Genomic DNA, 128,759 nt, shown 5'->3' on the forward strand with positions numbered 1-128,759 from the left:
CTGCGGGGAGGTGGCGTTAATTTGATTTAGTTGCAGGCAGCGGTTCGTTTTTCAGCGGCGAGGCGCGGGGACCCAGCTCGCACGGCGGCTCCCGCCACGGCCCTGCCCCGGCCCCCAGGGGGCCGCCTGCGACCCCGCCCCCTCCCGAGCCCCGCCCACCCCTGGCCGCCCGGTCGCCGTCGGCAACCGCGGAAGGGGTCGGAGGTCGTCGCAGGAAGGCGGGGTGGTAGCCGGGGTCACGTGACGGTGCCAATATGGCGGCGCCGTGGCGGCGGCGGGGTGGCAGCCGCTGAGGGAGGCGCGTCTCTTCCGGATGGTGGGGCTGCGGCGCGGCCGCAGGCTCTGAGCGCCGGCCCCGGCGACACCCCTCCCCCCCCGCCCCGCGGCGGGGCCGCCCCGCCATGCAGCCCCCGGCCCGCGAGCAGGACGCCCGCACCAAGAGCATGTTTGTGTCGCGGGCCCTGGAGAAGATCCTGGCGGAGAAGGAGGCGAAGCGGCCCCCGCACGGACAGCTGCGGAGAGCCTGTCAGGTGGCGCTGGGTGAGTCCGCCCGGACCGGCGCGGCGCGGCCCGGCCCGCGGGACTCCCCCGCCTCCGCCAGGCTGGGAGCCGCCACCCATCCCCGGCCTGGTGGGGGGGGATGACAGAGGGTCCCGCTGGCGGCGGGGGGAAAGGAATCCCTGCTGGCCCGGTGCGGCGGGGGCGGGAGGCGGTGTTACCCTTCCCCGCTCCGGCTGGTGTCCTCCGCCACGTCGGATCCCCGGCGGGGAGCGAGCGAGTCCCGGGCCCCCAGCTGGGAGGTTGCCGGCCGCGGCCCTGGCTGAGATCGGGACTTTGGAGTGGGGCGAAAGTTCTCTCTCTGATACCTGACGAGCAAGTACGAGGGGAAAACCCCCAGATATCTCTTTTTATTAAGTTCTGGTCTCGGTATGAAGCAAAAGGGGCTGGGGCTTGTCACTTTAGAACCAATTTTCAGAAAATTAATTGTAAACTTTTGAACTAGGAGACTGGCTGTTTAAGGCCCTCGACTTGCAGAGTCTCAGATCTTCCAGGACTAGCAATCTTCTGACATCTTATCTCCAGCTCGTGGCTGGGCTGGCTAAAAACTGTTAGCAGGGTAGCCAAATACATACAATGCCTGTGGTGTCTTGCAGAACTGAAAATACTTTCTGTGAAGTTGGTGGACTGGTCCTGAAAACCCCTGCAAGTACAAATTGATGATATAGGTCTCTGTGTTAAAGTTCTGGGAACATATGATAGATCATGAAGGGGAAAAAAATAAACTGGGTAAAGCTAAATTATAGCTCTTACAGTTGGAGTTTTCTGTGGCCTTTCTGAATTTGCAAAAGTGACATACTGCTTACAGTTTTAGTTGCTTTGCACCAATATTTTTCCTTTAACTTGGGAACATTTACTGTATCCAGAACAGAAGAAAAGGCAGGTTGAGTATGCAAGGAAACTAGGCAGATGCAAGTTCTGTCCAATGCACTGCGAAAGCAAGCTTGAAAAATAGCTGTCGTTTTTACCTTCCTTCCCACAATCCTTACCTTCAAGAAATTTGTAGGAGCTAATTGTAGTGATAGTATATCCAGAGAAAGCTAACCAGATAGAAGGGTATTTTTTGTTATTATTAAAAGTTGACATTGTGAGCAGTAGTATAACACGTGTGCCCCAGCAGTTAGAGACTACTTTTCCTACTTACTTCCTTTTCCTGATTTCTCCCCCAACATGCACCCAGCCCATTTACAGAACTGGGAACCTGTTTTGTTGCTATGTAAATAAAGGGTGAGAAAGGGAACTTTCTTGAAAGATGACTAGTGAAGGTCTTTGTTTGCTAACACATCAAAGATTATGATTTTGGGAGAGGGGTATTGTGCAATAGCCACCTATTAGCATTTGTATGTTGGATTATAACTATTCTATGTCTGCATATTTTAAGGTACAGTACATTTGAGGGTAGTTTAATGCTTGTGGTGATGGACATTTTTTGCTAATCTTGCTCAGAAAAAAGAAGTCCATGTGCTTTCCTGGACTAAAGCAGAGGTCAGCATGAATAGATAACCTGTTGCCCAACCGTCCTGCGATAGCAGGACCTTGATTACTGTACTAAAGGATCTCTGTTGTATTTGGTGAATGTTGTATCATTTTAAGTTGTCAACATGAATGCAATTTCTTTTATTTACATGTGATTTTTTTTTTCCCAAAACTTCATTCTGTTTAGGTTAAGCTCTTTTTTACTGAAATGAAAAAATCAGTTTTACTTACATACACTTAAGCTTAATTAAGCTTATACTTTATTTTATACTTTATATTAACTAAGACTATGACTTCAGTTTCAAAAGTGTTAGCTCTAATTATCAAGCCCTGCGCAATAGTAAATATGCTAGGAAATGTGGGAAGAACGTTACTTGCAGTCTGAGGAATTCGGGCCAGACTTTGTAATCTATACAAACTGTTATGGATGAAAGAAGCTTCCATATTTTGAGTAATAATAAAAAAGTCCAGTTAACTCTGAGTAAAAATAATTCAGTTTGAGAGAAATGTGAAGTTAACTTTATGAAACTGGTGATTGTGTCAGCTGTTGTCTTCTTTTTTCTTTTTTCCATGTCATACTTTGAATAATCTCTTTCTGCTTCTCACTAAATTCCATTTGCTGTGCTGTCTTATTTATACAATGGTCCTTTTAATGGAGTGTGGAGGTATTGTACCATTTATAAACCAGTCGACACAGGCACGGGTCATGTGTAAATGATACCTGCACTTGGTACTAGGGAAGTCTATGATACATCTTTTTTCCTAAATAGAGAGGAACTGGTCTATTCTACAACTACCTAATAAAAATTAACCTGCAACTATTTCTACAATCTCTGCTGTAGTGTTACTGCAGTGGTGTTTCTGCTAATTACATATGCTTTAAATTTTTTGTTTGGTGAGACAGAGAAATATATTTCTAACTGTGGGAATGATGGTCTTGCTTTCTTTTACATGGGTGCTTTATTATTTTGAATGTGTTCAACTCCTGAAAGCTTAAGTAAATTACTACTGAAAATTGTTGTTATTCCTATGTAGCAAGTATAGGTATTCTTTCATTCTAATTTTAATCTGTTCTAATTGTTTTAATCGTTCTAATTTTAAACTGTTCTTACCCTTTTTTATCTTCCTTTCCCAGTAGTATACCTTTCACTGGACTAATACTGTGTAGTTTTGGACTGCAAAATATCTTCATGATTTTGTAGAAATGAGAAGTAACATAGGCTCAAATGGGATGTAAACACAAGAAGTGTTGAAGAAAACAAACAAAATCAGTTACCAGTGGTGTTTTGGGGTGTGGTTTTTTTTGCTCTGTCCACCCCCTCCTTTGAAATACACAGTGTTAATGTTGAGTAAGCAGAGTTTGAATAGATTCCTTCATTCAGTCTCTTGCTTCATCAGTAGGTGTAACGGTTGTATTCTGTACTCTTGGTGCCAGTAAGCCCCAGGAGAGATTGGGAGAAATTGAGGTTTTTAAACAGAGCGGCTGTTCTGCTCTGCTTTAGAAAACTGTTTTTAAGAAAACTTGTTTTCAACAGACAACCAGTGTATTGTATAAAAATAGTTGCTTAATAAGCATTCACATGGAGGTCTAGGCACACATGATTCTTAGCAAATCTACTGAAATAATCCTGAAAAATTTACAGTGGAACACAGACAAGTGTGTATCACAGCAGTTCATATTGGTCTAATGCTAATTGTGTGCCTGGGTCTCTCATATAAACTACTACTCTTGCCCTGTTAGGACTGTTTTTAATGACATACTGTGCAGACAACCTGGTTATGTGACCTTCTTTGACTGCCACGTACATATCTTCAAGCTTTGTAAACAACAGAATTTGTTTAGTTAGCTTGTTAATGAGTTTAATAAAATAATCTCTTAAATCATGCCTTCACTTAGGAATCTAGTTGTGTGTTTAAGAAGTCCCTGGATATAAATGACGGATGTCTAAAGTTTGTGTTTCTTAGTTTAGTAGCCTCTTGGCTAGCATGTTTTGAGAACACTGGGGCAAAGAGGAGGTAGCGTTGCTTCATTGTGGCAGCCTTTTCTAAACGGTTCTCTATAGATCGATAGAATCAATAAATGTGGGTGTTGGATTTTTTTTTTATTTAAGTTTAAGGCAGCCTGGAATTAGGCAATGCAGTAGACTTTACTGGTTTGGGGGAAGGGAGGCTTTTGCTGCTGCTCCATGTGTTTGTATTGGCACTGCTGTCTGGTGTTCTGACATGCTATGGAAAGACATTGCATGTGTCCTTGTGCGAACGCAAGCTATGCCATTTTCTGCACAGGAACTAGTTTGCTTCCACTGAGACAAACTTGATTGCACGTTAAAATAGGATGCATCTAATAGCAGGCAGACAACTATTTCCTCCATTTTAATATATGGTTTTCAATATAAGCAAACTTAAACCATCCATCTAATGTAGAAAGGCAGATAGTTTCAGCATGAGCTTCATCCTGCTTTTATTATGGCCAGATTGCTGCAAGGCCTTGCTTGTTATTCCAGTTGTGTTGCCTGGTAGGAATGCTGAAAGGCTTGCATTGAGTGGGCAGCACACATAGTGCCCAGAGTTGAAGATGTTTCTGATTGAAGTAGATATGATGTATGCTGATACATTCTGGCCTTAGAAGTAGCAGGTAGCTCCAGTACTAAAAACGCCAAGTGAAGGGACAGCGTTGTGCTGTGATGACCAGACATTGGCCAAAATTCAGACTGTGTTCTGTAGCTGTGGAAGGGAATTTAGCTGTGCCCCTTAATCCTATGACTGGAAGAGGAGAGTGACAGTAGGTTTCTGGAAGCTGCCTGTGCCTGGTCAGGGCTTGGCAAGCTGATCATGGCAACAGACTTCATTTAGGCAACAATTTCTGTTTCACTCACTTTCAGTGGTCAGACCACCAGATGAGCGCTTAAAATGTGCAGACTTCCGAACTATTTTGATGCAATCAGTAGCAGAAGCATGCCTGTAACTTGCTCTTGTCCTTTCATTTATTCTTTTCTGCCAGCATTATCTATTAAAATACTGTTGTGGTGCAGATATTTTTACATGGCTTTAGAAAAGCCTTTATTAAATAAAATTGTGGGGAACTTGGTCAAGCCTTGGTTAGATTTATTTATTTATTACTTTATGGAGTATTTCTGAGAGTGAAATTGTCATTGTTCTAATACGGGATGCTATTCTTACATATTTTTCCAATGGAAGATCTAATATAACTATCAGTGAAGATGGGCACGATCATGTCTCCTTAAGGCTAAGACTCGTCAATATTTCTGTTGTCTGTTCTTTTGTTGGCTATACGGTGGATAATGTTTCTTCAGTTCTTGTTACATTACTTACTGCTAACGAATGTCATACTGCTTCTTTCTTGACTGCTGGCTATGTTGGCTTTCATTAATGACTATGGCAGACAGAATAGCAAGTCCCAGTCCTGGTTTTAGCTTATCACTCACAGCTTGCAACTGCAGGTTTCCTCCACATTTTGCTTCCATTTTCCCTATAAAATAGGGGTACTAATGTTACAAAATAGGCATACTCTGCAAGGATTAATTCTTGCAACATTCATTGAACAATACAACAGTGCAAAAACCTGTAACGTGTTTGTTACAGTCCTTGTTTGTTAGTATGTTTTGTGTATTTATGCTTCTGAGACAGAAGAAATTATTGATGTTCACAGGCAGCACTGAAATCATCTGAACTCTGAACATCTAATCCCAGACAATGGTGCCTCTCCAGAGTTGTGGAGAACAAGTATTGAGTGAATGATCAGTTTCTAATAACTTTGCAGTTGCAACAAGTTTTGTAGGCATGATAATTTGCAGATGTGTGAAATAGGGTGGAATGGACAAGATTCCACACGGTGTTACGAATGGTTGTAGCTGTGCAGCCTTACTGCATGTGCTGTTACTGATATTTTTTGTCAGTTTTCACAGTATGTGCTTATGCCATGTCTGGTGTAGTGCAGTTCTGGTCTGTATTGTGCACCATAGTGACATTTTAGAAATCCTCAAAAAGCCATACTAGCATCTTTGGGATTTGCTGCTGTATGCAATAGAAATGAGAAAGAAACACTTTTTTTTTTTTTTTTTTCCCCCTCCTATATTTAGTTTTATAAGAAGCTCCCTTTAAAAATGTAATTTAAAAAAAAAAAAAAAGCTCTGCTGGCAAAATGACACCATGCATTTAAGATTTCTTATCTCTTGTGAGTTTGTTCAGCTGATGTCATATTGTGAGGTTTAAGAAAAGCAGGCTAACTAGCATTGTAGTTAACAGGAAGGTCTGATGCATTGAACTAATGGTTTATGCAGTGGCTTAGACTTCTGCAGACCTGAGCTCTCTGATGTAGACTTACTCTTGAATAAAAATTGCATACTATACCTGTTTTCTAAAGATATCTCTTGTTAAGAATGTTTGGAAAAATTAGTCTTTTCATGTAGAAGTTGAGAGATATGCCTTCCAATAAGTGGTGTAACTGTCCACGATCTCTGAAGCTGAAGATGTTACAGGAAAGGAATAGCAAATACTGAAGTGTAAGACTTCTGGTTTGAAACAGCTTTGCTTTATTGCATTTTTCCTTATTTGTGTTATTGGTAACAATAACTTATGTTGGGTGTTAAATCCTTTGAATATTTTTTCTTTCTTCCAGATGAAATAAAAACGGAGCTGGAAAAGCAAAGGTAAATTATTAATTGCTGTAAACTATGCCATAAAACAGCAAGCAGAATAATTTGATAGTGGAAATGTAAGAGTGTATATACATTATGGCAATGAATTTGTGAATACCCAGTTACACACCTTTCTGCTGAAAACATGGTATGGCCCATGTGCTCCAATTACACAATGTTTGTGGATGCGGGTACTCAAGCCATAACTGCCTCTGAATTTCACTATGAAAAAATTGCAAAACTTCTAAAAGATGCTAGTTTTTCACTTCCTTTTACTGGGCTTAATATAGCCTGATAGGAGATCATAAAGAGCAATAGGTGTCCTCTGTTTGACAGTATATGCTCTTAACTACCTAGATCAAGAATACCAATTTAAATATTACTTAAATCCAAATTTTAAAACACTTTTCCAGCACTCTGCTGTGATTTAAAATGAGCCCCCAATGTGTTTCTCTTTGCTTAGTAATCATATGGCCCCCGTTTAATTAATTCAGAATAACTTTGATAGATTTATCATTTAAGTTGTGTAGGAGTTCCCAGTATTTCAGGTAGCGGGACTGTGTTGGAGTGTAGTGAGGGAAGAGTTAAGTTTAAGAAAGTATGAAAAAGTTAAGATGTGATACTGATTTTTAAAGAAAGCTGAACTTTATTTTAAAAGTATCTGTGAGAGAAACTTGCATTACATTTGTATACCACTATGTACCATTCAGCTTTAAATTTAGAAGAGGAGGAAGCGTAGTTTGCTGTGATATACATGTTTAGAAGAATTAATAACCCTTCTTATCTGACCTAGAGAAGGCACTGCTGCTCCACCAAAAGCAAACTTCATTGAAGCAGATAAGTATTTCCTCCCGTTTGAACTGGCGTGCCAGTCAAAGTCTCCACGCATTGTCAGTACTTCACTGGATTGTTTACAGGTAACTGTTCTGTTTAAACTTGGACAGAGTGAAATGGAGAAACATGCAGTTACAAAAATCTTGTGTGATGTTGGCATTCTTAGAGTGAAGAAGTAATACTGTCCGGAGTACATACAGTGGTGAAGGTACCCATTATGGCTACCTAGATGCATAAACCATGCAAAATAGGTTATTATCAGACTGGGCTGACAGCGCATCTTGTCAGTCAGAAATGTGTGTGTGTTGTTTTATAGTGAACCAAGCCTTTATTGAAGCTCATGAATGCTTACATTATTCAGTAAAGATGTTTCATCTGTGGTGCTCTAAAAGGAATATTTACCATGGTGTTTCTTGTAGTGCTGATGTGATGGGAGGTCAAACTCTGGAGTCTTTCTACCTTGATCCTCCTTAGATTCTTACAGAAAAAACAAATTCACCTTAAGGGCAGAACCTTTCTGTTGTTAATAGGTAGAAAGTTTGATGTTAAAAAATTTTGTCTGGTTACAATAGGTCTGGGTGGAAAAAGCTTATGTATCACTTACTAAATTTGTTTTGTCTAGATGTGTGAACAGTCCAAGTATTTGGTAACCAGACTATTGATGGTGTTAAATTTTTGTGTTAAAACTGGTTAAGTGAGGTATACTGTCTAAAACCCCCTTTTTATGATGTACTTACTGTATTTTAGTTAACAGTATACAGTTTTCTAACCTGCATTCTTTCTACGCAGAAACTCATTGCATATGGACATATCACTGGCAATGCTCCAGACAGTGGAGCTCCTGGAAAACGACTGATTGACCGAATAGTTGAAACCATTTGCAATTGCTTTCAGGGTCCTCAAACAGATGAAGGAGTACAGTTGCAGATAATTAAGGTATTTTATTTGGTTCAGTTTGGTGCAATGTTAATTTGCTTTCTCTGATTTTGTAACTAAAAAAAATTTAATGCGAAGCACTGCTTAAGGCCCAGTTTCTCCATTTCTTACACTGTTAGATATGTCATTGAATTTAGGGAGGCTGTCACCAGGTCAGACTTGGTATGTGAAATGTATTTCCTCTTGGTGAAGCAGAACATAAGGGAATCATTTATAAATGTTTGTCCTTCTTTCTGGGATGATCCATGGCCTGGGTACTTTATCTTGCAGACAGCTGCATGTTCATCTTCTAGGCTAGTAATGCCCACATTCATTAGGCCACTGAATTGCTATCAGCTTTCAGCTGAAGGCACTGTAACTCTGATGCAGTATCATGGCCTGCTGCTCTAGCCCATCTGCAGTATATGCTCTCAGTGAAGCATAGTAGTCCCAGTGCTGTGTGTTCTGGTTCTGAAATCTACTTGGTCTACCAAGACCAAGGTTGGAAATTGGTGAACCTGCTAGTAATCTAATTTGATGGTGGTGTAGAGCAATTAGCCTTTTCACAGAAATTAAGCCATAGAATATAATGATAACTGTTTCATGTGGAGATGGAATATCTTCCTTAGTGGAAAACTAGTTGTGATAAAACACTTAAACAGCTCAGGAGAGAACAGAGATATGTGGAAGTTCTGTTAAACTTTCTTTGATTTGAAATCTTGTTTCAGAGAACTAGAAGTTCCTTACAAAGTCTTATAAACAGATACACGTGTTTCATAACAAACGCAGTGATTATTATGGAAGACCTGCATGAAGTGTATTGCTGCCTACCTGCTTAGATTTCATTTTTACTGTGCTGTGGACTTTTTCAGGCTCTCCTCACTGCAGTAACATCTCCATATATAGAAATCCATGAAGGAACAATTCTTCAGACTGTTAGAACATGTTACAACATCTATCTGGCCAGTAAAAATCTTATTAATCAGACAACTGCCAAAGCTACCCTTACGCAGATGTTAAATGTCATTTTTACACGGATGGAAAATCAAGCTGTACGTAACTTACTTTTGCTTGTCTCAAATGTTTAGGCTTGAAAAATGAACAGAAAACTTTTTTAAAATTATTTTTAATGGGTCTGTCATTGTAGTTGGATATCTATTGATTTGTAATTTTAAAAAAATTGTCAAATCCTGCAATGAAGCATACTGACTGATTAAAAATAAAATATGAAGCTTTTTGCTGATAACAAGGTTTCACACTGTACTTTCTGCTAAATGGCTTTGTATAAAAAAGTGATGGGATGCTTTTAAAATAAGCATGAAGAGCATCTTTTTAATTTGACTGGCCAAGTGATATCATCACTGTTTTTCTTGTTAACTCGTGAATTCACAAAGGAACATCAGTCATCAGAGATACCTGTTTTCCCTTATGTTTTGTGCCTTAGATTAACTTTTTCATATTGGTTTTTCAAGATACAAGAATCCAGAGAAATAGAAAAAACAAATCAGCAAAAATCCCAGTCTCCTGCAATTCAAGTGGTGTCCAAGTCTCCGAAGATTGGTCAGTTAAAGCATGGCTATCAGGAAGGCAAACCCACTGTTCCTGTAAGTGTGGAATTAACAAACGGTGAGCCTGAGAGGGCAGAAAATGGAGAGGTGAAGTTGGAGCAGGATCTGACTCTTTCAGCATCAGGTGAACAAGAATAGGTTGTGTCTATTGCTTTCAGTTACAATGTTCCTATTGGAAAATGCTCTTTTAGGCTATTTTGGGGAGAACTGACTGGGGATATTGGCTCAACTCATGCTTGTGTTTTCTCAGTAGTTATTCAGAGTATACAGGCCATCCTTAGCTTGTCTACAACATTATAACCATTGAAGAAAGGCTCATGTTTTCCCTAGAATTCTAGTGCAACTATATATAGTTTTTGTATATAGAATTATAATGGGATTTGACTTGATTAGATTGTTTAAATGGGAAGGAAAGGAATAGAATAATCACGGTACATGGGAAGTGACAGAATTGCTTTCAGGTAATTGAAGTCCTGTGGTAAAAATAATGTGTCTTATGAAGACCTTATCATAAGCATATACTGTATCCAAATTAGGAATGTAGGGTATTCCAAAACTAAAAGTTCATAACAGTTGATAAATGCAAATGACAAAATCACTGCATTAAAAATATCAGTGTTTTATTATAAACAATGGAAATAATATCAATAAATGTTTTTGTATGACTTCTTGGAAATGGCTTTAGAGGAGAACTACTAAAGAAAATCTTTAATTTTTAAACCTTCTGCTTCTGTCATGTATCTCCTTTCCATCTTCTTCCTAAACAAAAGTACTAAATTGAAAATTATCTCTTTGTGTGTTTCATTAGAGGAAACAACTGATGGAGGAAATGAAATGGTTAAAGGCATCTTGGAAGATGTGGTCACGTCAGCTGTGAAAGGTAACAAAATCTTCTGAAGTAAAATAGATGCATGTGTATTGCCAAACTTTTATTCCTGTAATTATAAAAGCATGGAAGTTCTTTGTGTTACTAAGTATCTTGTCAAGAACACCTACTAAGGCAGTAAGAACAGGTTTTTATTGTTTCAATATTCTTCTTTTGCTGGTAGCCAAGAAACTTTAGTTTACCAGTGCTGCTTCTATTCTGCTTGGTTGTAGAGCTTCACAAAGTCATGGGATAAAAAAGCTCAATGGGTGATTTTAATCGATTTTACTTTTTCCCATTTAGTGGCGGAAGAAAAGCAAGTAACAGAAACAGTTAAGGCTCTACCTGCATTAGAGACTGCTGATATTGCTCTTTCTGGCTCTAGTAATGAAAATGTACAAACAAACGGGATTCCAGATGACAGGCAATCTGTTTCCTCCACTGATAATCTGGTAAATAACTTCACTGAATGCTAATGTATATTTAGGAAAGGTGATATGTTTTTATCATGCCAACTAATACAGTGGGATTTTGGGGAGGGAAAGGACAGAAGCTTTAATGTATGTGTCCTGCTTAGCTTCAAAAAGGAAGCAGCAACTGCAATTTAAGTAGATACTGAAAACAACTGTTCCAAAATTGATTATGTTATTTGTACTTTAATACAGGGTGGGGGCGGAGGGGAAGAGTCTGTCAACATGTGCGAAAAGATCCAGATCACCTGCAGGTTCAGGTTTAGTTTAAACTTTGCCAAATATACAGTTTTTTCTTAATCTGTAGCTAATTCTCAGAGGAGCTGTGGAATCTTCTTAATTGCTCTGTTCCTTTCTCTCACTGACGATCTAATGTGTTTCTTGCTCTCAAGGAAACAGATGTATCTGGACATCAAGCTGCTTCCAAATTTTCCCATGTTCTACAAAAGGATGCCTTCCTTGTGTTCAGGTCGTTGTGCAAGCTCTCAATGAAGCCACTTGGTGATGGACCACCAGATCCCAAGTAATGAGACTGTAGTTATTACACATTATCCTTTTCAGGTAGCTTTTGGAGACAGTTAAGCAGCTGCTGTATAGTAAACCAAGTATTCAAAATTCACTTGTCAGGCCCTTATTTCAATTAGTTTGATGAATCTAGGGTTGAAACTTGCTTCAAATTATTAAAAACTTAATACTTCAGGGTTGTGGGGTTTTTTTGTAACAGGCTTATTAATTTTATCAGTTGAAGTGGCCTTGACTATAGTATTTGTGAGTTTTTGATGGGGGAGTGGGAGAATGCGTCTTAGTAGCACTGAGTTGCATCTATTATCCTAGTCTAAGATGTTAATACTCCTGGAAAATCTCCGAATTAAGATGGTAGATGTTGTCCAAAATCACTTGCAGGCTGATTTCTACCCCTCCTGTGCTGTGCCTTGAAATGAATTAAAAGAGCAGTCATTTCTTCTTGACGTGGAAGAAATGCCATAGTGGTCATGCTGAATACAAGTATGTATTCAGAAATGTAATAAAAATATATTTAATTTTGAATTTTTTTCTAGATCCCATGAATTGCGTTCTAAGATAGTGTCTCTCCAGCTTCTTCTGTCAGTACTGCAGAATGCTGGTCCAGTTTTCAGGACACATGAAATGTTCATCAATGCAATCAAGCAATATCTTTGTGTAGCATTATCTAAAAATGGAGTCTCTTCTGTTCCTGATGTATTTGAGCTCTCTCTTGCCATCTTTCTCACGCTGCTTTCGAATTTTAAGACCCATTTGAAAATGCAGATTGAGGTGAGAGACTTTTATCTAGCATTTGTATGATGCTCTAGTTCTCAAATAAAAATACTGTACTGATAAAACGCCAGCTGAAAGATAGAAGTCAATGTCTTAGTTTTGTTTGCTTACTAAACTAGTATATTACTACTGTATTCAAATTCTAATATGCATGAGATGATACTCTTCAAGAGGCATTACTGAATAGAAAAGAATTTGTACATTTGGCATGGTTCTAATAAATTTAGGATCATCAAGTCCTTTACCTCATTTATTTTGCAGGTGTTCTTCAAAGAGATCTTCCTGAATATTCTAGAGACTTCTTCAAGCTCCTTTGAACACAAATGGATGGTGATTCAGACTTTAACTAGAATTTGTGCAGGTATTTCCATTGTTGTGAAAAGCAGTCACTTCCTCTGGCAGCAGATGAAAATTACTTTGAAGGCAAATGCCACATGTAATTTTTAAGTGTGAAAAATTGAATTTGATCCTGTAGTGCTTCGGTTAAATGTCTGGATTCGTCCCCACTGACTGCTCCAGCTGGCTGATTCCTTTTAAAAATGCTATTACACTGAATCCTAATACTTGCGTTTTCTTTTATTTTCAAGATGCCCAGTGTGTAGTGGATATTTATGTTAACTATGATTGTGATTTAAACGCTGCTAATATATTTGAACGCCTTGTAAATGATTTGTCCAAAATCGCACAGGGACGAAGTGGGCATGAGTTGGGAATGACGCCTTTACAGGTAAGAAAAACACCTTTGAAGGTAAGGTACCTTTTTTTCCATAAATGGTGCATCATTATTGATATTTCCAGTGGTTCATGTTCTTAATGTACTGATGTTGCTTACTTTATTAGTTAGCCAATTTTGCAATTGGATGCTGAAGCAGTACGATTAATTTACTTTGTGATTTTGATGTATATTTGCATTGTGATGCTAGGCTGGTTCTGGGCTCTTTTGTTGGTCTGCCATGGGAGAGAGAAGCAAATGACCCTTTCTCTGCCTTACTCAAATGACTTCCCTTCTGGGGTATATGAACCGGCAGTAGCTTCATCTTGTGTTTGCTTTGCACAAACATTTTGTGCTGTATCTACACCACAAGTATTTTATTTTTAATATTATACTTTCCCAGTCATTAGAGGAAGGGTGGAGTATAGACTGCTTTCAGCAGGAGGAGTTATTTCTGGTATTGGCCTTGTCCTACAGCACTGTTTTTCTAGCCCAGCCTAATGGCTTTCAGGGCTGAAGTGAACTTAGTGCCAGTGTTGATCTCGGAACTGAGTGCACCTCATGCTTCTCCCCCCTCCCCCATGGTCCTTTGACCAGAAAATGGAAGTAAAAACCAGGAGACCTTTGTTTCAGCTGTACAGCTAAGATAGTAAGACGCTTGTCTTGCTTGTGGAGAGATCTGACACTATAGAGACTTACTGCATGGTCATAATCATTCATACAACAACAGGGCTGCATGTAGGATTTGGTGTATATTGCTCTTTAGTTGTGCTCATCAGTTGTCAATAGACCATCTGCTTAAAACAGCTGGAATATGTGTGTCAGTCTGGTTATGGTTGCTTTTGGCCCGGATGTATCCAACCTAAATAGTCAAGGGGCAGAAACTTCCTATAACCAATAGATTCTCCCTAACTGATGAACTTTCTAAGGTTTGAATGGTGTGATGTAATGCCTTCTAAAAACTTGTGGACATATATATATCACTTTGGGTTTTTTGAGGGTTTTTGTTGTTGTTTTGTTTTTTTTGTTTGGGTGATTATTTTTTTTAATTTTTTTTTTTTTTTTGAAGGAACTAAGCCTGAGGAAAAAAGGACTTGAATGTTTGGTTTCTATTTTAAAATGTATGGTAGAATGGAGCAAAGACCTTTATGTGAACCCCAATCATCAGGCTAGCTTGGGTAAGGTTGTTTCCTTATGGAGAGACTATTTTGTTTAATAAGTTTGTGCTTGTGTTTATTCAGTGTTTAGAAGCTACTCCAGAAGTGTGGATGCTATGTTTTTACATAATGATTTGTTTATACAAATGAAGTATTTTATAAACAATTGTTAATGCTGTTGCAGTAACCAACTCTCCAACTGTCTGGTTCAAATAACCAGGTTCTGTTTAAGAGCTTTAGCCAGGCCATTGTCCACACTATAAAAGTTGGCTTATGTAGAGCAAGACATGTAACAAATCTTGCAGTTACTAAGTTGAAGCACAATTTCTCCATAGCAGCTGCTGCTGCTCTTCTCTACCTTTTATTGGATTATTTTAGAATTACATCAATATAGCATCTTCATGTAGTGTAGACTGCCAAAAAGTATACGTGATAAAATAAAAATATTGACTCATAAATTTCTACTAAAAAGTTTTGTAACTAAAAGCTTTTGACTGAACAGGATAACTTAAGTCTTGCCCTGTTTATAAATAGGTTCATATAAACAATCTGAACAGGAAATGGCTGAAGGTAAATGCCTTGAGAGTGGAGGGAGACGGAGTAGTGTCAGTTCCTTGGACTCTACTGTGTCGTCAGGAGTTGGAAGTGTTGGTACCCAGACTGCTGTCCCAGATGATCCTGAGCAATTTGAAGTCATCAAGCAACAAAAGGAAATAATTGAACATGGGATAGAACTGTAAGTCCAGTATGACAGGAATATAAAAGTTCACTAATAAAAAAACCTGTGGGTACAACTGTATTGTTTCTTATGGTCTTACACCGTCAAACCTTTAGGGACACTTACAAATTGATCTTAATGCTGAAGACTCTTGCCTGCTGTTGTCAAAAGCTAACACTGGAGGCTATTGTAGTTAAAAGGAATTCGGTAAAATCTTAGATGGAGTGGAGGGTGGTTTCACAGCTTTCCTTTGTGCTGGTTCAGCCACACAAGAGGGGAACGTGTGTCTATACCTAGGAAAAAATTGATTTGAGCAGGCAGGCTTAATGTTGTCTTACAGCTCTTACACCATTTGTTGTCTTTCATTGAGTTTGGAGAATTAAATCATTGTCGAGCTATGCCTTACTACTTTTTCATTAGTTTGAAGATCTTTATGCCTATAAATGCTATAAGAAGGCCTTAAGCTGCAACATTTTTAACATTTCATAGAAATTCTCTAATTTTTAATATTTCAAAAAGGTCAGGTTTTAAGTAAGTTTTCCAGCAATAACTTTTAAGCTTATCAGCAACTGAATGTACCTTATGAGATGTAGCCTATGGAGTGATATGTGCAACAAATGTATTAACTATTCTTTGACTTTTTTCTAACTAGAAGAGAGATACAGAGCTACAGCACAGAATCTTTGGTTTAGAAGGGCTCTATAAAACTAAAATTTTATAGGCTGTGACGTTTCAGTTGTATGTCTCAATTTCCCCATGTTTTTGTCTGAATAGGTTTAATAAAAAACCAAAGAGAGGAATACAATATCTACAGGAACAGGGAATGCTTGGCACTACAGCAGAGGACATTGCACAATTTTTGCACCAAGAAGAACGCCTCTGTTCTGTAAGATGAAATGCAACATAAGATAATGAATACTTTTGCCCCTATCATCTTCTCCCCTCTCTTCTGATGTCTGTATGCACTCACTCTTCATTTCATATTTCATTAATAGATAACTGAAAGTGTAAGGGTTCTAATGAAGGTACTTAATACCAATGCTACTTTCTACTTACTTGCCGTCCCAGGCTTTTTAGTAAAGTAGCTGTGTTTACAATGAGGTGCTGAAGGGATTCCCCATAAATGGGAACATGCATTTTATCTATATCTGCATTAGTAGTATCTTGCCAGCAAAGGAATATAATGTACTGCAGTGGCAAAGCATTCTCTTCTGCATGTGAAATTGGGCACAAGTTCAGCTTTCCTTGGCTCTACAGTAATGCACATCTTGCCTTGGGAAGTGAGGGAAGCAAGAATATGCAGACTAAAGGCATTTCTAATGACACTGGTTTTTTGTCATCCCTCTAACGGTTGCTCTGCCTGCTCAGTGAAGTGTATCAGTCTTACAAAACTGACAGCTGTGCAATTCTTGTACTATAAATTTTCTTGCAAAGTTGGCAGTTGGATTACACACTAATAACCGTCTTTTGTGTTTTTAGACTCAGGTAGGGGAATTTCTTGGGGAAAGCAACAAGTTTAACAAGGAAGTGATGTACGCTTATGTAGACCAGCTTGATTTCTGTGGAAAAGACTTTGTCTCTGCTCTGCGTATATTTCTGGAAGGTTTTCGTCTGCCAGGTGAAGCCCAGAAGATTGATAGATTAATGGAGAAGTTTGCTGCTAGATATATTGAATGCAACCAACGGTAATTCAAAACCTTTGTATTGGAGAAGTGCCTGAAGAATGGCTGTATTGTTTGTGGCCGTTAGGGGCAAGGTGCAGCTCACACTCATACTAGGTCAGGAACTTCTACAGACTTGCGTGAGGAGCAGATCTTGTTGCTAATACAGGTGCTGACCCTCTTCAGCAGCTAGGTGAAATGGAAACTTTGGATAGAAAGTATCCCAGTGCTGGCATTTCATTAAATCTGAAATACTTGCTAGAATGAATTATTGGAACAGCAATGCCCTAAGTATGTTCAATTGTCTCTGTATAAGCTGTTCTGTTTTAAAACAAATGTAGATCGGTCAAGTGTAAACAACAGTAATAAGAAGTAGCAATTGATAAAATTCAAAATATATGGCATAAATAGCTAATAAGATGTTACACATGTTTTTGTTTGCCTGTTAGACGTTGAACAAAATGTATATATGTTATTTGGCGTCAAGAAGGCAGTGTTGCTATTGTTTCTAATCTAATAAACTAGCATTGAAGTTTAACTAGGTGTTCAGGCTTAATTGGTTCCTATTCCTCAGTCCAGTTGGTGCCTCACTGGGTTGGTTTTGTATAGTTCTTTATGAAACCCTGGGAGTGAAAAATAAGCTGTTCTTTACCTTTTGTAGGATTACCCAAAAAAGGATAATGTATAATCTTTTGGGAAGGTACTTGAAAATTCCAGTCATTGCTAGTTTTCAACATTGTGAAGAAGATGCTTTTATATTGTTTCCCTTTTTATTTGCATTTTAAAACACTCAGGGCTTCATGCGTTTCTAAAGACTAATTTCAGGCTCTGTTAGCTCTTTGGTTGACTGCATAGCACTTCTGGGTGTTTTTCTTGCATGTAGAAATAGAGTTAATGGATTGAGGAATTAGGGCTCTAAAAACCTGTTTTGTTTTTTTTTCCTCCCTTAGGCAAACACTATTTGCTAGTGCTGACACTGCCTATGTTTTGGCATACTCTATTATAATGCTGACTACAGACTTGCACAGTCCACAGGTAGAAATTAAAAAAGCAAACTTGTAGAGGTTCAAATTTCCCTGAAACTTGCATTCAAAATCTGATATCTAACTTCCATTCTTTTTTACAGGTAAAGAATAAAATGACAAAGGAGCAATACATTAAAATGAATCGAGGAATCAATGACAGTAAAGACCTGCCAGTAGAGTATTTATCCACAATCTATGAAGAAATAGAAGGAAAGAAAATTGCAATGAAAGAGACAAAAGAATATGCAATTACAACCAAGTGTAGTAAACCAAGTAAGAAGGAACTAGAAACTGAAAGACCACAATGCTCTTGAACTATTGCAGTAACTTTCAGGATGGTGTAGTGGGAGTTCAGATCCCTTTTTGAAAATGTGTTGTGCAGTACATAAATTACTTTCAGAATGGCTAGTATAGATATTTGGAATGAAACTGGCTCAGTTAAGTAACAATGCTGTGATGGAAACATAGCTGTGTAAGTGCATCTGGCACCGTTGCAGAGAGGCACTGGAAACTAGATTTGGGGTTTTTTTTGAAGCGGAAGTGTGGGGGGAAGATGGTAGAATAACTGAAGGTGGCACTTACTTTGCAAGTTAACTTCTTGTTTTTATGTGCTAGACAACAGGTGGGGATTTGTTTTGTGTTGGGTTTTTTTGTCTCCCTATCAGTAGCACGTCATAGTTCAGAGGCTGGTAAGTGCCACAGTCCTTGTGATAATGTTTGAAAAAGAGAGCGATCAGAGAGTTTGTCATGGTCTGTAGTCACCTATCCTCATCTAGACCAAATGAGGACTTCTGTATGTAGTGTTCACTAGAAACCAGGATCCCCAGCTGTACTCTGCTTTTACTCAGAATAACTGGTATTGATTTAATTCAAATCAGTGACTTCTGAGTCTTCAGCATAGTGGTTTTTTCAGTGTTTTCCATGCTATTTGCAAGTCTCCTAGATCAAAATAGCAATGAAATTGTTTTGCTTGAAAATGGAAGTTGCAACTGTTACTATAAGGGTAAAGAAACACTAAGTTATTAATTTATTTATCAAGTTAGTGAGGGCTAGTTTTCTTCTGAGGATGTCAGGCTAAGAAGATGAAGGATCTTCCATCCATTTTTACAGGTGAAGTGACTTAATAGAGTATGCCTCTCTGACTTCCAATGATTAGGTCATAACATGTGGCATATAATAAAGGGCTGAATTAGTTATTTTGGATAGAATAAAGTCTTAAGTTGGGTTGTGGGTTTTAGTGCTGGAGTTCTTTACTTGCAACCTATGACAGCCTCCTCAGTTCTAACATTCTGGAAGATTTTTTATCTTTAGATTTCATTTGTAATACCTTTAACATTTTGTGATGCTCTATGTGAAGACGTGGAACATGATTTCACAAAAAAGAAACCAATGCACACTGTGTGATGTTGCCCTTAGGTGTAGCTAATGAAAAGCAGCGGAGATTGTTGTACAACTTGGAGATGGAACAAATGGCTAAAACGGCTAAAGCCCTCATGGAGGCTGTAAGCCATGCAAAGGCTCCTTTTACTAGTGCCACTCATCTGGATCATGTCAGACCCATGTTCAAAGTGAGTGTGAAGTTCTCCTATCTTCATTGCTAAGAGTTTTAAGCATGGGTAAAAGTGGAAAATTACTGTAAAGAGTTAGGTAATGCAACAGGTGGACTCTTTGGGTATATTTGGTTTCAGTTACCTAGTGTTTGGGTTAAAATCATAATAGACTTCTGAGCTTAGTTTCTTTCTTTCTTTAGCTTGTATGGACTCCATTGCTGGCAGCTTACAGTGTTGGCTTGCAGAACTGTGATGACACAGAAGTTGCATCCCTCTGTTTGGAAGGAATACGATGTGCAATTAGAATAGCCTGTATCTTTGGAATGCAGGTTTGTATAAGACTTAGCGCAGGGCTTGCTAAGGGCAGTGTAGGCTCTGGGAAGGAGATGAAGAATTACGAACAACTTACACATAGAAAATGAAGCATCTGGTCTACTGTCTTGAAATGGTAAAATAAAATATTACTGTCTCGTTTTAGTTTGTTTTAAGATCTTGATATCGTCAAGCTTTTCAACTCTGCTTTTCTCTTATTGCTGAGTCTTCCATTAAGAGCGTTTACTAACTTGCCTCCCACTCCTCTTCAGCTGGAAAGTGCTCTAATAGTGCCAGCTATACATAGAAGGGCAATTGTGTAGGCATGCTGGACAAGTAGCTTTCTCTAGCTCTTCAGGGACTTGATTATGGTGCTTGTTTCTCTGTCTTTTAGCTCGAACGAGATGCTTATGTACAGGCCCTTGCTCGTTTTTCGTTGTTGACCGCCAGTTCCAGTATTACAGAAATGAAACAGAAGAACATAGATACCATTAAGACACTTATTACAGTCGCTCACACAGATGGCAACTATCTTGGGAACTCTTGGCATGAGGTAAAAACTTGATTAATTTAAATAGTGCAACTGTGTTGTCCTCTGAAAACTTGCAGGATTTTGTTCTTCTACTAGTTTCGTTCTTTAGTAAATGCATTAGCTCCCGGCATGTGTCAGAACACTGTTTAAAATGTGGATTCAAGTGCATTATTATGTTAGTGGTTTATATATACGTGTGTGTGTGTATGTACATATATGTAAAAAAATGCATTGCATTTTTCTGGCAGACCCTATATACACTGTGTGACCAATATTGTAATTTTTGTAGGTGCTTTTGATATGGAATTAAAACCATATTAATATCTCATTTGACTTCAGAAAATTCTGCACAGAAACTATTGTTTACATGAACAAGAATGCAAAAATATACTAGCTCACAGGTCCAGACTTGTCTGTGCAGTGTTTGGCAACATCTATACCATGATCACATGAAAAACTAGGGCTAAAATAACTTGGTGGGGGATAGGTAAGGATAGGCTGTCAGGATCATATGTATTTTCTTACAGCATATTTTCCAGGAGCTCTTTAATCAGGTCTAAATCTGTGCTGCTGCTAAAAGGGGCATTCCTGCTGCATTCTGTTCTTTGGCACTAGCCTTTGGCTACATGATAATATGACCCAAATATTCTCTTGCTGACAAATTACTTGGACCTGGCTTACAGCATACCCTCACAAATGCTTGTGCCAGTCCAAGGGATGTTGCAGTGGGGGAGTAAGAAAGAAGAGATAGTAGATTTTGTGCTGATGGCAAGGCACAACTTTAGCGTTTTCACTGTCTATGTTGAAACATCATTACTCAAACTGGTAGCTACAAAAATTCAGTCTTTTCATCTCTCTGGGGCAATGAACTCTCTAGAAGATGAACTTCCAAGTTGTTTATAGTTTTGAAGCTTGATGCTATAAGAAATAATAAAAAGGTTTCCTCTAGTAGTTAGAGATCCAAGTTAGATTTTTGGGTACTGTTTATTTTGTCTCGTATTGGAACGATTGGTGGCAGCTGGTGCTCTTGAATGAATCACTCAACTTTATCTCCAGTTGTATTGGTAATGTTTCAGTTATATCAAAACTGTTACCATTGTCAAAGTTGTTTTAAAGGTTAGAGAACCTGGGAAGGTTATAAATATTAAATATAAATATAAAATAGTTGTTAAGAATAAAAATATAATGGTGTCAGGAAACACAATGTTTAAATATCTTTTGTTTTTAGATCTTGAAATGTATTAGCCAGCTGGAACTAGCACAACTTATAGGAACTGGAGTGAAAACTCGTTATTTATCTGGCTCTGGACGTGAAAGGGAAGGAAGCATTAAAGGCTATGCATCTGGAGGGGAAGAGTTTATGGGCCTGGGATTAGGTGAGATTAATAATCTTGGACTTCACAAAGATGCACATATAAGCGAACTATGATGGCTAAGAAAGCTCAATGTTATAAGATATTAAAATATATTTACTTGCTTCCAGGGGAAGCTATATTGGATTAATGAAACTTAAAAAAATGGAATCATATATTTCAAGATGTATTAGTAATTACCAAATATGTTCTAACTTTGTAATTTAATTGGGTTAAGCAATTTAACAAAACTCCTCCAGATTTATTTGCTGGAACATGTTGTTGTCAAAACTGTTTTACCATACTTACTAAGTCATGGTTTCATTACTGTTGTTATCAGTTCTTTCTTTTTTATGTTCTGTTTTTAATAGTAAAAACATCAGCCATTTATTTTTAGGAACTAATAGATGTTTCAATGATTGATAATTGGTTTTCCAAATGAATTTCTTATCCCTGCACGTTGGGCTTGCTGTTCCAGCTTCTATTGTTCCTGCATTATGTACAAGAAACAAACCTTAGTTTTTAAGCTTTAAATTAGAGGGACAAGGCAAGTTGCCGCAATCTTTGGAAAACCATCAAGGAAACACTTAAATTTGAAAATACTCTGGAGTTAGTGCTATACACAGTGATGATGCTGAATATAACAGAACTGTGCCTGGCATTAACTACTTGTATCTGACTTAGAGTTAATATTTTAAAATAATATTTTATCATTTCCAATTTTTATTAACAGCATTGCATCTGTTAATAAACACGATGGTCGAAACACGATGCCCTAAGGGGAAAAAACCCCATACTTCTTACTGGTTGTTTCATTTTGTAATAATCTGGCACAGATCTGGCATCTTCTCCATATAAATTACAAGCTAATTGGAAGCAGTAGTCACTTGTCTTTGTCTACTTGTGTAAAGTTGGGGTTAATATAAGTCACGATTTCATGATGCTAAATACTGGGTTTTAATGGCTTTTATTGCAGGTAACCTCGTTGGAAGTGGAGCTGATAAACGGCATATGGCAAGCATTCAAGAGTCTGTGGGAGAGACCAGTTCGCAGAGCGTAGTGGTGGCAGTAGACAGGTACTGAGAATATAATCTCTTTCTGGGGAAAACATAACTTGAAGTTACTGACCATTTTCACTTTATTTACAGACTCTTGACAGGAACTTTTGTTCTTCAAGCCTATTTCTGTTGTGAGAAAGATGCTGATACTTAGGTGCTTTCTCTGGACCCAATAAGTATATCTCTTTAGGCATGTAATAGTCACAAAACAAAAGACTGTCATGAAATAACAGTATAACTAATGTGGTGTATTGTGAGAAGGGGCACTGTGTATATTCATGTGTTTTTATGCCTTTTCTTTGGAGTAAGCCAGTGAAGAGCAGAATTAGGTTGGTATTACAGTATTCAGCTATTTTTGTTTTACAAATCTGATAACTGTCTCTAACTTACATGTAGGTATTCTGTGTATTTGGGGGGTTTTTTTTGGGGTTTGGTTTGGTTTTTTTTTTAAATTTAGGCTGAACAGGACAGGTATCTGAAATTAATAAATGCCCTTATTCTAGTAAATTATGGAATTTTCTTTGGTCTTGTAAACATCAGTATTTTGGCATTTCTTTATTTGCTGTTCTTCAGCTCTTTATTCGTTAGTCGCTGCATTCTTTTCTAAATCATTATCTTTCTCATCTGTCCTTCTAAAATCTTTTCTAAAGAGATGCTTCTATCATAAACCATGTGTTGGAAGGGGACTTTTCTATCATTATGGAAAATATTGGGCAAGCCTGTAGAATCATACATTCAGACTTGTAGTGTTTATTGTAATGTAAATGTCTGTTACCATATCAAAGTCTAAAAGATATGGGAACATTCTCCGCTTACCGGTGTTCTATATGAACCACGATCAGTGGTCTGAACTCCCCTCAAGACTCAAGAAGGGAAAATGGTGCATCCATAGTCTTTCTGCTGTCTGTTTTGATGGCCACAACTTAGAGTATTCTTGAACTATGTAAAGATCAAGTAGGTGGCTGACATCCAGTAAAGTCTTGCAGCAAATCTTTCTTCATGTCTTTTTATTCTCCCTATGAAATTTAACACACTGTCATCCAAATGACTATTCCAGCACTACTTGTCCTGGATAAAATTGTGAGCCTGCACCTGTTTCCTGCAGTGGGGCAGGAGCATAGTGGACTGTGACTTGCAGCAGGGAAGAGAAGGCTTAGACTAGGAGAAGGACATGAACTGCTGCCAAGGAGTAAGAATAAAGCAGTCGCAGAGTTCGTGGCATGGAGGATTGTAAAGTACCTCCAGGGGATGTGCTGACACTTGCCTACAGCACTAAGATGTGATTGACTCTTGTGGATGCGCAGCTAAAACTGCAACTCATTTATTTGTTCCATAGGATATTTACAGGATCAACTAGGCTGGATGGAAATGCAATAGGTATGTATGCTGACCATTTGCTGGGTTACAGGAACTCTTGTGATGTAACGTCCTGAACTTACAGTAGTGTGTTTTAATGTTCAGTTGATTTTGTCCGATGGCTGTGTGCTGTTTCCATGGATGAGCTGGCTTCCCCACACCATCCACGGATGTTCAGCCTGCAGAAGATAGTGGAGATATCATATTACAACATGAATCGCATTAGGCTGCAGTGGTCAAGGATTTGGCACGTGATTGGAGATCACTTCAATAAGGTATTTTTAAAAATCAAGTTACAGAACATACATGAATAGCAGAATTTCTTTAATCAGCTTTTTCCTTTTATGTTCTTAGTGGTGTAGGTTGTGATATTTAAAAAAAAAAAAAAAAATCCAGTAAAGGCACCTAAAGGAACCACCTATTTAAAAATCTAAAGTGTATAAATAGAAATGGAACTGATTATGGGAATGATTTTTAATCACTTCATTATATGATTTTGTACTTGTAATTTTTCTTTATGTCATTGTCTCATCCTTCTGATCAAATGCAAAGTTAGTTTTCCTCTAAAATATATACAGGTGATCCTGGAACAACAGTTATTTTGTTTAGGAAACTGGACCATGTTTGGGTGGGGATTTTTTAACCTAAGTTTTTGTTGTTTTTTGGTGGTTTTTTTTCTTAGCATCTAGCTCACTACTATAGTTCTGCATTTGTTGCATACAAAATCCATGGGTCTGTTTAGTTGGATCAAATGCCTGAGAAAGCCCTCTCCAAAAGTAACCACCTATTTTCTAAATATCTGAAAACTAGAACGTGCTAGCAATTTTTAATGGACTGACACGAAACTTGAATGATGAATTTGTTACTCATGTAAGTAATACGTTAGGCGGTAAGTGTTTTGAAAATATGCTTTTCTTCTAGGTTGGATGCAACCCTAATGAAGATGTCGCCATCTTTGCGGTAGACTCGTTAAGGCAGCTGTCAATGAAATTTCTTGAGAAGGGAGAGTTAGCCAACTTTCGCTTCCAGAAAGACTTCCTAAGGCCTTTTGAGCATATTATGAAGAAAAACAGGTGTGATGCACTGCAATGTCTGTGTTAGCTTGCTTTAGTCCTACTTAAAGATATTACTTGGTGTGGGTTAGATTGTCACGTACATGGAAGCGGCACAGTTACTTTGTGCCAGTGTAAAATTGTGCCACTTGTGAAATTCTTACTTTTCATTTTTTTTAAGATCTCCAACTATTCGGGACATGGTAATACGCTGTATTGCTCAGATGGTGAACTCTCAAGCTGGTAATATTCGTTCAGGCTGGAAGAATATCTTTGCAGTCTTTCATCAAGCAGCGTCAGACCATGATGGGAATATTGTGGAGCTGGCCTTTCAAACTACAGCACACATAGTTAGTAAGTAATGCTTGACAGATGAGTGTACCAAAATTAGCTTAGCTGCTTTGATTCTGGTTTAAAAGGCCCATCTGAATAAGACTTTCGTATTTCCAGATAAATAAACACAAGATCTTGCAGCCAGAGTGTTCAAACTCTGCAGCTAGGTCTTAACTGTTAAGTCGCCTGATTTGCTATGGACAGGAAAAACTATATATATATATCCGGAAAAACTATATATATATATCCTGCTACAGAACTTTGGATGTTTGGAATAGATTTAGTAAACTTGTATGTTGCTCCTGTCACAGTACGTTGTTCTGGATTAAGGAACACATTTCACGAACTTCCATGCCAATTCAGTATCATATGGTGGGAATCATAAACCTTGTGACTCTGATATGTGACTGCTTGTAGACTTTAGTTTGTACAGGCTACCTGCTCTAAAAGTCTATTTGAACAACATACTGCTGCCACTGTCAAAGAAATACAATCAACTCAAATATTCTTGAAATGGACCTTCAGTATTGATCGTAGCTTTCTTGCATGTCCTGAAACTGCCCTCTCCTATTAAATAATGTAGGAGAAAAAGAGCTATGGACATGCAAATAGTGACAAAACTTTTTTTGCTAACTTGAATTGCATAGATTTTGGGAGTTGTAGTTTGTTCAAAAGCTTGTTACATGTTGGATTTGTTTTGTATTTTGTATGGCCCTTAAGTCTGAAGTCTAACTACTTTTTCCTCTCTTGCTACAGAATAGGTAACTTAAGTAAATTTAGGTAACTTCATTCACAGCAGAGAAGATAACATCAAGCTTTACTGCTGTTATTTCTCAACATATTTTAAGAATTTTGGGTTGCATATGCTGTGAGAGGAAACTGAACCATATAAGAAGCCATAAAATAATCCTAGATTATAAAATTGCTAATTACCAAACCTGAGAAAATGAGATGCTGACAAATTTGGGTGGTGGGGTGGGATGGGAAAGAATGCAAGGGAAGGCAGAGAACCGTATTTAATCCAGAAGACCTGGTCCTTTCATGTTTGTCCATTCGGTAGTGGTATACCATGGCTGACATCTGTAGATCAATGCCAGTTTATCTATGGATTTCAATATCAGTAAATTTTATGAAGTGTATTTGTTTGTTCTTTGCAGCAAATATTTTTCAACAGCACTTTCCAGCAGCAATTGACTCATTTCAGGATGCAGTAAAATGTCTTTCTGAGTTTGCCTGTAATGTTGCATTTCCGGACACCAGCATGGAAGCTATTAGACTTATTCGGTTTTGTGCTAAATATGTTTCAGAAAGGCCGCAGGTATTTTCTTTTAATTTTTACCCTTGTGTATTCTTACACTATCTTCTACTGTTAAACTGAGACTAATCTTGTAACTAAGAGAGAGCTTTCAGACTCAAACTTCAGTCTCCCAGCAGGAGGTGTTTGTATTGAAAGCTTATTCAGAATTAGCAGTCATTTTGGTATTATGTAAGCAGTAAACTAGGACTAATTACAAAATTTTAAGTCTCATCAGTCCAAATTGGAAATAACTGAATGAAATAGTCCTTTTTTTTTTTTTTTTTTGGATGATGTTAGGATGACCTGGAAAACAATACTTCTTGTTCTATCACCCTAATTATATCTAGTTAAATTGGTTACAAACATGCATATTTTTCCTCATTGGTCTATTGTGTGACTTAATATAATAATCACTTTGCTGAAAAGAGCCTGGAGTTAGATTGCATTCATATGTTACCATTTCAAGACATGCATGCTGTATCTAATATGCAAGCAAAGTGTAGACTGGTTTATTACCTATATTTATATATTTGTTGCCTGCCACTGTTAAACTTGCTTCCTAAAGTTCAGACCTCTGCAACTTGTAAAGCCTTTAGCAGAAATTAAGTACAACGGGTTTAACTGCTTATTTTTCATATTTTTCTTCCCAACATTTTCACAAGTAAATATGTCTCATTTATATTTACATTTTACAGGATTTGGATGTTATAGTAGAAACTAAGCTAATTTTTTAAGTCTGTCTGTGCCAGTAGTAGTATCTAAATCTGTCAGAATTAGATTTTTGAGATTTATTTATTTCTTTAAATCTTTTTTTTTCTTGCCCATCTCCAAGGTATTAAGAGAATACACGAGTGATGACATGAATGTTGCTCCTGGGGACAGAGTATGGGTCAGAGGATGGTTTCCCATTTTATTTGAACTTTCTTGTATCATCAATCGTTGCAAATTAGATGTTCGAACAAGGTAATAAAGCTTTTTTTTTTTTTTTTTATTCAGTTAGTGAAAAGATCACAGGTATGCATTTTAACATCTTTTCCTCTTTTTCGTTGGGTTTGTTTATAGAGGCTTAACAGTGATGTTTGAAATAATGAAGAGTTATGGCCATACCTTTGAAAAACACTGGTGGCAAGATCTGTTCAGAATTGTGTTTCGAATTTTTGATAATATGAAACTGCCTGAACAACAAACAGAGGTAAAACCAAAACAAAACAACAACAACAAAAATGAAAAAAACCAAAAGGAAGCAAGCATTAGAGTTTGTTTTTAAGAACTTGGACAATCAAGGCAACAGTTTGTGTTGTCTTGTCAGTATATTTCTACCCCATGCTGCTCCAAACATAAGGATACTTTGTATTCTGCTGTATTCTGTGGTATGTATGAAACTTGTCATAGTATCCAGTGACTTATCTGTCTGTTCTGTCTGAATATTTTCATGGGGAATATTCACGCTTCGTTGTGAAAATGTATAGTTTTCTGAACAATATTCATGTGGCCAACCAAATGCTTCTGACAAGATGTCTGCAGTAGTAAGGCTTTTTAGTTTTATCTAAATTCTACTCCTCGGAGGCCACATCCTTTGAATAGCCATGTATAAGCCAAGTGCTATCATCATAGAAGAACCCACATAAAAATAAGGACTTTTCATTTTTTCTTATAGAAATCTGAATGGATGACCACTACATGCAACCATGCACTTTATGCAATTTGTGATGTATTTACACAATTTTATGAAGCTTTAAATGAGATCCTTCTTCCTGACATACTTGCACAGTTACACTGGTGTGTAAAACAAGGTAGCTTATTTACTTGTATCTTTTGATTAATGTATTTTTTAAATTCTCATTACTTGAGAAGAGGAAAGTTAACTGAATTTTGGAAGAGTAAAAACTACTATTAGGACAATATGTTATGTAATAGATGGATGCAGTATCTTAAATATTGGAGGATCATTCTATTTAATTGGTTAGACAGCTCTTCTGTTAATGTATTTATGGTGCTATTGTGACAGAGCAAAAACTTTTAAAGAGTTGTGTTTAATCTTCTACCGACAACCTTTCTCCATTTCGATGCATGAATAAAAAACCTCATTTATTGGCAGATATATACATGTATGAGTTATGATTTTTTTTTTTCTTCCCCCTGCCAACCATCTAGTACTTTTAAATATGACTTTCTAAAGAATGTGTTTTCTTTTGAGCTCCAAATCCTATGCCTGAAATCCTGTGTATTGCTAGCATGAAATGTGGGGTAACTACCTTGCAGGAAATCATAAGTTTCTAATTGGTGCTTTTCCTTCCTTTGTCTCTCCTTTCTTTCTGCTTCTCTCCTGTCCTTTGTCTTCACTGTTTGGATTTCAATCTCATCAAGTCTATTTTTAAACACTATTTTTAATTCAGTAGGCTCCTAAGCTTGATATTATTGTAATATACTTTATAAGTAGGCTTTGAGCTAAGATACCATGTGTTTCACAATATTGGTAAAAATGTTTAATGGAGCAGTAATAGACAATGCTTATTTTTTCATTGATATTGTAGAAGTTGATAAATATGGAACATTTCTTTCACAGATAATGAGCAGTTGGCTCGATCAGGTACAAACTGCCTAGAAAACCTGGTAATATTAAACGGACAGAAATTCAGCCCTGAAGTCTGGGGCCAAACCTGCAATTGTATGCTAGAAATCTTCAAAACTACTATTCCTCATGTGTAAGTTCATAAATTTAATTCTCATACTAATACCTGATTCCAGAGCAACAATACTTACCTATTTTTGTTTATTTTTTTTTTACTTTGTGAAGCTTGCTAACGTGGAGGCCTGTGGGAATGGAGGAAGATTCAACTGAAAAACACTTGGTAAGAGTTAATTCAGTGCAACAAACTAACTTGAAGGTTTTTGTGTTAAGTTAGCTTTTGAAATATTTTATTGTAAGTAAATACACTTGACCACAAATACTGGAATTGACATGAGCTTGTATTTGGTGTCATTGTAAAATAAGATATAAAGAATGGATGCAGGAAGCCTTTGAATCTAAGATTAGTGAAGTAATCTGAAAACTGATAGCTGGTTGGTAGTTAGTGTTTTGGATTGCTAGAATTGTTCTGCATTTTCTTCTAGGATTTAGACCTAGATCACCAGTCTTTAAGCAGCATGGATAAAAATGCTTCAGAAAGAGGACAAAGTCAGTTTTCAAATCCAACAGATGAGAGCTGGAAAGGTGCTCCTTATACAAGTAAGGAAAACATGCAAGTTTATTAAATGACCTTTTATAGCCACTCTTGGTCCACTTCTGTAGTTCTGTAGAGAAAGTTTTGGGCGCTTAAACTTGGGGTACATCTTTACAACTTCTGTTTATGCCTTGCAGAGAAATTTTCTCTGTGTAAGATAATTCACAGCATCACTAAATATCACTAAAATGCTAATGGTAGTGTAGTGTTTTGCTAGTCTGTTGTAAGTGAATTGTCATAAGTTGCTTCTGAAACTTGTGTTACTCCCATTTCATTAGACCAGAAACTATTTGCTGGCCTCCTTATAAAGTGTGTGGTACAGCTGGAACTGATACAGACCATTGATAATATAGTGTTTTATCCAGCAACAAGCAAGAAGGAAGATGCCGAACACATGGCTGCAGCTCAGGTACCATCAGACTTATTTATAATCTTGTTGTGGCAGTAAAGTACAAAGACTATCAAATAGTCTGAAGTGTGTTTACAAAATAGAGCATATAGTCTCTTCCTTTTTCTCTCAGCGGTACCCTGAATGTGTGTGTCATTACTGTAAGATGTGATTTTTTTTTTTTAACTGCCTCCAGTGTTTCCTGGCAGTCTGCCTGTTGGATTATTATATTATCATTATTTTTATTATCAATATAATATATTACCATTGTTTTTATAATGAATACATAGTCATCAAGAATGTTTTTTGTTTGTTTGGGGGAGAGCATTCTTTTCTGTTGTTTAGCCTGAGTGTCTTTATTTAGCCACAGTTGAGGCTTTGCTCAACCTCTAGGTGTTTATGCAGGAGGAGATGCAGAAGTTGAACTTTAAGGTTAATGGTCAAGTTTAACTCATTAGCTGCCTCATAGACGTCCTTGTCCCTGAAAATTCTGATTCTAGGGAACAGTGCAAGGTAGCTCTTGCTTGGTGATATTGTGAAGGCCCTAAGCTAGAAGTTTGGGCTAGTGCATTCAGGTAGTGTTTTGGGGATGGTGTACTTAAATTCCTAATGAAATTAGCTAAAAATGTTGAGCAATTTTCATGAAACATGACATTAGCCAAAGATGGGGAATTTCTACACTATGCAACGCTTAAACTTGTGCTATTTTTGTAGTTCATTTTGATGTTTTTCAGAATTCAGCAGACCTACTCAGCTCCTGGAGGAGAGGAAATGTTCTATATTGTATTGCTATGACATTTTAATGCCTTGATAAGGGAAGTTCTTACCTTGTTGCTCTTGATTTATTTATTTTTTCTTATCAATAACTAGGATAGATCATAACTGCTCTCTTTTAAAATATCCTACTGAAAGGAGTACAACCCTGGTATTTGACAGGACCATTCTGCTGTGTTGTATTGCAGTAATATTTCACTTGTACCTAAACATGGAATCTGGAGTTAGTGGTATATGGTCTGTGAAATATCAAAGTCTCTAAGTTTATATAAAAAGAATGTTATTGACATGCCTCTCTTGTGCACATGCACGCGCTCTCTTTCTCTCTCTGCTCCCCCCCTTTAGCGAGATGCATTGGATGCAGACATCCACATTGACACAGAAGACCAAGGAATGTATAAATATATGTCTTCACATCACCTCTTTAAGTTACTAGATTGTCTGCAAGAGTCTCATTCATTTTCAAAAGCCTTTAATTCAAATTATGAACAGCGAACTGTGTTATGGAGAGCAGGTGAGGCTTATTTTTAGTTTGATAAAAATACTGAGCTCCACTTACAGCTTTAGCTGTAGAGGTACAAACGTATACCATTGCAATAATCTGCAGTTAATGTGACAGTGTTGCATGCTTTTATTACTTGTCTCCTTCCTGATAACTTGAATAATTGTTTGCTAAATTACCTGCTTTTTTTGATTAAAGTAGAGCTACACAGTTGGTACTACTGTAGTTAAATATCTTTACAAACAGATGAGGTCTCAAATCAAAGTCAAGGAGGAGGAGATACTATCTGGACAAGAAATCATTACTGTTCACTAGTGGAAGTATTGTTGATAAACTTTACCTCTTGGCTAGTAACTACAAATGTGATTGTTCCCTTTCTCCCTATGTGTAACTGATTTCTAGGGTTCAAGGGTAAATCAAAACCCAATCTCTTAAAACAAGAGACCAGCAGCTTGGCTTGTTGCTTGAGAATACTCTTTCGAATGTACGTGGATGAAAACCGCCGAGAGTCCTGGGATGCTATACAACAGCGACTACTTAGGTAAAAGTATCAGCGTGGTTCTGATGTGTTCTGTTTTCAGCCAGTATGGTGCATCCCCGGATACAAATGTTTGAAGTTGCTGAGCAGAGTATGAAAAGTATATGGAGAGATGGGGAGGGGGTGGAGGGGGTGTGTGTGTGTGTGTGTGTGTATATATATGTATAAAATATATATATGACCATTCTTCATTAAAAGTTAATTTAGCAATAAGGAAGCAACTACTTGGAATAAATGAAGCACCTTCTTGCCTGAGATAAGTGCTTTTTTTACAAAAGTGGTGGTGTATGAATACTTTTCACATCTGAGTACATGATGATATTTAGAGGTATAATAGGGTACAGTAATCTAAACAGAGTGCAGTATAAACTGCTGTATACCTGGAACTTAGGTAAATGTAGAAAATTGTTAAATGAATGTAAAAAGGTAGTGGTGTCCCCTTTATTTGAGAAGTGAGTTGTTGGTACATGGAAGTTCAGAGTACTAATCTCTAATCAAATGTGAAGAACTCTTAAGCTTGCTGTTGGCACTAAAGCAGCGGATTTCAGTAGCAATCTGATTTATCAGCATCTATGGACATAGTAATCTTTTTAGTGTGCAAAAGGGGAGGTTCTATTCCTTCTTTAATTAAAATAGTGCCCCAAAAAAAGCCTTATTAAGTGGTACAGTTTGTACCTTGTGTTGACAGTCTACAGTAAGGACCAAAAATTTATTAATACAATAGTAATCCCTCTTTAATCTGTGATGCTGAGCTCTGCAGATCTTCATTAAAGCAGTCTGGATTTGGAGGGAGAACTCTTTCATGTTGCTGTTGCCTAAGCTGTCCCAGTGTAAGGATCAGGAAATAAAGTTTACAGGTTGAAGGTGACAACACTTTAATCACAGAATGTTTATGAGGAAAATCAGACTCTTCTGCCTCTGACTCTGTGTTTCTTTGTTGACAACATGAAAACTATTTCGGTTCAGTTATCTGTAACAACTACTCTAACAGAAAAATCGAGACAAGTTTGTGTAATTAAAGTTGTTGCATTTGATTGAAATCTTTCCCATGGGAATGCATCTTGTTTGAAAAAAAAAAAAATACACTGAGAGGACAAACAGTGCCTGTTATAAAAACTTTTAATTGGTTTTCTTTATGGTTTGTCCAAACTGTGTCATCTCTTTAGTGTATGCAGTGAAGCCCTGGCGTATTTTATTACTGTGAACTCAGAAAGCCACAGAGAAGCTTGGACCAATCTCCTGCTGTTGCTTTTAACAAAAACACTAAAAATCAGTGATGAAAAGGTAAGAACAGGCTGGAATTCATGTCTGTTTGCATTCAGGTATCTTTTAATTTCTGCTTCTGTTGAATTCAGTCTTTATTATCATCAGTATTGCAAGGTGGCTAGTTTGCTTACATAGTGTGTACTCTCTTTGAAATACAGTGATTGTTACACCTCCATTTCTTTTGCAAGCATTCTACATTGTAAAAATCAGATTGTTTCCAAGAAATTCACAGCTGTATAGAAATATTGATAGAATTACTGCAGAGCTTTCACATAAAAGCACAAATATTGTGCAATAAAGGATGGACTTGTGCTGTTATTACAGCTGCACAAGAATGGTAGAGGTAAACTTCACCACTACAAAATTGGAATTCTGGTTCCTTGACAGTGATGGCAAAAAATAATTTTGAGGATCTTGGCTGTCTTGAGGAAAAGGTGAATGCAAATATTCACTACGTTAGGACGTATAGAGAAACTTCTGGAAGTTGCTTACCTTTTATTTTTTTTAATAACTTCATCTTTTTCTGAAGTGTATGTTTTCCTGTTGTAGGTTTTTTTCTGTATTGTAAAGTGTGTAATTTCACTTTGCTCTTGTGTAGTTTGGAATGTTGTATTGCAATTTACCAATATTTTTTAAGAAATTGGTAGTAGTGGTGGCTTGGCTGCTCCATGTTGCAGCAATTCAGTAATGTCCCTGTGGTTATGGTGTGTTGTGAGAATAGTCTTAACTCTCTAGATAAAATGGCAACTTGGCCATTCCTTAGTACACAATCCCACTATCTTTTTATTGTAAAAGTTCTGTGGAGAAAGCGTTCCATTAACCTTCCCTATAACTGATATTGAGCAAAGGAATAGAGGACAAAACATATTTCCTGTTGTGTAAATTCATGACAGATTTGAATCTTGAATCCTGTTTGCAGTTCTGATCCCCCATATTGAAAGGTGTTTAATGGAGCTGGAGAAGAGTTGGGAGAGTGTAACAGGAATAAGGGATATAGACTGGTTCCCATACATGGAACTGTATGTAGGTTAGACTTTTACTCAGTTATTTTTTATCCAGAAAAGAAATAAAAATGAGAGCTGCATAAAGTCATTAGCATGAAGAGAGGGAAAGGACTGAATCATTATACTGTAAGAGATAGTGAATGTGAGTTTTGGAGATGGCAAGTCACTGTGGGGGTGACCAAACACACACATAATGGAGATACTTTTTCACACACCGGTTCAGCTGTGTAAGGCTTCGTTATGTACTGTGGATGGTATTTTAAAAAGGCTGTAGAAGCAACTGGACAAATTCACACCAGAGGGCAGTGTTTCTACAAGTTGTCCCTCATACTACCTCTAGCCTGAGAAACCCCTGAGGCACAAAATAGTCTGAGTCTTATTTTAGGGAAGTAATGCCAAATGCATGCTCTGTGTGTGGTTTCCTGTAGGCATCTGCTCAGGCTGCTGCAGAAAACAGACACTGAGCTTGATGGCCCTTTGGCCATCCAGGAGGGCTTTTGACTGAGTGAGACCTCATGTTTTAACAAGCTGATGTAGCCATGAATGTGGAAAAACTCTGTGCTTTCCTATAGTAATAGAGAGTAATGTTCTTTTTTCATACCTTCTTTGATAGTTTAGGGCACATGCTTCGACATATTATCCATACTTGTGTGAAATCATGCAATTTGACCTGATTCCTGAGCTTCGAGCTGTGCTACGGAAGTTCTTCCTGCGTATAGGTGTTGTGTTCAAAATCTGCATAACAGAGGAGCAGATACGGACAACTGGGATGAATTTACCTTCGTGGTAGCCCTAAGTAGGGTTGGTTACTTCAGCTTGTACATAAAGCTATGTTCCAGAGATGGATTAAAATGGATGGGAAAAAATGGGACCCTGGTGTATCAACACAGCAAGTTACTCTTACCACAATGGCATCTGGGGAGGAAGAAGAAAATCCTGTTCTGTCCATCCTACAAAACTATCAGCAGTTTTATTTAAATTATTGCTTACAGAGTTAATACAGTAGATGTAAAGCCTCTTTGTTTCAATGCTAGTCATTCTTATGATCAAGTCTGTCTCTTCTAGTCCTTTATCAATTGTTCAGTCTTGCATCCCAGCTAAATCTGATAAATCAGCTGGATTCCTCAATAGAAATTATGCCCCTTGGAAATAATGCATATAGTTGTATAGCCTTGTGATGTTAGCACATGTGTTCATAATAAACTATACCGCAGTGGCTAATGACCACCTAAGATCATTCTGGGTTTTTCTTTGTGCGTACATGACTAGACCAGGCAGCGTGTTACAGTTTTTGAAGTGGACAGCCTGTAGGATATTTGGGGAAAGGGTTTTCCTCCTGTTTAGCAAGTAATTTTTAAAACTTTTTTTTAATATCAGTGCTTCATTTTCTGAGACTTATTTTTGTTTTTACAGAAGGTTTTACATCAGCAGCACACAATAACATCTGCTCTATTTAGCTTGTTAGTCTTGAGTTAAAGGCATATTTAAAAAAAAAAAAAGACTTCAAACTTTCCATTTACTTTCATACATTGCCAGATCATGGACAGAGCATATACAATAGTATTATAAACAAGGTTCAGAACAAATAAAACCACCTTTTTTTTACCCTTGAGTACAATGTATTTAGTAGTAATAAGTCTGTTTAGCAAGAAGTCCTGTCCTTAATACATAGGAGGTTCTGTCTCTTTTTACTGCAGATCTGCAACTTCTGATTTGTCTTTTTGTGCAAACGATCTTTGTTCTCAACTATTAGTTCCTATTGTGATCTAAAAAGAAAATAAAAATTGAATTGCCATGAAACTGCTCTAGCAAAATTAAACAAGTTCATTCATGTATTGTAAGAGTTACCAATACATTTCTATGCTTTGAAGGTATCTGTGATGCAAATGTGACTTAGCACTGCAGCTTAATTTGCCCTAGAGATTTTTCTTTCTTTGAAATGCATCCGTTTCCTGTGACAACTGTTTCCATGACAAAATACCAGTTTACAGTTGAAATACTGCAGGACTGAGGTCTGTCCTTTGAAATAGTTTTAATTTCAAGTTTTAAGACTTCTCTAAACTGGAAGAGTGTGGCAGGATTGGAGGAGAGGTTCCACTTTGTAAAATAATGTAAACAAAGGTGTTATATTAACTGCTGTGCTATCCATAGTAGCAAACCTAAAATATAACAGTATTAAAAAAAAAAAAAAAAGAAAAAACCCAAACAAAAAAAGCAACCAAACAACCTACTTGAATGATATTAAGTGTTTAATCTGTTATTTTGCTTTTTAAATTGAGTTTCCTGGTAGGGTGGCCTTAGTTGTAGTTGTTTTGGGATATTCCACTCTAAGAGCTGTTGGGATTCTTTCTTTCTTTTTTCTTTTTTTTTTCTTTTTTTTATGAGCTATTTCCAAAGGGTTCATATGGTGCTTTTCAGTAAATCGGCTTGTTCTACATAAGCATTGTTTGGGAATGGTTTTGCAGTCAATAGTAGTGATAATGCTTTCACATTTTTATTTTTACTTTTTATTTTTAACCAAAGAAAAATAAATGGTGATTGCAGCTCTTTAACTTTTAAACACCCATTAGATAAAAATCTATACACTAATATTTAGTAGAAGGGAATATATGGCTATATTTTACAATAGGAAAAGACCGAAAAATAAGCAATGCTGATATTTAACTTGCTGCATTTGAAATGTCCTTTTGCTTGCATTTAGTATAGTTGCTCATTCCCTGGTAATGTCACTTCATCAATTACAGTAAAAATGAAGTATTTATTTTAATTCTATTTAAATCTGTAAGAGTAGTCTCTTCCTTTTCTTATGGTCCTAAAGAAAATATTTGAAACTTTGTTCTTCAGATTTTGAATGTGTCACTGTCTCATTGAATGTATACCCTTATCTCCTATCAAAACAACAAACTTCTTAAAGTTGCATGCTTTTTCTATATTGTACAGTTTGGAAAGCCTTACAACTCATGTCTTGAAACAAGTCTCTTAATTTTCACATCTTACATTACTTTACAATTGCATTGTGGGCTTTCTTTACTGTAACGTGCAACATTTGTACTATCACTGCATATAGAATAAGGGCATTTAATCAACCCTTTCCTTCACCCTTAGTTCTGAGACTGTTCTTTTACTTAAGTAAAGCTTTTATTGTATTTATACCATTTATAAACTGCTGAAATTAGGTATGTGACATCAAAACATCCTAGACTCTGTAGTGCATGAAAGAGAAGCGGGACTGGAATGCAATTGGATTGTAACAGCCTTAATCCTGTCAATTTTCTAGAATTGATTGTACATGTTAAAGCAATAAGAATGGTATGTTAAGTGTAATACCTGAAACAGTTGTATTCACATCAGGTGTTTGGTTTCCCTTATACAGTCAGAAAGACCATAACCCATAGACATCTTAATGAAGCTAAAAATGCTGAGCCAAAACTCCTGCAGTAGTCACTGCTGGTTCTGATCTTGTCCTGACTCTGCTGACATAAGACTTCATCTGCCTGTAGTGGTTTTACTGGCTTCAGTGGAACTATGACTGAGAACAAGATTCTGTGTCAGCATATCCTGGTAGAGATCGAGACATCTGTGCAATACATGAAGTAACAAAAAGTAACCTCTTAGACTTTTCAAGTAGTGTTATGCAACAAGTTAAACTATAAACTGATTTACCTATAATGGTATAAATATGGAGACTGCATGATATTTGTTATTACTTCTTATTTTGGAACCGTCTAGGAAATAGTTAGGCAGGGGGAGGATGCTAATGAGGAAAACCCTGAAAACTCCCTTTCATGTTGACTGTTGTGTTTTACAGTACAAGAAAATATTATTTTTACAGTGCTTTGTTATCCATGTCTCCCATCTGTAAACAGAACAATCTGAAACAATGTCCACACATACAAGCAACCACCCCCCAAATTTTAGCTCAGTCTTACTATTAAAAATGAGGAAGATTAAAAGTAGTAACTTTTAGTCTGAAGTAGAACCAAGCTTTTTCTGTCAAACGTGCAGCTCCCTTTAATATGTAAATTCAGTTTGTTCAGCACCTTTAATGTTATTTCTGTGTAAAATGTATGTTTTCATGTATTTAAAATGCCTAAGTTTTTTGAAGATCTCCGTATTAAGTGCATTTAATATCAATAATTTAAAAAAGAGCATTCCTTGCCCAATGGATGTATACATTTTTGAGAGAATACGAAAATTATATAATATGAAAAACTATGTAAAGTTTTCTACATGAAGATACTATGTATAATACTGTTATAATATTCCATGCTTTAATCAAGTGGTAAATCAATAAAGTTTTAAGAAGTGTTGGTTGGTTTTGTCATCATGTAGTTGATTAGAAGGCTTGTAAGCCTGCTCTCCTCCCCAGGAGACTAGATCACTGATGAGAATTAGGGGCCTTTCCCCTGTAGGGCCGTTGGTTGTTTTGTTTTGTTTTTTGTTTTGGTTTGGTTTTGTTTTTTTTTTAACACAACACTCCCTCCTGCCTTCCTCACGCCTCCTGCCTGCTCTTCCTCTCCGTCGCCCTGTCCCCTTTCCTTAATCAACAGAAGGGCTCCTGCCCTCCGGCCGGACCTGTTCCCTGCCCTCCCCGGCCCACGCCTCCTGCCCCCAGCCCGGTCACTGCGGGCGCCAGGCCGCCTCCCCGTCCCCCCGGCCAGGCCGCCGCCCGCCGCGCCCCTCAGGACCGCTCGCCCCGCCCCGGGGCCGGGGCCGAGATGGCCCGGGGCCTTGTGGGAAGAGCCTGGCCATTGGTCGGCCGTCCCCGTGGAGGAGCGCGGCAAGGATTGGCTCATAGCGGAGCGCGTCGGAGAAGGAGAGGCCGCTGATTGGCCCGGCGGCGGAACGGTGTCGCCGCCCTGCGTGATGCGGTCACGGTGCCGCCGCCGCCGCGCCCTCTCACCGCAGTTTGAATGTGAAGCGCAGCCGGAGCTCTCGGAGCCGCCGCCGCTGCCGCCGGGGGGGAGTCGCCAGGTGAGGCTGGGCCGCGCCGCCCGGCGATGCTGGCGGTGGGGCGGCCCCGCAGCCCGGCGGCCCGCACGGTCCGCAGCCGGCCGCCGCTCCGCTCCGCGCCGGGCTCGGACGTTGGGCCCGCGGCGCAGCGAGAGGCGCAGCTCACCATGCTGGGGTGCTTCGGCCCGCCTTCCGCGGCTCGCGATTGGCCCGCGGTCTCCGGGGCTGAGCAGCGTGCTTTCCTCATTGGCTTCCGCCGCTGCTAGTCTGGAGGTGGCGGGGAGGGGGAGGGGAGCAAGTTAGTCTGAGGGCGGTTGGGGCTCCCCCGCCGCGGCCGACAGCCCGCGCTGCCCCCAGCCCGGCCCGGCCCGGTCCGGTCCGGCCCGGCCCGGCGGGGGTGGGCAGGCAGCCGGGCCTGCCCCTGGGCCCGCCTTGCGGGGGCCGCAGCCGAGCCGGGGCGCCGCCACATGAGACAGCGTGAGCGCCGCCGCGGGGGAGGCGCAGTCTGGCGGCGGTGGCGGGCGGGACGGAGCGGCCCCGTCCTTCGGATAAACCCCCCGGCGGCTTCAGGCCGGGCAGGCGGCGGGGATGGGACGGGGGAAGCGCCGGGGCGTGCAGGGCTGAGGCGGCGGGAGGGGGCTGGGCCGCCCCCGTGGGGGAGCGGGAGCGGGGGCAGCCCCGCTGGTGGGCGGGCCTGGAGGGCTCCTCTCCCCGTCCCGGCGGCAGGGCTGCTGGGCGCGTCACGGGTGGCCTGGCCCTCTGGGCTGTAGGGAAGCGGCGCGAGTGGGCGGTGTGATGGGTCCTGGGTCCTGGCTCCTGCTCCCGCGGCCGGTTGGTGCTCGTCTCCTGACCCCTGCGCTTTGGCGAAGCGGAAAGTGAGCTTTAAGGTCTTCAGTACGGTGTAAAGATAATCTTTCCCATAAAATCGGGACCGTAAACATCCTTAGGCATGTAGACGGTGTTTGGTAAGTGCTGTGGTGAATGAATGTGGGAACAGAGCTATTGGAAGTTCTTCACAGTGTGAGGCTTGGAGGACAGCAGGTTTTTGGTTGGGTTTTTCTTTCGTTTGGTTTTTTTTTCCATAGGTGGTCTGTCATTAATTTGACTAAAGCAGTTAGTGCATTAGGCACATTTTATGGGTTTTCTTCTGGAGAGGTGGTCTGAAAATATTCTTATTTTTTGTGGCCTTTTCAGGAGGCATATGTCACAACATAGCAAAAAGCATCATATCGCTCTAGCAAGTACCACCAGTTTTTTTGTAGTGGAAAACAAACTAGGTGAATAGCTAGAGGAGGAGAAGGAACTAAGAGTAAGTAGGTAGCAGGTGAAAATATTTATCCTTTTGCATGAGAGATTGAGTAATGCATTCAAATCTTTGTGTTTGGCCTTCAGAGTAAACTCTCAGTCAGCTTGAGGTGTCTATTTTTTGCATGGGCCCCTATATTACATATGTATGTGAAGGATTTGTAAAAGGCTATTCAGGGTTATTGTCTCCTTTTACAGATTGGTTTCCCATTTGAGTCAAGTTTAGTCTTAATAAGTGATTTCTGCACTGGTTTGCACCTCAGCTGTACAAACTTCCCTGGAGCAGATAATTTTTATTTTTTAATTATGGAAGACTTCAGTATTAGTTTCAACACCATAGTAATGATGCACAGGCCATTTTGTAGAACAGATGAGCCGGCTATTATTGGTGCTGTTTGCTTATGCTGTACTTAATTGGAATTTTGTTGGTTGATGTGAATTGGTGAACAAGACTACAGGCAAGTAATCCCAAAAAGGAAGGGGAGTGAAACATGGGAGGCAGGACTCTTTAGGTGGATTTTTACTTTTTGCAAAATATGTTGGTGTCTCAATTACTTATTAACATTCATCTAATTCAAGAAGATACTCTTGCTATCTCTTTTAATGATATCGATGCCATAGTTAAAGTAGAAAACATGTCACTAAAACTCATTGCCTTTGCAAGCGTGCTTAAATAGAAACTGTATTTGTTGCACTGATAATCAACATAAAACAAATCCGAAGTGGGACAGGCAAATTTCAGTCTGTCTTACTAATTAGAAACTCCAGAGAAAAAAATGGAAATCTTTGCTTCCTCATTACTTTTGTAGTGAGTGAACTGTGCTGCTGGTGGTAAGAAAGATGGGCAGAATTGATGATGATATCCTGAGCAACAACATGCCCATTAAAGCATGTCTGGCTGCTGTTTTAGTGTTACTGTAATTTTAATTATTCCAATTAAAGCTGTGAAGTTAATGTATCACTGTGGTAAGTAGGAGAATGTATGTGGGAGGATTACTACAGAGGAGTAATTTAGACTTATTGCACAGAGTTATTCTGTAATAAGTATTGCAGTTTAAATTAACTCCCACCCTAATCTAAGTTAATTTTACAAGGCGGAGAAACTCTCTGGCTTTGCAGTCTTTTGTCTCTTTATAAAAAAAATCATTTTCTGTTGAGAGTTTTATTTGATAATGAATATTTAATTTTAAACAAGCCTTGACTCTCCAATACACTTTGAATTGTTCTATTTACAATTATGTAGGGCAGAACTATTCAGCTTTTTCAACCGGGAACAGGTTTCTGGGGCTGACAGTAGTTCTCAAAAGCAAAACCAAACTCTTATTGTCCTGAAAGGGCAAGAGATCATCTTTTGGCTGTACCTGGTGGTTTGCTGGACGTGTGATCCTGTTCAAGGAGTTTGGTTTCACTAAACTAGACAATAACAGTTACATGTAGTTGAAGAAATGTAATGTTTTCTAGTTTGTGCTTGGTGCACACTAGCTGTTGTTTTATTGGATGAGATGTACAAGATAGGACCATGCTTTATGAGGTATAGTCAGAAAGCGCTGATGTGTGTCTTCTGTGGAATCTAGTTTTGCATATGTGTAGCTTATACGATAGATTTTTTTGGTCTGTATTTATAACAAAACTACCTGTGGGTTTTAGGTTCTGCCAAAATGGAGCTGAGTGATGCCAATTTACAGACTTTAACTGAGTATCTGAAGAAAACACTAGATCCAGATCCTGCTATAAGGCGTCCTGGTAAGTGATTCTCATGAGTGACCAGAAAAGTTTAGTTTCTTTTTGGCTCTTCTGTCTCTCTATAGCAAACTCAGTATCCTTTTAAAACAAAATCCAAAAAAACTAATGAAGGATGGCTATAAATATAAATTTTTGTTTGCTTTTTGTAATTCTATTTTCCTATATTCTTGATTTATTTTTTTTGTACCATTGTTATTTAAAACAGTGCTGCTGTTCACATTAAACCAGGATTTATTTCTGTCAGGTTATGGCTTTTAAAAATGGTGAGGAGGCAGTATTTCCACATTCTGCTTTGAATTGAGAGCTTTTGTTAATAGCAGAAGCATTAAACAGCTTAGTAGTAAAGAAGCTATGGTACCTTTTGTCAGACTTGTTCTGTGTTTCTGTTCTTGTGAAAGTCTGGGGAAGTGCTCATGCATCGATTATTTTAAATAGACGCTTGAGGAATCATAGGACTCCCATTAGAAAAATCAGTTCAGCTTTTGCTAACCTTAGTATATTCTCTTACAGCGGAAAAGTTTCTTGAGTCAGTTGAAGGAAGCCAGAATTATCCATTGTTGCTCTTAACGCTGCTGGAGAAATCACAGGAAAATGTCATCAAAGTTTGTGCATCTGTAACGTTCAAGAACTATATTAAAAGGAACTGGAGAATTGTAGGTATCCTAGTGAGTAAGATTTGGTAATCCCTTTAAGCTACAATAAGATATTCTACAGTAACCTTGAAGAATGTGTGTATGTTTGTACTCTGTGAAAGAAAGTAGATCATTCAGAGAACAAACACAAGGTGTAATTTACTGATGAGGGACTACAACCTGGACCGTTGGGGTCCATTCTATTAAAAAAACCTAGACCTGGGTGGTAAAATGATGAACAAATAATATTCTCTAATATTATAGGCATATTTTGCAGAAGCACAACATTTAAAGCTCATTTAACTAACAGTAATATTATTTAAACTGAAGTGATTGTGAAGTGTCTATACACATGAGCTGGCCAATTTGGTCTGGATCTATTGTTGTGGTGTTAGAAACATTTCAAGCCAGCACTACAGCTGAAAGTGATGATACTAGCTTCTTTCATGTAAATGCTTCTGGGGCATAGAATAGTGTGGGACAGTTTATTTTGGTGGCCTTGCCAGTTTAACACTTAGAAGTGTTTGTAGATGTCAGATAGAAGTATTGCTTTTAATCCCATTTTATCCTTTGCTTTGAAGAGGTCAGAAACATTTTTTGATTCAGAGCTTTCAGCGTTCATGAAATTTAATTTATGGTAGAAAATATTAACATTTGAGAGCTCAACTGCTTCTGTGATGAGAGGTTTTAGTTGATACTATTTATACTTTGTCTCACTGAAAGTACTGTTTGTATCTGAAAAATATCAAATGTATAGTTGCTTTACTGCAGGGAAACTAGTAAGTATTCTGTCATTACACCTTGGCTGGTACCTATTTACAAATTTGCATGTGATTTCTCCCCTCCCCCTCATACTAATATTAAGAAGCTATAGCAGTCCTAAATCTGGTTATATGTTTGATCAGATGAGCACATTCAGTCTGGCATGAAATTTCTAGAACTTTGTTTCTGTAATACTGTATTCTCAGCCATTTCTCCCAAATTGCATCTTTATCTGTAGTATATTGTAAGTAGTAGTAATGTTCTGTTAAGGAAAATTTGTAAGTGGCTTCTTTTTTATGGATTGCTGATGTAATTCAGGATGAGATTTTGTGTTGGAGTAGGTGGAGATGCTATGCAGTAAGTGCATCCAGAGGGCTATTATGATTGCTGTGTGGCTTCAAGCGCATTGTTTTGTCCAAAATTGGAGCTTTCATTTCAAGAGCAGCTGCATGAGCATAAAATACAGCCATGAGGCTAGCTTACCTAGATTACATTGTTTAATTTAGCAGCCTTGAACTTGACTGATACAAAGTTTAGTGGAAGTAAAAGGGTTTTGCCTATTCAAGGACTTCAATTTGGTAGAGCCTGGAGAGTCAGATGTACAGGGCACTTCTGGAGTGAGTGAAGAGTTTGCTTTTTTTAATTTATTTTTTAAGTATGTACAGAATACTTATCTATGTGCTGCCTCTCATGTTTTGTAAAAAGGTCTAAGTTCTTAGAAAAATCTCATAACTAACTCTGTAGTAGGATTTGCTGTTGCTGATCTCTCTACCACCTCTGTCCTCTATCTAAATGTATAGCAGTAAGTCCTGCTTCCCTGCTCGGAGCTTGCCTGGTAGTTATTGCTGCCTTTCACATCATATAAACTTGTAAAGCTTAGGTTTTAAAGATTATCTTCTTTTTGTGTTTTTTTATGTATATATAATGATTCTGTACGTTCTTCTGATTCAGTGCAATGTGATAGAAGAGGAAAAGCAAGTTCTCTGTCTTATTTTTATAACTGCTTGTTTAGAGAATCATAGAATCATTTAGGTTGGAAAAGACCTTTTAGATCAAGTCCATCCGTTAACCTAGCACTACGAAGTCCACCACTAAACGCACCCCCATTCAATGATTCTATCTACACATCCTTTAAATACCTCCAGGAATGGTGACTCCACCACTTCCCTGGGCAGCCTGTTCCAATGCTTGACAACCCTTTTGCTGAATAAATTTTTCCTAATATCCAGTCTAAACCTCCCCTGGTGCAACTCAAAGCCATTTCTTCTCATCCTATCACTTCTTACTTGGGAGAAGAAACAGACACCCACGTCACTACAGTCTCCTTTCAGGTAGTTGTAGAGAGCAATAAGGTCTCCCCTGAGCCTCCTGTTCTCCAGACTAAACAACCCTGGTTCCCTCAGCCGCTCCTCTTAAGACTTGTGCTCTAGACCCTTCACCAGCTTCATTGCTCTTTGGACATACTCTAGCACCTCAATGTCTGTCTTGTAGTGAGGGTCCCAAAACTGAACATAGTATTGGAGGTGTGGCCTCACCAGTGCTGAGTACAGGGGAATGATCCCTTCCCTGGTCCTGCTGGCCACACTATTTCTGATACAGGCCAGGATGCCGTTGGCCTTCTTGGCCACCTGGGCACACTGCCGGCTCGTATTCAGCCAGCTGTTGACCAGCACCCCCAGGTCCTTTTCTGCTGGGCGGTTTTCCATCACTCTTCCCCAAGCCTGTAGCACTGCATGGGGTTGCTGTGACCCAAATGCAGGACCTGGCACTTGGCCTTGTTGAACCTCGTACAGTTGGCCTCGACCCATCAATCCAGCCTGTCCAGATTCCTCTGTAGAGCCTTCCTACCCTTGAGCAGATCAACACTCCCACCCAACTTGGTGTCATCTGTAAACTTACTGAGGGTGCATTCAATCCCCTCCTCCAAATCACTGATAAAGGTATGAAACAGAACTGGCCCCAGTACTGAGCCCTGGGGAGCACCACTTGTGACTGGTGTTACAGCTAAGCATAACTCAAATTTTGAAATTGCTACTTTTTTTTTTAAGTTTATGGGAAGATGGTGGAAGGGAGGTGAGAAGGATGGTAGTAGTGCCATCTGGTTTAAGGCATCTTAAGATCATTGAATTACTCTCTGGAAGTGCTTACCTCTTTTAATTGCTCGATAATTTTTAGGTTTCTGAACTTCAGTGCTGTCATCACAGATAATATGACTATAGCTGCTGTCGCTGCTTGGTGATGAGCCTCCTTCTAATTTTATTTCTTTAGTAGAAACTTTGTAATTTACTACCACTTGGCACTACTGACTGACTGGACTTTGAACTGATTGATATTTTGAACTGATTGGATAACTCTTAATGTTATGGTTTTGATTGTGTAACCTCCATCTTCATGTACAGTTTCTAGAAAGTATGGCTTCAGGCAGCTTGCACAAAGTAAATCTTTGAGGTTGGCAGAAATGAGGACAGAGATGTGACTTGGTGTGGTGGAAGAGCAGACTATTGGTTAAACTTTGTATGTTATTGGCATATGTATCCACCCTTACTACTGCTGAATTGATGATTTGAAAAGTAACCATTAGAGAAAAAACTAGTTCAGGTTTTTACAGAAAGATGTAATTTCTTTCAGCTTTTTTCAGGTACCACTGTTATAGATTCATTGTAGGCAATGTCTTTAACAGATCTTCTTAGTTTCTTTAATAATGTAATAGTTACATAACTCAGTATAAGCAATTGGTTTCTGGAATGCTGATATTTGCTTGTTGCCTAGGGTATACTGATATGCCCATGACTTAATTATTGTTTTAATTTTAGGTTGAGGATGAACCGAACAAAATATGTGAATCAGACAGGATAGCCATTAAAGCCAACATAGTGCCCTTGATGCTTAGCAGCCCAGAACAAATTCAAAAGCAGGTAATGTCACTTCCTGATTGTGTCCATGAGACTTTTGGAATGTTCTAAGCATGTCTAGAGGCTCTGGTGATTGGCAGAGCTCAGTTCCCTTACCAATGAGGTCATCCCAATCCAAATAACTTGGAGTATATTGTTATAGCTACTTCCACCTACTTTAATTTTTATTTTTTTAAAAAGGCAATTACTGTATAATCTTGTAGCTAGGTTCTAGCATTAGGCAGTTAAATACAGTAATGCTAGAAAGTGAGAATCTGTACTCATTGAATTTAAAGTGAGATTTATTTATTTGTGGTGAAAAGTAGTAGATATTTAACCCAATGATTTTTGAATCTGACAAGAATAACAAGCATTTTCTCAGATACTTGCAACATCTGGCATGACTGCTGTGTTTTTTGTAATGAGGAGCCTGCTATTGTATCGTGCAATGGTTATGTTTCCTTTCCAGTTAAGTGATGCTATTAGTATTATTGGTCGGGAAGACTTTCCTCAGAAATGGCCAGACTTACTGACAGAAATGGTGAATCGCTTTCAAAGTGGAGATTTCCACGTCATTAACGGGGTCCTTCGCACTGCTCACTCGTTGTTTAAAAGGTATTGGAAATAAGGGCGTTAGTATATGGATTGTAAAATTTTTGTTCAACTCTAAATTTTTACCGTATGACTTTAATTTTGTAGATTTACGAAGTCTACAGTTGTGGCTTCTACTTATGCTTATTGACTTTTTAAAAAGACTTTAAGTGGTTACCAAATTGTACACCTTGCATGGTCTTGAACTGTGTTGTTTAGTTCTTGTTTACTTGATAGTATTTGTTTCAAGGTTCAGTACAAAAAATTAATTGTATGCAAGTTAATTTCATAATAAATGTGAAAACAGTATTCTATTTTTCTTGTATTTCTCTTTGACTTGTCAGGTACCGCCATGAATTTAAGTCAAATGAATTGTGGACAGAGATCAAACTTGTCCTTGATGCTTTTGCTTTGCCCCTGACAAATCTCTTTAAGGTATTTCTTGTTGAATCATTTCTAAACCAATTTTAACATTCTGAATTGCTTGTTGTGAATGCCTGTAAAATGAAAACTTAAGAATAGTTGCTTTGAAACTATTAGTGAGGTTCAAACTAAAGTCATGAAATGAGACCTGACAGGATCAATAAGGGGAAGAAAAGGAACTATATATTCTAGCTTTAAAAAAAAAAAAGTTACATGTCAATGTGGTTTGTGTGTGTGTGTGTTACTTGACTGAATCTTATGTCTTTTTCTAGGCAACTATTGAACTTTGCAGCACGCATGCAAATGATGCTAGTGCTTTGAAGGTTCTCTTTTCTTCTCTCATTCTAATTGCGAAGCTGTTCTACAGTTTAAATTTTCAGGTGAATCTCGTTCTTCTAATAGTTCTGCTTTGATCTCACGAAGCTGTTATGCTCTTATTTATAGGATCCATTTGAGGCAGCCTTTAAGGCCATGCTTTATCGCAAAAATAAAAGTTGACAGTCTGCATCAACGCTGGAGTAAAGGCACAGTAAGGATGGGGTTAATTAACATGTTAGCTTGGCCCTATCTAAACAAAAGTTCAAGAGAGTCTAAGCTCCTGTCATAGCAAGGAGGTGTTCTATGGGTAACTCTCCAAGTATGAGTTGTGAAAGACAGAAGTCAAATGCCTGAGTTTGTACTTAACTGTGCTGCTTTATAAATATGTCTGTACCGACATGAACTCAGTCCTGTAGATCAAAGTCAGTTAAAACTAGTAGCTCCAATATCACTATAGTAGCAAGTAATTCTGGTAAGTGATGCTATTAGTAGCAGTGTGGGGCTTTTTTGTTTTGAAATGAGATCTAAATTTCTAACACTATTAAATAAATGCACAATATGAAAATGGTAAAAAGCTGCTTTGCTGAGGTGACATATATTTAGTGTCTCAACACAAACATAAGTCTGTGAAGTGTGATGATCATGCCTTGATTGCTTGGGCTGTTCTTCCATATTGGGCAAAAGAACAAGCTGGAGTTAAAAGGGAGGCTTGTGCTTTCTTGTTCTGAGAGTAAGAGGCAATAAGGTTTGTTCTTTATAAAACTGTAGGTTGTATAGGGTGTAAGTAAGTAGTTTATTTGGAAATACTGTATTCCAAAGCCTCTGTCTGGAGGGATTTCATTTGGGGGGAGGGGGTAGTGTTTCATTTTGAAGATTGTTTTCCACACTTTGTTGTCCCTCAGTAGATTTTAAGGTTGATACATACTACTTACAATGTAGGTATGTTATTTAAGCAGTGCAATCAGAAATTAAAATGTAAATTTATGCTTTTCCTTCACAGGATCTTCCGGAGTTTTTTGAAGATAACATGGAAACGTGGATGACAAATTTTCATAGTCTTTTAACTTTAGATAATAAACTTTTGCAGACTGATGTAAGTACTGCATAAACCTCCTGGTTTGCCTCTGTGTAGTAGAGAGGATTGACTGAGAACTTAGGTCTAACTGCGAACAATGCAATGTTTTCTTTGTTGGGTAAACAAAGGAGTAGAATGACTATAAGGAAATGGGATTTAAGAGAAGTTGCCCTGTTGTCTAAGAGATTTGAGTTCTTGAAGTTGTATCTCAGTTACAGGTATACCCAACTGTGCACAAAAATCAAATTGCAGATACTCATCAATGAGTAGATTCCTTCAAGGATGTCTGCTGAAGTAACCTGATCATTAAATTAGTCACAGTGCTCAGGTCTTCTATACCTTTCAGCTGGTTCACACACTGTTTTAGAAAACAGGGTATCCTGAAGAACTTGAAACAGTTGAACATAGAAGGCATGACATCCTCAAGTACTTTAGTTTAGCATTTGCTGTCTTTGTCTAAGAATTACTACTTTCACAGCTGAAAGATGATACCAGATCATCAAAGCTCAAATTAATTTTGTGCATGCTTTCTGCATTTTAAATGCTGATGTCTTCCAGCTACAGTACAATAGTTTGCCACATGATGGAGCCAAAGCAACTCCATAAAGTTCTTTACAATACGTAGGGAGGCATCTTAAGTGTATCCTGTGCTATAGTTTCATGGTTTTAGGCTAATGCTGCTGGTAAAAGGAGCTTTGCTGCTCTTTTCTCTTGTGTCTGTGGGCTGTTGCCCAGCACAGACATTCCTGCAGCTGTGTGCTGAACTGAGTCAGGAAGTGATATGCGTTAAAACTGAAAGGTGGGGATTAGGGGGTGAGAGGTAGACATAACTGGGGTGGTGTTTGGTTGGATTCGGGGGATTTTTGGTTGGTGTGTTTTGTTTTGTTTTTGTTTTTTTTATTCCAGCTCAATTTCCCAATTCACTTTGCTTTGTGGTTCCACAAGTATGTGTGCTGGTATGGGGAAGGAGAGGGAACTACTTTTACAACTATTCTAATTTAAAGTAGCAAATACGATGTCTTCTAAGCATACTTTTTCAATGCCTTGTGTTGTCTTTTTCCTATTACGTTTGTAAATTAATTTCATGACAAATTTTATCAGGTCTAAATGATTTGAAGTGCATAGTACTTTCATTTGAAATGTAGGTATGATTTATAACTTGCAGTGCAGTTCTGGTACAAATCAGCAAAATACATTAATTCTAGGGGCGTGAGAGGGGTTTCTTTGACCTGTTTAGAACGTGGTAAAATAATAGTGTAAATATTTCCTTCAAATATGTTTGATACTTTTAATATTTAGTAGTGTTGAAATTTGGATGCTTAAGTTCTTAGTTTTGTTTTATGTGAGGATGAAGAGGAAGCTGGATTACTGGAGCTCTTGAAATCACAAATTTGTGATAATGCTGCTTTATATGCTCAAAAATACGATGAAGAATTCCAGCCCTACCTGCCACGTTTTGTAACAGCAATCTGGAATCTGTTAGTCACAACAGGCCAGGAAGTGAAATATGACTTGGTAAGTTGTTATAAACTGATCTTGTCAAGTTTGGTAATGAATTATAAATTGGTCAGTCATGCTAAAACTGTATGTGTTCTGTTTGTGTTGTTCTAGCTGGTTAGTAATGCGATCCAGTTTCTGGCCTCAGTTTGTGAGAGGCCACATTACAAGCATCTGTTTGAAGACCAGAACACATTGACAAGCATCTGTGAAAAAGTTATTGTTCCCAATATGGAATTTAGAGGTAACTTTTTGAGTCTTAAGTTTTCAAAGACACAATAAAATCTAGCTGTAATTGTAATGATTTGTTGCTTTGCAGGACTAAGAATTGAGGATTACCTCTTGTATACTTTAGTATTAGATTCAAAACGAAGTTTCTACAATAGATTGCTGTCCTATGGGCTTTGTAGAATTGTATGAATATATCTTTTAATTTTTCTGTCTTACTGTGATCTCAAATTGAAAAGTATAGGAAGTCTAGGTCATGTGCCACCAATAAGTTTTCATGTTTAAAGTGAGTGTCAGAATAATTCAGGGAGTCTAAATAGGCATGGATATCAGGCCTACTAATTTGTAATGTTTATTTCTCGAAGTTTTGATGGGCTCATATTGATCCTGGTATCTAAAATGCAGTGATAAGAAGCTTCTCACTCTTAAGTCTATGCCTCTGGAAGCCTCTCTGCATACACTTAGTGTTGAACTTACTTTCTTTCTTTCTTTCTTTCTTTCTTTCTTTCTTTCTTTCTTTCTTTCTTTCTTTCTTTCTTTCTTTCTTTCTTTCTTTCTTTCTTTCTTTCTTTCTTTCTTTCTTTCTTTAAATCGGGAATACATCAGCTCATGAATACGAAAGACTAATTTGTGGGGCAGGAGCAAGCTGAACAGGCTAGTCTGGCTAGATATTTTTGATTAATTTCTATTAATGTTATAGAATAGTACTTGGAAAAAATAAGTTAATAATAATACACCTTTTTACCATAAAAAACAGACACCTCAGTATGTAAACTTCTATGTATTTTATATTTTCAGCGGCTGATGAAGAAGCATTTGAAGATAATTCTGAAGAATATATAAGAAGGGATTTGGAAGGATCCGGTAATCCACAGATTTATACTAAGAATACTTGGTCTTTAAATATAGCTCTAAAGAGCTGAAGCAATTACTGAAGCTTTTATAACTTATTTTTGACATTGGGAAGGTTCCACACCCCCCCCGCCCAATAGATTTTATCCAGTTTTTGATCAAGTCTACTGTCATGATGTGCCCATCACAGTGTCTTTTTGTTTTGAACAATGTTTTTATAGGGTTTTTTCCTTAATTGGATTGGTATGTCTCCTGCACTGCACACATTCTCATTTCAGCAAATATAGCCTGTAAGTCAATGCTGAATAGTAGCCACGTTGTGTATTTAGTTCCTATGTGCAGAGTTTTAAATAACATGGAGAGACTGTGCCTGCATTTAGTAGTCTATCATGTTTAAACTGAAATTCTGACTGGTGTTGCATACAAATCTGTGATCAAGCCAGCTGGGCACCAGCCAGCCCTTGTATGCCGGCACTGTGTTCAAACCAATACAGTAACTGTCCTGAAAACACAGTGCTGTGTGAACAGAGCTACTTGATTTTCTGATTGTAGCTGTCTGGTTTTCAGCCAGGTCAGAGCACAAAGGAACCAAATCCAGATCTGTGTGACAATTCTGTATATGCAGTTCTGTGTCACTTACAATTTACTGATGGAGACTTCTAGATTAATGACACTTCACGATAGATTTAAGAAATTACTGTACACGTGCAATGGAGGAAAAAATTGGAGGAAAATTATTTTGAACTTTTTTCAAGCAAACATTATACGATTCTTATCCAGGATTGGCTGCATTTTAGGTATTTGTGAAGCTTTTCTTTGTTAGCTATTTCTGCTTTTAAGAGAATTAAGGCAAGAAGTATTTGTGTTCTTGAGAGATTACTTTAGAAATGTCCTCTGTTGCATTTAAATTGACTTGCTTTATTTTCCTTCTGTCCCTTCTGTTAGTATATTGTATTAAAGGCCAACTGACTGGGTTTTTTTTCCTTTCTTGAAACAAGGAATTTTTACAGATTTTTTTTTTTTTTTTAACAAAAATGTACTGATTTGGTGTGATGGGCCAGCAGCTAAGGACCACACAACAGCTCGCTCATTCTGCACCCTGCTGCAATGGGATGGGGGAGAAAATAGGAAGAGTAAAAGTGAGAAGACTCGTGATAGAGATAAAGGCTAGAGATAAAAAAGGTTTAAGTGAAAAAAGTGAAAGAGGAAGAAAAGAGAAGGGGGTGGGGAGAGAGAGGGAAGTCAATGACTTACCACCTCCCACAATTAGATTGATGCCCAGCCTGTGCCTAAGCAATGGCTACCTCCCCAAAACCCCTTTCCCCTCAGTTTTTATTGCTGAGCATGACATTACATGGCATGGAATATCCGTTTGGTCGGTTTGGATCAGCTATCCAGGTTGTGTCCCCTTCCAGCTTCTTGCCCACCCCCAGCCTACTTGGTGGGAAGGCAGAGCAGGAAAAAGAGAAAGCCTTGACACTGTGCAAGCACTCTTCAGCAACAGCCAAAACACTGGGGTGTTATCAACAGTTTTAGTCACCAGTACAAAACACAGCACCATATGGGCTGCTATGCAGAAAATTAACTCCATCCCACCAGACCCAGTACATTCGGGTGCATAATTGCTGAGATAGTAAAAAGCCTCCCCCTGCATTCTTACTGCAACTTTATTTAGAGGGCACTAAAACCTGTGAATATGCGTGCAGTATTGGTAGGTGTCCATTCCTCTTTTTGTTGTACAAATAGTCCCTATTATGACAGTAAGTAAAAACTTAAATGTGTTCTTAAGCATCAGTGTGGACGATTGCAATAATTAACATAAGGTATGGCTGTAACTTGAGAAGCTGTATGTTACTATTAATTTTTATTATTATGTTTATTAATATGAAAAGCTGTATACTTTCTCATATCCAAAGAATCTTTGGTTCTCATGCAGATATTGACACCAGGCGTAGAGCAGCTTGTGATCTAGTCAGAGGCTTGTGCAAATTTTTTGAAGGACCTGTGACAGGGATTTTTTCTGGATATGTTAATTCTATGCTGCAAGAATATGCAAAGAATCCATCTGTTAACTGGAAGCACAAAGATGCAGCTATTTACCTTGTTACGTCTTTGGCATCCAAAGCTCAAACACAGAAGGTACTTTTACATTCTATTTGTTTTAATCCATATGCATTCAAATATTATAGTGTACATGAGGACTGCAATTCATTTTATGCTGCTTCAGCTTGGGAGTAACTATTTGTAGTAGTTTAATGTTGATAAAGTTAAAAGTTGTCCATTATGTAATCCTATCACAGTTTGTAATTTGGTGATATCTGATCTTGAGATAGGTTGGGCAAAGTCAACAGCCATGTGTGACCGTTTGGCAGGTCTTATTAGCATGTATGAAGCAGCCATATGAAGAAACAAAATTAGCTTGATTCTAGAACCGCTGAGCATTTAAATGGTACTGAGCCAGAGTTTGTAAGCCATGGAAGGCCAAATTTAGCTTTACAGAAGAAGATCAGAAGTGTTAAGCAGACTAGAAGGAATTTAAGTGACTGTTACAGTTCTTGTCATTATATTTCCCAATGTTTCCTGTTATTTGAGTGTTTATGATTTGGAAATGGCATGTGGATACTAATGATGGCTGGAAATGGATCTCATTACTTGTTTGGGAGAAAGCAACTAATAGGCTGGATATATTGAAAAGCCACACGTAAGCTAAACTGTATTTGGAAACTAGCATTGTATCAGATGTCCTACAGAACAGATTTTAATATACTAATAAATATTTTAAATGTTATTACAGTTCAAATTTCAGTGGCTTTACAAGACAGATTTGAGGCAAACATAGTAAAACATGTTGTACAGTGTCTTTATGCAATTTTGCTGAAGGTTCTCAGTCTTTTCCTGAAACTCTAGTTGTGTACTACTGCACAGCAATTACCTGTAAGTGTTGTGTAATGTGAACCAGAGTCTTCTAGCAATTAGAAAACTGTTAAGTTGTACATCTTTCTTTTTCTGTGCTACTTCGTAGCAAATATGGGATAACTTCGCTTAGAACACTTGATTGATACATATCCATCTGAAAATCCTGGTTTAAATATCAGTTGCATTTTTCATAAGAGAAAACTCAGTAGTCGTTATTTTGCTGCTGTAATTCAGAATTGGAGTTTGACTCCTAAACTTTTTCTTTTTAAAAGGCCTATCACAAAAAAAGTATCAAGTTAGTAAGATACTTTCTGTGTAAAATTTTGGTTGATTATTACTGTGTTACATGCTATTATTCCTCAACTCAGAGCTGGTAACTTTGAACCTCAGTAGTGCTACAGCTAAAACCTAGATACTTAAAAACATTAAGAAAAAGAAATTGGATAGCTCTCTACTAAAGAGGCAGTTTCAACGATCTCATCATGTGCATGCACATTTCAGATTCCTTTTATTAAAAGCACTTAAAAATGAGTAAGAAAATGAGCTGAAGGTCAGCATCTAAAAACAGAGTTGTTTTGGTTTTTGTTTTTCTAGCATGGAATAACACAAGCCAATGAACTTGTTAATCTGACAGAATTCTTTGTGAATCACATTCAACCTGACTTAAAGTCTGCTAGTGGTAAGTTAATGTTAATTTTGATACGGCGTTTTTTTGTGATATATCTACAATCTTGACAGTGACTGTTGTTTCTTAAGGCACAAGCACTCATATATCACCATAATCTCTGAGACAGAAGACTTTACTTCCCGTGGGTCAGATGTTACTCAAATTTTTTTGGCCAGCAATGAATGAGCTTTTAAACAAAGGTGGATTACCACATGCTATCCACAAGATCAGAGCATGTACACACATGGTTGCTGTCAGCTACGTGCTTAAACTCATTGAATCAAAGTAATTTGATTTCTGTATTTGAGATGTTATGGCAAACTTCTGTGCTATACAAAACCCTGAGAAGTTAAAATACTAAAGGCTAGGTCGTAGCCTGTATCAGCCCATATTGGTGAGATTATGGATGTCTAGATTTAAGCCACATAATTTATTTTATGCTTCAGCAATTATCTTATCATATTTGGAACGTAGTGGGTTGTCTTGGAATATGTAATTGGAGGCTGTTAAAATCAGAGCCAGAAGGAGAAATTTAATGTGAAAGAGTTGGACTCTACACTTAATGGTGCTGGGGTGTGATTTGTGCCTAAAACTGAGATTCTGTCTAACAGTGCCGTACAGAAATGCAGAAACTAAGCAATGTAGAAAAACATTGTGTGTGTTATTTTTGAGGGGGAAAATCATGACTTAATGTCACCTCTGTATATAGTATATGTTCAGTAATCGCATTTATATGAAAAGGATCAACAAAATTCACATATTTTTCTATTGCAGTGAATGAATTCCCTGTGCTAAAAGCAGATGGTATCAAATATATCATGATTTTTAGAAACCAAGTAAGTTTTTCCTTTACTCTTATGGTAAAAACATATTGTAGTTTGTTACTTTATACTTGCCAAGCCTAATTTATCTTACTTGGCCATATGTTAACTCAACAGGTGTTTGATAGTCACATATAACACTTCATGCTGAATTTTCAGTTTTGAAAGTGAATGATATTGTTATAAATATCCAATTAACATGTAGTCTATATGTTCTCCATATGCTGTGGGAGCACTGAACATCTTAGCATGCTTAGCTCTGTGACACATTCAGACTTTTTTCAAGTGAATGTTAGTCTAAATATACTTGATTGCTCGTATCATTGCAGTAGTTGTTAAAGAGCGTACAGCAACTTTGTCCTTTACCTTTTCTGGTTTGTGAGATGCAGTAAGAAATTACATTGTGTATTCTTTCTAAATTTAGATTTTCTTTATTCATCTCTTAGGGAATATCTGTGACTTTTTTTTTTTAATTTTGATACTTGATAAACTTGGTTTACTTAGTCTTTCTTAAGACAAAGTAAAATGGAAAAAGAAATATGCATTAGGAATATATGCACTTACTGACAATCAAATGTAACATTGATGTTTGGGGGAAGTATACAGGCGATGACAGAAATGGGTATCTTTTGGTTGTCAAGGTGTGATTTAGCAACTGGAGAAGCCTTCTAAGATTTCTTCCTCTGACAAGCTTTCAGTTTGTAGCTGATGAGCTGAGAGTGGTTATGCTGTAGTGTTGAACCATCTGTATTTTTATGTAACATATGTATAATTTGTTGCTATATTTTTGTAGGTACCTAAAGAACAACTGTTGGTATCTATTCCTCTCTTAATCAATCATCTTCAAGCAGAAAGTATTGTGGTCCATACCTACGCAGCCCATGCTCTTGAAAGACTGTTTACCATGAGAGGGACAAATAATACTACCCTGTAAGTTTTCAAGCAGAAACAAATTCATTGCTATGTAGGTTTTGTCCATTAAGGATGAGAAATATCTGCAGGGGATCTTTTATTTCTTATTATTACAATATTGCAAAATGCTTGAAGTTTGTGAATATCTTTAATCATTAAAGAGCTGTGTTTTACTTAACAGCATTACAGCTGCAGAAATGGCACCATTCGTGGAAGTGCTATTAACAAACCTTTTTAAAGCACTGACGCTTCCTGGCTCATCTGAAAATGAATATATTATGAAAGGTAAATGTTTTATGTGTTCTGCAATATAAGAGTAACTTTGTTGACTTGAGGTAAAGGCTTATAGTTAGAGGGTACTGAAATTATTATTTGAAAAGTCTAATTTATGCAAACATCCTAAAGAGGTATGCACAGCCTGCAGTTATTTACTGGGCTATATTAAGTCATCTTTGACTAAATTTATGGTACCAAAGAGAAACACTAAACCTAATGGTATTGTGACAAATTATTTCTCAAATGGTAGTCTTTGTAGTCAGGACAGCTACCTGAGCAGTGTCAGTAGGAGATCTGAGTGGGTTACGGCTAATAGTATGCCAAGATTTGAGACTTGCCCAGGATGAATGATGGTCTTCGCAAAGTTGCTTAATCTTCTGTGCTTAGTCAATAGAATGGGGATAATGAGGCTTTGTTTTATCCTTTGTCATGATGATAGATTGATTGCTTTTGCAGCAGATGCTCTTTCTTCCTGTACCTAATTCCTTGGGCTCTGATTTAATAAGTATTTTACTTTCAAAGGTAAAGGATTTAGGCATATAATGGATGACTGAAGTGTATGTTTGTCTCCAGAAGATAATACTTTTAATTTATTTGCAGCCATCATGAGGAGTTTTTCTTTGCTACAGGAATCCATAATTCCATATATCCCTTCTGTCATCACACAGCTTACACAGAAACTGCTGGCTGTCAGTAAGGTAAACAAACAGGCTATCTGAGCAAAATGTTCACTTTTACCTTTTAGAGTAGCCTTTCTAAAGATTTATATATACCTTGTTGTTTGTGTTCTGTTAGAATACTGTAAATTTTTCAGTATTTTTTTGACTAAAATAAGTTAAAACAGCCTTCCAGTAAAGTCCTGTTTTCTTTCTAGGACATACTTTCAAATCATTCTCCCCTGCTCTCATCTGAAATTTGGAAACAGTGTATGAAATCTTTCTGTAATACTAATTTGTTCTAGCATAAAGGTTTGCTTGTGCAGAGGCCATCATGACAGTAATCTGTTTTTCTCACAACTCCTTTATTCTTTCTCCATGAAGCTTCTGAGGCTAATAATAAATTTAGGCACTGAAATGTAGGAATAAATTAAATAAATTACTCTGCTTTTGGTGGGTACAATTCTCTTAGTTTTTTGTTCGGGCTGGGCTAATATTCTTGAACATTGACAGTAGGGAATGCTTTAGAATACCTTCATCAACTATCCAAAAAACTTCTACTATGTATAGTTTAAACTTAGCTGCAGAGTATAAGAAGCATTCCATAAAGAATTGACTAGACATTTACAGGACTGAAAAATAATTTTTTCCAGTTTTTGTTTTGTGATGCTCAACTGCTTGTTAGTTTATATAGAGCTGGAAAACACTTATTTTCTTTAAAATATTCATAAAAGTCACCCCTCCTTTATGCTTTAAAGGTTTTTATGCTTGCTTTTGTCTATGGAATTAATTTCATTAGTATATTAATAAATAAATCATAAGTATCCTTATTCCCAATTGCTACTTTAGACTTCAGTTGAAATAAAAAAATATAGGTTGCTAAATAAATGACTTGGCTGCAAGTTTGGGTTGATTTATCTGTTTATAACTTGTTTTTAGAATCCAAGCAAACCTCACTTTAACCATTACATGTTTGAATCAATATGCTTGTCGATAAGGATAACGTGCAAAGCAAACCCTGATGCAGTTGGAAGCTTTGAAGAGGCTTTGTTTATGGTGTTCACTGAGATACTACAGAATGATGTGCAAGGTAAATTAAAATCAGTAAGTGCTTGTGCTCTCTATTATAATTGGTGGCTATGATTTACCTCATGGTAGTTTTTCTGTAACACAGGAAATCCAAGTAAGAACACAGCGTGTTCACAGTCCTGATAAACTTTTAGTGTTTGAGTTGTTCCATAGGGTACATCAACTGTATTAATTTTTTTTTAAACAAACTGTATTTTTAAGATACCTAACAATTACTACTCTAAAGCTTCCTATTATTTTTCTTAATTATATTGTATTGTTTCTAGTGGTTTGTTTTCCATATTCTGAAACATTAACAAATAGAAATTGCATATATACAATGCTTGCAAATTTTTTTAATAATTACATTTGGGAAGCCATACATTTCTCAAAGGTTTTATTTGTTGGAATCTTTGAGTTAATATCATAAAATTGTAGGTTCAGTCCATAGATATGTGGTTCCTAGGATTTAACAGTGACCGTATTTGTTGAATTTGTAAATGTCATCAATTCTTTTCCAGAGTTCATTCCATATGTGTTTCAAGTGATGTCCCTACTTCTAGAAATGCATAAAAATGAAATCCCATCATCCTATATGGCATTGTTTCCTCATCTACTTCAGCCAGTATTATGGGAAAGGACAGGAAACATTCCTCCTTTGGTCCGACTTCTGCAGGCTTATTTAGAGCGGGGTGCCAATACAATAGCAAGTGCTGCTGCTGACAAAATTGTAAGTTCGATTGATTTAGTCACAGTGTATGCCTCTAGACATGTTGATTTAAGATTAAAAATTATGGGGAACTTTCTCCTTCAGTGAATAGCTGGATTTGTGCAGAATCTGTGCTTATACTTTTAATGGTGCTTACATAGAAAGACAAAAAAATACTATGAATGCAGGCTTTTTGGATGCTTTTCCATTATGTGGGTAAGATATAAATCCTAGACTGTCATGCTTTTGTCAATTAAGATGTAAAATTCCTGCACTTAGTTTTTGCAAGTAGGTAAGTTTCCACAATTTTTCTGTCTCATTTGCCTCATGTTGAACACCTGTGGATCAGGAAAACTCTCAGAGCTTCTGCTCAGAATAGTCTTGAGAAGAGTGAGTGAGGAGGAGCCAAAATGCTGGGAGATGTGAGGATTAGTGAATTCAGTGGAAGATTTATTCTGCATACTTAACTTCTGTTATTTCTGCTGCATGATCTGCTATAGTCAGACTTGATTAGACAATGCCATTGATGAAGCAGACATGCATGTTCGAATTGGCTTTGGTGTTCATTTGATCAAAGTTAATCTTAATGCTCAAAGGAACATCACTTGGTCCCAACAGAAATCTGTCTTCCTTGTCCTTAACTGCAGAAACAGAATCCTGGTTTAGGTTATGAAAGCTTTTGTGTTGGCTTAGATGGTAAGGGCCAACTTTCTGGTAGGTCATGTATGAAGAACTATTGTATAGAGTTTTATATCTGCTTTGTTTACAGCCTGGATTGTTAGGTGTCTTCCAGAAGTTGATTGCCTCTAAAGCTAATGACCATCAAGGATTCTATCTTCTAAACAGTATTATAGAGCATATGCCTCCGTGAGTATGAGTTGAAATTACATTCAAAACTAATTTCTGTAGACTTTAATATTTGGTATGTTTGTACACTTCATAGTTAAACAACTGAAAAATGTCACATTTATCAGTAAAATAGATTTGAACAATTCTATACATGTTTTCTGTGAAGTGACATTAGTAAAATCCTAGTATGAATTGAATAACTATTCTTTTAAATTTCCAGTGAATCAGTAGACCAATACAGGAAGCAGATCTTCATTCTTCTATTCCAAAGACTTCAAAATTCCAAAACAACAAAATTTATTAAAAGTAAGTTCCTTGCTATGCGAAGAGCTTCAGTGCTGGTCATGGCAACAGTTTAGAACATGCAGCTGTACTTAATAAGTATCCTATCATGTCCTGTGATTATGTGGATGAAGGGATAGTAGTGACTCTTAACATCAGTGACTTGCTTCAAATTATTTGTGTAATCAAGGGTGACATATAGGGCAGTTGCCACAGCAGGTGACACTTACTTCATGAAAACTGAAGGAATAGAACTAAAATAAGGAAGAAAAAAAACAAACTTCTGTATTCCTCTTACTTTCTTATTCTGCGCTATATCATTATCTGAAAGTGTCTCCATTTAATCTTCAACTAATAGCAGCAAACTTTCACTGTCACACAACACAGTAATACTGATCGCACTTCCTTTTGTTACATATAGTTGTTATTACTGTTAAATATTCTATAAATTTGTGTCATTCTGCCTTAATATGACTTAAGTTATTTTATGTTTTATGTTAAACTAGCAAAGCTGTGACAAATTGTTGAAATGCATATTCTGGTTATTCCTGCTATAACAGGAAGATTACTGTCATACTGATTAAATTATTTTAATGATACTATTACTACACAAATTATGCAATGTCTATTACTTAATCCTATAAAATCTGGTTAATGCCACCTGATAGGAGCAAGAAGGATAGGATTGCTTATAATGGTCTTCCACAAACAAACTTTAAGTGGTGCTTTTAATGCATTGCATCTGTGCTTTGGTACAAAGGCCATGCAAAGGGATTCACAACTGATCTGAAAAACTGCATTGCATGAAGTTTTCAGCTAAAAGCATTGGAGAGTTATCTTGGTCCTTGATCTGAAAAATTTGCAGATGGCTTTTCTAATGCTTTATAGCTGCTGTAAGAGGGAAAAGGACTGAATCTTGTCCTAGTTGTCTTACTGCCATGTTTTAGTGCATTGCAGTACATGAAAAGATCAGCAGTTTTTAGGCAAACTTCAAGGTAGAAAGTCAATGTACTTCACTAAAACTGAACATTTATAAAGACTGCCATTTCTGTAATCTTGAAAAACTTGTTAGAATGTATTTTGCTGCTGACTCTAAAGCTGTTCTTTTGGTTTTGTGTCAAGTTCTAATTTGACCTTTTTCTTGTTACAGGTTTCCTAGTCTTCATTAACTTGTACTGCATAAAATATGGAGCATTAGCTCTGCAGGAAATATTTGACAGCATACAGCCAAAGTTAGTATGATTATATTATTGTGTATTATTATTATTATTATCATCATTATTATTTAAGACTGGTGTGTAATTTTTACTTTTAAAGTAGGAAATAGTTGTCTCCTTCAGCTAAAATTACAAACTGCATTTGTCACTAATTTGACTAGCCAAATGTTTCTTCTAACGTGATTGACTTTGTCATCTAGCAATTTTTATGATTTGCTGCCCACAGTTCCACAGTGATATTTCAAGATATTAATATCTTAAGCAGGTCATAAAAAGGAAATAGTGATGTTTTTATTCCTTTCCCTTTGTGAAAAGTTTGTACGCTCAAATTTCTACTAGGCATCCACTGCAACAGTGAATTATCTGGTTTTCTCTTTTTCCTAGTGATTCATATTGTTTCTGGTTTTCTTTTGTCACTGTAAGGCTGATAAGGCTTTCTAATACTTTTAATGTCATAACAGGATGTTTGGAATGGTTTTGGAGAAAATTATAATTCCTGAAATCCAGAAAGTGTCTGGTCAAGTTGAAAAGAAAATCTGTGCTGTTGGCATTACAAAAATACTAACAGAATGTCCTCCTATGATGGACACTGAGTACACCAAGCTGTGGTATGTAGAACACTTCTTCAAGTGAGGCTATTTGATCATTTTTTTTAAAATGGGAGCTATCATCAAAATATATTCTTCAAATAAACTCCATTGTGATTTCTGCACGCTTGCTATTATGAGGCTGAGTTTCAGGCTTTTCTTACCGCTTCCTTTTCTCAACAAATAAAACTCTTCTCAAAGCGAATGCCAGAACTGGTTTGAGATTTTTGTGATGGAGGTAGCACTCACTGGGCTAGCTAGGACTGCATTTAAGAAAATACACTACTTTCTTTTAGCTTGTATTCTTTCTGAAAAGCTAGGCCCAGTTTTGACTTGTAACTGTTCTGCTAGTCAGGAGACCTGAGCATACTCATAACCTGACAGAGAGACTGTAAATTCTCAGCTTGACAGTAGAATTTGGGGGAAAGCTACCTGGGAAGATTGTAAGTCAGTCTAGGATGTCAGGTAGCCTGAATTTAATGACAATAACTGGATGCCTGAACTAGAACTCTTTTTTTTTTTTTTTTTTTTTTTTTTTTTTTTTTTTTTTAATTTACTTAGAGAAAAGGTGTGATCTGGAAAAAGAATTGCTTTTCTTAGGTATGTTTCATGACAATTTGACCTGATAAAAAATAAAGACATTGTTCATGCTTTTAATGTGAGCACCTCCATTATGACTGTAAAATACGTAGATCCACAATTCTTCAAGTCCAACTTAGATTGGGCACTTACAATTTCAGTAGCTAAGCAAGTACCTGCAAGGGCTAAACTGTAAAGGGTTCCAAGTAATTTGAACGTTCGTGTAAAATACACCCTGTCCTAACGTATTTTAAGCACTCAGTTTTTTTCCTCCCCTCTTTACATATAGGACTCCTTTGCTGCAGGCCCTCATTGGCCTCTTTGAACTGCCTGAGGATGACACTATCCCTGATGAAGAACACTTCATTGATATAGAAGATACTCCAGGATATCAGACTGCATTCTCTCAGCTAGCCTTTGCTGGAAAAAAAGAACACGATCCTGTAGGTCAAATGGTGAACAATCCTAGAATCCATCTGGCACAGTCTCTTCACAAACTGTCTACAGCATGCCCAGGCAGGGTAGGTGACTTTTATAGACGGCATGCTAATGCTAAATTCTACAGAGAAGAAATGCTTTTTTTGATAATGGGTCTCTTTTGCTAATGTTTGATAATCAGCAAAATGAAGTATGTCATAACCAGAATTCAAGGTATTGCTCTCTTTTATTCTTTAATGGAATATAGCTTTTGTAAGGTTTTTTTCCCTAGTAACGTTAGAAGAGCCATATTTTCATGTTAATTATTTTAGCAATAAGCTTAAATATGCCATTTCTTAAATGAAAATTTATCCACTTGTCAGTATATAACTAGTACTTAATCTCCAGCTCAGTTGTATGTACTCAGGAAATTCCAGGCAACTCATGTTAAATTTAACAAGTTAAGTTTACAGTTAACTGTTTTAACCCGTAGGGTCTTCGTTTCGTTCAAGACTTTGGTAAGTAAAGATTCCCTGAGACCTGATGTCGGCTGCATCCAAATATCTGCTTTAATAATTGAAGGTTTTCTCTACTCTTCTTTCATATTTGATTCAGATAAGTAGTACATAAAACTGTCAGCATCAGGAATTGTAATTCCAGCAACTGCTTTCACAATGAAAAACTGCTGCTCTCAGGATGTCATTTGACTTTGTACTGTATGTTGACACAGTGATTAACAGGTTATAGCAGTAGTTTAATGTATACACACATTTACACTTCTGCTTTATCATGTTTTAAGGTTCCATCAATGCTGAGTACTAGTCTGAATGCAGAAGCGTTGCAGTATCTCCAAGGATACCTCCAAGCTGCAAGTGTGACACTGCTCTGAATTGCATATATTTCACAAGCAAGATCAAAAGCTGCAGAAGGTTGACACTGACTTTTTTCATAGCAGAGCTCAGACAAAATGAAAAATGCTACTTGAAAATGTATTGCAGAATCCATCTTGTACCAGATAAATGTGGCTTTAAGCAGAAACTGAAAGAATTTGGTGGTTTGTGTACTCGTAGATAAAAGGTGGCTAACTTCCATTCCCAGTTTAATTTCAAAGGGAATAGTTATAGCAGTTTGTTATGGGATTTATTTGAAATCTGCATCTGCAGTGTTTGGATAACATTTTGAAATGTATGGAGAGCACTGGCTGTAGAAACTCACTTCGGTCACTAAAATTCCTTTTCATTTTGATGTTGTCCTTTGTATTTCTTTTGTCTTTCCTTAAACTTTATCTAAATTGTGAATAAATAAGAAGTACTTGTTTAAAATGCCTGTCAATGTGCGCTTACTGTTTTAGAAGAATGTAGTTGGTTCAAAAAAAGGTAATGCTTTAAACTTAGGATAGAATATAAAATAGTGGGACTGTGAGGATTTTCTTTATCTTAAGTAATAGTTTAAATACATTGTAGGATCATACAGAGCAAATCTGAAACTTTGGCAGAAGATCCAAAGCTATTAGCACTCTTGATATTCATCAACAGGTGCACCCCTTCTCTTTGAACAAGACATGTCAGTATAGTGCAGTGAAAGCAAGTAATATACCCTCTTAGAGCGGGTATGGGTCTCAAAGTGGATTTTTAGTGATGTATTAAAACTGAAGCAGTGATCTTAGAGTTAAGTTTAACTCGGCTGTTCTCCCTGGCTCCTCATAAATATACTGATTAGGTTTGGTAGCCTTGAATTCTAAATGCATCAGTTTAGCTTATAGTTATGGCTGTTTAAGTGACTAGTTAAATGCCTGAGCCTGCGTTCTCAGATGGCCTGGGCACCAAACTACTAGACCATAGGCTTTTAGAGCACTGGTACTGCAGGGATATAAATAAATCTAATTATAGAGACTGAAAAATTCCCGAGTAGAAGTGAAGTCTCAGACTTCTGTGATATCAAGCAATTTCATACAGGACAGACTTTTTTAGTTACTTGGCCACAGAAATTCTGCAGATGACTTGAATCAGGACTGGTTTTTTGTAGTTAGAATGCCTGTTGAAGCTGGGCCTTGTATCAACAAAGTTACTGAATTTACTGAGGGTGAAACATACAGCAGAATCAGCTGTCTTTCAGTTCTTCCTTAGTATCTGTGGCTGCCATGTGAGTGCATGCTGGCCATACGTCTTAATATATAAAGAAATGAGTTGCTTGTTAGACAATGGATTTAAACTACTAAGTGCCTAAAAATGTATTAGAGTCAGCATCAACAGGTTTTCTTGAATCTGGTCTGTCGTGCAGTGTCAGACCCTCTTTGTTCATAGGTATGAAATGAAAGCAGTTCTCAAGAGTGAAATAATACAGTGGTGATCATGAAAAGCATCTGCCTTAATGCTGATGAGAGAGACTGTGGTGTGTGTTAAAAGTTTGTCGAAGTGCCTTGCAGAATGCATTTCAATAGACAGGCTGAAACCACATGGGAGATGTCTGACATTTGCAAGGAACTGAATGCCTACCTCGAATGTCAGTGTTAATTGAGCTGTGGTCATTCAAAACCTGCAAGCCAAAAGGATACTCAGAACTCTGACTGCTCTGCAGCTTTGTCTTTTTCCTTGGATAATAGGGAGAACAATTCTAAAGAACTTGTGGACCTTTTTTTTCCTGTCAGCCTCAAAGAACCAAAATTAAATTGGTACTGGTGGTCATGTAATTGTAATCTGACATGCTACCTTTGCATCTATTCAAGTAGACAGCCTGTCTAGCATACATGCATAAAAATCTTGTGCTGAAATGGGGTTCTTCAGCACTATGCAATATGAAGGGGCTCATATTAGACCATCTTAGTTTTGCAGTTCTAAGCAAGATTTCTTTAGGGGACAGGTTGCTGAGATATGTAAGTGAACAGATGTTTCTTATCTCACCAGTACCAACATAGATGGAACTGGACAGGATTTACAGCAACAAGCCAGAACCTTTTTGAGAGGTAGCCAAAGAAAAATTGGCTCTTCTGAATGGAAAATCATTAGTGAATCTTGATTTTTCACTATCTTGCACTTCCTGCAATGTGTGACTTTTCATTGTTGGACAGACATTCTGTGTGAATAAGTGCCTAAGTGACTTCAGATCAACAAATACTAGTGGCATACTTGTCCTTTAGTTCAGTCAGAGTTGAGTAACTTAGACTTTGTAGATGTGGCTGTGACACCGTTAGTGACATGTTATATAGTCCTGACATATTCTGCAGATTTCATAAGGCATGCAAGTGTTTACATAGAGCACTTACCCTTTCAGGGAAATGAACTTTTCAAATGTAGTGCAGGCAAGCAGATGCATCTCTGCTTCAGAGTATAGGCAAATGTTATTGGCAGTGCCCTCACCTTCATTTAGGTGGAGATCTTATTGCTACTTCTGACAGCTCCCATTGCCAAGATTCAGAAGGCAGCACAACGTTCCAATTATATTTATCTGTTAATTTTAGTGGAAACTGATGCAAGCCATGTCGTAACAGTTTTTTGCAAGATTGCTGAACTTCTCTAGGCCACCCCTGTTAAACAGGCAAATACCAGTTTCCACCAGCTAGAAAGCTCAGGCTGGAAACACCTGGTGTCAATGGATCTTCTGAGGACTTGGGACCATCTAATTTAATGTTAGACAGTTAGCTCCTGCCCATCACCTGAGATCTTCTTCTGAAACACTTCTGAAAATAAGTAGCCAGTTCTCCCTTGCAACTGATAAAGGTAGATTATTCAGATTCAAGGGGAAAAAGATTACTTCTTCATTTCTGAGTATAAAGTGGGCAAAGGGACACCTGTTTTGGGATCTTCGGACACCACAGAACTCTACTACTCTTGTCTACTGTCCTTTTTTGGACCCTACTGACTGACTTGTGGTTGTCAGCTTCTAAATGGTCTGAGGCTTTTGTAGCAGAAGAAATACCTTATGGTTGGTTTAAGAAAAAAAAACAAAACAAAAAAAAACCAAAATGCCACTGCCCTCAAGACCAGTATGTATTCTTGTTTTCTTGGGTTGTGAATGGGCCACAATACTAACAGCATTCCTGCAATGTTGGCAACACATATTAAAGCGAAGTTCTGTTTCTCTATTTCTTCATATAAGTGTGTGCTAAGATAAGAGTTATCCTCTCATTAAGCCAGACATTTAATTCTAAAAATTCTCTGATGAGGCCAGACAGAGCACATTCTTTCTCTCAGCTGACTTCTGCTTTCTGAAAACTTGATTTTCTTTAGGCTTTCAGTAGCTTGCTTGAATGTGCCTTCCATCAGGCTGCACTTCTTTGATTGTTGCATGTACTTTTGTGCTCATTCCATGACCTTTCCACAAGAACAGCCTTCCTGAGAGCTGTAGTATTGTCAAGAAGGGGTAGGCCAGATTAAAGCTGTCAGAGCATGTCTTTCTACTGTCACCAGCATGAGTTAACCATAAGGCATTGTGTGAGAATCCTGCTCAAAGCTGATCACAGCAATCCATTTGTTTACAGTTCTTCACCCTTCCCTGAAGTTCACTCATTCTTGTACAGAAAAGGTTTACCATTCAGTGAGCTTCCCTTTATCAGGCCCAAGAGTGCATGTTTCAAGCTGTCAAAAATGCTGCTAAAATGCTGGTGAATCACTTCGAAAACATTTTGACAAAACTTTGGAAGAAGTTTGCAGCACAGCATCTATACACCTGCACTAGCTTGGATAATAAAAACAGCTTGGCTGTAGCAGTATGGAGATTTAGGCATCCATCTATATTTGGCGGAGTAAATTGTCTCACCTGACAAACAGAGCTGCCTCTGCTAGACTGTACACAGTAGTTCATGGAAAGCTAGTATGGATACCTCTATACCCCATGCTCCAGAATGGCTGGGCGGTTTCCTTGTACCAAAGCTCCTCAGTGTCAAACCTTGATTTTTGTCTTAAAACAGCTTAATCCTTTCTTCATAGAAACAATAGGATTTCTCAATACCTGTTACCTGTTTTGCAGATTCCATCAACAACAAAAAAAAAAGCTGAGAAGAGTCATGCATGTTCTTCTAGCCCTCAGCAGAAGTATTACAAAGACATTTTCTCCTCTTTCAAGCATTTGCTTTTAAAGTTGTGCAGCTAACTGACAAAGATATGCTCCAGGCATGACTTCTCTGAAAATCTAAATCCATCTATAAATCTACACAGCTATCAGGAAGTAGGATAAATGCTTTACTTGCCCTTAGCTTTCTACCCTTACCTATTTAAATGAAGCCATTATTGCCTTTAATATAATTTAGAGGAAAGTTGAGGTGTTCCTGGGGAATATGGGCTATAATAATAGGTACCAGCTAACACATGAAAAGCTCAGTGACTTCTGTTGACAGCTAGTTGCAAAGTGACGACAGGCTTAAAAATTTTCTCTCAGAATAATAATCTTCTAATTCACATGAGGTCAAAGCTTATGCTAGACTTACTGTATTGTATTCAAGATGAGAATAGAAGAAAGTACTTTAATAATAAAGTAATAAATCTTATTAGAAAGTAAGATATTTGTTACAAATGAGTAACATGTCAGAAAAGCAGAATAAAGGGGGTTTAGCGCATTTAGTTGATATATTTAGCTTCCTAGTAAAAAGCGTTCATTTTTAAAAGCTGTGAAGAGAAATTCACACTGGTTTTGTGCCTGATATAAGGGGTATTTTGAAATATTTAACAAAGAAAATATATTAATAACATATCAGATTTCTACATGAACATCTGAAAATACTATAATTACATTATTGCTTCCTTCATAAAAGAAGATTAAAGTTTCAAATATTTTACAAATTATTAGCTTGAAATAAGTCCTTGTTTAAGCTGCTGCATAAATAAGAGTGGAAAATTTCTGTAACATTTTTGAATAATTAATAATCATACACATAATAAGAGGAGTAAATATACTCCAAATGAAAGGACAAATGTGTTGGATATTTGAGGTGGTGTGCCAAGTGTTCCTCGGACTTTTGAATTACATAAGTATTTGCTTAAATTATGTTCAACTTCGTCATCTGGCTGCACTTACTTTGTGTCCTACTCCTGCAGATTTTACACTTATCCAGACGTTCATGATTTTCTGGAAAAAGAAAACATAAAACTGAATTTTTAATGTAACTCAATCTGGAAAAAAAGAAAATTTTGTAATTCCCTGTCTCCACCTAACTTTCTACAAAAAACCTGCACAAATGTTGTTTCTGTTATAGACAACATTAAGCCTTGCAGTAATGATTACACAACAGTTGAAATTTCATTTCCTTCTGAAATGTAACTGTTGCTGGCTTGGAGTAATTAAAGCATCTAACAGCACATATTATTATGCAACAGACCACAAGAACATATGAATAGGTGTTTAAATGTGATATGGGATATATATCTATATACTTATATACTGGAGAATGTCTTTTAAATGCTATATTGTCAATTGATTTTAAGTGTATGATGTATTTTCTTTATGGTATTTTTGGAATCCATATCAGTATTAAATACAGAAATGGATATGGAGCTTTAGGTATATTGTTTTTTATTTCTAATTTGGTTTTGCTTAGATGTTGTAGTTGTGATTCTCCCCACTAAATATGAAGGCTTTTGCATTTACTGTAGCATTAAGTTACATGTATTCAGTTAGTAAATGTTGTAGGCTGGATGACACTTTTTTTGCTGAACAATGGCAGAAATTACTGACTTGCAATTTAATGGTGCCATAGGGTTTAAATGCAACCTTGTAACTTAAAATGTATTTTTATCTATTAAGAAAGATAAAATATTTCTAAAACAAAAAGTTCTCATAGTATCTTTTTCTGACAGAAGGGATTGACCTATTCTAGCAAAACCGCTGGGGTCTCTTTCATATTGTACTGTCATTTTTGCTAGCTTCTTTGCTAGTGCAGATTTGTTATAAAAAGCAGTTGTTTATAAAAAGCTTTAAGAAATCATACAGATTAGGAAAAGTGTTGTCTTTAAAATACTTAATGATACTTAAGTTTAAAAAAATTGATGGCATTTATTTAAATCTTGTAGGGCATTTTGATTGCTACAGTGACCCAGGAAGGGAAACTTCTGCCATCAGAAGCTCACTGGACAGCTGCATGCTACTGTTAACGTAGTTTTCACTCTTCTTTCAAGAGCTACGGTATCTGAAGCAACATAACAGTATTTAAAGGCTCAATTTGTACAAAAAGTCTAAAATTACTAGAAATTATAGCCTTCAGTAGTGGCATGCTGGAATTTTTGCTTTCTTAATGTAAAATAAATACATTCATATCTTGGCTTTGACTTAGCTAATCTACATAGATTCACTCCAGGTAGTAATTTCAACAGTCCAGCAGAAACAATCACAAACCTGCTGAGAGCCATGGTTAAGGTAGTGCAGCTGGGTGGGGACTTTGGGAAATAGGGGGTAGATGCAAACAAGGCAAATTAAAGCTGTGCACAGGAACTAAGCAGATTTCCCTTACGTACCTGTTACATATACTCTTTAGATTCAAGTGTAGAGCTTGACTTTAAGTGTACCTCAGTTCGCTGCTGAGTTAAATAATGTCAGTTGCGTACAGCTGTACACACAAGCTGTGGAGTTTTTTCCTGGGCACTCTCTGTTGAAAGGACTTTGCATGTATGTAGTTACTGGTTTTACTTGTGTCTCTTCTGGGGTTCAGCACGATTTTTTCCTCCCACCCGCCTGTGTTTTGAAATTTGAGATTTATTTTTTTAAAAAATACTCTTCCCTAGTTGTGTTGGCTGACATTCACTATCGAATCCCTACTTGAAAGTAACTTTACGCTGACGTTTCACCTGAATGCACCCGTGCTGAACGCAGGTACGCCTTCGGCCTCCTTTCCTCTCTCCGTGAAGGCAGACCAGGCTTCCCGTGGGGGGAACAAGCGAGTTCTGCCTTTCTTTCGTGTCACCTTCTTCCTTTCCCAGAAACGCAGGGGTGGAAGTAGAAAACGGGCATTTGACGTACGAGCCTGTGCTTCCCCTAAACCGAAAGGAAGGCCAAGCGCCAGGACGGGCGGACGGGGCGCCGAGCCGCGCACTGCCGGCGGGCGCCTCGACCCGCACCGCTGCCGGCCTCCGGCCGCGCCGCAGCCGCCGCTGCCTCGTACGTGGCGGCTTTCCCAGCGGCTGGAGGATGGCCTTGCCCCCGGGCTGGGCTCCGCTCCGCTCCCCCCGGGGCCTCGCAGCCGCCCCCGCGGGCGCCGTCGGCCGCGGCCCGGCCGTGCGAGCGGCCGCTCACGACGCCCCTCAGCCGCCGCCGAGGCCACGGCCCTGGGATCGCCTTCGTCCGCTTAGAGCGAACGGGGCTGCCGGGCCCCGGAGCGGGAGGAGAGGGGAGGTGGGCCGGGCCCCGGAGGAAGGCGGCCGGCGGCGGGAGCCCGACCCGCTGCCTCCCTCCGGCGCCTCCATCTTGGCTGGGCGCGACGGCCCTGGCGCGCGCGGGGCACGCCGGGAGCTGTAGTTCGCCCCCCGCCCCGAGGCGGGCCGCGGCTCTGCCGCCGGGCACGCCGGGACTTGTAGTCGTCGCGAAGGAGGCGGTGCTCCCGGCCGGTCCCCGCGCCCGTTGGCTGAGAGAGCGGAGGGGGGCGGTACCCGCGGGGGCTCGGCCGCCCTCGACTGGCTACCCGCCTGCCCCGCCTCCCGGTGCGGTGCCGTCACTTCCTCCCCGGCCGGAGCTGGCCCCGCTCATTCTCTTTAGTGTTTGCCCTGTGTCCGCCGCCTCCCTCCGCTGCCGCGGTCGCCCCCCGGCCCCCCCCCGGGACCCGGCCCATGGACTGAGCCGCCCGCTGGCCCGCACCACCAGCCGGCCCGGGAGCCGCAGCCCAGGCAGCCAGGTGAGGGGGGAGGCGGCCCGGGCTCCCCCCGGCGCCGAGGCAGCGGGGCGGGGGGTGGCGGCGGCGGCGGGGCCTAGCGGGGGCCGTGCCGAGCCGTGCCGGCGGGGCTGTGGGGAGGGGACAGCCCCCGCGGCGGGCGGGCCCGCCCCCCCTCCCAGCTCCTTACTCCCCCCCCCCAGCTCTTTGCTCCCCCCCCCCCGCCAACCCCCCCCCGGCCAACCCCCGCCGCTCCCCCTCTCCCCCGCCCGGGGCTTTGCCCGGCTCCCGGGGGCGGCGGCGGGCCCGGTGGGCAGCCCCCGGCCTTGTCCCCACCGCCCGGCGGGGGCCCGGCGCGGGGGAGCGCCCGGCGCGGGGCTGGGGGGGGGGTGCGGGAAGGGGGGGAGCGGGGCAGGTCGCGGCGGGGGGAGCCGCGGAGCCGTCCCCGCCGAGCCTCGGTGGGGCCGCTGGCGGGGGCAGCGCGGGCCCCTGGCCGCCCGCCCTCCCTGCCCCAGCGGCCGCGGCGCCCCCCGAGCCCGCGGGGCGAGAGGTGGGGGCGGCGGCGGGGGGGGACTTGGCCGTCCCTAGCGAGGGAAGTGGCAGCGGCGGGGCTGGGCTCCGCCGAGGCCGTGCGGCGGGGCGAGCGGCAGCTCCTGGCACCCCAGGTGCTCCAGGCAGGTGATGCTGGCGATCCCGCTCTGCCCAAAATCCCCGCTCCCGGCTCCGGCTCGGAGGGTGACAGTGGTGGCTCCGGTCCTCCCCCCGGCCCCGGCACAGGGGTTGGTGGCAGCACAGCTGGTTTAGGCTCTGCGAACCCCTTGGAGGAAAGTGACTGCAGCCATCCTCCTTCCCCGGGTTGCCCAGAGTGGGTGACAACAGTCACAGACTTCTGCAAAGTCTCAGGGGCACACGATCGCGGTGGGAAAACTCCCGAGACTGAACTAGACTTGTCTGACTGTTCTGATAAAAGGTGGAGATATGGTGACAACAGCAGGAGACGCCCCCAGCCTCCTCCTTGTACAGATTACAGTGCAAACACTGAGACAGCTGGTATTAGCAGCATTAGCTTTCTTTCTGAATACTGGCATCATCACACTTTCTCCTCATTGCCCACTGGCTTTGGCAGCCATCACCGCACCAGGCTCACTTTTCTTTTCACTGTGTTTGATCACCACACTAGTGTTTCAGGAGACGTAATGGCAACAAGTTCCTTTTAAATCTTCACCCTGCTTCTGTCTGTCCTAGAGGTTATACGGGGTTTGATTTCGTTTGGGTTGCCCATCTAGGTGATGCTATAGCTAGTATATGTTGACAGCCATTTTTCTGATTTATTCATCTGTTGGGTATTCTTGTCATTGCTTTTCTGGCAGGTTTAAGGCAAACTTGGGAGGAACATCATTTGGAATGTAAATGAAGGCTAGGTGTATATATATAGCAGTGAAATAAAATACCTGAATGAAGTCCTTTGTCTGCTTTTGGAATAGTATATTTATAAAATATTTTCTCTTCTAACTAGAACATGCAAGTGTACTACATAGTTCCCTTGCTCAAACTGACAGAAACGTATTTTTTTTAAATACTAGTGAACATCAGAACTTGATTTTTTTTAATGATGTAGCTATAGCTGTGATGAAATAAAGTGATCTCTGATTTGTCTATTTATCATCTCGTATATGCAACAAATTTGTATGTACAGACTTTTACAGAGGTATTCACCGGATGTCTGTCACATCTTAATGAAAATTTAAGGAGCCAATGGGTGGAAGTTTTTACTATATTTTCTATTTTCTGATGTTGGATCAGAATCTCATTTCAAAACTCTCCTTAAAGGATGTATGCAAGATACAATTCTTTTTTTATTATTATTTTAAGCAGCCGCTCTTTCTTTGTTTGAAACTTTTCATAACATTTAGCATTAATTGTTTTTTCACTGTCAATACCAATCAGTCAAAGTATTAGATATTTTGTAGCAAAATTAAAGTATTTGTAGGTTGAAGTAAATTTCGGGTGATGTAACTGTACAAAGTTAGAGCAAAATTGAAAACTGCTCTGCACCTTTCAGATCTTACTGAAGAACAGCAACTTTATTCTGAAGTCATATGAACTTTCCAAAAAAAATTTTTTTTTTTAATCACTTTGTCTAGGATCCTTGCTGAGGGGTTGATTATTTTATAAGAGTTCTTGAAGATGCAGCTGGAACAATAGAGGAGATCTGTGCACTAATTACCATGTTAACTGTAATCAGTATCAGTGGGCTTTTTTGACCTGTTCTACTGCAGGGAAAAAAAAAAATTCATTCAATATTTTGTCACAGTACTAACTAATTCAGATTGAAGTAAGCATTTAAGCGTTTATTCATGACTGACTTATCACTTTCTGGTTTATTATTTTGCATTATGTTTGGAACTGTCTGGTTTATGTGTACATCTGCTAGTTCCCTCTTTTCCTTCAGATTTTACTTTCAAATTTTAGCTTTTCATCACCTGTTCTCTTATTAATAATCCATGTTTTCAGTCCCGAATTAATTTGCTTAATATTTAGCGTTTCTGCCTTTGAAAATTCATCTTACTGGTACTCGAAAAGAGCATCATCTTTTTCTACAGTCAGTGTTGCCTTTAAGATGCCTTGTCTTGCCCAAATATTGTAGACAAAGATTTATCTAAGAAGAAAACATTGTTCAGCTAGTGTTTTACATTTTGTGTAAATAGCCTTAAGTCTGTAAAATTTGTAGTCTTTTTATCTTGATTGGTAGTGAATATTTAATTAGACTTTCCGATTGTAAATAGTTTGATGTTGTTCTTGAACACTGTTACAGCAGTCAAATGTATTAGAATTTTATCCTATATATTACAAAGCCACCACTGATGTGGCTTTTTCAAAGGTATATTAGGAAACAAACCGTCTCAACAAACCTCCTAGAATTTGTGGCAATTTGTTCTTCTTGCTCCAAAATGGTTGAGTGTGGGACAAAGGAGCCTCAGCCACCACATTTGAGTTATTTAAAACTCCTTTAAAAAAGGGGAGGAGAGGAGGAATCTTTCTAACCAATATTTTATCTAGGTAATGAATGTCCTGTAATATTCCCCAGTCTGGAAACAACAGGTGAAAATGTTGTTGTTGAATAATGGGTCTGTCTTTGATGTGACCATAAATTCTGATTTGAGCTGTGGGGGATTGGCCTCCTCCGTCAGACCAGCTCAGCAGATTGTTTCTGCGTGGCAGATAAGCGCTACTGCAATGCCGCGCTTCTACCCAAATGCGGGTTGGTTGACATTGAGTGGCAATAGAGCTACGGGCATGTAAAAATACAGGTGACAGAGGGGTTAGTGAGTAAATGTTGTGCATTCCACAGTTCCTTTAGTTGTTTCAGTGCTGCCTAGCCCCCACCTCGGATACCTACGTCCTTCTGCAGGGATAGGACTTGGGTTTTGTGTTCTAGTTGCCCATCTGTGAAATAGGGATAAAAGAACTTTCCTGCTTTGAGAACAGGGTTTGTTGTTGATAAGGAACAATTAATCTTCCCTGCTATGTGACTGAAGGGTCAGTAACTGTTCAGATGCATTGTGTTATGAAGCATCTGCCCTTCAGAAATAAATTAGTGCTTAATTTAAAACCTCATTTCCTATAGCTAGAACTTTTTGTTGGGTATTGTTTATGACATGATTTTTAGTTGGCGATGTCAAGAAGTCCTTGTAATTTGAATCTTGATGGTTTTATCTGGTATCTGTTCTGTTTCTCATTCTACTCTGTTATCGTTCCGTAAACAGCCCTTCCTGCCTGGTGCTGGTGGGTCATGAATGAATGCAAAGAAAATTTTAACAGGGTACACATGCAAGTTTGTAACACGTAGCATAATGAGAATGTCATAACTTCCAGCCTTCCGAATGTGTGCATCCTAAGGAACAGGACACCCTTCCGTATTCTGGTCCTGACAATGAATAAAACCTATTTCTTGGAGGATTTAGTCTCTCTTGTATTTTCAAGTCGTTTATCAGAGTTCAGAGCAAGTCTGTGGTAAGACCCATGTGAGATCCCCCTTTTTGCTAAACCTGTTGTTTAACAAGGCCGTTGTCATCCTCTTATCGGAGACGGAAATGTGCTGTTACAGTCAAGTACACAAAAGTGTGTTTGCAGTCATGGGAATCTGGGCTAGGAGGGACTTGAGGGAGTGAAGTAGTCCATCCCTCTGCGGTGTCAGGTATGCCAGCCTCATTCTAAATGGACGTTTATCGATTACTTAAAGTTTGCCAACAGTGAAGTCGCCTCTGTTGCCCAAAGCAGTGTAGTTCATTGCAACCATTACTATAGGAAAGCGTTTTCTTGATGCACTTTTAAGCCTCTTGCCTCTAGTTCTGTTGCTTTAAGCATGAAAAACAGGTTATTCTCTTCCACTCCAAAAACCTTTTATGTACTTGAAGGCTGCTGGTTGTCAGGCCCCAGCCAGCCCTCTCCTCTTCAGCATACACAAGCCCAAATCCTTTAGTGTTTTTCTTAAAGGTTGTATTTTTCTAAAGCTGAGTGCTTTGTGCTTTTCCTACTTTGTTTTTGCTAACTGGGACCACGTCTGTCTTGAAGCATGGTACCCATGTGTGGATGCAGTGCTCCAGCTGAGGGCTCAGTAACACTGAATACAGAGTAGGACTACTGCAGATAGCTCTCAGGCTATTCTTCCATTTCTGCATCTTGGTATGATGATTGCTTTTTCTAAAAGAGCCTGTCAGCATTGGCTTGTGTTAGGTAATGATGTTATGTTGGTTGTAACTCTCCTCCAACTCTGCTGGTGTCAGTTGGTGGTTTTTCTGTCCTGTGTTTGATCAGCAAAGTGCCTGCCCAGAACCTTGCATTTGTTCCTGCTGAGATCAAGTGACTCATTTCTGAGCCTGGTTAGACCACCAGAGATGGCTGGAGAAAATTTGGGTATCTTTACACAACTTGGTTTTGGTCCCGTCTGGGAGTATTATCCATTTCCTTGTTTTCCAGGTGCTTAATTAAGCCTTCAGAAAAACTGCTAGAAGAGAAGTTGAACTGATAGGACTGTAATCCTCTTGTCTCCCTTCTTCACTCTCCAGATGAAAAAATAGGCACGATGTCTGCCTTTTCCAGGTTCTGTATCCTCATCTGTTCTGCACAGCTCCTCCAAGATAACTGGTTATAGTTCTAAGATTCATTGTAGGATTTTGAAATGGCTGTCTGAAGTAAATTCAAGAGCTTGTTTATCTACATGCTCTTCTAACCCTAATCAAGATTGAGATCTTACCCATTTTGTTGCTGGTAGTAATGTTGCTAGCATCTGCGCGCAGTTGGCTTTAGTCATGGAAAAGAAGGATTATACACTTCGTGCTATATTTGTAAGCAGAATAAAATACGTTTTGATTTCCATTTAGAGCAGTCCATGCAGTGACAGGTTTCATATTCAGTACTGAATTTTATTCTAAAATGGTTTTAGCTAGGTTGATTTTTTTTATATGCCTATTTATGAGTGAAATCATTAGACTGGAAATGCAGCCAAATGGTTAAATTTATATCAGATTTTTGCAGTTAATAGCTGCCAGAGTTTCTCAGGTTATTGGCTTGCTTTTGGTTTGGCTTTGTGAATTAAGGTCTGGGTCTAATTTCAGTAGCTGATCTCTAGGGCTGTTAGGACGAAGGTTAACTTTGACAGAACTGGAAGCCTTACTACAGAAAGAAAATTTGCAAATGACTCTTATAACCCTGCGAAGAGCACTGTTGTGAGATTCCACTGTTTGTGTAAGAAAAGTCACTTGGGTTTGGGGAAAGAGCAAGGAAAGAAGATTCTTGGATCAGGTTGGAATTTCTGCTTCAAAAGACATAACTCCATTAAGCAGTCTGTCAGTGAGAATTTAATAGTCGTACAAATTCTTGTCATCCAAACGGATGAGGCAAACTCAATGTAGTGGTGAGGCATTTACTACAGAAGATCTTTTTGTAGCTTTAGGAAGCAGAATGCTAACTCTCTGTTTTTCCTTTTAGGCATTCTCCATCATAAATATCCTATTCAGAACTAAATCCAAATCTTCACTCTCTGGATCTCCTAAAGGTACAGGAAACTTTCTTAAAACATTAAAGTTTCTTACCTTTTATTTGCATTGTATTAAAGAAACCACAAGTTGTGGTAAAACATGATTATCCACAGGAAGTGTCAGGTTTTTGTTTGATCCTCTGGCTTCTATCTTGAATGCCTCTGAGAATTATAACAAAAAAGCCCCAAGAGGACTTTTATCTGAAAATGCTACATTCTTTCTGTTATATAGGAAGATTTTAATTTATTTTTGGCTGAGTGGACTGAGACTGTGTTCACATCTTTGTGCATTTCTTTGTTTGCCTTTTGGTTACCTTCGTGACTTCTGAACTTTGCATTTTAGTGTATTCAAAGGTTTCTGGGAGTTTTCCAGGCATTGGTGCGCCAAAAGAAAATAAAAATCTAAAAACTGGAGTGGGGAACAGTGCTCTGTCATCTGAAAATCCATCTCCATTATTGTCCATAGGTCATTGAACTGTTTGATGGCAACCATTACCATCCTGAGGATAATATTCTAGTGCAACACTGTCTCAATAAAATTTAAAATATTAATGTCTAAGTTAGCGAAAAGTAAGTGTGGAAGGGTGGGAAAGGAGGAAGTTATGTGATTAGCTGCTGGCTAAGATGGTATGAGTAAAACATTTGTTCATTCACCTATCTTTCGATGTTTGTGAGTGGTTTTAAGTTCTAGCAATGCCTCGAGTATTGTATAGGGGTCAGTTATTTGTGCTAGTATTTGTCTTGAAAAGTTTGAAGTAGCTAACCCCTGATTACATGGAAAAATCATGTGAAATACTGGCATCTCTTTGTTTCTCTATCCACTGAAACAGCCTTTATAAGTTGTTAGCCTCAGCTTTCTAGATCATGGTGCTTTTTCTCAGATAGTTAGGATTTTGTAAGCCTGTTATAGGGTAGAGGGCATATTACTTTGTAAAAGCACTGGAAACCCTTTTATAATCACTGAATAACCTATAATTAAATGTGCAGTGATGGACAGTGAGTTCTTATATCCTAGTGAAATACTTCACACAAATCAACTACAGTATCATAAACTTCACAGGTAGCTGAAAAAATACAAACAAAATTCCAGTTTCTTTTGTCAGACTGTTCTTTGAAGTTGCTTGTCAAAGTATGAGCTAAGTGTTTTTAAAAAGAAAACATCATATATATTTGTATATATAAACTTGTAAAGTATAATCTTGCAAGTTACTACCTAGTGTCTAAAATTGTCAGAAATTTGTAAAGTGGAATTTCAGCATTTCACAAGATGTTTTTAATGCCTACTTAGTTTTGGTTCTGCCTAGATTCAATCTAATGAGCTCTGAAATAGTTCTGAATTGGTGATAACTTACGGGATGTAGATTTGATTTTGATCTGAATATAAAAAACATGTGAAATAGGTGTGTTGGCAAAGGAGAGAGGAACATGATGGTGATGTAGCAATTTACGCAGAAATGCTGTAGCAATTTATGTAGAAACAAGCATTATATTTGCTTAGGTTAAAAATGATACATTAATTGGAAAAGTTTTATTTTCATTGCAATTCAGTTCTCTTCCTGATAATAAATTTCTGTTCAGCTGTGGTGAAAGAGCGGCACGGCCAGATACTCAGCTACTTGCATGTCTTGGGGATAAACCTTGAACAGCAGTGTGTTCTACAGGCTTCAGATTTCTATTTCAAGTAAAGATACAGCTTATTGACTCCTTAAAATTTCTTTTTGGTTAGGCATTGCAGCTTTTCCTTCCTCCACCTTTAGAAACAGTCATGGAAGGGAGCACTCTACGCGATCCTGTTGAGTGCATCTTTTCTTTCTTGCTAAATTAATGGCTCCAGAGGCCAGGTATTTGTATGGTAATTTTGGTCATCAGATCATGGCTACACTTGTAATTGCAAAGCATTTTGCAAAGAAGGGTGGGTGGGATTGTTACCATCTTGCAGATGCATAAAATGAGCTGTGCTTAAGCTCTCCATACTTGGTTTCTTATGAGGTTGGAAGCCTTTTGGATTCCCAGAAGGTACATGGGGGCTGAACTCTTGCAGTTTGTTGAAAGGTTGGGGGAGGGTGTGGTGAATTCCAGCGAGGTGTGCTTCAAACACTTTCCTAGGTCCTTACTAGTCCGTTTAGATGTGACTGAGCAGCCAGACTGCCAAAGAAGTTGGGCAGTTGGTCTCTATGCTGAGAATAAGCAGGTTATGAGCTATGGATGTGTCTGCAGCAATTTTTTTGTCTGGTCGTCGAATGTGCACAGCTGAAGTCTATTTGAAATTGGATCGGTTTCCAAAACCTTATTGTTTCAAGCACTAGGATGTGACCTCAAGTCTCCACAGATTTTTGTGAATAACGGCTGAATTGTCTGTTAGAATATTATTCTAACCAGAGGTGTTTGAAGAAAAGCTTTTTCAGGCTGAACACTGAAGGCTGTAACTGTTGATGGAGAGAGAGCTGGGTGGAGAGCAGTCTGAGCTGTACGGCTGTGAGGTTCTGTAGTACTCTGCTGTAAATATAGCAAGTGAACTAATAATACCCTTGTCTGGGACTTCCCTTCTTGGGAGAAAAAAAAATTACTAGGGATTGCTATACTGTTCTTCTCTGCATTGTGTGACTAGAAAACCACTTTAACAGATGTATTTTGGAGCTGAAATTCTGTGTTCCCTAAAACCAGCTGATGGCAAATAAATGGAGGATAGTGCCTTGCTTTAAAAGGAAAGTACTTGTAGGCAGAGTTTTCTGAAAAGAATTTCAGACTTCCTTTCCAGCATGATCTGAAAGATCCTGATGTTACTGTCTTCAAAATAAAAACTTTTGGTGTCATCTTCTCAAAATGTGTGGATTAGAAACTGTTTAACTTCAGTTACTTTGAAGGGCATTGCACTTCAGCAGGAAAGGAGAATTAGCTTGCTTTATTGCACTGTGAGACTTTATAGTCTTTTCCAGGCAGTTGTTATTGTTGTATTATGTTTAAAAATTTTCAGTGTTTCTAGTGATGCTCCTGGGAATGAAACTTAGTGATTATAAAATTATTACCCTGGAGTCTTATTCTACATACTTTTCATCTTTGTCTTACAACTTCTTGGAGTTCCTTTAGATGGACTCCCTAATACCATTTTCACAGTTAGAATGCACCAGTGTGTAACTTCTGCAAATTTAGTAGTCAAATACAGGATTTGTTTTGAGTATAATCTACATATAGGTCTTCTGAACTAATTTCGCTCTCTAGTAAAAAACAAAGTTACCCAACCGGTAGTATGATAAGTCTGACATGTTTATGTTTTTTTCAAAGTAAAAATTTTCCAGATGGTAGATTTGTTGGTGTATCTGTTGTTTCCTGGTAGCTTCTTTCCTGTTATTTAATAAACAAATAAATAAATCTTTGTACCCATGAATGTATTAACCTGGGTTCTCCTCTTAGGTTTGTTTTGTCAGTGACTAGCTAAAAACTTCACTCTGACTCATTGCTGCTCCTCTTACATTTGGAAGTCCATTCACAGGTTCAGAATTTGAAGCTTACAGAGCACTAGTGGAGTTGTGTTGCTACTAATAGCTCCCTGGTGGTATCTAGAACAGTGATTTCTTTTCTTTTCATCTATAAATCGTGAAAGAATAAACCCTTGTTTGCTGCTCTAATAAAATCTGTAGGTGACCAGTGTATGTGTGCATGCCTTTCTGTGCAAAATGTATTTACTTGGTTGTAAAATTTATTTTTAATAAATAAATTGATATGTGTATCGTAAGCAGATATGGGCAGCTGAGCTCTGGCAGCGATGATAGCCTTCAAACTGGCAACCTGTTAGTGTATATTTAGGTTTAACTGTCTGAGCATGAAGATAATGTTGCATCCATGTGTAGGAGAAATCTAATACTAATTTGTTGGTGGAAGAAAGACCTATCACGATACTTCATGTTGACTGGTGCAAGTTCATCACCTGAAAGCATTTTTTCATAAATGAACATGGATGCCTATGAGAACTTTGAACACTTCTTTACAGTGTTGCAAGGCCAAATAGCTCTAAATTGATACTTGAACTGTGACCGAACACGTTCTAGCTTAAATAGAGTAACCTTCAAAATGCATGTAGCTTATGAAGTTTATGAACTCTTACACCTTCACTTTTCCCAGTCATAGCTACTTTGGGATTTTCTGCTGGACGCCAGTTGTGTTCCCCTCATAAATGGCTAGGCATTCTTCTTGGTGATCCTGGGGAGGGAAAAAGTATATGATTATAATAAAGGTTGCATGCTCTCAATAGTTGTTTTGTAAAGACTGCATTTATTGCTTGCCCTTCCAAGTTAAAAATTTAGACTTCAAATGGTAGAATGCACGAAATGTAATCTGTTCATGAAAGTTGCTCTTTGTTTAGTATATAAGCAGTGGCTATCAGTTTAAGTAACTGGATATGCTTTGTAAGTGGATTCAGTGATGGGGAAAACAGATGGATAGTTATCTTGAATGAACAAGCATAAATAAAGCTTCTATACTACTTCTCTGTTATAAATGAAGGAAATTTGAAACTTAAATGATAGGGCATATAGATTGAAATATGCTGTTAAAACTGGATGCATGAGTGACTTATTGCATACAAAATTGAAACAAGGGATGCTTGATGGAACGGTTTTTCCCCTTTTCCCCTTTCTGCTGATGGAGAAATAATTTCAACAGATTGTTAGTTAGAGAATGCTAAATATTTAGTATATATTTTTTTTTTTTTTTTTATATTTTAGGTCAGCAATTTGGCTTCATCACACTGAATTTGCCTGCATTCAAAGCTGTTTACCTACAATAATTTGCTCTGGTTGGAAGTGAACATGTCTCAAGTTCAAATTCAGAATCCTTCTGCTGCCCTTGCAGGGAGCCAAATATTGAATAAAAACCCATCTCTTTCACAGCCTTTGAGTATTCCTTCTACTACTAGTTCTTTGCCCTCTGAAAATGCAGGTAGACCTATCCAAAACTCTGCTTTACCCTCTGCGTCAGTTACATCCACCAATGCAGCTGCAGGTAAGATTGAGTGTCTGTTAATAAGTGTATATATTCTTAGTGTTTTTACTTTGGTATGATATATTCCTGATGTCTTGCACCTACAAATACTTTAAAAGTGATATTTATCCAACTGCAGTAGCTTGTGATGCTTTCTCCCCATTGAATGAAATCTGTTTGAGACAGAAGCAAACTTTTCCATGAAGTTCTAATAATTAATTGAAACGTTTGTAATAGTAAAGAATATTTAAAATCATATAACATTGAATTTTTAAAACATTGCTATCCATCTTTTCTACAAGTAGCTTGTTTTAAATATAAAAAAATGTGTTGTTTGAAACAGTTTGTTTAGTTCTATTATCTTTATTTCTTTTATGACCAGTTTAATGATAAATATATTGCGCTAATAAAATATAATAGAGTGAGTAAAAGGTAATAAATAAAAAATAGATAATAGGGAAAAATAGGAGAAGGAAAAAGAAACTAACTGACTTTTTGAAATTATTCAAAGCAAGTGACCATGATGGATACTTAGAAGATTTGCTCTTTGAAATGTACTACATAAGATGCAAGCTAAATGGGGGATTCTCCTAGCTTCGTACTTCTGGCTTGCATTAAAACATTAAATTTAATGATGATGTCTTTTAGGCATGCACGTTACTTGGAAATCCCAAAGTTCAGTAGATTGTTGCCAGTTTGGCTAATGAGCAGAGCTGTCTATTCCAGCAAATCTTCTCTGAGAAGTGGTGTATTGCAGACAACTAAATGCTAAGCCAATGAGATTATTTATTTTTAATTAAAAATTGTAGTAGAGTTCATAGCTACCTGTTCATTTATCTGATTTTATGTAATCTTTCAGCTCCTTCAAACATGGCAAACCCCAAAGAGAAAACCCCAATGTGTCTTGTGAATGAGTTAGCCCGTTTCAACAAGATTCAGCCTGAGTATAAGCTTTTGAGTGAGCAAGGTCCAGCTCATTCTAAGGTAAATATTCATATAAGTTTCTTATTGCTGTTGTTCATGCTCTTTCACTTTCATAAGCGGAAAGGCAAAGTATATGTTTTTGGTGCAACATAATGCAGAATAATAGAGAGGAATGGGAAGCTCACCAAAGTACCGATGGTACGGAAGTGTGGAGCTGTTACATGTGTACTAAAACATTGGTTTCCCAAAGTACATAAAAGTTGAATTTACCTGTTAACTAAAACTACTTAGCTTTTTTGAAGAGTTAGTTATGTTAGCTCCATTATGAGATGCTTGACTTTGACTTTCGTTTTATAAAGCAAGGTTTGTCCCTTGCACTCTTTGCTAAAAAATTTTGTATTAAATATGGATGATCTTTATACAGTCACTTTTCTGGTATGATGTTAAGCTTTTGTTCTACATTTTGCCTGTTCTGCAAATTTTCTGTGTTCTTCCTGTGGTGCATTTTAATATTTTGAAATTAATCCCACCAACTTTAAAAGATTAAAATAGTTTCTTAGTCCAAATTATCCTGTGAGATACAGGAAGATTGATGGCAATTATGTTTCTTTATGAAAAATGCTACGTAAGGAGTTGTAGTGCTTTTGTGTCTATGTAGTTGGCAAGGTACTAATCTATATTTGTTGATATGCCTGGAATAAGTTTTTACTACTTAAAATTAAGAGTTCTTCTCATCTTATCCACATCAGAACTGAATGTTGCTTTGCTGTTGTTCTGTTTTAGTTGTAAATAAAATGAAACTTTCTATCCTAATTGCCCAATATTTGGAAAACAAGGATCTTGGTATATGTTCTCTAATGCCTGAAGTACAGTATGATAGAACAGCACTAAACATTCATCTGTTCTGGAACACTTACTTTAGCAAAAGAATCTTTAGTTCTTCACAGTGGGTTTATAAGAATGCCGAGGGTAGACCAGCATGTGGTGTGCATCCCATATGATGACATATCTTTTACAGTGCGTCAAAATCTTGGTAATACACAATTCCTTTGGTGTTCTGTTCATATGCAGAGAGATAGTTTTTCAGGAATATAGCAAATATACAAGCAGTTTGTGTTACTTCAAAGAACATTGAAGAAGGGAGTTTTAGCATTATTAAACTTTTTAATCCTGATTGAAGATCTCTATTGTATGAGAACTGAGGTCAAGGCGTACAAGGAAAATCAGCCTGGGATGTGTCTATTTAATCTGACATCATCTCCTTAAGGTGTTTCCTGGAATAGTGCTTGTTGTATGTTAGACAAATTGCCTTGGAATTGAATAATATTAAGAACTAAAATCTTTTGTCCAAAGTATGTGTAATGTCAGCTTCAGTGTGCAAAGGAGGCAAGGTTTGCATTTACAAAAAGTGTTGGAATAACATTCAGAGCATCTGTTCGCTTGTGTTTTCATTCTGATTGAAACTAAATTTCATTTAATTACCAGGAAGACCTTGGCTTGCTGTTGTCTGATTAATTGTGAAAATTTAGGGCAATATATACCCTTCTTTACCCCACACAGTTAAAAAGAAGAGCCACAGAGCTTTGCTCTGTAATCAAATAGGCTTCTGCTCACCTGTGGACATGTTGGAGCTTTTATGGTGCAATGTGAACTTACCTGTCTTTAAACTGCTGAAAAATATAATTAAAAAAACCCCGCAGTATTAAAGCAAGGATTGAGTTATGTGGAGTAAAAAGTCTGAATTTCAAGGCTGCCATTCCAAGTAATGTTGGCATACTAGCTATCCATGTAGCTGTCACCTCTATACACATTGTGTCTTTTGGTTTTTTAGCCTATATGATCTCATGCAGTATGCGGGATAGTTGCTAGCTACAATTATTGTGAAATTCTTAGTTCAGTAATTGGGGAAGTCCTATCGATGTCCAAGTGTTCAAAAAATCTGGAGGTGACGTGGTAGTTGAGGAAGGCTTTGATATTCTCAACTTTTGCATCACTAAAAGACTCATTGTTTTGTGTAAGAGGGTCTAATAAATGATGTGGATTCTGAAGCAGCTTGTAATAAAATTCATGTTTTCTATTTTTGAGGTGTTTACAGTGCAACTGACTCTTGGGGACCAGCACTGGGAAGCTGAAGGAACTAGTATTAAAAAAGCTCAACATGCGGCAGCTGCCAAAGCTTTAGAAGGGACAAAATTCCCTAAGCCTACAGCTCGTCCATCTCGTAGTGAAGGCAAGAATCCAGGTATTTGCCACACAAAGTGATTTAAATAAAAAAAAAAAAAAAAAAAGAATACACCTTTTTGGTTTTGGTATGTATTTTAAAGTTGCATAGGGATGAATAAAAGCAGTGATTCTGCGTATTTAACAATGGCGATTGTCAGGTTTTGTGAGAACATCATCTTGATTTAATCTTTGTTGTAGGCAACATGATAAGAATCATCATATTAACAAGTTAAAAGTATAGGGTTCTTCTATCAAGTCAATCAGGCTTGAAGAACCCACTGCTTAACTTACTGTTTAGTATTGTAACACTTGGTGAAATCCTGGAAAAGGTGTTTATCCTAATCTTAAAAAAAGGAAAACTGAGTAAAAAAAATCCAAACAAACAAAAAAAAAGAAACATGAGGAATTCGTTCACAGCAAAGAATAATCTTTTGCATGGGCAGATGAATGTGTTTGGTAATTCCGATAGGATAATTCAAAAGTTTGACAATAAAGATTTCTTCGGAAATGTTTAATTTAAAAAAAACAAAACAAAACTTAAATTTCTGTTGAGAGATTGGATGAGAACTTTGGAATTTGCATCATTTGTACTTCTTTAAAGAGAAATAAATAGATGTTGATTTGTATAAAAGTTGTAGTTTGCTATGTTTAGGGAACTTCTTACTTTACTAAGGTTGCTTTTAAGTTATATTTAATATATAAAATTAATTAAGCACTAGCTTCACATCTCAGCTGCACATGTGATTGTTTTGCATTTACTCTTAGTCACTTGAATTCAAAACTATTGGGATAGCATTAGCATGTTCAGCAAAGATTAAAACTTATTTTTTGTGCCAGTTGTATTCTGTTATCACCTAAATTCTTTTTTTAGAAACACTTTGTACAGTCAACAGTGAAAATATTAGAAGCTAGCAATAACTTATTTTGTCTGTGAATCTGTTCCTTAATTTCATTTTCTTTTGACAATTGCCCTATAACAAAACACTGTTGTACTAAAATACACAGATTTTTGAGGCAGTGAGGCCTGTGATAGAAAAACTTACATTTACATGACTGTTCTTTCTCAAATGAGAATAGTCAGGGAGTCAGTTCTCATGCACACGATATCTGTGTTGAAAGAAATGTTTGTAGTCCTCAGTAGCAATATACCTTCCTTTTGAAAAGGCCAGTTAAAATTTGAAAGTGAAGAGTCATAAAAACCCTTCTTAGGTCATTGAGTACAAAGAGAAATATTTGATCATTCTCAGTAAACAACAGACACGGAAGGTATGCAGCATGTCTGTTAATTTAAAAGTATTTTTTGGGAAAGAGGAATTTCTGTTCTGCAGACCACATTATTAGATACACTGTAAAAATCAATAAATTGGTAGCTTCACAAGTTTAAAGCAAAATAAAACAAAACAAAACAAAAAAATAAAGCCCCCAGCATATTCACTTTTTTGTAACAGGATTTGTCACAACCCCACTAGGCTGCTAATTTAATATGCATCATATAGACTTACTTTCTTTGTGTTCATTAGCATTTCTATTCAGAATTCATTCATTTAAGATACTGCATATGGCAAAACTTGAGCTCATTTTTCCCTGCTTTGAGACAGCATAAGTGTTTAGATTGTTTCAGTTCCTTGTGACAGTTGGACTACTCTCTTATATGCCTTTTTATTTAGACAGCGTAACCCCCACAGTGGAGTTGAATGCACTTTGCATGAAGCTGGGAAAGAAACCTATGTACAAACCTATCGATCCATATACAGGGATGAGATCCACTTACAACTACACTATGAGAGGTGGTACTTATCCTCCACGGTATGTATTGTTTAATTTTTTGGCTTTGCAGTCTCCTATCTTTGAACATCCGCTCTCATCATCTGAGTGCTTTGATGCTATCTTCTGAAAACTAGCAGAAAATACAAGGTCCCTTAAAGGGATATTCAGCTTGAAACATAGCCAGCTTATGAGGCAAAAGGTTTTGATAAGTACACCCCATTAATATCTGTAATTTGTCTTACCTAAGGGTTGGGTTTTTTTTCCTTTGGAGGGGAGGGGAAAGGGATGAAGAAGTGTTTTTGAGGGCATTTGGTTATAGCCAGCTTCATGAAGTGACTAGCTAAATATTAGTTAAATATTTCTTGCATTTCCTTTCTGTGTAAAGGCAAAAGCAAAGCAAACAGTTTGATGCTTTTTCTAAAGCTATTTAAATTAAAGCTTCCATTTAAAGAATTTTATATGGGCATAGGAATTGAGAATTCAAAACTTACTGGCCACCAAGTCTATAAAAACGAAGTTACATTGTCTTTCTGTGTTCTAGTTGGTTAGAAATGTGTTGGTCATGTAAAACAAGAAATGTTGATACTCTGTTTCAAAGCTGTCCCCCTAAAATCTTTTAGACTTTAAATCAAACTTTGGCTTTTTAATACTAGTGCTCCACTGCTCAGTCGTGGTTACTGATACCCAAGAGATTCATCCACGTATAATTTATGTTGCTGTTTACTTTGTAGGCCAAACTATTTGCTTATTTAAATCTCTCTCTTTGCAGGTACTTTTACCCATTTCCTGTTGGGCCCTTACTTTATCAAGTTGAGCTTTCAATTGGAGGGCAGCAGTTTCATGGGAAAGGAAGAACAAGACAAGCTGCTAAGCATGATGCAGCTGCTAAAGCACTGAAAGTACTGCAGAATGAGCCCTTGCCTGAGAAACCAGAGGTGGGAATTAATCTTATTGTTGTAAGCATAAATTGCTGTGATAAACTGAGACATTGTTGTAGATTATTTCCTTATTGAGAGGAAGTTGACAGTTGTGAAATTTAATTCTGTGTAGTAGTGTTGACCTGCTTGTGTCAATAGCAACACTTTGATTTAAAAACATAGATTTCTATGGAACTAGAGTTTTCCCAAATGAAGTTATATTAATTCTTTTGCTGTCATATTTTTCCACAGCAATGCTATAGACCTCTGTCAGATATGAGCACTGGAAGCGTAGATAGGAACTAATATCTTATCAGGTACAGATCATATACAAACTTCTGAAGAAGTGTGTAAATGGGGTACTTGCATTCTTGTATGGGCAACATAGAAATCAGACATGGGCTTGCTTGCTGGGCAAAATTCCTACATGATTTTAGAAAGAACCGTGGAAGTTCTGGAAAAGCAGGAAGTTCGTGGAAGTAGTAAACTCATACACACATTTTGATATGAATATAAGAAGCAAATTTTTATCCTTCCATATATTTATGGCTGCCCAGCACTTTCCTTTCCAAGACCCTGTTATTGTTTTTTTTCATGCTTTTTTGTTAAGTTGCATTAGGCAGAAGGTCTCATTGTGTGCACACAAGTTACTCGTAGCTTCTAGGACTTGTTGACTGTGTGCACCTTCTCTGTATTTTGGCTGACTGCTTTGCCCAAAGACTACTAGAAAGAGCATATTTAGTGTTTCCTTTATGGGCTCATTATACCATTTTGTCTGAGTTATGAGGGCTTGATGTTAGAACTAAGAGCAAGAGTACATCTATTGATGTACTCCACGCTGGCATCTAGATCGTGTTGAGGAGGAGGCCATGCGATACAAACCTAGAAGCAAGAGAGACTAGGACATTGCCAGAGAGGTGAGGAACAGGATGTGGAGGTTAGACTGATAACTTAGAATCGGGGGAGCATGAGAACTTGCTGGATACAGAGTCTGGCTATGTGCTGAGAAAGAAGGAAAATGAAGAATTGGGCAAGAAGGTAACAAGGGGTCTCAGACTGGGAAAAAAAAAATAGCTGGGAACTACCAGGAATGGCAGAGCAAGAGATTTGAGGAATGTGTTGTGAAGCCAAGGGACACTGAGTTAAAACTTCCAAGTGTGTTTGTGGGAGAGAGCATTGCCCAGATAATTAGGCAAAACCACTGGATCTGATGGTTCAGGGAAGAGGCCTAGGAGGCACTGATGGTAGTGGTTCAGGTAACAGAAAGCTCTTCTGGAGGAATGTAGATTATTGAATGATGGAGGCTACTAAAAGTCAAGGGATTACAAATGTTGTTGAGGAGAAGAGAGTAATGCTGGGAGTAGAAGCTGAAAGAGTAGAGATAAGTTCTGCACTGAAATCTAGAACTGGTGATAGGCAGAGTGTGGTCAGGGACAAGCTGGAGGTCTTCATGTAGGAGAGGTCAAGCCTGAAGGGGATGTTCCCCTTCAGTGCAGGGGGACCCCAAATTCCTGAGCATTCTCGTTCTGTGTCAGTGATGCATAACATCCTCCTTTTTCACTCACCCTCGTAAAAGGTAACCTACTGTCACCACCCGTTTTTCTGCCTCAGGTAGCAAAGTTCTGTGTACTGGACCCAAGGAGTTCAACTCTGCAGAAAATAATAGGATCACATGTAACTGAATTCTTTTCTGTTCACTTTTTTAGAAATGCTTCTGTACAAGTGACTTTCTGAATATTTGTAGAGTTGTGTTTAAAGTTGAGTAATGTGAGGTCTTCAGAACAAACACTGCAATTGTCTTTATATGGCCATGTATCCTTTTCTATAGGATGTCTCATTCGGTGTAAGGGGTGTAAATCAAGAGGTAAAGGAAGTAAACCTACAGAGTCTCTCCTTCTCGTTTTTTGTTTTGTTTGTTTTGTGGGTTTTTTTTAAGGACATAAGGGAAATACTGTTGTGAATGATGCAAGAGATTGCAAGAAGGGAGAATTATTTTATGAATAAAACAGTTGCAAGCTGGCTGGGAGCTGAATGCTGTCTTGACCCTGCTATACATATGCTGGGCAAGTCACTTAAACTTTCAAGAGAAACATGCATTTGTCATTTTATTTTTCTAATTATGTTTGACTTGTCTACAAAATGAACAGTAAGAAATGCAGCTATGCTTAAGGAGAGCAATCCTTTGAACAGAGTGTGCTGTTTTATAATAAGTACTCAGATAAATCAGATCTTAATTTAAAGTTTGGTAGATAAATGCTAAGTTCATTAATATTTGTGGCTTTCAAATGTTGTAGTTTTAGGAATGTCTGAGGGAATTGCTGTTTTTGTAACAGCATTTTGCACTAGACAGGATGAAGATAAAAAAAGGAAGATTTTATGACTAAGTGAGCACTGTTCATTCTTCCAATCAGTGAGGCAAGGTCCTTGAAGGATACGGTAGTGTAAGATCATAAAAGGTGCTATTATAACGCGTGTATACAGTGGAGGCAAATTAAGATTTCACAAGCAGACATAATCCTGATACTTCCTACCTGTTAGTTGATGTTGCCAGTAATTTTCCTTTTAAATGTAGTTATTTTTGTGTGTCCCATTTGTGTGTGTGTGTAAACAAAATATGCTTAAGCTTGAACTCTTGTATTTTCGGGGGGAGGGAGGTAATTTTGTAATTTTTTTTATTTTACAGATTTTTGTATTTACAGGATTTTACTCTTGTATTTTTAAATTGGAAAATATTCAGTGCTTAAGAAGAAATAATTGAATAAAATGATTAGACTTTAAGGGTAAGAATGACCATTTCCCACACCTTCTCAGACTGCAAATCTAGCAGCAAGTGGCAGGAAAAAAAATTTCATAATATTAGCTCTCAACTGGACAAAGCCCTGCCTGAACAACCTAATTTAGTTTTAAAGTCTGCTCTGCTTTGAGTGGGAGGCTGTGGTAGGAGACCCCCAAAGGACCCTTCCCACCTAAATTAAGATGACTGGAGTTAAGACATGCTGACAAACTTGCAGTATGGGGTTACTTTGCATATTCAAAGACAGAGATGATAAAGCATCAATTTAAGGCTTAGAAAACCTAGAAAACTATGCTTTCTAGCCCAATTCTTAAACAGAAATTCTAACTTTTGCCTGAAAGTACTAAAACCAGAATTGTTTCTATGCTTTTTGCCAACTTATTTGGTAAATACCAGCTGCTCTTTATACCCTTAACATGGAAGAAAATATAGACTGGTACCTATGTTGAAATCAATGTAGTTCTAATCAGCCACTTGACTGGTTTTCATAATTTGCTTATAAGCAGTCTTCGAGGAAGTGTGTGTTGAAAGAGTTCCTAGAAAACGGCAAATCCCTCTTAAAGGAGTCTATTACTTTTACAATTTGCTTGGGAGTTTTTTAATCTACCACTTTTGTTTCCTTTTGTGACTTTTTTCCACTTGTTAGGGATGGATTTCAACAATTCGATGAGAGCTAAGAGTGGTAAATGCTTATATTCGTGGTCTCATTCTGATTTAGAGGCATAGGTTCCTTGGAGAGTTTAGTTTATGCACACATGCAAACTACTTTAAAAGCAGACTTTATAGATCATCTGCCTTGAGGTGTGCAGGGAAAGAGAAAGAGGGAGAGCGTGTGTGTATGATTATTTCTGAGTTATAAAATAAACTGATCCAGAACTCAAGTAGAGGCAGAATAATTGCTAAAATAGCTATAGACTGTTAATTGTTATTTTGCTATTAATTTACTCTTTTTAGATAAAGGTATTGAAGAAAAGTACCTGTGTTTTACACCGTGTGAACAGACTTGGAGTATGTCAAGAATATACACCGTAATATGGCAAATAATTCCATACTATTTATTTGTATTCTCTTGAAACAATATTAAATGGGAAAAATCTAATCCAATAAAGAGAAGTCCTGGTCATCTTCTCAAGGAAAAATGTCAGAATTTGAAAAACTAGAATATATCTGAAATTACAAGGAGGGGACGAATTTTTGTAGTTGAAGTGATTGTGTTAATGTTTTGGTAGTAAGGGTGTGACAGATCATTCCTAGAGGTGCTGGTAGTAAACTTGCTGTAACACCTAGACTGTAATAAAGTAAGACCTTAGTAGTTCAGATATTTTTTTTTCTGGGTATATGATGCTATTCCTTTTGAACTTACCAATTGCATTTGAAATAGGTTTAGAATATGATGATCAAGACTTTTGACTCCTGTATTCAATCTTGGTTTTGCCAATTTTTACCTGCGTTGTGCCTTCTGCTGAGGTATAGTATGGTTCCTCTAGTGTAGGTGCTGCCTCCACGTTTCTTACATAGTCTAATGCACAGGGCATCTATCTCGCTCCTGTGGTAGTGGTGCCGTCATGTGGTCTCAGTTTTTGCAGGCCTGAAGATTGCTCTATGTACACCTCTGTGTAGAGGTTGGAGACTGGATGTAGTAGTGGGATGAGAGGTATCAGATGTTAGCATTGTAAAAGGATGTTGGGCTATATGTGCTCTTCTGAAATGTTTGCAACTCAAACCTGAAATACAAGGTCAGCCCATAAGAACAGTGTGAAATCTGATGGGACAGTGGGAGGAGTGAAAACCACAGATTAATTTTACTAATATTTTTTTCTGAGATGGGAAGAGGCTGCTTTAAGTGGCGGGAAAAAAAATTTCCTTCATGGTTTAATCTAACTTGTTTGTAACAGACATTGGGGATGCTTGATACCATCAAAACTAGTTTTAATCAATGAGAGCTCTCTAGCATATTTCCACTGCTCCAATAAAATATTTAAATCATTTTTGTTACCTGGTTGCATAACTAGTATTGTGGTGTGATATAATTGGTGAAATTGTTGCTGTTCATCTTTATCATAATCTTTCCAATATCACTGCTGGACACTTAGTCTTAAAATTTCTCTGTTGCTATTACCATGCCTCTTAGTTCATGTTGATCCCAACATCAGTGAAGACATTTTTGGAATCACAATCAAAATTTTACCTGGAGATACGTAGAAGTGCCTGTAGGTAAGCTTCACCTGGCACTGCTGTCCTCCTAGCAGGTGTAAGTTCTCAGAGATGTACACCATTTGATTTAAGGCAAGTTCCTGATAGTATATTCTTCAGATGAGAAAAAAATCTGTAGATGAAGCACTTACAAGGGAGCATGTTAAAAGGCAGGACTTTGCCAGGGTCTAATTAGCCATCCTTTATTCACATTGGTCCCATTCTCAGAATCTTTATTTTTCCTGCCCTTTCTCTTATCTGATACTGTCTTAGTGCTTTTGGTACAAATGTCCAATCAGTATATGAAAACTGTATTTCATAAAGGTACTTCCATTTGGAAATCAGTTCATTTAACACTTCAGTTTGGTTTTCTATAGATAGATTTTTAAACCTATTGGCCCTTATCCCATTTGTTCTTTCCTGTAACGAGCACATGAAAACGTGAAGGTTTGCTAGCTTTTACACATACACATTAAATGAACTTCTTAAGTTTCCATTCTGTAGTATGTGTGCTGCATTTCTACACATTCACGTAAAATGGCAGTAAAGGTTAGACTACTTAAAATTTTGAGAGTTCAGTAAACTGGTTGGATGGATAAAATTCAATTTAATAGGATCTTTATTTTAAATAGAGTATGCTTCTTTTAGGTTAACGGAAAAGAACCAGATGATGAAAATCTCAATAAATCTGAAATAAGCCAAGTTTTTGAGATTGCACTTAAAAGGAACTTGCCTGTGAATTTTGAGGTATGTTTATTTTACAAGCTCTAGATTTGTTTTTATTAGAATATTAAGGGTACACATTAAGTTGAGTCTCTTCTAGATAACCCAAACAACTGACTTTTAACATGTCTTGTTAGTTGTGAATACACTTTTACCTTTGACAGTCACCCTGATTGTCTCGGTGTTTATATGGTGAAGTGAAAAAAAAAAAAAGAAAAATCCACCTGTTCACAAATTCATGCACTAAAATCATAACATGAGTGAACAGCTATGCTGTGATTGTCTGTGCAATCTTTTTTCCAAGCTTTTTGAAAAATCAGTATTACAGTGAAGAAACAAAACACAGCCCCACGTTAATGGTTAGAACATTGAAGTGCAGAGTCGAGGCAAAAGAGTATAGCTCACTCTGAAAGACATTTATGGAAGTATTTGCTTAATTAAGCACTGATGTGGACTACCCGCAAGTTGCAGAATCTCACGAATAGGTTTCTTTTCTTGCCATGAGGTGACCTCATGTGCATCTTACTTTCCTTTCCCTTTGGCCTGGCTGCTTGCTGCCTCTTTGCCCCTCCTTGATCATTTTAGTTATCTTAAATCAATAGCTTCCATAGGAGCATCTCTGTTTCATTAAAATATTAATTTATCATGCTGCTTTCCTGAGCTGGCAGAGTAACATTTAAGTCAACTATCTGAATTATTGTAGTAAGAAAACGCAATTGTGTGTAACTATATTGCTTCTAAAACCGTTCTATGAAATTTTATGTGAAGCTTTCAATTATTGCAGGTTAGCCTGAGCATCACTGGTAAAAACATACTGTCACACAAAGCCAGTTGTGGGTGGAAGTTCTTAATTCATTCTTACTTTTTGACTTTATGGATATTTTGAAGTATGATGTGTTATGAATGGAGTTAAAAGACTAAATCTGTAGTAGGCGGCTATCTCTTAGATGTCTCCAGAATTCTTGATTTCTGAACTAAAATGCTGGATGCTAAAGAATTGCTTTCTCTGTAATGTTCTATTACTGTAACATGATGTATTTAATGAGGTGATGTTAACTGTGTGGAAGTACACACTGATGAAACAGAACAGTCATATTTTAATATTGAAAGAGTAAATCAGTAAATTAAATAAGATGGATTAATGACATATGTAAATACTGTTTACTGCTTGCTGCATCTGATCTTTTTAAAGTATAAGTTTATTTGGGTGGGATTATGTTACTGGAGTGAGTATGATATACTTCTCTACTTTCTGGATTGTATGAGAATCTAAAATCTCTTTATCCGTAGTTCTTGAGAGAAGTTTGCTATAAACAATGTGCCCTACCATTTTTAATAAGTGTTTATCACGCTTTCACTCAGTTTTTCCCTCTGAAACAGGTGACCAAGGAAAGTGGTCCTCCCCATATGAAGAGCTTTGTAACCAAGGTGTCAGTTGGAGAATTCATGGGTGAAGGTGAAGGAAAGAGCAAGAAGATCTCAAAGAAAAATGCTGCAATAGCGGTCCTAGAAGAACTGAAAAAATTGCCACCTCTTCCTACGGTTGAGAAAATGAAGCCACGAATCAAAAAGAAAACAAAATCAATAGTGAAGGTAAGAGACAAACACATTGGAAATCTGACTGTTATAACTAATCATCAGATGAGAGGCGTTTCTGAGTTAATTATAAACACTCTTCAACTGCTCAACGTTTATCAGCAGTTTGGTACTACAAATGAAATGACATTTTGCTCCCACTCTAAATGGGGTTCTGACACCACTTTTACAACAGTTATCAGTAAATTCAGCATGAAAGAGAAACCTTATAAAAGAATGAGCGGCACATAAAAATCAAGCTCTGACTTTCAAGCCTTAGACTTTACAGCTTCAGGTTTTGCATGATTTTGCTTGTGCAAATTCTCCTGCAAGCCTGTCCCTCCTAATATAGCAGGATTAGAACTTGTAAAACTGTTACCAGTGGTAGGTTATATGTGGTCAACTGTGACAGCAGAGCCAAATAAATTGAGTGTTTCTCTTCATCTGTGACAGTGGTTCATTAAGCAACTTTTTATTTCAGTGTTTTTAAATTCTAGAGATTAATTAATTCAGTGGCACGCTGCATTTTGTCTATTAAACCAAATATTCACAAATTTTGGTTTATTTCCTAAACATTGTTCTACATAGCTGCAAACAAGTCCAGAGTATGGTCAAGGAATGAATCCCATTAGCAGACTTGCCCAGATACAGCAGGCCAAGAAAGAGAAGGAACCAGAGTACATGCTCATCACAGAACGTGGTCTTCCAAGGCGCAGGGAGTTTGTTATGCAGGTTTGTATGTTAATTTGAGGCATCTAGTTGCATGGCTGTGATGCTTTTTTTTTTTTTTTGTCTTATGGTAATCAGGTTGTGATGATGATGTACAAAGTTAACAGGATTACAGCCAAATTTCCATGAAATTTATTAAGAAAATATCTAGTGGGATACATTCAGGGAAGATAGAAGTTCAAGAAAAGTGATCTGAATCATGTTTAAAAACAAACTGCGTAGGGCATCAGAAGTCTATGTTGTAACTGCCTATGTTTTAATTAACAGGAATATTAATACTCTCTTAAGAGATACTGAGCTTCTTAATATTTTGTAATGTAGGATTCATTAACACCAACCTGGGTATCCTTCATTTCCTCCTTCCCCTGAGCTTTCATGTGTTGCTTTAGAATGCAGCACTTTCTGCACTCTGCATTGTAAATCCCAATAGCATAGTAGTATTTTTAATACTGAGTATCTACTAGCCTCTCATAATTAAGTGCGTTTTCCAGACCTCCCTCCTATCCTGGCCAAGACAGGAAAGTTACTTGCTTTCTTTCCATTGCATTAGTAAATCTGCTAAACCTGTAACTTTAGCTTGGAAAATTTATATCTGCTGTGGTACCAGTTTTGAGCATTTAGGCTGTTGACAAGGTGAGATGATGAAATATAATTGTTTGTGTGACTTCTGTTTGGTTTTTTTGTGCTTGGAAGCCAATGATCATTGATAATAAATGACAACTTGCTTAGAATGATGATTACTTGAACTATTTTGTGACTCATAGTGTGCTCGAGACACAGATCACTAATAAGTGAATCCTCATACTACTGTTTAAGAATTGATTTGTTTTTTCTTCCTCTTTTGTCCAGGTGAAAGTTGGTGTACACACAGCTGAAGGAATGGGCACGAACAAAAAAGTTGCTAAACGCAATGCAGCTGAAAATATGTTGGAACTTTTAGGTTTCAAAGTCCCTCAACCTCAACCTCCAAAGCCAGCATTAAAGACAGAAGAGAAGGTAAGAGCCTTTAAGAATCAACTGCTGTTTAATACTATGGCAAAAGTTGAGCTGAAACAATAGCAGCTTTGCAAGGCAGTAACAGTGTAGTAAATTGATGCTTTCTGCCCTAGCCAGGAAGCAGGTGTATTGAGGTGACTGTTCACTAAAAAATAGTGCATTTTGGATACGTTAAGGGTTCAATTTTGCAAGTAAATCGAAGTCTCATCAGAAGGCTAAATGAATGTATTCTTTATAGAATGGCTCAGAACCTGTGATAATTGATGTATTGGTCTTAGAAACTTGCATGTAAGTTATAGGACTCTGTGGTAGCAATAGTTTTATATAGTCTTATCACCAACTACAGTCAAAAGTTTGTTACAGGTCTCTTTCTTTGGTAGGTCCCTTAGCAGGGAAAGAGCCTTGCATTCTCCTGTTGATTCAGCAAGTGTTACTAGCAAGTTAAAAGAGCAAGTCTGGTTTTAGTTTTCTCCTTTTCATGTAAATGCTCATTTGTGTCCGATATGTTGTCCTCAGCAATACCAATAACTAATGTTAGTTTAACTGACTTTATAATGGTATCTAGTTCTCAATATCTGTGTTCTTAATACCACTTCACTGGTCTGTAGATAGTTTTAGTCATTCAGTGAATAAGACTCACTGAACTTGTCTCTTCTTGGTAGCTTTGTAATAATTGCAGTTTTTGAATAAGAAGTTTTTCAGTAAAATTTTGACTAGTCAGATCACCTGCATCTTGAAAACTTTAAAACGTGGCGGGGGGGAGTTTTAAAGGGATATTGTGTGTTTGGCTTTTTTCCTTCTATTTTGAAGACACCAGTGAAGAAACCAGGTGATGGAAGAAAAGTAACCTTCTTTGAGCCAGGCTCTGAAGAGACTTCAACTAGTAAGTACCCTTACTGAGGGAAGCATGGCCCTGTTGGGGTGTGTGTGTATGTAAGATATGTTTCTCAGTCCCTTCAATAGTGTCATTTAACACACTGTAATGAGCAGAGGTGTGCAGCTGCTGGCTTGCAAACTAAATCTACCCCTTGGGAAGGTTTTGTTCAGATCCTGAAGAGCTTATTCCTCCCAAATCATACAGTATTCAGCTTGCTTGGCCATCTGCTCAGTGAAGGGATGTAGAAGGCTGAGCTAAAAGCATGTGTGTGCTAATGGGTCGGTCGAGCAGTTAGTGGAGGTGCAGCTGCTGCTACCTGTGTGGTGTCTGGGCTTGTCTTGCCTCAATCTGAGGGGTCTTGGGACAGGCTTTAATCTGTGTCTAGGGCTTTCTAGGACAAGAATGAATGTTAGGACTGAGCTTGGTTCTGATCCAGGGACCAGGCTCCTTCAACCAACAGCAGGAGTGAAGTGGGGGCAATTTCTGTGGGGGAAAAGGTCAGGGGAGGAGGAGAGATCAGCCTCTTTGGCTCAGCAGAACATTTCTCTGGTATAAGGTCCAAATGAGGATGGCAGCAGATTCCCTGGGAAGAGGGTTGGGGTTTCTGCCACCTGGAAACAGCCTTCTAGATTTGGAAGAATGGTCGCAGGTTGGAAGATTGCCTCAGAAATGTCGCTTTAAGCCTGAGGCAGCGTAGCAAGGGGTGGTGCTGAATTTGTTGAGGCAGAGTTAGCTGTGTTAAGTTTGGCTGTATCACCTTGCAGATGTTGAGGGAATAACTGCAGTATTTTGAAGACTGTCCCTGGGAGGAAGATGAGAAAGGGTGTCAATACTAACTGAAATTGGTCTTCCTAAAGCAGAGTTAGAGAAAGAAGGAATGGCCCTGTAGTACAGAACAACCTCTTCGTCTGTGCATGGTCTCTAATGTCTGAGAGCAAGGAACTGTGCCTGCATTTATTTCAGACAGCTGATGATTATAGTGGTCAGATCCACAGGTGACTGGCTGGAACAACAAAAAAAAAAAAAAACAACTAAACCTGGCCACGAAGCATACAGGCATTGGCTTTCTCTAATGTAAACTCTTGGGAGGAGTCATTATGGAAAGTTTGTCATCGCAACATATTTCTGTTCTGGATAGTATGTTTCAGGTGCTTTATGTGTTTAAGTATCATTTTGTTGTTTAAATTATAAATAGTTGGGATTGACTTGGACTTCAGTAACATTTTACTGCATCCATAAGATCTTAGGTAAACTTCTTGACTTCTTATTCAAACTTTGCTATCCCTGCTTTCTTCCATCTACAAATTTTGACTTAAATCCTTTAGACTTGAAACAGCTCAGTCCTGCTGAACTTCATTTATCTATTCTGCTATAATACTGACTCCTCATTTTATTTCAGTGGCACTGTCTTCCCTACCTTTCTTGAGCACACCTCTAATTTTTCTCCACATTTCTGTGTGAGTTCCCCATAAAAAGCTGTTCTTATCCCTCTTAAATCTAACTTATGCCATAATGCCAATGAATTGCTTTCAGTTCACTGTGGCTGGATATTTGCAGTAAATAGTCATTCTTCTTCATACTGTGCTAACATTACATTTAACCTTACCTACCTGTTTAAGTTTTCACAACATATAGTTTAAACTTTGTGGACTATCTGTCACTATCTTTACAACAGTGAACAGTGGCTCTGGCCATTCTATGGTTTCATTATTTGCTCCTATGGCTTAAATGATGAAATAAAAATTTCTGAAACCAAAAGATATATCTCAAATGTGGTTGCAGCTGAGGTGTTTGTAAGTTTGACTAACCTGGAGAAACTGCTCCCAGAGGTAAAGGTGCTCCTTTTGGCAGAAGCAGGTGTTGCACTGAGTCGTCTATTCAATAAGCAAACTCTGTCTTGATGATGCTGAATCTCTGACCCAGCAAAGGTGAATCAAGCTTGCCAAGTTTGTTAGTGTTTGAAAAGTAATTTGAAACAAATTTTATTTTTTTTTTCAAAAGTGGCTTTTGATGCCTATATATGCCTTCATGTGCCAGCAGAAGGCCTCATAGAAATAGCTAGCATTTGTTTAGTATGTACCTCTCTCTTCTCAGGTAATAAAGAAGATGAATTTAGGATGCCTTATCTCAGCCATCAGCAGCTTCCTGCTGGAATTCTTCCCATGGTCCCTGAGGTTGCACAAGCTGTAGGAGCCAACCAAGGACACCACACCAAAGAGTTCAATAGGGCAGCCCCAAATCCTGCCAAGGCTACAGTAACAGCAATGATTGCTAGAGAGCTATTGTATGGTGGTACTTCTCCTACTGCTGAGACCATATTAAAGAATAACAACTCATCAGGCCACGTACCCCATGGACCACTTACTAGGCCCTCTGAGCAGCTGGACTATCTTTCCAATGTTCAAGGAATCCAGGTAAATGTTCAGCTTTGCAAGATTTCTTCCAAAGCTATCCAAACTGGTCCAACCTGTTGTTCTAAAGCTTTTTAGTTCTGCTGGTGACTGATGTATTTATTCTGAAGCTGCTTGTTAAGCTGAAATTCATGTAAATGTTTACTTCATCTATGAAATGTACTGAATTTTAGGGCTTTTTTATTTAGTTTTCAAATGTACATTTCTGTACTGCATCCTCAGCCTTAATAAAGTGCTGCTCTGAAGTCTTGGAAGAATAAAATTGAAAGTAGCATTTTCTGAAAATTGTCACGATGTAGGAACATAGTATGAACTTGAACTTGGCTGATCTGAAATCAGTTTTTTTAATAATGTTTCATACATTAACATTTGCTTTAAGCTGTACATTTTCTTGTGTTTGGTCCCTTTAATCAGAATTGCATGTAAGTTCCTATATTAATATGTTAAAGGAGCTCAGTGGATTAAAAAGTATAATAGGGAAAACTTTAAATGCAGATAGCTATGATCAGAATAAAGGTCCCAGCAACAATTCATATTAAGTAGCCACTTTTATTCAGAAGGCTTGCAGAGCTCTCATGATTACTAAAAAAACATTGCAAGTGAAGTCAAACTTCAAAGTAAATGGTTCTACTGGCTGACAGTGATTAAAAGTAAGGTTCAGCTTCATACGTGGGCAAATAATCTATAGCAATTGTGATATATTTCCTGTACTTGGTTAACTGGAAAGAACTAAATCCTTCTTTTTTCTTCAGGTTGAATATAAAGACTTTCCAAAAAATAACAAGAACGAGTTTGTATCTCTTATAAACTGTTCCTCTCAGCCACCACTGATCAGCCATGGAATTGGAAAGGATGTAGAATCTTGCCACGATATGGTATGATGAATATTGCTGAAATGCTTTCTCTTTGGCCTTCAGTGAACTAAGGGATGCAGCGGATAGACCAAGGTTTCATATTACTGCTGGATAGCAATGAATTAAATGCTATACAATTCCCTGGCTCATTTTTTTTCTAATATTTCACAGGTTGCTGAAATAATTGATTAATAATACCAGAATCTAATCTAGATAACCTTTAAAATGCTTAATATATGCCTACAATTTTGGTCTACAAAACCCACAGTTTCTTTATCTTAATATTATTTGCATGAGCACATATTAAAGAAAAACATATGAAAAGGAACAGAAGAGCATATCAGCTTATTTTCTGTAACAGAATGGGCTGATATTTCATCATTATGAGAACTGTAATACTTGGGTTGACGTTACCAGACTTTCTGCTGGAACGGAATCCAAAATGGAAGAAATGCAATTCACCATTAGATAGCAGGAGACACTCTAAATCTGTTAAGCTCCCTTTAAAAATAACATCTTTTATTAACAGTAGCTGAAATATTTCTTTGTGGAAGAATGAGTCTTCTGGACTGTAAAATGTAAGGGACTTTGTCTATAAAAGACATTACATATTGCTAACAATAGGTATACAGTCTGCTATAATTTGAGAAGACTTTTGATCTTCTGGTATCCAGTGGTGACCTGAGTACTGACTGCAGACTAAAGTAATAGTTTGCAATATGTAAATACACTTAGGAAAAGCTGATTTTACTGATTTTTATACTAAAAAAATTTTGCAGTAATTTTTTAATAGCTGTAATTTGATACAGATTTCTTTGATCTTTGTGGCTTAATTTTGACATTTCTCTACATCCTGCTGTAAAGAGCTCCTGTAAGACTAAGCACACAAGTCGGTGCAGTAGGTAGAAGGGAAAAGGACAGCCAGTTCAGAGCTTAAACATTGCTACTGGGCCAATGTGAGAACCTTCCTCTGTTCAGATATTCAGCTTTCACTAATGCATGTGTCAGAACTAATCAGGGATATTCTGAAAAGGTGCACCTGAAATTGATCTGAATAAAGCTAAAAAAAATTGTCAGTTCTCAAAGGAGGTGACTTACTTTTGCGTTAGCCATGTCACATTGAGTCTTCTTCTAAACAGTCACACATGGCCTATCTGTGTTGTATTTTTTTATTCTTGTGCAGCTTGTTTTCATTTTCTGCAAAGGACTTTTTGGTTCTGTGTACTTTAATATCCTTTGTCTTAAGCTCTGTACAGTTGGAGCCATTACTAATTTAATGTCTTTTCCCTTGATATTAATAGTACTGCTGAATTAATTTTCCGCCGTTGCTAAAACAAATGCAATGGGAATCCCCTAGCCATAGCACCATTCTATTTCTTAATGTAGCAAGGTGAAATTCTACACTATTGCATATTTTTCCACCATAATTATTCATGTTATAAAGTATATTACCAAAATTAGAACATTTACTTTGTTTTAAGTGAGTCCCAGTCCTGCTTTCACTAAATTAATGAAATGGACTCAGATTGAATTGCTGAATGCTCTCTCTTTTCTTTAGGCTGCATTGAATATTTTAAAGTTGCTGTCTGAGTTGGACCAACAAACCACAGAGATGCCAAGAACAGGAAATGGACCAATGTCTGTGTGAGTGTGACCCATTGACTTTCCCTTGCATTAATGGAAACCTCTAACGCTGTGATGTTGTATAAACAAATAAAATGTGAGGGTTTTTTTCTTTGCCAGAAAAGTTAAAATGCCAAGGGCTGTTGGCTTCTTCAGAAGGATGAGAGGGTAGGTTTTATGATCAAGCTTGTAATTTTCATGTGTCAAATGCAAATTACTAAGCAGGAACAAGTGCATAAAATGTAAGGGCTGTGATACAGAGCAATTTTGACTGTGATCCCTCTGCTTAAACTATTTTTTTTACATAAACTTGCAAGTAGTGTGACTTTTCAGTGTGTTTAAGTGTTGTAGCTGCTCCTTTCTCCCTAGAAATCTTCTGTATGTGTTGTGGTTTAACCCCAGTGTTGTGGTTTAACCCCAGCCAGCAACTGAGCACCACGTACCTGCTCACTCACTCCCCCCCACCCAGTGGGATGGGGGAGAAAATCGGGAAAAGAAGTAAAACTCGTGGGTTGAGATAAGAACGGTTTAATAGAACAGAGAAGAAGAAACTAACAATAACACTAATAAAATTACAACAGTAATAATGAAAGGATTGGAACGTACAAATGATGCACAGTGCAATTGCTCACCACACGCCAATCGACACCCAGTTAGTCCCCGAGCGGCGATCCCCCCGCCCCCATTCCCCCCAGTTCCTATACTAGATGTGATGTCACATGGTATGGAATACCCCGTTGGCCAGGTGCCCTGGCTGTGTCCTGTGCCAACTTCTTGTGCCCCTCCAGCTTTCTCACTGGCTGGGCATGAGAAGCTGAAAAATCCTTGACTTTAGACTAAACACTACTTAGCAACAACTGAAAACATCAATGTTATCAACATTCTTCTCATTCTAAACTCAAAACAGCACTGCACCAGCTGCTAGGAAGACAATTAACTCTATCCCAGCTGAAACCAGGACACCCAGCCAGCAACTAAGCACCATGCAACCGTTTGCTCGTTTACCCCCCACCCAGTGGGATGGAGGAGAGAATCAGGGGGGGGGAAGAAAAAAAACCAAAACTTGTGGGTTGAGATAAGAACAGTTTAATAGAAAAGAAAGGAAGAAACTAATAATGTTAATAGTAACAATAATAAAATTACAATAAAAGAATTGGAACATACAAAACAAGTGATGCACAATGCAATTGCTCACCACTCGCCGACTAATGCCCAGTTAGTTCCTGAGCAGTGATCCAACTCCCCCCAGTTTATATACTGGGCATGACATCACATGGTATGGAATATGCCGTTGGCCAGTTTGGGTCAGCTGCCCTGGCTGTGTCCTGTGCCAATTTCTTGTTCCCCTCCAGCCTTCTTGGTGGCTGGGCATGAGAAGCTGAAAAATCCTTGACTTGGTATAAACATTACTTAACACACTGATGTTTTCAGTTGTTGCTATCAACGTTATTCTCATCTTAAATCCAAAACATAACACTATACCAGCTACCAGGAAGAAAATCAACTCTATTCCAGCCAAAACCAAGACAGTATGTAAAATGTAAACAATGTATAGGTTTCACAGCTTCTTTTCAGCAGAAGCATGGAGGGGTTGCAAATTACTCCCTTTGAGCAGGGGAAAAAAAAAAGTTTAGCCTCTCTTTTAGATAATAAGCTGTCAAAATGGTAGAATTAACAAAGTGCTATTTGATTAAAAATATGGAAAATATGGAAACAAATCGTTATATGCACCTCAAATTCTTTGTATCTGATTTAGAAGCATTGTATTTGTGGAAATAGTCTTTTATCTCCTAAGTGACAGGTGTTTTCTCATTTGTAGATGTGTGAAACAAGAAATGGAAAGTGACCCTCTTCTCAAACCGGCTAACTCAAACACTTTGGGACAAACACTGGACAGCACTGCCTAAAAAAGGCTTTTGACTGGACCCAAACCTGAAAGCACCAGAGAAAATCAAATGCTTCCTATTAATGTAACCTAACTGTTTTAGAGTGCTACAGTCTTTACAACCTACTGTAGTGTCTAAATCATAACCGTTGCTTTTTCTTCAGACAGTGATAAATTTTTAGTTTCATTATGTTGTTTTGATTGAAATGACACTATAAATTTTTCATTTAAAAGTTTCTTAATTGTATCTAGAACAATAGCACAGTTTAGAAACTTTGTCTTCTGAGACTGACATGTTATCTGTGAACTAACTTGGGAAGATCATATCCATGTATGTGGTTATTTTGTTTTTATTGAAATAGCAGAGTTTCACTGGAAACAAATTGTGTGCCCACCATTTTAAAAAGTCCAATATTTTCGCAAACCTAGCTTAATTATCCAACGGTTGAATAAATTAAAACACTTTAGGAATTTTAAAATTTGTTTGATCATTTTTGGTTAATTTCTAGTTTTCTTGAGTGGGGGGTAGGGGAACTTGAATGCAACATGACTTTAAATGATCTCTGATCTATGTTTTAAGGATTGTGTGTATAGATGGCACACAGCTCACTACATTACAGGATATGATCTCAATGTAGTGCATATAAAACCGCAGATTGATTTTCCTTGAGTGCTTTATACTGTTTAATTACATCTCCATGTAGGGCTGAAAAAAATTACCTATGTTTATATATAAACTGTGTTGCTTTTGATGTTGTGTTATTGCGCACTGAACTGTGCGCAATAAAGTTTTTTGCATATGGTCCAGGTAAAGCACGATAGCCTTGCAAGTTAAGTACTGCTTCAGTTCATTGTTTACGCTGGAATTTTTTCTCCCCATGGAATGTAAGTAAAACGTAGTGTTTGTCACCAATAAATGGTAATACTAAATTTTTTTGGTTAATTTATTCTTGTATGCCACTACAGGGGCTGCTTTTTTATAGGATTTGTAATGCTTGTGATATAGTACGGGCAGTATTGTAAAGCTATGGAGTAACTGTACAATGGTTATCAATTACATATAAATAACTACTATTTAGTAATGTGGAGGATGTGAAAACCTGGCAAGGTCAAGGAAATTCAAAAGTAATGTGGGTACATTTTGTTATTTGTGCCACAGTGTGTTAGTGCAACTGTATTAATGGGAGCTTAAACTGAAGTTGTGATTATGACAAGAAACCTGGCACAACAGGTTGGTATGATTTCAAAGTTTAAGTCTCTACTTTTAAGTTTCCTTGTTTGCTTGTAATTTGAGTCATAACCTTGCCTTGCACTTAGTAATTTTGGGGGGGTAGTACTTTTCAAAACAAAACAAAACTTTCCCTCTAGAAACAAAAACTGGCACCGTAGACTGACACATGACAGTGTATTATTTGGATGTGAACTACGTTCAGTGTGTACTTAACTGGTAATCTGTAGCAGCACTTCCTAAACACCTGTTTGCAGTGCGTGTAGTAACTCTTGTCATAGAAAGCAGTTACTGCATATGCTGTGTCTCAAAGCTAAATGTCTTGGCCATTTCATTTGCATTATCAAAAGCAATTGGGCCACATTAACTGCATAACAAATTTTATTGAATCAAGTTGGTTTTGATCATTATAAGTGAAAAACAATTGTAAATTTGGGGGGGGTGCTTTTCATTTGTTTGGTTTTTTGGTTTTCTGGTTTTTGTTTGATTTTTTTTGTTTTTTTTTTACATTTGTAGAACTAAAATGCTGTACATTTAAAAATTAAAAGAAACTTGCTAGGCTGAGGCTTTGTATTGCAAATTCTTACAACTTAGACACTACTTGACAAAGAATTTATATTGGAAAATAGATACCACATTGATAGCGGTGTAATTGGTGTCCCTACCTTTATCTGCTGCTACTTAGGAGTTTTCTCTCTGGATGGGACTAGAGCCTATTCTTCTGACTATTTTGCAGCATTCATTTGTTGATAAAGCCGTGTTTCATATGAACCTGAATTAAGGTACTTTGTTATAGATACCTCTGTTTTCAATACTCTTAAATGCATCTATCATTTTGGAAGTGCTATGTAGGAGAAGGTTCTTTTGTGAAAGACCTTGTAATCACAGCCTCACGATGGAAGACTTCGGGTCACTATGTGGATTCTAGGTAAGCCAAAGTGAGTTCTAGATAGAAGTGTGTTTTTCCTACAGCACTATAATTGCTGGCTTTTTCTGTTGTCTCCTCTGTGCTTAATGCAGCAAAGGCTGGGAAGAATGGTTACGTATTATATGTAATCACCTGAAGGCTTTATCTGATGCTTTTGTTCAACAGATACTGAAGTGTTCTACAAAGAATACAAATATGAGAAAACTGAGGTGAAGGTGAAATTCTCTGACTGCAGTAGTCTAGCAGGCTAGTACTGGTATAAAGCATACATTTCTGAGTACTAGCGAAGTGTTGTCTGCAAGACACCTCACCTTTTTGGATTCTTTCTTTGAACTTTTTACTTTTGTTTTTGATCTTAAGAAACCTTTTGATGGCAAGTGAATGAGCTGGAGCTTCTGAATATGAGTATCAGTGTACCTTAGCTCAGGCTTCATTTCAGTAATGATCCCATTATAGAAAACTGTAAGTATAGGGTCTGTTCCAAAATTACTTTCTCATATTCAGATCTTAATTGTTTAGGGTTGTTCTCCCACAAGCACATTTTACCAAGCCTTTTTCTCCCCATTATCTTATTTGACTTTGCTTAAATTGCCACAAACATTTTAGTAAATGAATGCATTTTTTCCTATGTTTCCAAAAGTATCTGGCAAGATGGCAGTACTAATCTGGGTGTTCCAGGATCTGCTGTACATTTAGTAAATTGTGAAATTTTGCACTCAAAATACTGAGTTCTGTTGAGCTACAGAGAACTTCCCTCTAATCACTGTCAAATGGGAGTAAGGGGAACAAAGTATGTAGTCCCATCTATCAGGCTCATTAACTATTGTGCTAACAACTGAGATAGGGATCTTGTTTCTTTTCGGAATTTACCACATTATTGTCCCAGCCTCTTAAGTTTTATAGCCAGTGTTCTGCAAGTAGGGCTGCCCTTAGGCCGCTGCTTCGAAGGGCAGAGAAAGGAGGTCTGATCCTAAGGGGCTTCCACTCCTGATTTAGTAACTTGTAACTGAGGGCGATTCCCGAGGAGGCAGGTCACTGGGGAACAGCAGCTGTGATGTGCCAGAAGGAGTCATTCAATTTCAGTGCATTTCAGTCTTGTTCATTTGGACCTTTTTTTTAATGCCTGCCCATCCTGCTTCCAAGTGTGGAGCATACAGGCTTAAAGGAAGGAGCTGAAGAGTTTGGAAACCAGATTCTGGAAATAGGTATGTTCATTTTCCAGTCGTTCAGCTTGTAAATAAGATCAGCAGAGACCAGACAGCATAGGTAATACATTTGCCTTCACCAAAGAAAATGTCCTGTCTGCCTGTACTCCTTCACATGTCTAGACTTTGAGAGACTCCAGTCTTCATGTTCTTTTCTGGTATTGGAAAGAAAGCACTCAGTACTGTTTTCTCAAATTTCAAAGCCTTAAGCCAACCTCTAAATTCTAGTAGCTTTTGTATTGCTTTCCTTCAAGCCTTTTCTTACTCAAACAAGTATACAGCTACACTTTAAATAGTGACTCTTGTCAAAAGAATGATACTGTGCCAGTGTTGTTTGAAGAGGTGCAGTCAAATGTCTCCTTGCAATGCCCCTGTATAATGTGTAAGAACCTGAAGTGTGGCTTTGTAGATGTGCTGGATCTGAAACCTGACAAATGAAGCTTTTGCCAGTGCTGGTTTACCAAGCTTAAAGGCTGCTGCTCAAGTCTCCTAAGTAACAAGTTGCAGTTGGTGTACAAGAAGGAAGGTAGTCCGTGTTCATCCAGGGATTTTGGAATATTACCTGCTTTCTTGAATAGGTCAGTTTGCTATGCTTGAGAGAAAAACTGCATCACATAAAAGTTAAAGGGGAATAATGAAAATTGGTCAGGAAATTTTTTTAAAGCAGAATATTTTATTTGTTAGTAGGAAGTCCTGGCTCCCCAAAGGAAGAAACATGACTTTTCATGATCCATCATTCTTGGTTACAGGTTGGAGATCATAAAGAAAAGAAGGATTTGAGCAAAATTTATTTTTGGGAATGCTGACCTATAGGATAGCTAAAATGTGTCTACAGAATGAGAAGCAACCTGGATTCACTGTGATACCTGTTTTTTCCATAATATTAAAATACATTCCCATAACTTTTTGTTGGTTTTTTTTAGGATATAGACAGGTGATGTTTCCTTAGGATAAATCCTATCTGAAAGGACTAGCCAAGTCTGGAGTCAGCAGGGTAGTTACTCTTGTTCTCAATTCTCTGGCCAAATTTTAGTAACATACATCAGAGTTAAATGTAGCTGTACTTGGAGTTCCACTGCAATTATTATGTTACCTAAGGATCAAACCAAAATTCTGTTCTAACCCACTGATCAAAGTTAAAAAAATAGTTTTATTCTGTCCTAATGTATAGAGACAAATGGTGGAGGTTCCAAAAGTGCCTAACTGCAGGAAGGGATAGGATGTGTGTATAGTGCTTCATTAATCTTCTGTTATAAAGAAACCATTTAATGGTTTACTGCTTTTATTTTGAAAGTCTGCAGATAGAAACCAACAGAAAAAGCGTGAATCAATGTAATATTGTCCTTAAGGGCTTCTATATTTAAGTGATTTTATTTAGACAACTCCTCTGTTTAAGCTCAAAGAAATGCTGCTCCAGGGGTGGTTAGAAATCTGAAAATACTCAGCTTCATCTCTGTGGCTGTGACATGCTGTATTGCTTCCCTTTAGCTGCTGATTGGATTCATACACTTAATTAATACTCAGGAGCTTCTGAGCAAGAACCTGAACATCCCGTGGAAGGAAGCTGGGGAAAAGAATTAAGTTGTTAGAGCAAATTAAAATCTCTAGCGTATTCATTTAATCTCTGGATTAGAACTAAATAAAAGTATACAGATGGTGAATAATACTTATCCAAGAGTGTATTTTATTCTCTGACAAAACATTATTTTGTATAGGGAGTATCCTAATGCAACAAAATTGTATTTGATTAGAAATGAAAAAATTATAGTGCTTTTAAACTTTACTCATAAGCCCACTTCAAATTTCACAGTATTTTTTAACATCCTGCTAATAGGTGGTGTTTTAGATTTTTAAATGTCCCATGTTAATGATACAGAAAATATTCTTCAGAGTACGCTTTCAGTACTTTCCTCTCCTACCACTCTTTCATTTATCTTTACTATTTCCAACCAAAAGATAATCTTTTATGTTTAAATGCCCTTTTTTTTTTCTCTCTCTCTCTTCAGAAGGGAGATTAGTGCTCCCAAAGAAGGCAATCCCAACCCTGTGTTAAGGGACAAAACCTCTGATATGTTTCATGTCAAAGTCCAAATGCAAAATCTGTTTGGGGACAACTGGGCATCTCTACAGACACTAATCTCTATTTCCCATTTTTTCATGGGTGCAATCTCTCAAATTGCTCTTCTACCATTTTAAAGCCACAAGCAAATACATCACAGTAGGGATATATATTGTGGTCTGATTGCTAAGTATGGCTTTCCTTGTTTTCACACAGTAGCTTTGTTTTAACCAAGATGACTATTTAGCTCTTGCCTGGAAAAAACAATTGGGAAAGGAAGGGATCACTGGAAAAATAAATCCATTGGTAGTTTGTTGTAAATAAGATTTGGTATAACTGTCCTACAAACTGCCACTGCATTTGCATAAGAAGTTTGTAAATTTCCTTTAAAGCTTGTTAAGTAGATACAGAGGAGCTTACGTATTAAAATGTTGAGACACCAAGTTATTTTAATTACTAAAGTGGATAAAAACTTGAAGAAAATAACGCTACTTCAAACTCACAAAGGCTAAATACATTTAAATAATTGTCTCTTCCAAGCATTCTTAGCAATAACTCTGTTGTGCTTTCTCTTGTACTGTACTTCAAAGGTAACTGGTGTTTTAACTTCTTGTATTTCCATGTGCTAAAGGGCTGATGTAGAAATCCAATGCTGATTTTTGTTTAAAAGAAAAAATGTTATTTAAGAGCTTTTACTGTCTAACCCCTCTCCATTCTGCTGGTCTATAATTGTATGCAGATAGGGAAGATGTACCTAGATTAAACTGATACTTAAACTGGGTCAAATGCAGACCTCTTGTCATTCATCAGTCAGCTGGATATAACTTCAGTGATTTTAACGGCCTTTCGCCACATGCTGAACATGGTGTGGTTTTGTTTAGGCTGGATATTAAAGCTAGTCCCACTTCAAACAAGCATGTGACAAGTGTTCAAACTGTGAATGTGCACAAGCTTGCACATACAGCGTCTGGAAGTGCTTGAGCCCATGGCCCTCTGGAGGGAGGGAGGGAATGAACCCTGTGGTTCACAGACGGATGTTTCCAAATTCCCTGTGAATGCTCCCATTACTCCCCATTTTCTTGTTGGTATTTTTTGTTGGCACTTTCTTCTGGGAAGCTAGTTTAGCCTTTAGCTGTGTGGCATGCTCACCCCTCCCTTCCTGCTAGTGATTTTAATTCATAAAGAGGCTTACTCTCTTACTGGTGTCACACAGCATCAGAAATTGCTGTATCCTTAGTACAAAGCTGTTAACAAGGCAGTTGCTCATCTAACAGGCATTTATTGTTTCCACGTTTTAAATGGTTTATCTGAGCTTGGAAATACTGTTAAAACGTTTTGATCAATTTTAAGGCTAAACCTGAACAGATGCATAAAAGCAGCAAAGGACCCAGTCCTGCAAGGTGGAGTGCTCTGGCTCACCCTAAGACTCACTGCAATGGTCATACCCTAAAAATCTGCAGCATCCCTAAGGAACATTTGTGTTCATCAGAAAATGAATGTTGGCATCTCTCCCAAAGTGTGCTTTGTGTCCCTGGTGATCCATAGCTACCGACCTCTAAACCTGCTGCTGTAAATAGGCCCAAAGTTCCTGCTACAGTCACAGTGTAGCTGTGATCCATTTCTATCGTTTTTGGAAGGAAACCCGTGACAGTCTGTAGGAAGAAAAAAAAAAAGAGAACATAATTTATGTGCAAAAACGCCTATTAAACTTGTATATCTGAGTACATGTTCCTGCTGGGTTTCTTTTCCTGAAACTCAGCTGGGTCATTCAGTCTTTCTTTGTTTCTAGTTTTAGTTGCAGGCTAGAAAAATTCTGGCTCCACAAGTAAACTATGGCAGTTTCTTTCTTACTGCCCTTTAATCCATTCTGTGAATTTTGTGTCTGGCATTTTTCATATTCCAGAAGACGAGTGTGTATGATTTGGCAGATGCTCACAAAGATTCTTTTCAATACCCTGTCAGTGTGCTGTTTTATTTTGATTATCATAGTGTTCCATGGTGAAGTTGCTGACCCAACAGTTCAGAGAGATCTTTTCATGGCTTTCTTGATGCATACCTTTTTTTTTAATTCTATTACAAAATTTTATGCTGGAAAATTACAACCTGTCTAAGAAATTTCCTGAATATTGGAGGCATCTGGTGCTGGGGGTTTAGTTTAGGTTATTATGTCAGGAAGTCAGAGATTACATCCCAATTAAAGTTTAGATTTCTTCATATTCGGTTCTGATTTAAAAAAAAACCCTGAACATAACAATGTAGCAGTTAGATGCTGGCATGTAAAATATTTAATCATCCTATGAGATTAACAAGGTCTTGTTTAGCAATTCAGAAGCATTTCTTCATTCATCAGGTTTCTGCTTCCTAGAGAAAAGAATGATTCTGTGCTAGCAGTCAGTGTTGGCATTTAGAAGAAGCTGAAAATGTGTGCCTGTGAAGGCTGGCATATAATACAAAAGCATTCTTCAGAAGTTGTGGTACTTTTAAAAAATGCATGTGACTAACTGCCTTTTAACCTTTTACCTTCACTTTGGACACTCTTGTAAAGTTAGACAGAGTAACTGCTCCTGCATGACTCATACAAGAGCAAACACAGGGACACAAGACTGGAGAGGCCCAGCCCAGCATGCTGTTGCCTGCGGCTGCAGTGAATAACCACCTTGTGGAAGAAAAGTACGTAGCTGTCCTGCGGCCAAAAGTCCTGTTAATCGGCTGTGAAGCAAAGCTTTCACATGCTGGCTGCTCTGGCCAGCAATGCTCCATGGAAGAGGTCTCTCTGCAAGCAAGTAACAAGGAGAATTGGGAGTTGAGTGTGTCCTGACTTCTGCCACCTCTTGAGGAACTTCTAGAGTTCAGTGAGGCTTGCTACAAGTCCTGACTGAGTTGAAGAACTCATCTAGCTAAAGAGATTTTCAACGTGGTTCTGCCAAAGAGAATAAAACCCAGGGAAATCAAATAAATTTGATACTAAGCTCTGTTGCAGCTCTTTAACATCCCAGACCTTCCCATTTTTCCTTCCTTGCCAAGCTAGGCAACACAAATCACATTTACAGTTCCTTTTGCGTTGTACATGTGACATGGGTTTGCAGTGTAACAAGATTAGTTTTCCCTGTAATCCTCTTAAAATGTCCTTCCTTTGATTGTCTTTTCATCTTTTGGTGTTCTGGAACTTGGATTAATGGGATTGAGATTTATTCCACAAGTCCTGTTTGATAAGCTGCTTTCAAGAATTAGTTGCCTACAAACACATTTAATTTGGAAAAAGCATTTTAATGGTAGCTGAATTATGCAGTGTTATGCCAAACATACTATAAGGCCTATATATGTACTTGCAGTATGTATGTCTGTAGATACTACTAGACAAGGAGGTGAATAAAACAAGACAGGCTTACTCATTTCAGGGTGTCTGAAAATCCCTCCTGTGGCTTCTCTAGGCAGATTTGCAGAGCCTTGGCTGTATGTTTGCAAACTAGCTGACAAATCGACCATGTGCCTTTTCTTGTTCTCATCGCATTTCAAGCGCTATCCTTGAACTACCCCTTCCATTGGTCCCACAGGACCTATTCACCTTGCCATCAGCTTGATCTGGTCCCCTTGTCACTGAATCCCTGTTTAATTAGTAAAAGCCTGATACCAAAGTAACAGCTGGATTGCTGAAGCACTGATGTGACAAGTCACACAATGCTAACACCTCATACCAGTCAGAGCGAGCAAGTGAACACCTATGCCTGGTGCCTTGGCATAACCAGTGTATATTTTACAAACAGAAAAACCCCAAAGAGTGCAGCAATTACATGATTTTGAGCTAGCATAGCCCAGAGCTGCTTACTGCAGAACACAGGGTTGTTGAACTCCTGTGTTTAGCCCAAAAGACCACCCTGCCTATGTAAAACTGCATATGGCTTTGTGCCTTCCCCTGCCTCTTACACTCTGACTCCGTTTCAACCCCATCTCTTCAGTTGGTCTTATTCTAGTGACAAAAGTTCCTACCTTCCCCAGGAGGTGCTGGGAGGGGGGGTCATGGCTGCAGAACATTTATTCCTGAATCATACGGTGGTATCCCCTACTATACCACTGGTGAAGGATGAAATGCTGTGCTTGGCTGACCTCTCTGAATAGATGTACACACTCTGTGTGAGTGTAGGGCACTGAAAATACCTTCAATGTGTATTCAAGGATGTCATGTGGCAGGTCTCCACTAGATATGGATGACTGGATTCACTCTCCAAGGTGAATTTATAGCTATAAAATCACTGCACATGGCAGCGCTCAGGTTACAAGGCAGGCTGTTCTCATTCAAGACACATCCTTTGCCCTTTATTCCATTCCTCGTGTTACTCAGTGGCAAACTACTTAATGCAACATAATTTGCCTGTCTAGGGCCACCCAATAGTAAAATAACTGCTACTGTGATGTGATGGGTCCCCCAAACTGCAGTAGGCATCCCCCCAGTGACACAAACCTGAGCTGCAACCCAGTCATCCATCAGCAGGGAGCCTGAGCTGGCAGAAATACAGTGGTGTAAGTTGGCAGTCCTTGAATTAATGGTTTGGGGGCTCCTGCTCTGGATTAAGGTTGGATCACAGGCTTGATGTTGCCACTGCATTTGCACGTGCTTTTGGACAAGTCACTAAACACCTCTGAACCCGTTGGGTTTTTTTTTTTCCTTTGTAAGAAGAAAATGAAAAGAAAATTAAATTTCCAAAGCCATACTCGCCGACGCTGGCAAAGCACGGTAGACGTACCGATGCCCCAAGCCTGGGGCACAGGCAGCACTTGCCCAGTTTCAATCTCCGGCCCTCCCCTGCAGCGTGGCACACCGCGTGTACCGACACCCACACCGGGGCCCAGTGCCGCCCCGCGGTGCCGCAGCCCGGCGGGAGGCCTGCAGCCGCCGGCCCACGGCCACGCCGCGGCGCCCACGTCCGAGCGCGGGGACGGGCGAACCGGCTGCACCCCACCCGCCGCGCCCGCCTTCACCCGTCTCCTCACATCAAGCCCGGGCACCCCACCGGCCCTGGGGCGGGCTGCAGGCACTAAACGCGCTCCCCGCCATGAGGTGAACGGGCCCAGCGAGCAGCGGCGCGGCCCAGCGCCCCGTCGTGCCCTCCACCGCGAAATGGCGGCCCCGCTGCCGGGCGCACCTCACGCCACCTCCACCGGCTCCGAGTCCGCCGGAGACGCGGAGTGAACGACTCACGCCATCGCCTCCCTTAGGAGCGGGAGCCCCTCCACAAGGGACAGGAGGGGAGGGGAGGGGGAGGGCAGGACAAACGGCTACTCCCGCCGGTGCCCGAGCAGCACCGCCCAACATGGCGCCGGCGCCCGCCCTCCCGCCTCAGAGGCGGGCGGGCCCTGGGCGGGGCCGGCGGCCCCTATAAAGACCCTCGCGCGGCGCCCATCGCCCTCTTGCTCCGGCGTGGCTGAGGTGAGTGTGGAGGTAGGCTGGGCTCTGGGGGCGGTCGGGGAGGATGGTGGGTCCGGGCTTTCCCCCTTTTGCCCTTTCCTGGTGGGGCCCACACCGCGCCTTGTCGGGCTTCTGGCGGCCGCCGGCGTCGCCTCGTCGCCCGCTCGCTGAGGGAGCGGTGTGGGCCGGCAGCGTGGCCGCCTCTTCTCGGCTCCGCCTCGGGGAGCCCCGTCCCCAAGTGCTCTTCTCCGGGCTCCCGCCCTGTTTCCCGACGAGCGGCCGCCCTTCCCGGGAAGGTCTTACACGAGGTCACCCGGACCCGCCGGGGGAGGCGGGAGCGTGGCGCGGGTGTGCGGCCGTGGGGCACCCGGGGACTCTCTGGTGGAGGTGATGACATTTTTTCCCCGTCAGAGCGACAGTGTTGATTTCTCACTGTTCAAGCCAAATCGTGTCTGATGCACCAGAGGGTAGCGCCCGCTGCGTCCCACGCACTTGCAGGGCCCGGTACTAACTGTTCCCTTGGGCTTTGTTCGCAGGACGCTGCCGAGGCGGAGGGTGCACAGAGCCTGCGGGAGACCTGATGGGCGGCAGGGTCAGGCGTGCGGTTTGCTCTGCTGAGAGAAGGGGGGGGGGGTGTTAAGGGAATCTTAGTAGATAAGACACTGCATTATAATTATCTAGGCTGCTATGCAGCCCAAAGAATCAAGCTGATAGACAGTGTTTAATGTTTTGCCAATTATTGTATAAACTGAGTCAAGAAGTCCTGCAGTTCCTCGCAAAGGACAGTTCTTGATAAGAACTAGAGACTTGCCTTAAGAACCAGCTAAAACCGACCCTGCAGTTTGGATAAGAGCCAAGAAACAACTGAGTCTGCACAAGCGTGAAAGGTTACTAGCAGTGATGAAGAAGAGTTGTCTGCCTTCATCTTCACGACCCCCGACGACCACCACAAGGAGGGGCTGCGCAAGCGCAGTTAGGAGGAATTTATTGAAAATGACTCCTTGGAACTACTTTTAATATGAAGTGGGGATAGGTCATACATATGTATAGGCGTATTGAGAAACCTTATGTATATGTAATACTTGACTGTATAAATTTGGAGCAAGTTGCCGCATCAGGCGCGCACGACTTTGGTGGGACTAACCCCCTGTGCTGCCCAGCACTGAATAAACATACCTAATTTACAATCTCACAGACTGTGAAATCTGTTTTCCACATGTCAGTTTGGCGAGCCAGGCAGGAGGCTCTCTGCTCGGCTGCGGGATCGACTGGAGCGGACGCCCCTAGGCATGCCCCGAGAACTTCTCTCGGAGGAGCCTCCGCTGCCAGCCACTCACCGCAGGAGCAGACAACAACCTTCTGAAGCCGTGGGCTAAACAGTATGTTTTACAAGGGAAGCCTGTAAGTCATACATGTGGCCGGGGCAGCTGGTAAATCACGCAGAGACGTCTGGCGTGCAGCATAGTCCCCGTATGGGAGGAGGGTACCCTGTATACTAACAAGGGGATTTGCTGACTGATAGGGTGGCTGCTAGCCATCTTGGGAGCAGATCAAGCAAATCCGAGCTCACTGCTGCATCCCAGTGCTGGGAGCCAGGATGGACCTGCCGATGATTGGTATATAAGAGGCAGGAGAAGGGTAAGTGGACCTCGCAATTGCACTTGGTGTATCTTTATATTTGCAGCCATTGGATGGATGTTAACTGGGATGATAAATAGTATGATTTGAATACCTGGGAATTTTATGTTCATGTTTTTGTGTTTAGATAATTTGTGAATACATCTATATGTTGATGAAGGAACAGGGTGAAAGGAATCACTCCTTCGGTGGTTTGGACTTGAACCTTGGGAGTATTTGAACGAAAGTGGGCATTGGATAGAAAGGGGGAACAAGCAGTATTATTTAAAGGGAGCATATATTACTCCTGTGGGGTGGAAAGCGGCTTTAGACTGGGAACAGACTTCAGATGTCTCTATAAGTTCCAGTGTTGGTGGACAAATAGGGGTAATTCCCTGCTCTGCATGTGGTCTTGTTTTTAGGATATATGAAATTTGGCACCAAGCTTGGGTTTTGTTGGAAGTGCAAATTTTGTGGGAAAAGGTGGTATTGTACATCCAGTAGGCGGAAGGTAGAGTGCCCTAAGTGCTTTCCCTAAACCCCACAGTTTCATAATTGGGAAAGAACCCAACAAGAATCTGAAGTAGTGATGTTGGTGTGTGGAAAGGAAAATCTGATCCCAGAAATCTGGGATGTGTGGGAAGAGGACTGGGAGAAAACTATAAGGAAGTGTAAGAAGCAATTTGTGTGGGAACTCACTAAAAGAACTAGCAAAAGTGAGAATCAATAGAAGTTATAAAATGGGTAACGCTCGAGGGGGAATTCTGAAGAAGAGTCTTTTAGGGTGTGTACTCACTCATTGGAAAGATATTGTCGGGACTGGAGGCATGGAAAGCAAGAAGACCCTTATACAAAGGCCACCATTGGTTACAATATTTAATAAATTAGAAAGCAAAGCTAAGTGGCCACTCAATGGGTCAATTGATTATAATACTCTTTTGCAATTGATGCTGTTTTTAAGGAGAGAAGGAAAGTGGGATGAAGTCTCATATGCAGATATGTTTTTTACCCTCTAAAATAATCCAGAGCAGCAAAGGGACTGTGGGATGGTACCACCGCAGGACCCCATGGTACCCGCACTTGAGCGAGTGTAAGAAATTTGGTCATTGGAAAAAGGAATGTCCAAGGAACAAGGAGAGGGGGTGAAGCAATCGGACAGGAAGAACGGTAGCCCATGTGAAGGAAGATTGACGGGGACCTGGGGGATCTATCCTAGTGGATCCACTGGTTATAATTAAGCTAGGGAGGAAACAACAAGAGGTAGAATTTTTGGTTGGTACAGGGCAACATATTCTGTTTTGAATCGAGCCTTGATGCCCCCGGGAGATGATTATGTCACGGTAAAAAGGGTGACTGGCCAAAGTGAAAAGCCATATTTTTGTAAGTCTTTTGAATATAAATTAGGAAAATAATGGGGCATGCACAAATTTTTGTATATGCCTAACTCCCCAAAGGCTCTTTTGGGAAGAGATTTGTTGGAACAATTGGGGGCAAAGATTGTATTTGAGAAGGGAGAAATTACTCCGGAGGTAAAAGATCAGCAGTATATCCAGATATTGAGTCTAACTTTAACCAGTCTCCCCTCAGAAGGAAAAATTAGCGAGGAAATCTTAGATCAGGTATACCCTGGGGTATGGGCCACCAATGTACCTGGAAGAGCGAAAAATGCTCCACCTGTTGGAAATCAGGCTCAAGGAAGGCCAACAACTGGTAAGAATTAAACAATATCCCCTAAAGAAGGAAGACAGGGAAGGAACCCGGCCGGTAGTAGAAAAATTTTTGCAATTAGGATTATTAAAAGAATGTGAATCTGATTTCAACACCCCTGTATTACCCATTCGGAAACCCGACAGGTCATATCGGGTGGTCCAGGACTTGGGGGCTGTGAATAAGATAACTGAGGACCTTTACCTGGTAGTGGCAAATCCATACACCTTGCTGACTGTATTGACACCCGAACTAACCTGGTTTACTGTTTTAGACTTGAAGGATGCTTTCTTTTGTCTCTCTCTCCATGAAGCCAGCCAAAAATTATTTGCATTTGAATGGGAAAACCCCAAGAGTGGTCGGAAGACCCAGCTCACTTGGACGGTGTTGCCACAAGGATTTAAGAATAGCCCTACTGTTTTCAGCAATCAGCTTGCAAAAGACTTAGAATCCTGGGAAATCCCGTCTGAGGAGGGAAAACTGTTACAGTATGTGGTTGATATCCTGATTGCCATCAAAACGGAAAACGACTGTATGACCTGGATGGTGAGTCTGCTAAATTTCTTGGGGCTCCAGGGGTACCGGGTATCTAAGAAGAAGGCCCAGGTGATGCAGCCCACAGTGAATTATTTGGGCTATGAAATTAGTGCTGGACAAAGAACTTTGGGACAGGCTCGCAAAGAAGCAATATGCCAAACCCAGAGACCTCGGATGGTAAAAGACTTACGGACTTTTCTGGGGATGACTGGGTGGTGCTGACTGTGGATTTATATGGACTGCTTGTTAAACCACTGTATGCACTAACAGCCACTGAGCAGAAACACCTTGAGTGGAATAAGGAAACCAAATGAGCCTTTGAGCTACTGAAAAAGGCTTTGATGTCAGCCTCGGCCTTAAGACTCCCAGACGGGAGTAAGCTGTTTTTTCTTTTCTCTCACGAGCAGCAGGGCATTGCCCTGAGAATATTAGCACAAGATCTGGGTCCGTATCAATGGGCAGTTGCCTACTTCTCTAAGCAGTTAGACGTGACTGCAAAGGGTTGGCCTAGATGCCTGCGGGCGGTTGCAGCTGTGATACTGAACATACAGGAAGCCTGGAAGTTCACTCTGGGCCAGAAAATGACAGTTTTGGTGTCCCATACAGTATCGGCAGTACTGGAAGCAAGGGGTGGACACTGGCTCTTGCCACAAAGATTCCTGAGATATCAGGCTATACTGGTACAACAGCACGATGTGGAGATCATAGTTACTAACATTGTCAACCCAGCTTCTTTCCTCAGTGGAAACACAGGAGAACTGGTGCATCATGACTGCTTGGAAACTATCAAAGCAACATCTGCAAGCTGTCCAGACCTGAGGGACAGGCCTATGGAAAATGGAGAAAACTGGTTCACAGACAGAAGCAGTTATGTCTTAAGTGGTAGGTTACATGTGGGATATGCCATTACCACCAGTCAAGAAGTAATAGAGTCAGGGCCATTGCCCATGAATACCTCTGCACAGAAGGCAGAAATAATTGCCCTGACCCGCGCCCTGGAATTGGCCCAAGGCAAAGTTGTGAATATTTATACAGACTCAAACTATGCCTTTGGGGTTGTACACGCACACGGAGCAATCCGGAAAGAAAGAGGATTATTGAACTCTCAAGGGAAAAATATCAAACATGCAGAAGAAATCTTGAAGCTATTGGAGGCTGTCCAACTTCCTGAGAAAGTGGCAATCATGCACATTAAGGCACACCAGAAAGTGAGCTCAGATTTAGAAAAAGGAAATGAGCTGGCGGACAGAGAAGCAAAACAAATAGCTAAAACAGAGATAAAAACAGAAGGGGCTCTAGTCCCCAACAGGAGAATCTCTCTAGAAGGTAAGCCAGAGTATACCGAGGAAGATCAGAAGCTTATTACAGATCTAGAAGGGTCTTATAATGAAGAGGGGTGGGCTCTTACCCCACAAGGGAAACTAATCATTCCCTCTTGCCTACTATGGTATCTAGTACGGGAGGAACATAGGAAAAGGCATTGGGGAACAGAGGCTTTTTATAAACATTTAATAAGAGAAATTGTGGCCAGAAATTTATATACCACGGTGAGAGGTGACTCAACAGTGGCCTTTGCCTCCAGACTAATCCTAAGAATACCCCCAGGCCAGAAATGGGCCAAATTGGGAAAGGCAATAGGCCTGGACAACAATGGCAGATTGATTTTACAGAACTTACAAGAAAAGGGGGGTATTGATATTTATTAGTATTAACTGATACCTTTTCAGGTTGGCCAGAAGCATTCCCAACCAGAACAGCTAAAGCTCGGGAGGTAACTAAAATATTGGTACAAGAGATAATACCATGCTTTGGAGTTCCAGCAACTATATCGTCTGACAGAGGACCACATTTTGTCTCAAGTGGTACAACAAATTAGCCACCATTTGGGCATAGATTGGCAGCTTCATACCCCATATCGCCCTCAGTCGAGTGGCCAAGTGGAAAAAATGAACCACTTAAACAGCAAATTGTGAAATTAGGACAAGAAGCAAACTTGGCCTGGCCTCAGTCTCTTCCTTTAGCTCTTTTGCACATACGAACAAGACCAAGGGCGAAGGAAGGACTGAGCTCCTTTGAAATCTTGTATGGACAATCCTATGGAATATAGAGAGGGATGTCCGTACAAGCCGGGGACAAAATTATGACTTCCTACATGGTGGCATTGGGCAAGCAGCTCAATAGAATCAGAAAGCATGTGATTGGGACTTGAGGGAGAGGTTTAGATGGACCTGTGCACAATATACAACCTGGAGATTATGTATATATAAAGTCTTTTACAGAAAAAACTCTGGAACCACAGTGGGAAGGACTGTTCCAGGTACTCTCACCTCCTTTACAGCAATCAAGATCAAAGAACAGAATGCCTGGGTACATCACACTAGCGTAAAAAAAACACCACAAAAGGTTTGCACCTCTGAAGTCCAGGGACCCCTGAAGCTCAAACTGCAAAGGTAGAATGTGGATTAAGATTTGCATAATCCTGGTAAACCTACAGGCGATTAGTGTAGCTGCTTGGCAAGAGAATTCGTATGTACAATTGACACAGAACATTACTCAAATTATAAACAAGACTGATTGTTGGGTTTGTACCCAAATGCCAAGGCATTCTGGTCATGGAGTGCCCTTGATAGGTGTCCCATTGCCATTGAATGTCTCTTGGACAAATGTTACTTTCTGGAAAAATACCACTCTCAGGAAAGATCCCCAAGCCAAGTGGGGCCAAAGGTTGGAAATGAAAACAATAACGGCCAATACCTCAAGAGACCATTGCCTGATAAACTCAGGAAATGGTACGTTTGTTGGGGAATATTCAAATTGCAATAAATTCATCTCGCTGAACATGACAACTATTGACCCAGCATTTCAGTTACTTAATTACACTGGCCTCCCGGTTCTGTTAGGAACAGGGTGGTATTGGTTATGTGGTACAGCAGCCCGGAAGACTTTGCCTCTGGGGTGGCAGGGAGCACGTACTTTAGGTGCCCTGGTCCCCAACATTACTATTATTGATAAAACAACACAGAATCCCGTGAGAAGAAAACAAAGAGCCACTTCAATCAGAAACCGAAGGACGAGTAACCCCTTAATAGAAAGGCTGACAGGCTATCATAGCTTCGTGCCATGGCTAATCCCATCTCTGAGGGTTAGCAAGTTAGAAAAGGCTATAGTAAACATCTCAGCTGTAATAGAGATAATTGAGAATAAAGCCATAGATGCTATTGGAGTGCTCCAGGAAGAAACTATTGGTTTATCAAAAATACTATCACAAAATCATATGGCTCTAGATTTATTATTAGCCTCACAAGGAGGGGTATGCACAGTGATCAATGTTAGTTGTTGCTTGTATGTGGACCAGAGTGGGCGATTACTGATGACTTACGGGAGATCAGGAAACAAGCAAAAATCCTACATGAAGTAACTCAAGATGACACCTCTTGGGGATTTTCTGAGCTGTGGGAAGAGCTAACCTCTTGGTTACCAGACTTAATGTGGTTAAAGCAATTGTTTGTCACTGTGATAATAATCATCCTTTTGTCTATAATCCTTTGTATAGCAGTTCGATGTGGTTTATGGTGCTTTCACAACACAGGAGATTCCTATGGTGAATGGAAGAAGAACCAATTATGATGGAAACTTGAGTCTAATAAATATTTTGAGAGAATGGTAGATAGGGAAACACTGTATTAGAATTAGGTGTAGTAAAAGAATTTACTACTTTTCTAGAAAAGGGGGGACTGAGAGAAGAGGGCTTAAGGGAATCTTAATAGATAAAACACTGCTTAATAATCTAGATTGCTGTGCAGCCCAAAGAATCAAGCTGATAGACAATGTTTAATGTTTTGCCAATTATTGTATAAACTGAGTCAAGAAGTCCTGCAGTTCCTCGCAAAGGACAGTTCCTGAGAACTAGAGACTTGCCTTAAGAACCAGCTAAAACCGACCCTGCGGTTTGGATAAGAGCCAAGGAACAACTGAGTCTGCACAAGTGTAAAAGGTTACTAGCAGTGACGAAGAGGAGTTGTCTGCCTTCGTCTTCACGACCACCACAAGGAGGGGCTGCGCAAGTGCAGTCAGGAGGAATGTATGAAAATGACTCCTTGGAACTACTTTTAATATGAAGTGGGGATAGGTCATGCATATGTATAGGCGTATTGAGAAACCTTATGTATATGTAATACTTGACTGTATAAATTTGGAGCTAGTTGCCGCGTATTGAGAAACCTTATGTATATGTAATACTTGACTGTATAAATTTGGAGCAAGTTGCCGCATCAGGCGCGCACGACTTTGGTGGGACTAACCCCCTGTGCTGCCCAGCACTGAATAAACATACCTAATTTACAATCTCACAGATTGTGAAGTCTATTCTCCGTACATCACCGCCATGCCAGAGCCTCTGGGTAACTTTAAGGGTAAGTCCTTAAAGTTACTGTTTCTCATTGGTTTAAAAAATGTATGTATATTTTTTTTTCTTTGAAAAAGAGTTCCCGAGTTGCTTCTGCAATGCTTTGTCAGGTTGGTGTCCCTGGAGACTTGACAGATGTGTAGGTTTGACCACTGGCTTAGATACTGTGCAGCTGACAGCAGAGAGGGTTCCCTCCTGCAGGAGCCTTGCCGCCCGTTGTGTCTTGTCTCACTCCCGCGGTGTGCGAGGTGGCAGGTCCAGCAGGGCAGGAACCCTGCAGCCTGGGAGGGGTGGTGGGTTGATGGCTCCGAGCCCCCGGCAGGTGCCCCGTGGCCGGAGGGTTGGGGACCAGGACGTGATGGTTGGTGCTCTGCTGCTGGCCTGGCATGGGGCAGAGCTAGCCTGGCTGTGGTGGGCCGCTGCAGGAGAGACTGGTTCTGGAGCTTTCCTGCCCTGCCCCTTGCTGGTAGGTGGGCAGTAGCGTTTGTGGCCAAGCTGTTCCCTCTGCCTGGGCTCTGGCGATTGGGTGGCATTTACTGCTGCACGTGCGACCTCCTGCCTTTGTGCTGGGAAGGTGGAAGCCTCTCATGGCCATAAAGGCTGGGCCTGCAAGAGTGCATAACCTGTTATCTCTGCTTGCCTCCCCTTTTTGTGTCCGTCTTGTGCTTTGTTGCAGAAACCCCATCAGTGTTTTTTTCTCTGGGCTTTTGCAGTATTTCCCATCACGTGTACTCGTTGAGCGTGCCAATGAGCCAGCTCTTCTTGGGGAGGGATTTGCGTGAATTCACTCATTGCCTGCAGGTCTGCTGGGCAAGGTGGGAATGTGGTACAGCTTCTGCGGGTGTGCAGCCTCCTAATTCCTGGGGACTCGCTGGTGTAAGCGATGACTGAATTTTCTCCCCACCAGAGCGACAAGTGTTGAATTCTCACTGTTCAAGGCAGGTCATGTCCGATGCACCAGCAGGGAAGAGCTGCTGTGTCCCACGTGCTGCCGGGGCCTGGTGCTGACTGTTCCCTTTGGCTTTACTCATAAGGTGCTGCGAAGGCAGTGGGGGTGTTGAGCCTCTGGGAGACCTGATGTGGTGGCTGTAGGTGGCAGCGATGAATTGTGAGATGAGGGCAGTTGCCTGGTTTGTTCCACCATGCCTGAACCTTCAGCAAGTAAGAATGGTAAGTCTTTGATCCGCCTATGTACGCTGATTTAAATAAAAAAAGGAAAAACCTTTCTGTAAGGGATTTGGTTCTGCAATGCTTTGATCGGTTAGTGTCCCTGGAGATTTGACAGATGTGTAGATTTGAGCAATCCAACCGGGGCCCTTTTAAGTGTTGTACCTGATTATTAACACTTGTTGAAATACACAAGTTTCCTTTTGCCATCTTTCCTGCAGGGATTAATACCTTGTCAGTTGTTACGGACATGAAGATTTTTCAAATGTAATTGATTGCCTTTTAATGTTCAGCTGAAGAGCATCTGTCATGATGACTTCAGACTTTTCCCCACCAGATTGGCAATACTGATGCAAACTTCTGTTTTAGCCAGATTGACTGATTCCACAGACGCAAGGTGCTTCAGTTCCTCATGTGGCTCCATATTGAGGCTACATGCCCTTGCTTGCACCTCTGTTGCAGGGAAACTACATGTATGCTGCATGCTTTGAGGGCAGGCAGCACTGGAGGGTGCTGTCTGCACATACAGTAACACTGGTTGTATAACACTATCTGACATGCGTGAAAGACTTGAGGATCAAAAGTGAAGGAATTCTTGCTTTCAAAAGATCTCAAGTAAATGGCAGAGAGCTCTGACAGGTTTCAATTTAACTTTAACAGCATAAGCATAGCTTTTTCTTTTTTTTTTTGTTTTGCCCCATTTAAGCACTGTTAAAATGAGGTGCTTCTAACAGTCAGGGAGCTTTTGTTCTTGATATTTTTTTTCTTTTTTTGGGGGGGGGGGTGGTGGTATTTTTTCCCTTTGAATGGGAGGTTCTCAATGCCTTGAGGTGTAGATGAAAGTCAACTTCCAGCAATGTGTCTATTTGCAAGAGAGGGATTGCTTTTGGTGTTCTTTTTCTTCCTTTTTTTTTAATAGAAGATCAATGATGTGACATCTTCTTTGATTAGGATTTCACTAATGCTCTAGAAAATGTGCTTAACAGAACGTCATGGGATAAAAAGCTATTGTCACTGACTTCATTCAGTTACAGCCTTCTGTTGCTGTTCAGGTGCCTGTTATGCAGCTATAGAATCTCCAAGGAGGCTGAAATCTCCTTGGTAGCCTGTATCTATGAAGAGCATAAATGACCTTTTTATATGGCACTCTTGAATTCAAAAGGAGCGCGAGTGGTCTGTGTCAGATGGTGAAGCTGTAGAGCTGACCAGGTATGTTATGTTACTCTGGCACTCTCTGCTCAGTCAGCTCCCCAAGGCTTTTATGAAGTACTACTCTAAAAGCTCCCACCATGCAGTTTTATGAGTGCATCTATTTGGAGTGCCTGGCAGTGAGGAAGTTTTTGCTGTTTGCAGAGCACCCCTTGCTGTCTAATAGTTTTGGGGGGGGGGATTTGAGAGCTATATACTTGCTGTTTCTGATAGAGTGGACTGACGATGTTGGCTGTTTTCTTGACAGGTTGAGATTTGTCAGAAGTTGACCTGGGTTCTGCTGTGATTTCAGTGTACTAGCAGAAAGCTGTCTTCTGCTAATGATGTCCCTCTCCATGCTACTGGCTGTGATCGCTTGTCCAAGCTACAGCATTCACATCGCCCTGCAACAGCTCTGGTCTTTTCTCAGAGCTAGCAGGAGTGATAAACTGGTGTCCTGCCAACTTACAGATGGAGGGTGTTATTTTTCTTGGTATGAGGCATTTAACTGTAATGGATTCTGGAACTTGCTGCATTTTTAGTGTAATTGGATGCTTTTGTCTGCAAGGGCTGCATTCGCCACCTGACAGCTAGTGTTATCCTACCATAATCATTAAAAGTAAGGAAGCCTCTCCTTAGAGAGTGACTGTCAAGTATGGGAGGATGGCCTTCTGTGTAATCAGAGGGGGGATTCAAGTCTTGGCTCTCCCCTGTCATCCAGAAAGCTTTAGTAATGTATCATTGGCAGCCTGTAAAGTGGGAAGGGGCATCTTGGATGCTGCAGTGCAATGTGCGTTTCTGTACCGTTTAGAGTCTTATTTTCAATAAAATCTGAGTACTGGGTGAATTCAGCTGGTGACTGAAATTCTCTTTACATGCTTTTAACAGCCCATTTCTGGATCTCGTAATTGTTTTGGGGAGTTGGATGGCAACAGTGCTTCTTCATAGTGATTGCTTACATGGAGCTGCCTGCTGCCTCAAGCTAGGAGAAAGGGGCATGATCTCATGGCAGTATAGCTTTTTCGGATACCCTGAAGTAAAAGTGCTTAGCTGACACTTGTGGCTGCTGCTGTGCTGCAGGAAGCATCATTAGGGCACAGTTCTCTGTATGTAAACAGCTGGGTGCTAAAGTTCGACAACAGGTCTGTCTTCTGGACCAAGGGGAGAGGTGTAGTCTGCACTTTGTTTCTATTTGGACAAGGGCTGTCCCTCAGCTTCTCCCTTAGATCCTGTGCGGGGAGCAGCTGGTGTAGAACATGAGTCAGCTGGGATTTTAGCTGGCTTGGTAAAAGGTGTGGATTAGCATGTTCCCAGGTAAGTCACTGGCTTTGCAAATTCTTC

General features: G+C 39.1%; 3 protein-coding genes, 2 long non-coding RNA genes and 3 other non-coding genes across 21 annotated transcripts; 7 read left to right on the plus strand and 1 right to left on the minus strand.

The window, feature by feature from the left end:
• Positions 1–240: 240 nt before the first annotated feature.
• ARFGEF2 (ARF guanine nucleotide exchange factor 2) lies at positions 241–39,182 on the plus strand. Of its 3 annotated transcripts, XM_075018920.1 has the most exons (39): positions 243–540; positions 6,674–6,704; positions 7,486–7,609; positions 8,316–8,462; positions 9,314–9,493; positions 9,914–10,133; positions 10,818–10,889; positions 11,178–11,326; positions 11,737–11,867; positions 12,403–12,637; positions 12,902–13,001; positions 13,228–13,367; positions 14,422–14,530; positions 15,044–15,245; positions 16,002–16,113; positions 16,707–16,912; positions 17,839–17,923; positions 18,015–18,186; positions 19,330–19,481; positions 19,664–19,792; positions 20,170–20,328; positions 21,536–21,683; positions 22,636–22,735; positions 24,054–24,094; positions 24,179–24,348; positions 24,995–25,146; positions 25,307–25,479; positions 26,616–26,776; positions 27,588–27,718; positions 27,818–27,947; positions 28,413–28,548; positions 29,322–29,460; positions 29,553–29,607; positions 29,870–29,984; positions 30,258–30,388; positions 31,487–31,655; positions 32,046–32,184; positions 33,348–33,465; positions 35,065–39,180. In XM_075018920.1, the coding sequence occupies exons 1-39, from the start codon at positions 402–404 to the stop codon at positions 35,239–35,241; spliced, it is 5,379 nt and encodes a 1,792-aa protein (XP_074875021.1). In that variant the 5' UTR covers positions 243–401; the 3' UTR covers positions 35,242–39,180. The 3 variants fall into 3 exon arrangements, with proteins under 3 accessions (XP_074875039.1, XP_074875021.1, XP_074875031.1); XM_075018930.1 differs by lacking the exon at positions 19,664–19,792 and having other exon boundaries at positions 35,065–39,182; XM_075018938.1 differs by lacking the exons at positions 32,046–32,184; positions 33,348–33,465; positions 35,065–39,180 and having other exon boundaries at positions 241–540; positions 31,102–31,632.
• A 119-nt stretch (positions 39,183–39,301) lies between these two features.
• CSE1L (chromosome segregation 1 like) lies at positions 39,302–64,999 on the plus strand. Of its 3 annotated transcripts, none has more exons than XM_075018955.1 (25): positions 39,302–39,425; positions 42,357–42,452; positions 42,963–43,105; positions 46,660–46,761; positions 47,207–47,352; positions 47,673–47,763; positions 48,024–48,131; positions 49,070–49,162; positions 50,492–50,659; positions 50,756–50,885; positions 51,668–51,733; positions 53,658–53,860; positions 55,232–55,316; positions 56,079–56,140; positions 56,919–57,055; positions 57,219–57,322; positions 57,914–58,011; positions 58,909–59,059; positions 59,559–59,767; positions 60,516–60,613; positions 60,816–60,901; positions 62,028–62,109; positions 62,556–62,702; positions 63,550–63,781; positions 64,477–64,999. In XM_075018955.1, exons 2-25 carry the CDS (start codon positions 42,368–42,370, stop codon positions 64,564–64,566), a joined length of 2,916 nt encoding a protein of 971 aa, XP_074875056.1. In that variant the 5' UTR covers positions 39,302–39,425; positions 42,357–42,367; the 3' UTR covers positions 64,567–64,999. The 3 variants fall into 3 exon arrangements, with proteins under 3 accessions (XP_074875056.1, XP_074875049.1, XP_074875063.1); XM_075018948.1 differs by lacking the exon at positions 39,302–39,425 and adding an exon at positions 39,784–39,881; XM_075018962.1 differs by lacking the exon at positions 39,302–39,425 and adding an exon at positions 40,092–40,369.
• A 4,608-nt stretch (positions 65,000–69,607) lies between these two features.
• LOC142026133 (uncharacterized) lies at positions 69,608–72,071 on the minus strand. 2 transcript variants are annotated; one of them, XR_012648779.1, is made up of 3 exons: positions 71,450–72,071; positions 71,120–71,250; positions 69,608–69,737 (listed from the first exon to the last, which is right to left on the minus strand). It is a non-coding gene; the product is annotated as an uncharacterized LOC142026133 (long non-coding RNA). The 2 variants fall into 2 exon arrangements; XR_012648778.1 differs by having other exon boundaries at positions 71,120–71,336.
• Positions 72,072–72,338: 267 nt separating this feature from the next.
• Positions 72,339–107,762, plus strand: STAU1 (staufen double-stranded RNA binding protein 1). 8 transcript variants are annotated; one of them, XR_012648780.1, is made up of 16 exons: positions 72,339–72,489; positions 78,457–78,523; positions 83,227–83,503; positions 84,342–84,466; positions 86,492–86,648; positions 88,297–88,435; positions 89,166–89,331; positions 94,949–95,047; positions 96,386–96,616; positions 97,187–97,330; positions 98,177–98,323; positions 99,134–99,206; positions 101,295–101,614; positions 102,364–102,486; positions 104,024–104,256; positions 105,908–107,762. XR_012648780.1 is itself a non-coding variant. In XM_075018978.1 (16 exons), the coding sequence occupies exons 3-16, from the start codon at positions 83,311–83,313 to the stop codon at positions 105,993–105,995; spliced, it is 2,091 nt and encodes a 696-aa protein (XP_074875079.1). In that variant the 5' UTR covers positions 72,340–72,489; positions 78,457–78,523; positions 83,227–83,310; the 3' UTR covers positions 105,996–107,762. The 8 variants fall into 8 exon arrangements, 6 of the variants coding, with proteins under 6 accessions (XP_074875091.1, XP_074875079.1, XP_074875100.1 ...); XR_012648781.1 differs by having other exon boundaries at positions 96,404–96,616; XM_075018978.1 differs by having other exon boundaries at positions 72,340–72,489; positions 104,024–104,109.
• Positions 107,763–116,226: 8,464 nt separating this feature from the next.
• LOC142028732 (uncharacterized) lies at positions 116,227–117,989 on the plus strand. Of its 2 annotated transcripts, none has more exons than XR_012649678.1 (2): positions 116,227–116,818; positions 117,334–117,989. It is a non-coding gene; the product is annotated as an uncharacterized LOC142028732 (long non-coding RNA). The 2 variants fall into 2 exon arrangements; XR_012649677.1 differs by having other exon boundaries at positions 116,797–116,830.
• On the plus strand, positions 117,175–117,262 carry LOC142028806 (small nucleolar SNORD12/SNORD106). Its single transcript, XR_012649699.1, has one exon. It is a non-coding gene; the product is annotated as a small nucleolar SNORD12/SNORD106 (small nucleolar RNA).
• Positions 117,990–125,933: 7,944 nt separating the features above from the next.
• Positions 125,934–126,025, plus strand: LOC142028807 (small nucleolar SNORD12/SNORD106). Its single transcript, XR_012649700.1, has one exon. It is a non-coding gene; the product is annotated as a small nucleolar SNORD12/SNORD106 (small nucleolar RNA).
• A 505-nt stretch (positions 126,026–126,530) lies between these two features.
• LOC142028808 (small nucleolar SNORD12/SNORD106) lies at positions 126,531–126,624 on the plus strand. Its single transcript, XR_012649702.1, has one exon. It is a non-coding gene; the product is annotated as a small nucleolar SNORD12/SNORD106 (small nucleolar RNA).
• Positions 126,625–128,759: the final 2,135 nt, after the last annotated feature.

This window comes from Buteo buteo, chromosome 2 (genome assembly GCF_964188355.1).
Source record: "Buteo buteo chromosome 2, bButBut1.hap1.1, whole genome shotgun sequence".
NCBI lineage: Eukaryota > Metazoa > Chordata > Aves > Accipitriformes > Accipitridae > Buteo > Buteo buteo.

What these genes read in the sequence shown, in the direction of transcription:
- ARFGEF2 (XM_075018920.1), top strand. Translation starts at nt 402, where the DNA reads ATGCAGCCCCCGGCCCGCGAGCAGGACGCCCGCACCAAGAGCATGTTT. An exon ending in CCTGTATCTTTGGAATGCAG is followed by an intron (nt 19,793 to 20,169) that starts GTTTGTATAAGA and finishes TCTGTCTTTTAG; the next exon opens with CTCGAACGAGATGCTTATGT. An exon ending in AACTACAGCACACATAGTTA is followed by an intron (nt 25,480 to 26,615) that starts GTAAGTAATGCT and finishes TGTTCTTTGCAG; the next exon opens with CAAATATTTTTCAACAGCAC.
- CSE1L (XM_075018948.1), top strand. An exon ending in CCAAAGCTCAAACACAGAAG is followed by an intron (nt 53,861 to 55,231) that starts GTACTTTTACAT and finishes TTGTTTTTCTAG; the next exon opens with CATGGAATAACACAAGCCAA. An exon ending in ATTATAGAGCATATGCCTCC is followed by an intron (nt 60,614 to 60,815) that starts GTGAGTATGAGT and finishes TTAAATTTCCAG; the next exon opens with TGAATCAGTAGACCAATACA.
- STAU1 (XM_075018990.1), top strand. Translation starts at nt 83,311, where the DNA reads ATGTCTCAAGTTCAAATTCAGAATCCTTCTGCTGCCCTTGCAGGGAGC. An exon ending in ATCCACCAATGCAGCTGCAG is followed by an intron (nt 83,504 to 84,341) that starts GTAAGATTGAGT and finishes GTAATCTTTCAG; the next exon opens with CTCCTTCAAACATGGCAAAC. An exon ending in ACTTGCCTGTGAATTTTGAG is followed by an intron (nt 95,048 to 96,385) that starts GTATGTTTATTT and finishes GCTTTCACTCAG; the next exon opens with TTTTTCCCTCTGAAACAGGT.